Genomic DNA, 144,179 nt, shown 5'->3' with positions numbered 1-144,179 from the left:
ATTATGGGCAGGCTTTATATGGGAGGAGGTGATCTTTCAGATATCATGTCCCCAAACTGTGTATACCATTATAGGCAAGAACCAGCACCTTGAATTGGGTCCAGAAACAAATTGGAAGCCAATGCAATTGGTGTAAGACCATTAATAAAGTGCACACCAAAAAGCAATCTGGCTGCAGCATTTTCCACAGGCTGCAGTTTCCGAAATCATTTAAAGGGCAGCCCCACATAGAGCTGTTGCAGTAATCTAAATAGGAGGTGATTAAGGGTTGTGGCCAGATGTGCCTTCTCTAGGAAGGGGGACAACTGGTGCAGCAGCCATGAGTGGGTAAAGCACTCCTGGCCACAGCAGCCTCTTGGGCGTCCAGAAACAATGCTGGATCCAGTTCCAGTTTTGTACTTGGCATGTTAATTGCCCAGGAACTTCATTGCCTGGTGGAAAGGCTGTATACTTCCTTGATATGCTGGTAGATAGTGCAAGAGAGGAAGAAGTAGTTGTGTTTCTAGGAGGAATATGTGAGCCTCTAACAAAGGAACCTCGGGGCTCTTACCAAACTGAAATCCCCCAAGATTCTTTAAAGGATGTCATGGTAGTTAAAGATAATTTAGGGCGCAATCCTATGCATGTTTAGACAGAGAAAGGGCCTACAACTTCCAGCATGCCCTCGCCAGGTATGCTGCAAATCTGTAGTGTTCTAATGCACCCAGACACCTAAAATGCACGTCAGAACATGAACAAAAGAATGTTTGATTCATGTAAAATATTGTCATGAGTTTGAGTATAATTAGAAGACCTGCAAGAATTTTAATTTGCACAAACAGAAATTTAAAATATGCACAATTTAACATGGTGCTATCCCAATTTTTCATTACACTAACAACAGGGGCTTTACCCATTTTACCAGTATGACATTAATGTCAATTAGAGCAAATACAGTATTGAACCTTGGTTTTCTATCCACAGCATACACAAACGATCACTTGAACATCAGTTAATTTAAGTACTTAATTTAATTAACATAAGGTCTGGGAAATAATTTTGAGCTGAAACCACTGAAGCAATAATTCCATGTATCTCATAGTCCCTGGAATTTAATAAGTGGCACTGCAGTTTAATTTGGGGACAGCAAATTTTTTAATATGATTAATAATATGATGCAAAGAAAATGCTCTTGTTCCTTTGCTCTTATTCCTTCATGTTTGCCAAACACAGTAAAAGTTAAAATAAATCCTAAAGGACTTCTATACTTTGCCTTTTTCTTATAAAAGCTCAGACACCTTGGGTTCAATCCAGCCAAATCTAAACATAGTAACAGCACCACCCTATACAAGTAAATGAATAAGTTCCATTGAGTGCAACGGGGCTTACGCGCAGATAAGTGTGTACAGGATTGCAGCGATAGCTATATCTTTCTCATTGAAATCAGTGGGACTTATAAGTGTTTAACTTTGTTTGGATTGTGCCCATTGTGTTTAATGAAAATTGTATCTTGGACATAAGTTAATGATGACTCTTGGGAGTATGAGCACTGTGGCTATAGAGGGTGTTTGCTATTACCTTGTTAGAAGTTAGAGCCCATGAGGCTGGAAGTAAGTCCCATTGAGTTCAGTGGAAGATGCTACAAGTTAGCACATATAGGGCTGCAGTCTAAAAGACAATATTTTCTCTAGAGCAATTTCTAATAATCAAGCATGCATCTTTCAAATTAATGTGATTGGTTCAAATATTTCAAATAGGAAGGGATTCTAAAAATATGTTTGTTGTTTTTTATATCCAGCTTTTCCATCAGTTGGCTCGCCAGGCATCGTACATAATTTTTAAAAACCAAAACTTAATAAACAAGTCTAGATAGATAGATAGATAGATAGATAGATAGAGATAGAGATAGAGATAGAGATAGAGATAGAGATAGAGATAGAGATAGAGATGACAAAAATGGCATGAATTCTGGAAGTATTATACAGCCATCACATCGTAAAAACATCAAAGTGTAAAAAGCAACATTCCAAGTTCAGCTCATCAGCATCATCAAAACCTTACTGGAATTTTTAAAAAAGTCTTAACCAATGTCATGAAGATTAAATAGGACTAGAAAAAACAGCCTCTCCAGGGAAGGAGTTCCATGGAGTCATTCTAGCTCCTGTTCTTGAAGGTGTACACCGACTCAGAGGAAGGCCTCTGAGTCTGCGTAACAAAACAGAATTAATAAAAGAAACCACACACCACTTTTTAAATAGCGATGAATTCCCTTGAGATCCCACGTATGTTTTGCCCATGCAGTAATCTCCATAGACACCTTGGAAATGTGCTTTAGGTGAAATTTGGTGGAAACTCTGACAAGAAGGCTAAAGAATAGTGAGACTGTAGCCAGCCCCACAAGAGGTGGGCTCATGGTCAGTGCCTGGGTGTAGCCCTGGCCTCCGGTGGAATGAACATTCCAGTCAGCACAAACCCCAGAGCTGTGATCCATAATGCAGCTCAACTGAACCCCGAAGGTTAAACTATGAACATGTCATTTGGACCCTACATTTCAGCAATGATGACTGAGCAGCTCAAATGCTTTTACATTCTTTTAATGTGTTTTATCATTGGTTTTATTATATTTGTTTTTATTAAGTATGTTGGCCTGAAAGCTTCGGCTATGGGGCAATTCATAAATGGGATGAACTGAAGAACAAATAAACAAACGCAGGTGTTTGGCAACAGAGGGACGTTGCGGGGAAGGAAAGGGAGGGACTCTTGGTCAGTGGCAGAGTGCGTGCTTTGTATGCAGAAGATCCCAGGGTCAACCCCTGGCATCTCCAGGTAGGGCTAGGAAAGAATCCTGCCTGAAACCCTGGAGAGCCGCTGCTGCCAGTCAGTGTCAACAATACTGCGCTAGATGGACCCAGGGTCTGACTCAGTACAAGGCAGCTTCCTCTGTTCCTAATGAAAAAATACCCATGCTGTACTGAGAGCCAGTGTGGTGTAGTGGCGAGAGTGTTGGACTGGGAGTCAGAAGAGCGGGTTCTAGTCCCCACCTGGCCATGAAACTCACTGGGTTTATGGATTATGTACTCTGCCTTGGGTTCCTTAATGAGGAAAAAAGAGGGATATAAATGTAATAAATAAGTAAGTGAGGGCACAATCCTATGGGGATAGGTGACCGCCTCCGAACTCGGAGGTGACTGCCTATCTGATGCAGGGCAGGAGAAGCATGGAGGGGATGGTTCCCTCTGCGCTTCTCCTGCCCTGCATTTGCGGCTAGACGGCCAATTGCGGCTGTCTAGCTGCAGGAAGGCGGACCGGGGGAGGAGGCTGCCGGATGACACATAGGATGTGTCGTACTGGCATTTCTGCCTTCCCTGCCGTGGAACGCCCCCTGGATCGCCCCTATTTGGCTGTGCCACACTCCTTTTTGCAGTGCGGAGCTCGGGGCTGTTCCGTGCTGCCTGAGAGGCGGCGTGGAAGGGGGGGACGGTCGGTTCCCAGAAAACCAGATATCCTATGGCCGTGTAGCTGCTGACTATTGGCCATAGGATTGCTCCCTAAGTAAATAAATAAATAAATAAATAAATAGTCCTTGGCTGGTCTACTGAACATTCATGGAAACATGTCTTCCTGCATTGTCCCTAGATCAGTGTGTGTGTGCGTGTGTGTGTGTGTGTGAGAGAGAGAGAGAGAGGGAGAGAGAAAGAGATTGTGATTGGCAGCATAAAGCCGAAAAGTTGAAGATGGTACGATGGAGGCATTGTTTCCTGTGGCATACATATACTCATGCATTTGGTCCTTCTGCCATCTCTGGTCTGACAATTTTCTCAGGTTTCTGTGTGATGGGTATGCATGCCATGGACAACAATGGCTGTCATATCTTCTACATCCTGAAAAGGCTATTATTTGTTTCCCACCTGACATTCAACAGGAAAAAGCTACAACTGGAGTGTTGTAATTTTCATCCATGTTAATAACAAGAAAACAGCAACTAACCCACTAGGTAGCATATTTGTGGGTCAGCCCTCAATCGACTTTTTTAATGGCCCCTGTGATGTTACTAGTCACTTGAATAAGCATGTCTGTATTGATTTTCCTAAACCACTAGGACCCTTAATATATTGTTTCCTAATCTGACACTGCATATTGGGGCATGTCGTATCAAGTTGCTTCTTGTTATATCTACCTCCCCCCACCCCCACCACGCGTGGGATTCTTTCTTCTTCTTCTTTTGGTAACATAAAACCGGAAGACAATGGATTCAGTAAATCAAAGGAAAATGAGCGATTAAGCACCTGATTTAATGCTGCGTCTTTATTCAGTTCAGATGGTCCTTGCTGTGTTGTATAATGCAATTCTGGGCAAGGCGATGTGATTTGCATGCAGCAGCCAAGCACATTATAAAAATAATCTTAAATTATCAAGAGCTGCAAGAGACACGAGGGAGCTGAAGCTAGGGAATTGTATTCATATATCAAAGGCAAGACTACGGTGGGGAGGGGGTTCCTTGATTTCTCGTTTAAGGGAAATGTGTTGCCTTAATGGTTCTTCCCTAAAATCCTGTTCCACTGGCATCCCATTCGGTGTCTAGAGCAGTGATTCCAAAACAGCACGCCAGGGTTGCTCATCTGCCATGGGAGGACTGCCAGTGTACCATGAAAAATAAATATCTCAAATAATTCAAAAGGCTCTTGAGACTTTAAGCATGAAGTATCCACCCCGAAGGGCGCCTGCCTATTGGTGGAGCACATGCTTTGCATGCCAACAGCTCCACGGTCAATCCATGGCATCTCTCAGGTGGGTTGGGGATGACCCCTGTTTGAAACCCTGGAGGGCCTCTGCAGGACAGTGTAGACAATCCTGAGCTACATGGACCAATGGTCTGACCCAGGATGGCAACTCCCCATGTTCCTAATTCTGCCATATCTTGGCATCAGATGTGAATGGGTCATTCAATCATCCATGATGCAGATGTGCAGTGCAATGTCCAGTCCCCAAAGGAGGCCAGCAATTGCATCTCTGCCCAAGTTACTGCTCTAAATTTGCCTCCTTCCAATCAGAAAACTTTCCCAGAACAGGGACTCATGCAGAGACATACAGGCTAGGCACTCTTGAGGGGAGGTAATGCTCACTCTGATGCACTCACAAACCTATTGTCAGCTGTGCAATTAAGTAATTTTAGGTATAATGGTAAACCAGCCCTGCTTCATTTGGGGGCCATTCTGCTAATTCTGCTGAGTGGGGCCTTGGACTACTGCCCCAAAGTCCTGCTCTGATGGGACCACTGCCGACTGGAGTATGAAAGAGTGAAGTTTCTTGTCTCCCAGCTGAGCAGAGCAGAGGAAGCTGCTCCAGCTGGTCTAGGGGCTATACAAGGAAGCAAGCTCCCAGAGAATGAGCGATCAGAGCGAGCAAACAGGAGTTGGCCAGGGGAGTTGCAGACTTTCAGTGGAAGAAGAGACAAAGGCAAAGTGGTGAGTGGGCTGCAGTAAGCCTAGGGGGCTGTCCTTTCCATTCTGAGTTGCCGTGTGCTCACCAAGTGCTCCTGAGAGCTCCAATTGAATTGAGGGTGTGTGGCCTGAGTAATCCCAGCAGCTGTGTAGGAAGGAAGTTTCAATCTGTTTCCTATCTCCCAGCTGAGCAGAGCTGAGGAAGCTGCTCCAGCTGGTCTAGGGGCTATACAAGGAAGCAAGCTCCCAGAGAGAGAGCGATCAGAGTGAGCAAACAGGGAGAGCAAACAGGAGTTGGCCAGGGGAGGTCAAGGGGGAGTCCCCTAATGTTTTTTCCAGGGGGGGTTCATTTTTAAAAATTTATTGTAACACACACTTCCATACCAGTGGGCTGGTGTTTTTAACCTCCACTGAATAGAGGACAAAGCACAGGCTATTCCAGTACAACCAGAAAGCTAGAAACATAAAGGGAATAGAGACTATGGAAGGAAAAGACTCTCCACTGGTGGTGACCTGCAATGTCTGTGCCATGTTTGTTTTCTTGCCTGAGATCAACATGGCCTACATGCGCAACAAGTGCAAGTTGATCACGCTGTTGGAAGATATTGTTGGTATTGTTTATTTAATTTATAAAGATAAAATAAATAAAAATATATTCCAAAAAAAAAAAAAAGGGAAGAAAAAGTAAGAGGACTGGAGCAGCAAGTGTCGACCCGCCAGGGAATAAGAGAACACAAAGAGTTCCTGGACAGAACAGTGGAACTACAGCAGCAAAGTGAAGAACAGAAGCTAAAAGAGCAACAGCAAGATGAGGCTGAAGAGGGAAATGCTGAGGTGGGGAAATATGGAGGATACTCCTTCGAAAAGGGTGACAGGAGCAGAAGAACTAGAAGCCACTCTACACCAGTGGAAGCAGTGGAGCTATGGAACCATTTCCAGGTACTTGAGGATGAGACTGGAGGACAGCCTGCAGAGGAAGAATTACAAGGGAACCTGCATGAGAGCAACCCAGAGGCTGAAGATCAGTCAAGCAGAGGTGATGAAACCAAGGCCTACAACAACAAGAAGAGAAGAACAGTAGTAGTGGGAGACTCCTTGCTGCATGGGATCAAAACCCAAGTATGTCGCGAAAACCCATGGACTCGCCAGGTATGCTGTAGGGGTGCACGAAAGTCACTTACCTGGTCTCGCAGCTTGCTTGGCGGTGGGGGGGAGGTGCTTCGCTGCTCCCCCCGAAGTTCAGGCCGGGGGGGAGGCTTCCCTCCTCGCCCGGCCGAAATTCAGGCCGGGGGGGAGGCTTCCTGCCTCGCCCGGCCGAAATTCAGGCCGGGGAGGAGGCGCCTCGCCTCGCCCGGCCGCGAAATAAAAAGTAAACAAAAAACAAAAAATGCCCCCGTGATAGGCTACGTGACGATTTACGTAGCCTATCACGGCTAGATCTGCAAAGTCAGCCGTGATAGGCTACGTTAATCGTCACGTAGCCTATCATGGGTGACTTTAAAAAAATTTTTAAAAAGTGCGTACGCAAATGGCGGCCCCCATAGGGAGCCACCATTGGCGTTCCTTATTTGGTCGCTGTAGTCTACGTAAATCTTTACGTAGACTACGGTGAAAATAAGGCAACTAGGGGTGGACGAAATGCACTTACCTTTCGTCGAAGCTTGTTCGCGGTTGGGGGGAGGTGCTTCGCGGCTCCCCCCGTGAAGTTCAGGCCGGGGGGGAGGCTTCCCGCCTCGCCCCGGCCGAAATTCAGGCCGGGGGGGAGGCTTCCCGCCTCGACCGGCCGAAATTCAGGCCAGGGAGGAGGCTTCCCGCCTCGCCCGGCCGCGAACTCCATTGTTTAAAAAAAAAAAAAACCCGCCCCCGTGATAGGCTACGTGACGATTAACGTAGCCTATCACGGCTAGATCTCCAAAGTCAGCCGTGATAGGCTACGTTAATCGTCACATAGCCTATCACAGGTGACTTTAAAAAAAAAAGCGCGTACGCTAATGGCGGCCCCCATAGGGAGCCGCCATTCGCATTCCTTATTTAGTCGCTGTAGTCTACGTAAATGTTTACGTAGACTACAGCGACCAAATAAGGAACGGGAATGGCGGCTCCCTATGGGGGCCGCCATTAGCGTACGCGCTTTTTTTTTTTTTTAAAGTCACCTGTGATAGGCTACGTGACGATTAACGTAGCCTATCACGGCTGACTTTGCAGATCTAGCCGTGATAGGCTACGTTAATCGTCACGTAGCCTATCACGGGGGCGTTTTTGTTTTTTTTTCTTTTCTTGGAATGGCGGCAGCAGCAGCCGGTCAAAAGACCAGCTGCCGTTCCCGCCCCGCTCGAACACCCGCAGAACTGCCGGCCGGACCCACCGCCGGGAGGGACATTCGGCGAAGGTAAGTCCCGTCCCGGGGGGGGGGTGGGGGGGTGCGGAGGATTTCTCCCTGAAACTTGTTCGGGGGGCCGAACACGTTGGCGCTCGGCCCCCCGAAGTTTCGGGGAGAAATTCTCCGCCATCCCTAAAGGCAACGCAAATAGTGTTGCCCTTATTTTCACCGTAGTCTAAGTAATCTTTATGTAGACTACAGCGACCAAATAAGGAATGTGAATGGCGGCTCCCTATGGGGGCCGCCATTAGCCGTACGCGCTTTTTTTTTTTTTTAAGTCACCCGTGATAGGCTACGTGACGATTTACTTAGCCTATCATGGCTGACTTTGCAAATCTAGCCGTGATAGGCTACGTTAATCGTCACGTAGCCTATCACGGGGGCTTTTTTATTTTTTACTTTCCTTGGAATGGCTGCGGCGGCAGCCGGTCAAAAGACCGGCTGCCGCCCCCACCCCTGACGAAGACCTGCGGAACCGCCGCCGGGACCTGCCGCCAGGAGGGACATTCGGGAAAGGTAAGTCCCATCCCGGGGGGGGCGGGGGGCGGGGGGGGAAGAATTTCTCCCCAAAACTACTTCGGGGGGCCGAATACGTTGGCACTCGGCCCCCCGAAGTTTCGGGGAGAAATTCTCCCCCATCCCTAGTATGCTGTCTCCCAGGAGAATGGATTAGTGACATGACTGAAGGGTTGCCCAACACTCATAAAGCCCACTGACAGGTATCCCTTTCTTCTCATCCATGTGGGAACAAATGATACCACCAAGCAGAGCTACGAAGAAATCACATCAGACTTTGATGCTTTGGGAAGAAAACGCAAGAACTTTGGGGCCCAGATAGTTTTCTCATCCATCCTTCCAGTAGTTAGAAGAGGGATAGAAAGGGAAAGAAAAATACTCCGGGTGAATGACTGGTTACAAAGGTGGTGCCGATGACAGAGATTTGGATTCTGGGACTATGGGCTATACTTCCTGGAAGATGGGCTGTTGGCAAGGGATGGGTTGCACCTCACAAAGGCTGGGAAGAATGTATTTGGCCACAGCATGAAGAACTTCATCAGGAGGGCTTTAAACTGAATCCTACAGGGGAGAGAGATGTAAAGTTGGGGGTAACAATGGACAAAAGCTCATGCACCACAACAGACACAACAACAGCTCTAACAGCGCCCAATAATAGTCTTCAAAAACTTGTAGGAAGAAAGCCAGACTATAAAGCACATGGCCTTCGATGTCTCTATACTAATGCCCAGAGAATGGGAAACAAACAGAATGATGAACTTGAATTCTTAATACGGGAGGGAAATTATGACTTGATAGGTGTAACTGAAACTTGGTGGGATGACTCCCATGACTGGAATACAGCAATTGAAGGATACAACATGTTCAAAAAGAACAGGAGGAACAGAAAGGGAGGTGGAGTTGCACTAAAAAATACTAGGAGTGCACGAAAGCCACTTACCTGGTCTCGCAGCTTTTCGCGGTGGGGGGGAGGCGCTTCGCTGCTCTCCCCCCGAAGTTCAGGCCTGGGGGGGAGGCTTCCCGCCTCGCCCGGCTGAAATTCAGGCTGGTGGGGAGGCTTCCCGCCTCGCCCGGCCGAAATTCAGGCCGGGGAGGAGGCGCCTCGCCTCGCCCGGCCGCGAAATAAAAAGCTTAAAAAAACAAAACAAACGCCCCCGTGATAGGCTACGTGATGATTAACGTAGCCTATCATGGCTAGATCTGCAAAGTCAGCCAATATAGGCTACGTAAATCATCACGTAGCCTATCACGGGTGACTTAAAAAAAAAAACGCATACGCAAATGGCAGCCCCCATAGGGAGCCGCCATTCGCGTTCCTTATTTGGTCGCTGTAGTCTACGTAAATCTTTACGTAGACTACAGCGACCAAATAAGGAACGCGAATGGTGGCTCCCTATGGGGGCCGCCATTAGCCGTACGTGCTTTTTATTTTTTATTTTTAAAGTCACCTGTGATAGGCTACGTGACAATTTACATAGCCTATCACGGCTGACTTTGCAAATCTAGCCGTGATAGGCTACGTTAATCGTCACGTAGCCTATCACAGGGGCGTTTTTTTTTTTTTTTACTGTTATTGGAATGGCGGCAGCGCCAGCCGGTCGAAAGATCAGCTGCCGCCCCCGCCCCTGATGAAGACCTGACGAACCGCCGCCGGGACCCGCCGACGGGAGGGACATTCGCCAAAGGTAAGTCCCGTCCCGGGGGGGGTGCGGGGGGCGGGGTGTGTGGAGAATTTCTCCCTGAACCTTCTTCGGGGGGCCGAACACGTTGGCGCTCGGACCCCCGAAGTTTCAGGGAGAAATTCTCCGCCAACCATAAAAAATACATATCTCTGCACAGAAATACAGGAGGATGAGTTTGGATTAAAATAAATGGAGCAAAGAATAAAAGGAACATGGTGGTCGGAGTCTACTACCAGCCACCCAATCAAGAAGAAGACAAGGATGAAACTTTTGACAAGCAAATTGCCATTGTTTCAAGGAAACAAGATGTTGTAGTGATGGGGGACTTCAATTTCCCTGATATTTGTTGGGAGACAAATTCTGCAAAACATGATACCTCCAAGAAATTCCTGACTTGTGTTGCTGATAACTTCCTCCTACAGAAAGTAGATTGGCAGAGAATTCCGCCACGGATTCCAGTGAGGCCGAATGCACTGGCATTCGGCCCCCCGGAATCCGTGGCGGAATGGCCTCCTGCCCCCTTGCTCGCCCTGCGGAATCCCCCAGGACGGCACTTATCTGGGGCGGATGTGGTGGCTGCGGCGGCGGCGGCGGCAGTGCGGCGGCGGTGCGGCAGCAGTGGCAGAAGGGGCGGCGGCGGGGGCAGCAGGGGCAGTGGCAGGGGCAGCAGCAGAAGGTGCAGCAGCAGCGGCAGAACGTGCGGTGGCGGCGGGTGCGGCAGCAGGGGCGGCAGTTGCGGCGGTGGCGGCGGTGGCGGCGGTGGTGGCGGTGGTGGCGGTGGGGGCGGCGGTGGTGGTGGGGGCAGCGGCGGCTGGCCTCCTGACCAGCCACGGCTGGGCGCAGCGCACGCAAATGGCGGCTATGGCGGCCGCCATTTGCGTTCGCTATTTTTAGCCATTCTAGCCTACATAAATATTTAAATAGGCTAGAACGGCGAAAAATAGCGAACGCAAATGGCGGCCGCCGTAGCCGCCACCATTTGCGTACGCGTTTTTTTTACTTTGCCGTGATAGGCTACGTAAATATTTATGTAGCCTATCATGGCTAAGTACAGGGACACAAACGGCGGCGGCTATGGCCGCTGCCATTTGCATCCCTGCTGCCCAGCAGCCAGATATCCAGCTCCCGGCAGAGCTGGCCAGCGGCTCCGCAGAATCCCCACAGAGCAGAGCTGGCCAGGCAGAATTCCGGGGGGAGGAACAGAGCACCTCCCCCCCCACCACGAAGCAGATTCGCGAAACGGTAAGTGACTTTCGTACATCCCTAACAGAAAGTGGAGGAAGGAACTAGAGGATCGGCTATTCTTGACTTGATCCTAACCAACAGAGATGACTTAGTGGATAAAGTAGCAGGCACGGAAACTCTGGGGGAAAGTGACCATGTTATACTTGAGTTCTTGGTTCTAAGGGAAGCAAAAGCTGAGTTTAGCCAAACACGTACCCTGGATTTTAGGAAAGCCAATTTTACTAAACTCAGAACAATGATAAGTAAGGTCCCATGGCAAGCGACTCTAATGAGAAAAGGAGTCCAAGATTTTTTTGAAAAGGAAATTCTAAAGGCACAATTACAAACAATTCCAACAGGAAAAAAGGCAGAAGACAAGAGAAGAAGCCAATGTGGCTTCACAAAAAGCTTAGAGATGACCTGAAAACAAAAAAGGACACATATAGGAAGTGGAAGGAAGACCATGCTACAAAGGAAGAGTACAGCAGGTAGCACAGAATAGCAGGGGTGGCGTCAGGAAGGCTAAAGCTGAGAACGAGCTGAGATTAGCGAGGGATGTGAAAAGCAACAAAAAGGCTTTCTTCAGATATGTGCAGAGTAAAAGACAGAGGGAAGAAATGGTGGTTCAGCTATTAAATACGGATGGCAAAATGATAACAGATGACAAAGAAAAGGCAGAAGTGCTCAATTCCTGCTTTGGCTCAGTCTTCTCCTGAAAGAGGGTCTATAAGCCCCCGGCAAAGGTGAAGTACAGGCTGAAGGGGCAGGATTGCAGCTTGAGATCGATAGGCATATGGTCAAGGAATACCTAATTACTTTGAATTAATTCAAATCTTCAGGGCCAGATGAACTGCATCCTAGAGTAATAAAGGAACTGGCAGAAGAACTCTCAGAACCGCTGTCTATTCTCTTTGACCAATCATGGAGGACGGGTGAAGTGCCAGATGAATGGAGGAGGGCTAATGTTGTCCCTATCTTCAAAAAGGGCAAAAAGGAGGAAGCTGGGAACTACCGACCAGTCAGTCTGACATCAATCCCTGGGAAAATTCTGGAGCAGATGATAAAGCAATCCATCTGTAAGCACCTTGAAAACAATGCAGTGATTACTCAAAGACAACGTGGATTTGTCAAGAACAAATCCTGCCAGACGAATCTGATCTCATTTTTTGATCAGGTCACCTCCCTTGTGGACTGTGGGAATGCTGTGGACATAATATACCTTGACTTCAGCAAAGCTTTCAGCAGAGTGCTTCAGCAAAGCTTTCAACTTTCAAGTGCCCCATGATATCCTGATTAGCAAAAAACTAGCTCAAAGCGGGTTAGTTGAAACAACTATCAGGTGGATCCACAGTTGGCTACAGAATCGGACTCAAAGATGCTTATCAATGGGATCTTCTCCAACTGGGGAGAGGTAACAAGCGGGGTACCGCAGGGCTCAGTCCTGGGCCCAGTGCTCTTCAACATTTTTATTAATGACTTGGAGGAGGAGGTGCAGGGAATGCTGATCAAATCTGCAGATGACACAGAATTCAGTGGGACAGCTAATACCTTGGAAGACAGAAACAAAATTCAAAGTGATCTTGATAGGCTGGAGCGCTGGGCAGAAAACAACAGAATGACATTTAATAGGGATAAATGCCAAGTTCTGCACCTAGGAAAAAGAAACCAAAAGCACAGTTACAAGATGAGCGATACTTGGCTCAACAATACCGCAAGAGACAAGGATCTTGGAATTGCTGAAGATCACAAGCTGAAGATGAGCCAACAATGTGATTTGGCTGCAAAAAAGGCAAATACTATTTTGGGCTGCATTAATAGAAGTATAGCTTCCAAATCCCGTGAAGTACTAGTTCCCCTGTACTCAGCACTGGTTAGGCCTCATCTGGAGTACTGTGTCCAGTTCTGCGCATCACACTTTAAGAAGGATGCAGACAAACTGGAGAGGGTTCAGAGGAGGGCAATGAAGATGATCAGGGGGCTGGAAACAAAGCCCTATGAAGAGAGACTGAAAGAACTGGGCATGTTTAGCCTTGAGAAGAGAAGACTGAGGGGAAATGGGATAGCACTCTTCAAGTACCTGAAAGGTTGTCACAGAGAAGAAGGCCAGGACTTCTTCTCGATCATCCCAGAGTGCAGGAAACGGAATAGTGGGCTCAAGTTACAGGAAGTCAGATTCTGGCTGAACATCAGGAAAAATGTCCTGACTGTTAAGAGCAATACGAAATGGAACCAATGCCCTATGGAGGTGGTGGGCTCTCCCACACTGGAGACATTCAAGACAAGGCTGGACAGCCATCTGTCAGGGATGCTTTGACTTGGATTCCTGCATTGAGCAGGGGGTTGGACTTGATGGTCTTATAGGGTCCCTTCCAACCCTACTATTCTGATTCTATGATTCTATGAAGTATGCCTCTAATTTTAATTCAGAAAATGTACATCTCAGCTACCAGTGGGAAACACTGTTCCAGTGGCTTAGTCATCACTGTGCTTCCTTGTCACTGTCACCTTTTAACTTTTTTATATAGCAACTTCTATGTTTTCCATCATCTGTACGGTGAACTACAGGTGTCCTATGTCTCATCCTTCCAAAGAGTTTGGTGCTGAAACAACAAATGGTGTTCATAAGTTGCAGTAGGTCTATTGGTCCTGCTGGATCGAGCTCTGTTGCTTTGGGAGCTATATAATTTCTGTTGAACTTGATCTTCACCAGAAGATCTTGCTTTAATTAGGGATGTCGGAGAAATGCACAACAGAATCAAATGAATTCAGATTTCTATGAATCCGACCCACAGATTCCACAGCAGACCAACTTTTCCTTAGTTGCATGGACACCATTTTTTGTTTTTTTTACCTTTTAGAATTTTTCACAAATTTAGAAAAAATATGTAAAATAAAAAACCCTGACCGAAAATGTGCATTTCACTCATAGGCTAAATGCATAAAAATGTGCATTTGGGGGAAGATTTGCACATTGGGGGGAGGGTTGCCTTTTTGTGCAAGTGCAAATTTGTGCAAAATCAGGAAACTGAGCGGACGATGGAATGAAAGGGACCTGACAACTGCAAAACTCAAACGGAACACATTTTAAAAGATCTGTACATCCCTAGTTCCAGCAGAGAGACTGAAATCAGGGCAAAGAGACAATTATCAAAGAAATGCAAGCAGCTCATTCTGAAAGAATGTTGCTTTCTCACAAGGAAGAGTTCCCATGCTTCATGCTTAAATAGTATTCATTGAGCTCTGTATTAAATGTTGCACAAAGAGAAGAAGAACACATTTATCTCCAAAGGGACTGTTCACCTAATAAAGGTATTACACTATTTGCATTTTGGAATGTTGGTCCTAGAAATCCTGTGATGACAAATGTGCTTGGGAAAATCACAAAGAAAGAAGTGGGGACTCAGAAAGTCCAAGTACTAATGATGAACTATTGGAATAATGGTAACTGGTCATCATTCCACCCTCCCCTTTTAATTCATTAGCATTTGTTGGACGGAAAGTTGACTTTTGTGCTGCATTGGGAAGCTGCAGTTGTGTGTAAGTAAGGAACCATGCACTATGGCTGGGGCATGCTGGGAGTTGTAGGCTTTTTCTCTGTCTGAACGTGCACAGGATTGTGCCCTTAAAGGAGATAATTGTCCCTCGCTGTCAAGGGCTCCTTGGAGGCCTCTCTCAGTCTAATCCAGTAGCCAAGTCCAGACACAGACAAAGGGATTCCTTTCAAAGCTTTATTCTTCTTTTACAACGTAACAACTCTACAGGTAGCAACTAGATCTGAGCAGCAGAGTACCTATGCCCTAAGTTGAAACAGTTGGTCCCCGTTTGAAAGGGAATTACTGGCAGACCCCTGAACTTAAGGACTAGGGAGAGTCCCTCCCCTTTTCCCTTGGAGCCTCTGGGCGCAGCCGTTGTTTGCGCGCCAACTTGGCACTTCGCCTCCTTTCCGCGCCCTCCATCTGGCGCCGCTCTCTGCATCTGCGTCGCGCATCCACCAAGTCTGCTATCTGTGCTCGGTCACTCCCTGGACTGCTTTCTAATCTAGGAATGCTGGTGGGAGGAATCTCCGTCAGCTGTGGGCCCTGGGAAAGAGGAGCGCGCTCCTCTCCCAGGAGCGACTGCTCTTCCTCAGAATCAGAACTATTCTGGGATTCTATGGGCTCAGTGTCCACCCTGACATCATCCCCGATCCCATGGGGCCCCGGGCTTGTGGGGGTACAGCTGTTGGAAGTGCCTCAGCAGCAACGGAGCATGCACATTTTCTGCGGGTTCCCAGGATCGCTCATCAGGCCCATACCCCTTCCAGTCCACCAGATATTGCAAGCGGCCACGAGAAAGGCGGGAGTCCAGAATCTCCGCGATCTCAAACTCCTCCTCCCCCTCCACCAGCACTGGTGGGGGGGGAGCCGACTGAGTGATGAGGGTCGCCAGAAACCAGGGGGGACAGCAAGGACCAATGAAAAACAGGATGGATCTTCATGGAGGGGGGGAGAGCCAGGCGAAAAGCAACAGGGTTAATCTGGGCCGTAACCTGGAAAGGCCCTGTGTGGCGAGGTGCGAGCTTCCTTGCGGGTGAGTGAGAGGGGAGGTATTGGGTAGACAACCAAACCCAGTCCCCCGGTTGCAGAGACGGACCCGGCTGGCGCCGCCAGTCTGCAGAGGCCTTGTAGGCTGTCTTGGCTTGCTCGAGGGAGTCCCGTAAGAGGTGGTGTACCGCTCGCAACTCCTCTAAAAAGTCATGGGCCGCTGGCACTGAAGAGGGAGCTAGGGTGGACGGGAAGGCCTTGGGGTGGTAACCAAAATTGGCAAAAAATGGATTTTGACGGGTGGAAGCATGGCAGGCATTGTTATAAGCAAATTCTGCAAGAGGCAGCAAGGAAAACCAGTCATCTTGCTGGTAATTGACATAACAGCGCAGATATTGCTCCAGAGTTGCATTGGTGCGCTCGGTCTGACCGTCCGTCTGTAGATGGTGGGCGGAGGAAAGACGGAGCGTCACATGGAGCAACGCCAGTAGCTCCCTCCAGAAATGGCCAGTGAATTGGGCCACGCCTATCAGAAATGAGACCCTCGGGCCATCCATGGAGGCGGAAAACGTGCGCCACGAACAGCTCTGCCATCTCCCTGGCTGTGGGCAACCCAGAACAGGGGATGAAATGGGCCATCTTAGAAAACAAATCCACCACCACCAGAATAGTGGTCTTACCGTGTGAGGGAGGCAAGTCAGTGATGAAGTCAAGGGAGAGCAGTTTCCAAGGTCCTGAGGGGGTAGGCAGGGGGTGAAGCAAGCCTGTGGGCTTGCCTGAGGGGGCCTTCGCCTGCTGGCAGGTTGGGCAGGAGGCGACATAGGACGTGACGTCCTGACACACACGAGGCCACAAAAATCCCTCGTCACTCCATGCAGGGTCTTGGCGATGCCAAAATGCCCAGCTGTGTGGGGGTCGTGGCACTGATGGAGGACCCTCTCGCGGAGGGGTCTAGAAGGCACATAGACCCGGCCAGAATGGTAAAGCAGGCCACCTCGCAAAGAGAAGGGGGTAGAGTGGGGGGGGGCAGAGGCTAGCCCCAATTCCTCCACCTTTGTGCGAACAAAAGCATCCTGAGCCTGTGCAGAGAGAAGGAGCTTCTCCCAAGAATGAGGCACCGCAGCTGCCGCCAGGTCTTGGGGGGGACGCCGGTCAGCTTCCTTCTTGTCAAACACATCCTGAAAAGCTGCATACTTCTCTGGGGGGATGATGGTAGCTGAGGGACTGCCAGAAGCAGAGAAGGAGGGGGGGGAAGGGTTAATGCCTGGGTCGGGACTGGCACCTCCTCCATGAGGCAATGCTCCCGGCAGTAGGGAGATGCAAACTCCACTTGCCAAAGCCCCCCAAAAATCTGAGGGTTGTGCTTAGAGAGCCAGGAAAAACCCAGCACGATTGGGTATAAGGGAACCTTAGCTAAGTGAAATTGAATCTGCTCAACGTGGGACTGGGTGCGCAGAGTGAGCGGAACTGTAATACGGGTCACCTCGCCTGAAGAGAGAGGACGCCCATCAATGGTCTGACTGCGAAGGGGGCAGGAAGGGGCAGGGTAGGAATCCTGTGGAAGAGGGCGAAGGTCTCATCCATGAAACGAGTCGTAGCCCCCGGGTCCACTAAAGCTAGGGCCTCCACGCCACCCCGCTGTGAGGAGCGGAGGTGAACATGCAACAGCAGATGGGAGGGGGGGTTGGGGAAGGCACCCACCCGGTGGGGAGCTGACCCCCACACTGGAGGCCCCCAACAAGCTTGGGGGGCAGTCTAGTCAAGCCTGGGGACGAGGAGGAGGAGGAGGGGGAAGGAGAGGAGGAGGAGGCAGCGGAGCCATGGATTTAACTCGGCAGGTCTTGGCGAAATGCCCCAGGTTTCCACATCGAAAACATCGGCGCTCAGCTTGCCGGCGCTCAAGTTCCTCTGGCGGCAGTGAGGCTCGGGTAGCCCCCAGCTGCATCGGGGTGTCCTCCACCCCCAGCGCCGGAGTGGGGGGTGGGGGAGGAGGCAGGAAACGTGGGGGAATGGGAGGAGGGAAATCCCGGCCCCCGGTGCCCCGCCGGGTCTGCCGGCGCTCCTCCAGCCGACTATCTATCTGAAGGCAGGTCTGGATGAGCTCCTGCAAAGTAGGCGGGCAGGGCGTGCGCACCAACTCATCTAAGATCTCGCCGTTCAAACCATCCAAAAACTGAGCCAGTAGCGCGGCATCATTCCATTGTAAATCCTGCATCAGCAAGCGAAAGGTTGTCGCGTAGCTGGAAACTGAGTCCTTGCCCTGCCGGAGGCGGCGAATCTCCCGAGAAGCCGTCTGCGTGCGCAGGGGGTCACCGAAAAAATGTGCCATGGCTGTCATGAAACCTTGATAGTCCCTGAGCAGGGGGTCATTAGCGAGCAGGAGTCCCGAAGCCCATTTAGCTGCCATGCCTGACAGTAGGTTAATGATGAAACCCACACGAACCTGTTCCATTTGGAAATCCTCAGGTCTAAGACGCATGTACAGCTGTGATTGGGCCCTGAAAATCTGAAAAAGTCCTTTCTCACCAGAAAACTTCTCTGGCAACGCCACCAGGCACTTGCGGCATGGGGGAATCGGAGGTGGGGGGGTTTGAAACGCTGCCTGTAGATTCTGCATGGCAGCCGTTAGTTGAGCCATCTGATCATGGAGCATCTGGTTCTCTTGCGCCAGAGCTTGCACCGCTGGGTTCTCGGCACCCTCCATAAGGCAATAGGAGAAGAGAGAGAGAGAGGAGTGAAAAAAAAAAAGAGGAATGAGGACCAAGCTGTCAAGGGCTCCTTGGAGGCCTCTCTCAGTCTAATCCAGTAGCCAAGTCCAGACACAGACAAAGGGATTCCTTTCAAAGCTTTATTCTTCTTTTACAACGTAACAACTCTACAGGTAGCAACTAGATCTGAGCAGCAGAGTACCTATGCCCTAAGTTGAAACAGTTGGTCCCCGTTTGAAAGGGAATTACTGGCAGACCCCTGAACTTAAGGACTAGGGAGAGTCCCTCCCCTTTTCCCTTGGAGCCTCTGGGTGCAGCCGTTGTTTGCGCGCCAACCTGGCACTTTGCCTCCTTTCCGCGCCCTCCATCTGGCGCCGCTCTCTGTGTCTGCGTCGCGCATCCACCAAGTCTGCTATCTCTGCTCAATCACTCCCTGGACTGCGTTCTAATCTAGGAACGCTGGTGGGAGGAATCTCTGTCAGCTGTGGGCCCTGGGAAAGCGGAGCGCGCTCCTCTCCCAGGAGCGACTGCTCTTCCTCAGAATCAGAACTACTCTGGGATTCTATGGGCTCAGTGTCCACCCTGACACTCGCACTGGCTCTGTAGGGAGAACTAAACTGTGTCTTCATGTATCTTTCCCTCCTTGTGGGGTGGCATCAGGGGATGTGGGGAGGGTAACATTAGGGACATGGTCAGAGCTAGCTTTAGCCTTTCTTGCTGGCTGAGGGGGAAAGTCTCAGAGGGAGAAGTCCTATGTGGATCAACAGTCGCCTCCAACCCCGGGCATGACTGACTATCCGGTGCAGGATAGGAGGAGTGGTGAGTTGTGGATCTCCTCCTTGCTCCCCCGCTCTGCTTTCACAGCTAGACAGCTGATTTCAGCGGTCTAGCAGCGGGACCTCAGAGCATGGGAAGCAGCGGCCAGACAACACATAGGATGTGTCGTACCAGCATTTCCAACCTCCCCACCCCACCCCTGGGAATGCCCCGTTTTCGCCACTCCGTGCTGCTCTTATGGGCGCGGAATGTGAGACCAATGCTACAAGGCGGTGTCCACGAGGCGGTGCAGGAAGAGGTGGGAGTCGGTTCTCCAGGAACCGACCTCAGAGCATGGGCTGCACCCCTCAGTCCAGTGTTGGCTCCAGTTGGGTGGGGATCCTTGGGCAAGGTGTCCTCAGCGGGCCTCCGTCTCTGGTCGGGCCCACATCTCCTCATCACCAGTGACACCACCGCTCATTGGCTTGCTCTCTGCCACTGGGCCCAAATTTCATTACCTGCTCAGTGGGAGTGAGGAAGGTGAATGAGGAGCCTGCTCCACTGTATCACTCTTGTCACTGTTTGCTCACTCAGAGAGGGCAGGTGAACAGGAAGTGGCAGCTAGAAGGAGGAACACTGATGGCTCCAGATTTTTGAGGGCCTTGGTCAAGATGCCCTTCATGGACCCCCTCCCTTAGTGAACTCACTTTCCCACCACCACTAGCTGCTGTTCCTTCTCTTCCTTTTCTTCAAGATGGCTGTCACCTGCTTGCTTTTCAGGAAGAGAGGCAGTGAACTAGTAGGCAGTGGTATCTATTGTTCCTTCTTCTCACTGCCACTGTTGTCTAGGCCAGAGCAAGAGGCCAGTGAACAAGCAGGGTGTGGTGGTGAAGAGGAGGGACTCTTGCCAGTGGCCCCTCTGCTGGAGTGCGGGCCCTCAGCATGTGTTCAACCACGCCGACTATTGACAGCAGCCTTGAGGAGCAGCTAGTAGGCTCTGGAGGTTTGGCAACAGGCCCTGCCCACTTCCCTGGTTCAGGAAGGCTCTAATGCAGGGGTGGGTCCCTCCAGATGTTCTTGGACTGCAACTCCCATCACTCCTACCTGGCATATCCAATAGTGAGGGATGATGGAACCTCAGCAGTTCAACAACCTCTGGAGAGCCACATATTCCCTATCCCTGCTCCAAGGGAACTGTTGCTCCAGCAGCACTTCATCTTTGACTAGGAGCTTATTATCTAGGACCTGGTGGCTCCACCTCTTCCTGGCTCTCAGCCAGGCCCTGATCCAGGCAATTGTTTACACATGGTCCCCCTCCTTCTGTGTAAGCTCTCATGCAGCTAGCCAGGCATTTCACTGCTGGCGTTCAGGCTCTGCCTGGCCTGTTACCTCCTCTGCTTCTGTGGGCCTGGGGGTGACAAGGGGGGCCCTGGAAGCTACCCAGGAACCCAGGCAACTGGTGTGGTGATTTCTAGTCCTGGGGCAGGGAGGTTTGGCTCCTAAGGATCACAACTTCCTGACTGTTAGAGCAAACGACGATGGAACCCATTCCCTAGGGAGGTGGTGGGCTCTCCCACACTGGAGGCATTCAAGATGAAGCTCGACAGCCATCTGTCAGGGATGCTCTGACTTGGATTTCTGCATTGAGCAGAGGCTTGGACTCGATGGTCTTATAGGTCCCTTCCAGCCCTACTATTCTATGATTCTATTCAGGAGGTGGAGCATCTAATTTTGCAGCTGACTCATGAAAATATGACTCTGGTTGAGGATTGTCTGCTTAAGTGACATTTTTTTAATGTGATCTAGTCTGATGCGGGCACCTCCTCTTATTGTCAGGATTTCTGAAGCCATGAATTTGGCAAGTTACATTCCTCCTGGACAGAACACAAATATCATCAGAAGAGTGACAGGAGTAAACTTTCCAATAATAGCTTATAATTTTTCATTGACATCTTGGCCAAATTATATGCCATGTATTTGTTGAGTAAACCTGAGGATGAGGCAGTGCCAGATTATATTTTCTGTGGAGAACAATTGGGCGTTAGGCCTGGTTACTTTACAACAGATAACCGCTTAGTCCTTCCACTTCTTGATCCATAACTATGTTAAGTTAAGATAAAGGAAGTTCATTGGTATGCAGATGATGTTGATTTAAAAGCTTCCATTGATATGAGTGATAGAGAAAGGTTATGGGATAAATAGGCAAATGAAAATGTGGAACATCACTTGCTTGTGCTAGTTTGATACCAAATTAGAGTTACAATAACATCTTTCTCTAGATCTCTATATTCCAGCCAAAGCAGGAGTGAAATAGGGCTGTGTCTTCTTGGCTTCTTTTCTGTTAAATCTTTTTATAAATGATGTAGTAGCAGACCTCAGTAGTGATCATTCCCTACCTCCCCACCTGCCAAAGATGGAGAAAAAAAAAGAAACAAGAAAAAACTGCATATTACTGTATGCAGACAACATGGTGCTTTTGTCTCCGTACGCAAATAGATCTCCACAGACAGTCGGTAGCTCTTGGCACTTATTGTAAGAGGGAACTGCTAAAAATAAATTATGGGAAAACCAAAGTAGCTGTTTTTGCAATAAATGATCGCAACAGGTGTGGCGTCTCAACTCCCAAAGGGCTGAACAAGTCAGATAATATTGCTCTTTAGTAGAGAGTTGCGGTAATCCAGAAGGTTCCATTCTCATGCAGGTATTGGAGTTCCCCTACTGTGGTCAATAATCCTGAACCCACTTTATGGATGATTTCCTTTCTGTCGGAGGGGGGTGAGGAATGTCAGCAACTGGATGCAAAACCTCTTGTGCAAGCCAGCTGGGCCTTTAACAGCAGAGTGTGCATCTCACTGGAAGCAATAGATAGCATTTGCTCATTCTTGCTCTTCCTCCCCTTCCTCCTCCCCCTCGAACTGCACCACCACCACCTCCACCTCCATCTCCATTTATTGTATTAATATGCCACCTTGGGTTCACAGAGGAGATTCAAGGTGGCTTGAATCTTGTTCATTTCTTACATTTTTATCCTACCTTTCCTTCCACGAGCTTAGGGCAGCATCCCGCTTCTTCCCTATCCTCTCCCTCATTTTTCCTCACAACAACCCTGTGAGGTTGGTTAGGCTGAGAGAGAGTGACTGGCCCAAGGTCACCTGCTGAGCTTCCTGGCCCAGTGGGGATTTGAGCCTATGTCTTGCCAGTCCTGGTCTGATGTTCATTAGAACGACACCACAGAAATGGCGGAAAGTAAACCGTGAGGTTTACTTCTGGGGACACTGAGGAGAGCATCTGATGCTGATCTGAGTGTACTGGGAGTTAGGTATGGGAGGAGATGGTCCTTAAAGTATCCTGATCCCAGGCAGTTGAGTGAAGAAGTAGTGGCCTTGTACCGTACGTAGTAACTTGGAGGAGAACCGGATTTCTGTGCCTCATCCACAGTTCTCAGTGGGTATGTTCAGATTACATGGGAGCCAATAGTGGTTCAGTACCCATTCTGAGGAGAGGGTTACCAAAACAACGGGCCTTCCCCCCACATGACCGTGCAACAATGCTGCGTAGTGTGGTTTACCTCCCCTCCCCTACGCCCCCTCTGGAGTCCTCTCGGCCCAGCGGCCATGCCTCCCAGTGGCCACCGCGGCAGAAAAGGGATCCCAGCGGCAGCACCATCTGTTGCCAGGCAGATCTCAGCCACAGAGATCTGCTGAGCAGAGCAGAGTGGCAGCAGCATTTTCAGTTGCTCTAGGTAGCCGTCTCTATGGTAGGTCCCTGTTACCCTCGTGTACTCCCCACATGACCTCTCGGGACCCTTTACCCCTGCTGTAGAGCGTGGATTACAAAGGTGGGTAATTAACCCCTTGTGGGTGGCAAGAACCCCCCCACACACACACACACATGATACATTAACCCCACATGGATCGCTCCCAGAATTCACCCACCATGGCTTAGTGTGTCATGTGAACCCAGCCAGTAAGAAGGGAGGGACCAGAGATCCCTGCAGAGCTTCATACTATTTGAGAGTAGTACTACTATTACTTTTATGTTTTCAACATTGCTTATATCTATATATTTTATTTATTATGTTTATATTCTGCTTCTCCTCCATGGTGGAATGCAAGGTGATGTACATGGGTTTCCCAAGCGGTCTCCCTTCTGGGCACTGACCAGATCCAGAGCTGCTTAGTTTTAATAGGGTTCAGAACTCACAGTTCCTGAGGGCAGGGAGACCTGAGACACTCCATGGAGTTTGGGATAGCTGTCCCAGTTTGGGATATCTCCAGTATCAGAGGCAGTATGCCTATGTACCCAATTGCTGAGGAACATGAGCAGGACGGTGCTTGTGGGTTTCCTGTGGGCAGCTGGTTGGCCACTGTGTGAACAGAATGCTGGGCTAGATGGACCCTTGGTCTGATCTAGCATGGCTCTTCTTATGTTCTTGTGTCATCATGGAGCAGAAAAGTAGAAAACTCGGTGAAAATTAAGGAGCAGGATTTTGACCCCCTCCTACTACTGGAGTATTCTATTCTCTTGCACTCGCAGTTGGAGAGACCAGGGAAGCTTGAAGTGAAGCAGTCTGCTTTGGTAGTCTTGGAGATTTGGAAAACTTAAGGGGGGTAAGCAAATACATCCAGTTCTGAATATACTAGAATCCAAATTATATCCATACATGTTGTATGGGGGTAGAAACATAGGACACCAGAAATTAACATTGTTCGTATCCTTTCAAAACAACAGTAATGAAATAATGCTCATACAAGCCAAAGGGGACCCCAAAAGTATCTTTGAAAGTAGAAATACAAACCTTGAAAATCAAAACAAGAATTCATTTTATGTAATATCTGGTGCAAAATAAATCTTCCTGACAGTCAACGCTTCGTTCAGAAATCAAGAGCCTAGGAGTTCTGGTCCAGCTTTCACCATGACCTGTTAGTTTTCTGTGTGTAGGGAAATGTCTTGCATGGAGGAGCATTCGATCATGAGACAATCCATGTACAACCTGAAATGGTACAGCCCACTCATGGGTGTACCTTCTTAATAAGAACTAGGCCAAAGAGAGCAATTCTGTCGCTCCTAGACAGTGTCTGAGGGTCCATATGATACTGGGGATTTCCCCCTCTGAGCCCGTAGACAGGCCTATGACCTTGGAAGTGGAAATCCCCACTCAGATTCCACCACCACCACCACCCCACCACAGAAAGCCCCGTGGCATCTCCTCTCCTAAGGTCTGAGTTCTGACCATGGGATGAGGACAGGGAGGGGGGGCATGCCAGTGGGTAGAGCGGGCATGGGGAGAGCAAAGACTATGGATGCAGCAGATCCAAAAGCCTCTTGGCCCCAGTCCCTGCCCCAGGTGCACAATTCAACTAGAAGAGCTCAAAGGCTTGTCTAGTGGGGGAAAAACACACTAAAGGAGGGTGGAGGGGCTAAAAAAGTTTCTGTAGTGTCTGCCACCCCACTCGCCCTGCCTGCAAAAGCCTAGCAGGGTGTTGTATTCTCGGAAGCCTCTGAAACCAGAGGCTTCTGTTGTTCAGACAGCAGTCCCATAGGATTGCGCGCCCTATGTCTCGCAGCCACTTTCACATTGCAAGAAAGACAAGGAAAAAGGGCACAGATTTGCATAACATTCATGTGCCAATTTATACATACACGTGCAAATTAGAAATAATTACTATCCTTAAAACAGAAATACAATACATCTCTCTATGATGGGGAAAGACTGGGTGACTTGTGTGCCTTGCTTCCTCGGCTGCCCAGTTGCTAAGTGTTGATGGGCAGCTTCAAGGCCCCTGCTGACCCTCACATGGGAACATAGGAAGCTGCCTTATACTGAGTCAGACCCTGGGTCCATCTAGCCCAGTACTGTTGACACTGACTGGCAGCAGCAGCTCTCCAGGGTTTCAGGCAGGATTCTTTCCTTGCCCTACCTGGAGAACCTGGGGATCGAACCACGGACCTTCTGCATGCAAAGCATGTGCTCTGTCACACTGAGCTATGGCGCCTCCCTCCGTCCCTCAGTTCTTGTGGCTCTTCATCTTGAAAGTGGACTTGGACAGGGCAGCCCTTCGGATAGAGGATGCCTTCAAGCACAGAATTGTCTTCAAAGAGAGGACTCTCCCCTCTAAAGGAGGACACATGGCCACTGCAGGCCTAAGAGTCACTGTCATTCCACGAAATGTGTTCCCTGTTTCAAGCACAAACGTTGCTACCAACATGGCCTTCAAAATATTTGGATGATTTAGGTACATTTCTCTTGAGAAGAGAGAGCACGCGCTTCGCCTGTACTGCAGCAAATACAAACTCCACACAATGCACACAGCTGCACTTCTGGAGATGGAGTCTCCATCTCCAGAGATATCCCACTGTTGATTTGACTGACAGCATATGTGAAAGAGTCACCCTTCACCTCCTTAAAGGACATGACTGTTGGTCTAATATGCAAAAAAAAGAGAGAGAGGGTTTTTTTTTAATGCATCCCAGGAAAGAAAGCCAGACTGCTCACTTGGAATGATATTAAAGGCAAAACTTAAGTACTTTGGCCACACAATGAGAAGACAGGATACCCTGGAGAAGATGCTGATGCTAGGGAAAGTGGAAGGCAAAAGGAAGAGGGGCCGACCAAGGGCAAGGTGGATGGATGATATTCTGGAGGTGACGGACTCGACCTTGGGGGAGCTGGGGGTGGCGACGGCCGACAGGAAGCTCTGGCGTGGGCTGGTCCATGAAGTCACGAAGAGTCAGAAGCGACTGAGCGAATAAACAACAACAATTTCCTAATGATAACAAAGCGGAGCGGCAACATGTGCTTTGGCAGCTCCAAAGTAGAATCTAACATATTTTGATACAAATTGTCCTCTTGGTCAATGAATTTGCATGTGATCTGCTCAATGTACTTATGCTATCTTGATAAACAAATCCATGTCTGAAGTAAGCTGAAAACCAATCGTATGATAATGGAGTTATAAACTCGTGCATTTTACTGTTGATGGTATTTACTTTTGTTATTAATTGTCGTTGCACTCAGTGGCTAAACAAAATAATGCTGGAACAGAAAATAAGGAGATATTACAGAATGTAGCCAATTGTGCCTTGGCGGCAGCAACACATCACCAAAGTTATTTGGATGCTTACGTTGTAGGCAGCAAACTGGATTATTGATGTTTTATTATTGTAGTTTTATGATGTTTCCTGTCTTCTCCTCCTCATTCTTTTTAAACCCTTCTTGTTTATATTCTGACTGTTGCCCTATGTTTAGAATGACCGTTGTCTTTTGTATTTTGTTATGGCCTACGGCTAAAGCAAATGAAAGGGAATGGAACAAATGGAATAGGATATAATTTGCGATCTGGTTAGCCTGTTATCAGCTGTAGATCAAAGCCCCGCCAGAGTGTCACTGCCACTCAAGCAGCAGCATCAACTTCCAGCAGGACATGGGCTGGCCATGTGTCCTGCTTTATGGAGGGCAGGCCTCTAGTTGAAGGCATCTTCTGTTGGAAGTGCTCTCTGGTTCAACTCCTGTTTAAAGTCAAAGAACGGTACGAAGGGAGAGTGGAATAGGAGCCTTGAAGTTAAATATTTCTATTTAAATTACAGTATCTATTTCTAAGTGAACTTATTTACATATAAATTAGCATATGCAAAAGTTATGCAAATCTATGCCCTCTGTTTTGGCAATGTGTAAGTGGTCACCTTAGCAGGGCAGCCATATCCTTGTGAGGAGAGAAATAGCTGGTTAAGAAAAAGAAAAAAAAACCTTTCCCATTAGCCGGTTTTCAAAGCCCTTCTTTACCTGAGAAACACTTTTTATTATTTCCTATAACTTCCAAACGTAAGGTCCCTTTTGGGCGGAAAAGCAGCTCATACATTTTAGGATAGATAGAAGGATAAATTTTCTGCTGCAGGGAAAAACAGTGAAGAGCCTGGCCCCCAAAAGAGTATGCCATGTACGTACAGTTTGGGGAAAGGGAAGTTGCACCCCAAGAAAGAATGAGTGAGTAGTCCAAAGGAACAATTCAAAGAGAAGGGCCAGAGGAGGAGTCTGGGAAGAAAATGAGAAATAAAAGAGAGAATGGAAACATAGGGAATACAGGGAACCCAAAAGGAACACAGATCTTTTAGGAAGGACATGTTTATTGCATGTATTTTATGTGATTGTTCATTATGAAGATCTATCTTAATTACAGACAACGTTTGGTTATATATGTATTGTTTTTCTGGGGTCTTTTTTGGATTTATGTTTTCACTTTGTTTGGTTTATCTATACTACCTCTTTGGGGAAAAATACAATAAAATATAACTGAAAAATAAGCAGCCTATTTTTAGTCTGCAAGCCTCTATTCTTTTGTTTGTAGAAAATATTTTTTTCTCAAAATTACTTCTCGCTGAAGGTTCCTTCTTCTCCCTAACTTCTAGTTTTCTTTGTGGAGTGATTGTTTCAATGTGGAAGAACATTCAATCATATGAACACCTGCCCCCCTTTCCAGGTAATCTGAAGTGGTACAGTCTGACCCCAGACACTGGGTTTCCACCTCAGTGAGAATGAGGCCTCAGTCATATCTACAACCAGCAGAATTTGAATTACACTCCTGAAGCCCAACTATGTGGACAAAATACTAGAGGGAAATGTTCATTGTCAGCAAATATGTCAGCATTATAGTAGAATGAAAAATAGCACCACATCTTTGAGCATTTTAAGTGATATCCTTCTGTTTACACGATTAGTTCAATCAACATTACTTTGCTTCTTGGTAAAATAATGACAAGGAGAAAACGTTTGTTCAGACTGCCTGCAAAAAGAGGGAAATGATGTTGGGCGTAGAATGGCAGGAAATTATGTTGACTGATAACAAATATAATTAGTTCTGAATTATTTTAGTGGTTATCACAGTCATTCCAGGAATGCCAAAGATCTTCCCATTTTCTCCCTCCTTCCCTGAAGCATACTTCTTTATTCAGTGTTCTCGCTTACCTCTTTTATCCGTTTCATCGTGAATGCAGAGACGATGGAAGCAGTGATCATGTCATTCATCTAAAATCAGGCTGGGGCGCCTGTGGTCTTCCAGATACTGTTTGACTACAGCCCCCATTGTCCCTGACCATTGGCCATGTTAGCTGGGATTGATGGGCGCTAGAGTTCAACAACATATGGAGGGCTACAGCTTCCTCACTCTTGATTTTAAAAGGTGTCCAGCATGGCTGGAAACAGACATAAGTGGACATATGAAGCTTTGCTGGGGATCCTCTTGGAACCAGTTTTTCATCTGGATGCCATGGTAGAAGCTATGGTCAGAACTGCCTTTTACCAGCTTTGGCTAATTTGCCAGCTAATTTGCCTTCAGAAAGTTTATTGGAACACTCAGAGGGCCTTCTCTGCAGTGGCCCCACACCTTTGGAACAAGCTGCCATCAGAGGTCCACCATGCTCCCTCATTGCAGACTTTTAAGGAGGCCTTGAAAACATATTACTTTACTGCATCCTTCTCTTGATATGACTGCTATTGTCGTTGTTACTGCTGTTCACATTGTTGCTGGTTTTATTGTTGGCTTTTATTGTTTTTATCACTTTTATCACTTTTGATATTTTAACTGTTATAACTGTTAACTGTTATGTATTTTATTGATGCAAGCTGCCGGGAGGGCTTCTGCCCTGAAAGGCAGCCAAGAAATGTTTTAATAAATAAATACATACATACATACTGTCATACGTGCACTAATAACATCACGTTTGAACTACTGCAATGTGTTCTATTTGGGGCTGCCCTTGAAGCCTGTTTGGAAGCTATAGCTGGTTCAAAATATAGCAACTGGGCTGTTGACCAGAATTATCACAGGGCTGGTTTGGATTTGGCCAGTTTCAGGAATCTTTCAACTTGGGGGCATTCATGACAGCTCCCTCCCCACAAACGAGGAGGGAAAACTTGGGGATTGTGACTGAAAACATGGGGAATCATTTTGGTGGGGTAGGGAGTGTTTACTGTGGCAGCTGGTAGGCAGATTTCTTTCCCTGTGCTCCCATCCCCTTTAAAAACAGTTTTTAAAATGGCACCTGTAATGGAAGAAGAGGCATCTTTTAAAAACCCCCAAAGCTTTGAAGTATAAAAAATATCTGTGCTGCATTTGCCAGTGGAAGTGATGGCCAGAGCTTTGGTTACCATGGTTCCCCCTCCCAAAGTACCCCTGAATTGATGCTACCATCATGTCACTAGTGTTATTCCAGGAGCATGGGAGGCAGCATGATGGCCAGAGCTCTGGCCACACCTCCACTGGTAGGTACATGCCACAGGGTTTTCTACACTTGAAGTGTAAAAATAAAAGCTGCCTCTACTGGTACGACAGGTGACCTTTTTTAAAAAGAGTGGAAGGAAAAGGAAACCATCTACCTGCAACCATGGTAAGCACTCCCTCACCTGCCAAAATGATTTTCACATTTTCTCTCCCATCTCCAAAAACACACCCTACAAAGTGACACACACACCATTCTCTACCTACAAATGCAATGGTGAATGAGGGATGTTATTTTGGCTCACCTCTAATCACCCCTAATGTTTGCCAGTTGGCTTCCAGGCACAATTCAACAAGGTGAATTTTACATTTACATTCTAAATAGCCTGGAACCATGGTATCAAGGTATGCCTTCTCTCATTCAGTCCATCTTGCTGGCATCTTGCACATACTGCAGGGTCTGGTCAGGCAGTCTGAGGCAGTGTGTTTTTAGATCTTATCAGTGGAGGTTGGTGGCTCCGATGTCAGTGGGGTGGTGAATCCACTCCAGATTTCAGTCAGAACCAGTCAGAACTCTAAAGGAGCCATCCAGCATTGGAACCAGCAGCCTCCACTGCTTCTTAAGAGACCTTGCCCTGGGTACCATGAGCATCAGAATGTAAACTCATGACCACAAGAAATAGGGCCTTGTCCACAGTGGCACCCATTCTCTGAAATTCCCTCCCAAGGGAAGCTTGCTTGCCCATTTATTTATTGGCTTTTAGCACTTGTTTCTGAAAGTGTTTCATTAGCTTGATGAACTCACATTCATTTTATTAATATATTGTTTACTGTTTACTGTATTGCTGGCTATGAATTCTTTGACTCGTATATTCTTCCGTTTGATTTTACTATAATTTTTAATGGTAGGTTTCATATTTTGGGACCTTGTATTTTATGTTTCCATTTATCTTGTAAAGTGCCTTGATTCAGACAAAAAAAGTAGGATACAAACAACAACAACAACAAATTAAAAAAAAAAGGGACCTATTGATGAAAAGCCAACGGTTGTTCAATTGCTGTGGGGTCTGATCAGGTCTGAGACAGTACATACCTTCCCCCCTCCCCCTGTGACCCTTGTTACATACAACTATGTGTAAGAGTTCCCCAGAGCCAGAGTGCCAATGTAACAGCCCACGCTTTTGGAGAATATGCACAAAAATTCAGCTCCATCTTAGAATTTGATTGCCTGTTATTTAAATCATGCAGAAAATGTACCAAGTGGTCTACAAGAGATATCAAAACTTTAGATATCTAAAGCTGCCTTCCCCAACGCAGCGCTCACCATAGGTGTTGGGCTACAACTCCCATTAGGCCAGTGATGGAGATTATGGGAGTTGCATTCCCACTACCTGGAGGGTAGCAGGTTGGGGAAAGCAGGTCTGGGAGGATGTACAAAGCAAGAAGACCACCTGAGGTCAAGAATTCAAAAGCCTGACACAACTAACATGATCTAACACATTAGATATCATTGGTGATGGTGGTGGTGTGGGGAGAAATAGCATATAAACTGGAGGAAAACAGCATGAAAGAGCACTTTTGATTCACAAGTGGATTTTGCATTACTTCAACAGAAATGCTCTGCATCAGTGTAGGAGCATTTGGTTATTACTTTTATGTATAGTCTGAATGTATAGTTCATAAATGAGAGCTTCAGCTATTGGGCATTATAGAAATGAAATGAAATGAAATGAATAAATGGAACCAATTCCCTAGGGAGGTGGTGGGCTCTCCCACACTGGAGGCGTTCAAGACGAGGCTGGACAGCCATCTGTCAGGGATGCTCTGACTTGGATTCCTGCATTGAGCAGGCGGTTGGACTCGATGGCCTTGTAGGCCCCTTCCAACCCAACTATTCTATGATTCTATGAATGAATGAATTAATGAATGAATAAAATACTTTATACTTGCCATGGAGCTTCCATTGAAAATGGTGCTCCTGCATCATGCTCTCCTGAAAATGTGCAGGATCCCCCACCCTATGCCCTGATTTCATCACATTGTGCCTTCCCCTGCCACCACCTGTGACAGCCAGTGATGCACAGCAGAGGGCAGGGAATGCATAACATGATGGCGGCAAGGCAAAGGATAAGTGATCCAATGCGCAGTGTGTAACGTGTAGTACTAATTTCAACCTTTTTGTTTCTTTTTTAGCCTGGAACTAGGCTACTGACAAGTTACCCCACCACTGACTTACAGGATTTATCGTTCTGGAAGCTTCATCCCCTCAGGTGGCTGGCTGTTAAAGGGCCAGCAGCCTTTTCCTGTAGGCATTGCCTTCTCCAGGGGTGCGAAGTTAGGCAGGATGAGGAGCCACTTGGGGACTGCTCCTCAGAGTCTTCCTGTTTACCAGAGGAGCATGAGGTCCACTCCTCAGAGGGCAGTGGCACCTCCTGGGGGTCATGTGGATAGGATATGAGATCCGAGACAGTGGGCCTCACTTCAGAAGGACCAGGCACTTGTTCTGGTGCCTCCTTGGAGACACTGTCTCTAGAAGTTTCAGTCTCCAAAGGCTTCTGGTCCTGCTGGGTCATGACAATACCTTCAGGTAGCAGGACATCATTTAGAAAAAAAATGGGACAGGCTCCTTTTACCTTGTAGCTTCAAGACTTGAATGAGGCCTCTAAAATTTAGCACTGTGCAGTGGAAAGGTTGCCTTCTGTGTACTTCATCCCAGTGGCTACTTACAGAGACGGCGGGGGTTATGTTCATGAGACCAGACTGAAAGCAGTGTAATGCCTCTTCTTGTGCCCTTTTCTGCTTTCTCCTGATGCCTCTGACAGCTTCCAGGGTCACCCAGCTTGAATAAGTCACCTGGAGCTGGGAACCAGCCAGCTAATGTTAAAGCACCATTAATGTGTTCAGATTGACAGGAATCGATGGGACAAGGTTACAAAGAATAATGAGAGGCAATGCTAAAGAACGACTCCAAGTACAGTGAGTGGAGTACAATGCAGCTCATTAGTGGACTTCAGAGGCCAGTGTCCCTTGCCCTTGGCAGTCCCAGCGGTCCCCAGTTTCCTTTGTCTGGGCTTTGAGCCATCGGAACTGGAGGGTGGAAGGCAGAATTGTTTGTACAGTTCTTTTGCCGCATTTGGCGAGCACGAGCGGCTGGCACCGTGCAGCAGTCATTTGTAAAAAGGCATTCACAGTCGTGATTGGCTGCCTTGCTCCGCTCCATGTGGCCAATTGCAACTCATTGGAGAGTTCTCAGGCGCTCCTCATTGGCTTTCATTTGCATCTGGATGCAGCTCAAGATGTTGAATTGAATTTCAGAGGCCCCCATAGCTTGTTAGCCTCTTCTTACCTGAGGGACTGACTCAAGGGACTCACTACACATTATGCCCTGAAGTGCTTGTCTTGTTTTAAAGAAAAAACATTTGGGGAGGGGAGGGGATTTGAAGTGAAGGAGCAGGGGGAAGGGGTGGCTAAACCTTTTCCCATTCACAGCTTTTCTCCAAATTACCTGAAGCTGCTTGCCCAACGCACGCACGCACGCACACGCGCGCGCACACACACACACACACATGGAATTTGAAAGGGAGGGAGGGGAAACTCAGCTATCACTATGCCTCCCAAGCAGTGGAGGCCGGTGGCTCAGATTTTGATGGGGCTGAGAATCCAGTCTGGGTTTCAACCAGAACCAGCCAGAGCTCTAAAGGAGCTATCCAAGGTGTTGAAACACACCCCCAAAATAGCTCCAGCACCTTGGATAGCTCCTTTATTGCTCTGGCTGGTTCTGGCTGAAACCCAGAATGGACTCACAGCCCCACCAAAATCTGAGCCAGCAGCCTCCGCTGCTCCCAAGGTCAGGGCAGGGCGTAGGGTTGGCTCACATTGCAACAGTGGCCCATTTAGCCTTTTCTTGTGGGAGTGAATGGCAGCCATTCACCCACATGAATTAGAATAAATGTGTGTACAGTGGGACACTGCTGGAATGGGGTCTAAACCTCACCCCTCCACAACATTTGCCTCTTTCCTGACCAGCTTGCTCATTTTTTCCTTGCCCCATGGAAGCATCTATTTTGTCCCATAGTGGGAGCATAGATTCAGGCAACTCCTCTATCTGCATGGACCTGTCCTGTCATCAGCATAGCTTTCCTCTGGACTCCATTTTCTTGGTCACATTACACCGTCATCATGCCAGAGTACAGGAATTTGGCTTTCTTCTACCACCCTATAAAAGGCAGTTCCGTGTGATCATTCCATCACATTCTAGAGCAGAGATTAGCAACCTCAGTGGGCCCAGGGCCAATCCCCCCGCCCTTGGGTGCTGCACCACTCCCCACTATCACCAAAATTGCCACTGGCGCACCACTGATTTTACCACTGCAATTTGGTGGTGTAGCAGCAAAAAACAGCAATTTCCCTTTCAAACAAGGCATGCACTCCCCCTTCAGCCCCCCTTGGCCCCCTTTAGCCACCTTTTAGCCCCCTCCAGCTCTCTTTTAGCTCCCCTTTAGCCCCCTTTTCGCTGCTGTGCCACCAAATTTCAGTGGCAAACCAATGCTTTTTTGGGGGGGCCACCACTGCACCACCAAATTTCAGCAGCGGTGGGGCAGTGGGGGGGGTGCATAAACAGCTGGGGGGGGCACATGCAGTACACAGGCCTCACGCTGCCCACTCCTGCTCTAGTATGACCAACAGACGGAAGCAGGAAGGGGCTAATGAAGATGAGGAGGCACGGCTATTCAGATAGAAGCAGACTTGAGTCTCCTTGGCTGGGCGACGTGATGCAGGGAGCAAGCTGGCCCCCTCATCCTGTGGTGTTCCTGAGCACGTTGCATGGCTTTCCGCCATAGTAATGGGGCATCCATTCCCTTCTATTTATTGACTCCTCCGTCGTGATTTTGAAATTTTGAATGCGTTTGATTGCCTTCGCATTGTTTTCTTTTGTTTTTACTGAGCCACCTTGGGAAGGGGTATAGACTGGTGGAGTAGAAACGCTTGAAATAATTACTTACTTGGAAATACTGTTGTGTTGAAAATACCTGCCCAGACTCCCACTGCCAGCAGGGACCCTGCAGGTGGGGCAAAGTGTGTTTACACTGCCAGGGGTCTTTGCAGTACACGGGTCCTCCCTCTCTGTAAACCCCACCCATCCCAATTAGAGGCATTTTGCTAGCCTGTACAATTGCTCAAAGGGAATTAGGTAGTTGTAATACAGCTCCAAATGACTAGAAAGGATGGGTATAATTGAAAAAAAAAAGGGCCTCTACAGTATGGAACTCATGGATGTCATCTAATACATTCTATGCATCAAAAAGGAGAGAGGAAAACATTATTAAAATGTGAATCAAAGATGTAAAGCTTTTCATAGGTGAGGGAAATAATACATTCTCTCGTGTAATGTAGCTTGCATGGCTCAAATGCCTGCCCTCCAGTACCCCCCCCCTTTCATGTTGCATTGATAAGATCATACCTCGTCTTACATAACCTTCTGGTGTCCTTATTTATCAGGAACAGGCCTGATTTTCTGATACCTGCTTCTGGCAAACCACAGACCCTGGTTTGTTCTGCAGCAGCTTTCCCCAACCTGGTGCCCCCCAGATGTATATGGCCAATGATGGGAGTTGTAGTGTACCACATCCTGAGGGCACCAACTTGGTGAATGCTGCCTTATATGAATCCCTTTTTAAAATGTTGGGGTTTCAGCCGCCCTCCCTCTTCCTGGAAATTAAATCTCTGATCTGTGGGTGTTTTAGCAATATGTGTTAAAATGATTTCTGTCTGGCTGATGAGTGCCATGCATTGTGTAATTTGTGTGATCTGTTGCTGTAAATCTAGCTGGCTTTTTAGTTTTACCACTCTATGGACGAGGCTAAACAGGCTTGGCCTTGTAAGCTGTATAGGAGACTGTATGAGAACTGCATGTAAGTTGTTCTGAGCTCTTCCACAGTAGAGTGGGATTGAAGTGCAATATATTCAGACCACAGTCCAAACCATGTACTGCATATGGAACTGCACCAGAACTTCCAAATATGTCTTACAATAGAGCAGCCTTTGCCAGCCTGGTGCCCCCCAGATGTTTTGGGCTACAACTCCCAGCATTCCTGCCATCTGGAGGGCACCAGGCTGGGGGAGGCTGCAGGAGAGATCCACATCCAGCTGCACTTTGTCATCCAGTCTTCATGGTTCCCAATCCAGTGGAGGAATCTATGCATGGAATCGGCTTTCACACACACACACACACACACACACACACACACTTCTCTGGCTGGATCAGTATGACGGTGTTAATCTTTCCTCAAATATTGCCAATGGTCATCCATTCATAATCTCTGGAAGATGGATGTATTTTATTTCCCCTTTTAAATTCCAGAAATCTGCCGTGTTTCAGCCTGATATGAAGATAAAATATATTGGCTGGTGAGCTATGACAAGGCTACAGTAAGGACACTGGCTGCCGGCATGATACATTTGCTCGTCCGGTACCTTCCAACCTTTCACAGGTGCTTGTGTTGTAATGAAGACAAATACATCCATTTATTTCTCCAGGTTTTAAGGAAGGTAAAAATAGAGCTATTACAATTAAAGATCCCTTCTGGCATTTATTTGTATATTACCTTTCAACCACATCCTGGAGTATTCGTTCAAGGTCAAAATGGTCGCACAGGATTATGCCTGTTTTAATGGAGACAACTCTGGAGCACAGTGCAGACTGAAAACAGCCACAGCTCTCAGTGCCCTTAGAACATGTGGAAAACCTGTGGAATGCAAAATGACTACCATGTGGAATACAAAATGGCACACTAAGAGGCCTAGAAACAGGCAAAGCACCTGTGGAGAAGCCTGCTAAAGAAACCCCCCTCCCCCAAAAGAATTCTCTCAGGAATGTCCATGAGAAAATTAAAAACAACAACAATGTATATTAAAAAAGATTTCTCTCGGTACTGGTTTGAAGCTTGCCCTTGATGAACCAGGGTGCAATCTCTCTGATTATGAGAGAGATTCCTTCAGAACTTTAAAAACTGGGTCCTCCTGCTGTCTAGTTCAGGCCTGATGGAAGCTGGCTAGAATAGCATTCACATTTTTTTAAAAATACAGTTTTAGAACACGTGCTTAGTAACACAGGTGAAGCATGATGGGGATGGGGTCAAAAGCCCGGACTCTGATGGCCAGGATTCTCTCTCCTTTTGTGCGGACGATGATTGTACCCTTGATTATACATTTTAAAGCAACATTGTTTACTTTGGAAATACCTTTTGAATACTATGTTAATCTATCGCTTTTCATAAGACGTTCTACTATGCACAGCCTAAAATAGTGATTCAGCTTTGCACAATAGGCTGCAACCCCTCTGAAAGAGATCCGATTTATCTCAGCGACTGAGAAAATCTCCCTAGAATTTCATTCATAGAGCTTCAGCTCATCAGTCATTATGTCTTTTTTCTTCTGTGGCACAAAAATGCAAGGAGAAGAGATGATCTTTTCATAAATTATGGAAGTTTTGATTTGGCTTTGGGAACGCAAGAGCTTCCCCATAACGAGCGTTTTCCTGATGAATATTGCAATTATTATTTTATTAGATTCTGCCAGGGGTGCACCCAAGTTACATAGACATTAACTTGAAGAAGGACAAGGTCAATAAACATGGAACAGTCAGTTTTACACAGCCGCCATGACAAAAGAAGAGAGTGATTCTGACCAAGTGGTATGGCAGACCCTAGGCAATTGCCTAGCCAGCAGGAAGGCGAGTTTCTTCAAGAGTGCACCCTTTAGACCCCAGGGAAAAAAGAATTGTTAAGCAATTTTCTTCCTTCTACCAGCAGACCTCGAAGTGGAAATTAACGAGTGGTGGTATTCTCTTCCACCCAATCCCCTTGTTCATTTGCATTCATTTGCATATGAATGCCCAGCTAATTGTTTTGAAGTAACAATTAAGAGAACAATAGAGGATAGAAAAGGGACTTGAGGCAGCAACTGACACCTGGGAGTCTGTATTTAAAAAGCTTTTACATATTTGAATTAAAAATAGACAAAAGAACAGAAACACATGGGTATAAAATTCATTACTACCCGAAGAGGGGGAGAAAGGAAGAGAGAGAAAAGGAGTCGCTCTTGCTACCACAATATAACTGTTCCAAAGAAGGTGTGATATGCATTCTGTGATGTGGTGGGCTGTTTTACCACGATGCAAAGGGCCCCATTTTGGACATAGTCCCAAAGGAAATACCAGTGCTTAATTAATAGGAAAAGGGCTGTTGAGGCTCAGACTCAAAGCACCATCCTCTGATCCTCCTACCCAATCCCTGGGCTGCAGGGACACTCTGACTTAGTTTTCCTTGAGGTGGTAAACCTCTGTGTGCTTGGCTTTTATGACAGGCTCCAGGGCTCACAGGATTGAATGCTCATCTGTACAAATAGTTCCCTACATATCGAAAACTAGTATCTAAGGGAGAAGGGACTTACCCTAGCCATTTCCCTGACATGATCATTTTCTATTTTTTGGTGGGGAGAGCATTCCTTCATATGATCCCCAATCCACAGCCTGAAGTGATAATGGACAAGCAGACATAGGTTTACCACTTCAGGGAGAACTAGGCCTCTATAACAATTTCCAGAGTGGTAGCCATGTTAGTCTGTTGAAGCAAAATCAACAAAGAGTCTTACAGTGCCTTATATATTAACACATTTTTATGACATAAACTTTCATAGGCACAGTCCATTTCATCAGATGCATGAAGTGTTCTCATCAGTTGGCAGGAATATACACACATATTTGGAAATTGTAAATAGTCAGATCTGGGGCAATTAAAATGCAGCTAGTACAGACAGTGATAATTATCTTAACAGTGGCCATTCACAAAATGGTTGTTGCATGGTAACAAAGGCAGCCTTGCAATGATGAACTGATTAACACATGTAGTGTGATAAAAAGCCTTTGACCCTTTTCAAGCCATAGGAGATAGCAGTGCTGTTTGCACATAACAACAGCCTATCAGTTAAATAAAGCATGTGATGTTGCGGACGAGTGGGTAGTGGCCACCACTGCTTTTACTCCATCAGCTTGTTCATAAGTTGTGGAGCGTGACATCTAAATCTAGGGATATACGAAAGTCACTTACCTTTTAACGAAATTGATTCGCGGTGGGGGGGAGGCGCTCCGTCCCTCCCCCCCGAATCCTGGCCGGCCGGGTCTGCAAATGGCGGCGGCCGTAGCTGTCGCCGTTTGCATCCCTGCAGTCAGCCATGATAGGCTACGTAAATGTTTACGTAGCCTATCATGGCTAATTTAAAAGAAAAAAATGCATACGCAAATGGTGGCGCCCATGGGCGCTGCCATTTGCATTCCTTATTTTGACACATCTTAGTCTACGTAAACATTTACGTAGACTAAGACGGCGAAAATAAGGGGAACGCAAATAGCGTAGACGCTATTTGCGTTCCCCTTATTTTCGCCGTCTTAGTCTATGGAAATGTTTACGTAGACTAAGACGTGTCAAAATAAGGAACGCAAATGGCGGCGCCCATGGGCGCCGCCATTTGCGTACATGTGCGTGTTTTTTTTCTTTTAAATCAGCCATGATAGGTATTTTTATCACGGTATTTTTAAAAAATCTAGCCATGATAGGCTACGTAAATCTTTACGTAGCCTATCACATTTTGTCGTTGTTGTTGTTGTTTTATTGGAAATCGCGGCGGCGGCAGCCGGTCGGAAGACCGGCCGCCGCAGCCGCCGCAGCCGAACCGCCACCGGAGCCACTGCCGCCAAGAGGATTCACCCAAGATAAGTCCCGTCCCGGGGGGGGCAGGGGGGGCAGACCGTTTCGCCACCGATTTTGGGGGGCCGAATGCACTGGCATTCGGCCTCCCCGAGATTCGTGGCGAAATTCTCTGACATCCCTATTCAAATCTAGACGGCTGGGTTATTTAGGGGCTAAGCAACCCAGCAGTTAACCCAAGAAAAAAACATGGTTTAACTGCTGGGTTGTTTAGCCCCTAAATAACGCAATGGTCAGGTTCAGATGTCACACTCCAGAGCCTATGAACAAGCTGATCATGGGTTATAGAGTAAAAGAGGAAGTGGCTGCCCACCAGCTTGTACACAACATCACATGGTTTATTTAATTAGACCATTTATTCCTGCAATTTTGCACAAATTACACTATTTACAGCCACCATTTTGCACAAAATAGCGATTTCCGTAAAAGGCTTACCCACAATTTTGTGTAAAATGGCGGCTCGCGGGAAAGTGGGACCCCGCACACCACTTGCCGGGCGCTTGTGGACTGTCCAGCAGCTTGCCCTGTGTACCCGCCAGGGTCAGGCAAGCAGCAGGGCTCTGGCAAGTGGCGTGCAAGGTGGGTGCAGGGGAGTTTGTTCATCCCTAGAGAAACCATTTTTTATTTAACCAATGGGTTGTGTTACATGCAAACCAGGTCAGAGTTGAACTGCTTGGTGAATTCTTGTTCAGCTGTTTCACATTGAAATTTGTCCTTGAAGTACCTTTGTTCAAGAACAGCTAACTTAAAGTCAGTGACAGAGTGTCCTGAGAAGTTACGGTGTTCCTCACCTGATTATTGAATATTCCCATATCTGACTAGGCCTCTGTAGTTACTAAGGTGGGAAGGCACATGCATTGTGCACTAGCTTGAATGCATATTTATTTATTTCTAATTTTCAAGGCTTTCAGAAAGTAGTGCTGTGCACAATTTCACTGAGGTTCAACTTTTGCTTTGAAAGTTCCCATTGAGGGAGGGGAGTGAAATGATAAAAATCCCTACCTCCCACTTTTTCATGCATGTTTTTTCAGACATAGTTCTGTGTCAGACACTAACTAGACTGAAGTCACGTCTACATCCACTCCTGCTTTTAATCCAGTGCAAAATTTCTAGTGTTCACAAGCTTCTGAGATGATCCTGTACAAAGATTTAGAGACCACGTGCTATAGAGTATTTTGTACTATACCAGGATAGCATCTGTCTTTATATTTGGCAATGAAAATCTGTACAATAAGGATTTTTCCCCATGTTGTTCTATTTGTCTAGCTTTTCAATTTTGCTCATGTAGTTCTAACACATTAAATAGAATGTTATGGATGGAAAAATAAAGGTCTCTGTTATGGATGAATTATTTTTTTCCATCAAGTTGTCTGAGGGTTAGACAGTCAACACCTACAAATTACACAGATGTGTCATATTCCTAAATGAATTGTATTATGCTGGAACACCTATGAATACTAAAAGAGACCTGCCACAGATCTCAGTAAAAATGCACCTATGTCTAATTTATATGGGAATGTACTGCGTGGAAGAAAATGACATACTTCTTAGAAACAGGATCATATTTTAAACTAGTGTTTATTTGTACTTGTATTTTTTTAACCCCGGAATCCATTTCCCAACAAGTGAATAAAAGAACAGCTGTACAGAAAATGCTATTATGTGGGTTTCTTCTCAAAACAGAAATCCTTAGAAACAATAAAAAATAAAAGTATAAATGTTCTGTTGCTAGGAAATATTTTCTCATTAATTTTCTACAACAGGGGTCCCCAACCCCCAGGCCACAGACCAGTACCGGGCCGTGGCCTGTTAGGGACCAGGCTGCAGTAGGGGTGTGGGAACCCTCCCTTACCTTGGGTCTGCGGGGGGAGGATCCATCCCTCCCCACCCCGGAATCCTCGCCGGCCCTGGCCAGCTCTGCTCCGCAGCGAGTCCACAGAGCTGCCGGCCAGCTCCGGCCCTGTTCTTTGCAGTAACAGCCTATTACTGCAAAGAACAGGGATGTAAATGGTGTCTGCTACGCGGACGCCATTTGCGTCCCAGTGGCCAGAAGTCCTCCCCCAGCCAGAGTCAGCCTGCAGCTGCGTGGTAAGTCCAGGGCCAACGAGGATTCTGGGGGGGGGGAGGGATGGATCCTTCCCCCGCAGACCCAAGGTAAGGGGGGTTCCCACACCCCTACTGTGGCCCGGTCCTATCCCCCCCGATCCATGGAAAAATTGTCTTCCACGGACCGGTCCCTGGTCCCAAAAAGGTTGGGGACCGCTGCTCTACAACCTGTAACACAGTTAGTGTGAAGAGTTACTCTAACAACCAAAACCAAATGTGATAAACCTCAGAGTTATACACTATCTGGAAGCAAAGATGGTTAGTAATTCTAGAATGTTCATAACTCTGAAAGCACTTCCCCATGTTACCAACAGTGGCATATTGTCCATGCCATTCTCGAAAACATGTATCCTTCTTTCCACCGAGGAGGCCATAGCAGAAGAAGCTGGGTGGTCTCATATGAGACTGGCAGCCTTCCAATGTGAAAACATTCATAGTTGTGGAAAAGTTCACAGAATGTTTGAAAATATAAAAATTGGTTCTGCAGTAAAAAAAAAAAAATAAGTAACACGTGGATGTACAGGTTATTGTATAATTAAGCCAATTGCGTGCACAATGTGCCACAATGATTCAGACCTTCAGCCTACAATTTAACCTGATGACTGTGTGATGTTGAATGGGGAATATGATGTGCTATTAAGCCGACTATTAGTAATAGTGCTTATGCAATGTGCAATAATGATTCAGACCTGCATTGTGAAAATTGTACAGTTCTCTCACAGATACGTACATTGAGCATGTAATGGCAACACACAGGAAAAAGGCAGAAATATCAATGGAAATCAAAAGACAAATCCATGGAATACAATGGATGAAATGTGCACATCCAGATGCGTACGGATTTCACATGTCTCATCAGGGAGGGGCTGGGCAAGTTCACCTTGCAAACATCATAAAGAAAATAGGGATGGTGTGAGCGCCTGATTCTGTCTGGGAATCCAGTGGAACACCCCCTGCCCACACACCCGAGCCTTGCTTGCTGACCCCCTGCACCTGCTTGCCCCCTGTCCGCACTTCGTGAGCAGCCCACACTCACCCCAGTGGCCTCATCAAGCTCTGCGGTCGCCATTTTTTGAAAAATAAAAGGGCAATCGCAAAGCTTGATGAGGCCGCTGGGGTGAGTATGGGCCACTCACTGAGCATGGGGAGGACTCGAGTGCGGTCTGGGGACTGGCGAGCAGAGGCAGGGGCTGGGAGGGCGTCCGGAGAACCCGGGCAGGGGTGGGTTCGCACAACCCTAACAGAAAACATAAAGAATATTCAATTCAGGGTAATATCTAACTCAGGGGTGGGCAACACATGGCCCATGGGCAACATGCCTCCCCCTCGCCCCCATCATCTTCTGCAGCAAACCACTACAATACCTTAGAAAGGACAAAAATAACTTGTTTTCTAGGTAATTTTGGCCTTTCTAAAACCCTGTGGCACTTTGCTGCTGAATTCTGGTGGCAAACAGCTTTTTTCCCTTTTTCCTTTTGCAGCTAAATTTGGAAGTGGAAGGAGTGCAGCTTTTGTGTGTGTGTGTGTGTGGGGGGGAATTGGCCCCCGGACTGCCTGAAGTTGCCCACCCCTGATTTACCTTGAAAGATCAAGGTTACTCATATGCTGACTGACAGGAAAGTATGAGTAGTTTGGATGTTGCAGATAGCAGTAGGGATGGGCAAATTTGCCAAGTTTCGTTTGGGCAGTTAATTGGATTTCTACAGTCAAAGTTATTCCATCTGATATCCACATTGATTTGTGAACTTTTTTTTTTAATCCAGACAAAAACATGTACATGTTTTCATGCACATTTCTCCAAATACGCAGATTTTTTGTACACAATTTCCCAAATGTATGCATTTTTATCTGCATGTTTAAATGTGTGCATTCACACACACACACACACACACACACACATGCTAAATCAATTTTGTGTTGCCTTTCCCCTAATATGCACATTTTGTGCGCATTTTTTAAAATCAATATATGATTTTCTGTGTGTGTCATTTAATTGCCAGACTTGAGCTCAACGTTCAGGAAAGTGTGGGTTTCGGAGTGCAACTGCATTCCGTTTGTGCGTTGGTTCAGGGAGTGTGAATGAGGTATGTTAGCATTCAAATGTAAACCGAATAAAATTCTTACCCATCCCTAGTGGAAAGATTGTAGAAAGTTTTAGCTGCTGTGGATGAGAAAGGCAAAGGAGTACTCCTGGGAGAAGACATAAAAATGCTAGCCTTGGCAGACTGTAGAAAGTACTGGATCATTTTAAAGACAGTAACCGGGTTCAAAGGATCACCAGGGAAAAGAAGCTACTGTGGCTTCTTTTCCCCACCCCTGTGCATGCCACTTGCACACCCGCCATTTGCCCAACTACCCACGATACAGCGTGGGTTGTTGTGAAGGCTGAACCCTACAACAAGCCATGGGTTGTGGGGCGGGTTAGGAGCCAGCCCTGCTGCACACCTCGTTGGGCTAGACTGACATGACAATCCATGCCAAGTTGTGGGTAATTATAATTAAGCAAATGCGTGTGCACGAGCAGCGTGTGTGGGGGTGGGGAAAAGAAGCCACAGTGGCTTCTTTTCCCCGGTGATCGTCTGAACCCAGCCATTGTGAATATGGGTTGTTCTTTTAAGTGTTTAAATAATTGCAGCCTCGCAGAGTGCTGTAGAGAATATTACGAAGCTGCCTTATACTGAGGTCAGACCATGGATCCATCTAGCCCAGTACTGTCAACACTGACTGGCAGCAATGCCCTCCAGGGTTTCTGGCAGGGATTTTTCCTGCCCTTCCTGGAGAAGCCAGGGATCAAACCTGGGACCTTATGCATGCAAGGGAGGAGCAACAGTCCCTTCCATCTAGCCCAGGATGAAACAACATAACAACATTGCGTTATTTCGTTTCGGTGAGCAAAGATTTCTCCTCCAACATCACTAAATGTGATTTAACTGGTGGTCTTCCTGCAAAGAACAAAAACTTCCCAAATGTTGAGTTCCAAATGGTGGGCTCCAGCACTCACTGGGGTGGTAAGCTGGCGTGCTGGGTGACGTCTACCGCTTCAGACTGCAGGAGGGGGCTCACAGGACTGAATGCTCCTATGTACCAAAAAATTCCTTGCACATAAAAAATTAAATGTCAGGAAGAAGGATTCTAGCCTAGCTGTCTCTCTGATGTGCCAGTTTTCTATGTGGAGGTTTGTTTTAGTGTACAAGGAGCATTCAATCATGCAAGCCCCTACCTGAATCCTGAAGTGGTACACCCAGACATAGGCTTACTACCTCAGTGAGAACTAGGCAGTAGCTCTACTTAAAGAATTATTACAATATGGGCTTGAAGACTTTAAATAAAAAAGAATACCCAGTGGACCAGGACTAACGCACACAGTCGTATAACAGGGATACATAAAGAAAGATTATACGCTAGATAGTCCAAAGAGTTTCTACCCAATCTGCTATGAATAAGAAGCATAGCTGCCATAAACTACAGGGAAATGTGCAGGTCACCTCATAACATAGAGAGGACAATAATATGTGATCAAATCAGTGGGCATATCTGGAAGAGTTCTCATGTGGGGGACAAGTTAATCTTTAATTGTGCAAACTGCCTATGTATCCTACATTAGCTACCCTGGGAAGGGTCGGGTATAACTCTCCAAAACAGGCCAACCAACCAACCAATCAATCCATACATAATCTCTACCAATGAAATTCAAAGTTGCTTTTCATGAGCAAAGCCATGCAGATCGATATTAGTGATTGAGGAAAGGCCATTTTGTACAATCAACAGAGCTGAGTGGCAAAGGATTTTCTTGATTGTACCATTTTCCAGGCTGCAAGTACAGGGTTGCATGTTTGAATGGCTTCCCCACTGGGAGTGGTGGCGGGAGTTCCAAGCAAGTAGTAAACTTTCATGTCAGGAAGAAAGGTGCCCCCCATCATTCTCTTTGAACTGCTTTTATTCTATGTGCAGGGAATTTTATGTGTGTATATATTAGTTTTCAAGTGTCTATCCTCCACTGCACCCACCTTCACTTGCAGCCTAATATGGTACAGTCCAGGACATTTTTTTTACCACTGGCTTCTATTGAAAGTATTAATGGATCCTAACACATATGCATCCATTCAACTCTCCCAAAATGTGACTATCATGATAAAACATATCTAGTAGAAGATAAACTGAGATGAGAGGTGAAACAAATGTTTGCCAAAATTCAAAATCTGTCAGAGTTTCAGACTGGAAAAAGGAAATTTTTGAATTTTAATCCATCAGATATGTAACTGTACTAGGAATGAACAAGCAGTAATTAAAGAGGGCCAAGCCCTCTAACAGGGAGTGGTGACCTTTGTTCATTAAATGGCAAGTCTTTTTTTTTCATCAGTATCTCAAAAGGGCACATTTGTGGTAGACTTGGGAATGTGCAAATATATTTCAATTTAATCAATTAATTAAGTGAATATTAGTCAGTCAGAAGGCAGATAATTAACCAACTCAAAATCAGTTTACAGCTCCAAGGTGGGAGTAGGTGTTACAAGAGATACAGAGATGCTGGGAAACAAAGCAAGTGCAGAGTCAGTGTCATAGAATCATAGGGTTGGAAGGGGTCTACAAGACCATCGAATCCAACTCCCCGCTAAACGCAGGAAGCCTGATTCCCAGGTGGTCTCCCATCCAAGTACTAACCAGGGCTGACCCTGCTTAGCTTCCAAGGTCAGTGACAGAACAAATGTGTGTGAGAGAAGTCCTCATTACCCATTTTTCTCCCTTTTGTGGAATGCTTTGTTGCCCCCCAGCTGGTAAGTAGGCACCCCTTTGGGGGAATTCCGGACAGCAGAAAAGATGACCCCTCCCCTCAAGGTTTTTCAGGAGGCAAGCTATTCAGAGAATCAAACTAGACATGAAATAGGAATTCCATGACTGGAACTCCCAACACTTTTTCCTTTTACAAAACATGGGAGAGGGAGGTTTAAGAACCCATTTCCAGCTCAAAATTGCCCCCAACCCATGATGGCAAAGTTCAGTGAAAAAAACAGTACTGGGGAAAAGTCGTCCCCCCCCGCGCTTTTTATAAATGAAAAAGGCATCGGGAGTTCCAATCATGGATCTCCACCATCACATCTAGTTTGAGACAAAACCATCAGCCCCATTGGACTATTTAAAACTCAGCAGTCACTGACGGAGCCAAGGGAGGCTCATTCCTTTGGTGGGTTACTTTAGCCAGGATCAAGACAAAGGCCAGAGATCATTGTGATACATTGAAGGCTTGAATGAATTAATTGCCCCCATCACTGCATGATGGTTAGATTTCACACAGCACAGTCCTGTGCATGTCTACTCAGGTCTGGACTGAGAGGCCTGGAGGTCTGCATATGGTTTGTGCCCCAAAGGTTCCTCACCCCTGGCATATAGGATTGCAGCCTCAGTGGAAGTCTTTGAGCATGTCTACACAAGGCTTTTATTGCAAGCTCGTGATTGGTCACTCATGGAAGTTTGCAGGTCCCTTACATGATGTCATTAACTTCCAGGGTGTCTCCCGCACTTTCTGGCCTTTATCCTGCTTTGAAAAAGCTCGGAGATAACCCGATAAGGAATATTAATCCAATATATCAGCTGTGTGTAATTGCGCATTTGTGCTATAACCACAGTGTCATCTAGTGGCTGTAAAATGAAACATACAGAACTTGCCGAGAGAGGAATTCCCCGATTTAAAACACATGACCTCCCGTGTAAAGGAGCTGATCTTAATCCCACATAGAATCCGGAAGCAGAAGCTCTGGTAAGAATGCGCGATTTTAGCCTTGTGTGGTGAAGCTCTTTATCAATTTACACTGCAATCCAGTGCGTGCAATCCAGTAGATGCAAGTCCCATTCAGTTCAATTGGGCTTACTTCCAGTTGTGTGTATATGATTGCAGTAATAATCACTGATTTATTCAATGGATCTACTACTGATACCCTCAAGGAATCAACTGGTAATACCTTTAATAAGCTCTTTGTTGATAACTGCAATGAATAAATGGGTGACATTTCCTCGTAGTTAACTGTTGATATTTGTAATGAAATAGTAAGTAATTGCTGAGACTTTCACAGAACTAACTGCTGACCGTTCTAAAGGATTACATACTGATAACTTCTAAGGAGATCAAATGCTGATATGTCTAATTCCAATGAATTAAATGCTGGTGTTTCAATGCATTAACTACTGATTTCTTTACCAAATTTTCTAATGCCTTTATTGAATTAATTGTTGATGTTTCCAATGAAATAACTGCCAATGTTCCTATGAATTAATTCCAAATAACTTTTGATGAATTGTTGGTAAAGAATTATTTTTCAATTAACTAAATGTAGTAGTTTATTTTTACAACTATTGTCATTACAACAATCAATCAAAAGCAAGGCACCATTTTTAATAACACTGAATGGACATTTTTATTTGAAGTTTTGAACACTTTTAATTTTGGACTGATATTTGAAAAAATTGGTACAGTCTATTTATTTAAATCCTAAAGCAAGAGTACATAAAATGGTATATTATCACCAATATTTGCATTAAGACAAGGCACTGGGCAGGGATGCCCATTCTCTGCATTACTTTTTATATTGGCATTAGAATCCTTAGCAATCAAAAAAATAGAGAAAATACTAAAATTTGTGGAATAAAAATAGGAAATTATTTAGAAAAAACTAACTCTATGTAGATACCGTTTTAATTGTCACAAAACCTTATAGTCTTTCCAAGAAATGGATCAATTAATAAATGAATTTGGACCATTAGCAGGATAGAAAGGGAAAACAGAAATAATTGGAATAAGAATGCAATCCCATGGGATTGTCGCTCTGTAGATGGAGGGATCTGAGATCGGCATTCTCTGTCTATCCTAAACCCTGGCAGGCAGGCAGGGTGGGTAGGAGGGATGATGGAGGCATTTTTGCCCATTCCTGCTATTTAACATATTTAGCTAGATTGGCCTCTGAGCCCATCTAGCTAGTTTACCTCTCGGTGGGCGGGGATGAGAATGGACAGGCTCATGGATCCAGCAGACCATGGCCTTCCTGTCCCCGCCCACCATGATGCCCCTTTCCCTCTCCTCTTCTGAGGTTGCAAAAGCAACCTCAGAAGAGGAGCCACCACAGAGCTTTCCATGGCAAGTGGAAGGGTAGGGAGAAAATCCCCACTTGGATTTCTGTAGCTCTCTACCCCTCATGCGCACGCATGCACACACACATTTTATTTATTTATTTATTTATTTATTTATTTATTTATTTCATTTCTATACCGCCCAATAGCCGAAGCTCTCACACACACACTCACACATGGGGCAGAAGAGGACGTGATTCCCAGAGGGGCAGTCTAGAGAGCAGGAGTGGTTCCGCAGGGTCTGAAGAGCCGGGTGACACTGAGGGCCACATGAAATTATGCTCAGGGCCGCATGTGGCTTGTGGGCTGCCGGTTCCTCATGCTAGGTCTAGTGCAACATAATGTAGGCTGTGACACCATGGCATGTGCATTTTATCACCCTTTCAAGCAATGAGATACAGTGGAGGACAGGAAACACAAATAATGTGAGCTAAACCAGACGTAACCAGGACTGAGAGAGAAACTAAGTGGCAACTGTAACAGTAGCATGTTCATTGGCTCGCTGGTAAACTTCCACTCACTTCAAAATAAATTCACTGACATTTATTCTGTCCACTGCGGTAACATCTGTGAGGTCATTTTCTGGAATCCAGCATGTGAGAATCCCCTCCTGCGAAGGCCTTCTTCCCACCTCCAAAGTTGCAGTCACTTCCTTTGGTGCTTGTGGAAGATGACAACATGAGTGATGATTCTGAATTACGCGTAGCCCAGTGAGTTGTCAGTGACAGATACACAATGTGCGCGCTTGTCCTAGTCCAGATGTCATTGCTACAATTCTGTGTAGTTCTCCCTTTAGCATCTCACTGCCTGTAATTATGGTTTAACTTTCTTTTTAACACTTTCAAAACTCCAAGGAGCCACTTTATTACTGTCAGAGCTGTTTGAGAAGGGGGAAAGGATGCTATAATTTGCTGGTGCACACACTCAAGTTGTTGCGCTGATATGTAACGTTTCTTAAGTCGATGGAAAACGGAAAGCAATTTAGATAAGTGTAGCAAGGAGGGGAAGAAAAAAAGCATTTTGTTGTTGTGAGAAATGATATATTGTCATATCATTTCCTCTGGAAATGCTTCAGTTTATTTTCTTTTGGGTTATGATTGTCCCAAAGAGTAATCTTCAACCACAAAGGCTCAACTTTGCCTTTATCTGCAGCTGCTCTGATTTCTCTTTCATTCTTTTCTCCCTCGTCTCAGCCTCTCATTCACAAATACTAACCTCTACATTTTCCAAGTGACACACACAGCTTTAGCCTGGCAGCTCCCACCGACTTTAATGAATCTTGATGCTGAGGATCATGCTGTTGAGTGATGGTTGCAGCCTTCGTGGATGGTATGCCGTCACAGATCATTACATTGTCTCTTGTCTCTTGCGCAAGCTCCAAGCAACAGCTATAGTCTCCAGACCAACTAGCTTAATTTGCAATGGATTTAGCACAAAAGAACATTGGAACTGAAATGAAACCTTTTACTGCTTGCTATGTTGCTCCACACGGATGATTTGAAAGGTGTACTTGCTGGCTTGCTATGTATGTTTCCATCAAAGCAACCTTTCCAGTACTCTGGACAAATGACATATGCCACAGATTTATTAGTCTGAAGTAGGGATGGCGTGGGTCCCCGATTCCATCCAGGAATCTGGTGGAACCCCTGCTACCGCACCCCCAAGCCCCACTCGCTGAGCCCCTATCCCCGCTCACCCCCTGCCCGCACTCAGCGAGTGGCCTGCTCTCACCCAGGCAGCCTTGTTGAGTGCCGCATATTTTTTTATTGAAAAATAAAATGGTGATCGCAAAAATGTGCATAGGTGTGAAAATGCACATTTCTGCGAATGCGAGCATTTACATATGTGCAAAAACATGCATTTTCACAAATGTGCATATTCATGCATGTGAAAATACACACATTTTTGCGAACACCATTTTATTTTTCAAAAAATGGTGACCACAGAACTCGATGCGGCCACCAGGGTGAGTGCAGGCCACTCGCCGAGCGCAGGAGGGGCTCGTGCACAGTTTGGGGACCATTGAGCAGGGGCAACAGCTGAGCAGGGGCAAGAACCCAGTTTGCACATCCCTAGGCTGAAGGCAGAGCAATGGACATAGGTGGGCTGATCGTTAAGTGGGTTGAATTAGAGCCCAACATGCCATGGCACTCAGGGCTGCATTAGGACAGTTGTGGAGAAATGACAGTCATTTTAGGATAGTGGTTAAATGCAGAGCATAGTGCTGGCATGGAAAGGACTGTGCGGACAGGAATGCTCCTGTGTACGTTCAGTCACAGTAGCAGCAGGAGAGGCTTTGGGGACCAGTTCATCAGTGCTTCATCCCAGTTCTTGGGGAGCTGCAAATGCCTTTGCCCAGGCAGTGGAGATAAGATGATACCAGTCCAGAACAAGTGAGGAACTGCTGCTTCAAAAACACAGCAGCTGCTGCACAGTAGGACGGGATGAGGTGATGGTAAGCTAATCCCTCCCTGGAGCTGATCATACAGAAGTATGGTGGTGGAAGGAAATCCCGCCCCCTTTCTCAGAATTTAATACAAGGAAGCATCCAATCTACAGGTTTCCTTGTTTTGCAAATGGCAGTGAGAAATAGAGAGCGTAAGCCAGGGGTAGGCAGCTTGTGGCACTCCAGAAGTTTAGGCCTACAATTCCCATCAGCCCTAGCCAGCATAACCAATGAGGGCTGATGGGATTTGTAGGCCAAAATATCTGAGGGGCCACAAGTTGCCCATCTTCCTGAGGACAGTTCCTTCCCATATCACAGTTTAGCAACTCCCTTTAGGATGGCGGCCATGGAGGTAAGAAGGATGCCAAGGATGGCTTTTCTTACATAGCTTGCGAAGGGCTACCCAGCCAACTCTGGCTGTTGGTCCGTTTTCCCCACCCCTCCATGCTAACACTTCCCAATCACCAGCTAAATCCCTCTTCTGATCGATATAGCCTGCCATGTTTCAGGCAAAGGCTGTGCAAGTACTGCAGAAACATCCATTATAAAAGAGGATGAGTTCTTGAGAGAAAATGCACTTGAGAAAATATGGATCCGATGGGTGACTTCTTTGTTGAAAATGGATAGATGACAAATGTCAAAGGCATTGTTTGCTCGCCCCTGCCATCACCTTGGCGAAAGAAGGAACTTGAGCTGGGACACTAGCACAAAGCTTTTTGGAAGGAGAGTAAGGCTGGCATGCAAGGGTCTCAGGAGACATCAGCCATTTGAAACAATGATCACATCCCTTTTCTTTTTCTTCCAGGTAGCCAGCTCCCCCCCCCTCCTTGTCCAAGTATTGAAAGGAGAAGTTGGCAGGCGACAAGACTGTTTTGTTCTCACAGGCAGTTATAGGAACAGCAAAGCAGTAGCTAACTTATGGTCAAAGGATGCAGTCACTTTGGGATGATGGATTTTAAACCAAACCAAGAAGTGGCATGCGATGGTTCCCAGGAACCACCTGATCTTGATCGTACTTGGGCTGATACATAGGACCAAGCTATGGGGAGAGCATTCTCACCACAAGATAGCTCCACCCTCTGCATCATCCTGTCAAATCATAAGGAGCACTGATGTGTGGTAAAATGTTTAGAGGACGCATGGTATCATGGATGCTTGTAGGGCTGTGCACAGCTCCTTTGACCCACTTCAGAGGCCACTTCAGAGGTCCTGAATTGGCCCCGACCCGCCTTGGCCTGCTCCGGAGCTAGGCCGACCTGCTTCGGGCTCCAGATCCGAAGCAAGATCCAGAGACCCAAGCCCCCCCCCTGCTGCCGCCATGCCACCGTTACCACCACCAAGACTCCTCACTCCTTATCTGGACCTGCTGGGAGTGCCCACAGCCATTGGCCTCTGCAATGGAGTTGCCATTTTTAAAGAAATGGCAACTCCTCTTACCAGAAGAAGAAGAGTCGCCATTTTGAAAGAAAATGGTGACCCCCTCCAAGATGGCGATGACTGTGGGTGCTCCCCAGGAGTCCAGGTAAGGAGCAGGGGACTCGCACAGCTGGCCAGGGTGGCTGTCCAGATAGGGCTGAAGTGCCCCTGAAGGGCTTTGGAGTAATCCAACCTGCTTCAGAGCGCTTTGGCCTGATCCTGACCTGCTCCAGAACTGCACTGCTTCGGTCCGAAGCTCTCTGATCCACTTTGGGATTCGAGGTTTGGACCAAAGTAGTGCAAAGCTCTAGATGGTTGTATGCATTGGCTCCTTTTTATGGATCAAAACAGGGAACTTGGTAATACAGGCCTAGTTCTCCCTGAGGTGATTAATCTGTGTCTGCACTGTTGTACTTCAGACTTCAGGTGAAGACTCACAGGATTCAATGCTCTTTGATACAAAAAAAAAAAACCCTGCACATCGTAGGCGTCCATGTCAGGGAGAATGCTAGGCATCGTTTCTATGTTCAGAGAAATCATTTGTATGTTCATAGAATCATAGAATAGTAGGGTTGGAAGGGGCCTACAAGGCCATCGAGTCCAACCCCCTGCTCAATGCAAGAATCCAAGTCAGAGCATCCCTGACAAATGGCTGTCCAGCCTCGTCTTGAAGGCCTCCAGTGTGGGAGAGCCCACCACCTCCCCAGGTAATTGGTTCCATTGTCAAATGTTGGAGCATTCAGTCATGGGAGCCCCCATCTGCAGTCCAAACTGGTACTAGAATATTGCTAGAATAATGCCAATGTTTACTACAAATAATACAAATGTACCACAGAGGAACCCCAAGTGGGGTTGGAGAAGAAGTGAAGTGATGGATCCTTCCAGGAGGGCAACCTTGCTGTGTTTTTTGGCTAGGACGATCTCTTCCGCCCCCCACCCCCAACACGCACACACCAAAAACCATGAGAAGGAATTAGCTTAGCTATGTCAGATCCAAGGTTGCATAGCTGATTGGCCCAGTCCATTCTCCTCTCAGGGAAATAGAAGGGTTTAGAGCCCTCCAGTGCCTATTGCCAATGGGAACACCACCAGGGGCAGAGGTCCGTTTACACCCGTGGAGCTTTTTGCATGTGAAAATGGGTCTTTGGGGCAAACAGAATGGAGCGCCACCAGCAGTGGGGGGGGCTGCTACCCAAACCTAACTCCTCCTGGTGTTTGTCCAAGGGTTTAGGATTGTTCCATTATTGTCCCCCCCAACACACACACACACACACACACACACACACCATTTGTAAACTAATCTGGGTACTTCTTGGAGTGAGCTGTAATGTGATGATGATAATGATGACGATATACCTCAGTGGGGGCCAAAACAGCCATGTCACAGAAGATCTGTGATTGGATCGTCCAGTATCTTTTTCTTTCTTAACTTCAAAGCAGTTATGGGGGCTGTTAATTTAATTATGGAAGCAGTGTGTGTGTGTGTGTGGGGGGGGGTTAACCCTCAGTGGGAGAAGTCCCATTTTGACCTTGTGGAGCTTTAAAGGAAAAAATGGTGTTCCGGTTGCAGTCAACATATCAAAGCCATGTTTGAATATGGATCATTGTGCAGTTACTGTGAAACCACTGATGAGCTCTGATCCTTGATGCTTGACCAGCACAATCCTGATTCACTTCTGTGGATCTTTGTACCACTGGAGCGCTTCAGCAACAGAGCTGTTAAGAAATGATATCATTTTAGGGTAGGTGTGCAAAGGCACCTTCAGAAATCATACTCACAAAAATGGAATTTTAATCAGGCTTATCCCCTAAGGGCTCCTGGATATGCGTATACAAAAGCTCCACTCATTATTTTGGGAGGGAAGTGATCATCAAAATACTTCCTACAGAGATGCATACACAGGGCTTTCAATACCAGTGATTCCCCATGTGTGTACTGGGAAACACACATGTGCTGTGAGAGGCTGGTGTGCCTCGAAGAATCAAAGTCACCATCTGGACTGCATCCACCATTCTATGTCCCTCAGAGCAGGAAGGCTTTGTGCAGCACCCGTCCCATTTCTTTCGTCAATATATAGACAATAATTTCATCCCAAGGGAGGGAGAAAGGAAGCACTAGGATTTTCTGATGCAGTCCGTACCACAGATGACAGTTCTGGGAGAATCTCAGAAGCATCACTCCATTCCCCAAAGCATCCTGAACCCTTACTGGGGGCGGGGTGGGGGGGAATGTTAGAAGGCAATATTAACCAGACTAACCTACAGTTGCAAGGGCAGCACCTAGGGCCTGATCACACAAGTTTCTAAATTGTTTTCCAGTTTAAAATTGGGCTGAAAGGTGACTCAGATGTAAGGTTATAAATAAAATAAATAAAAATAAGCATGTATATTTTTGTACAAAAGAGTATTCTGGGAAATGATGGAGAAAATATGTATTTATTTGAATGCAAGTATGCCTCTAGTTTTATTGCATAAAAAAATTATGTGCCTTATGTATCAAAACTTTAGGACAGAGGTGAGCAGCAGAACGTAGTTCTCCAGATGTTTTGGAGTTCAACTCCCAGAAGCCCCTGCCAGCCTGGCCAATGGTCAGGAATGCTGGAAGTTGAAGTCCAAAATAACTGGCGATCTACGTTCTGCTCACCCCTGCCTTAGGAATCACTGGTCCATATGACTGATTAACCTGAGATAACAATCTAAGTTTGCCCTCATTATTAGACAACCTTACATAGTTACTTGGGCACATGCTTTGCAGGGAAAGCATCTCGGCTTCCACAGGGTATGGAGGAAACTTACTCAGGCCAAGATTTCAGCAGCAAATGGGGCAAGGAAGGAATCCAGTGGCCATCATACAGAGCATGAAATATGAGTAGGTGAGTAGGTGAGCGGTCACCCATAATGATCCAGAAGGAAAACATTAGGGTGTGGAGGGGGAAGAGATTAACTGTAGACTTTTATAGGATGACTGGCTGGCATGAAGGTGCTGGGAGGTGAGGTCCAAAATATCTGGAGATCTACTTTCTGCACACCCCTGGGACAAATGACCATCTGTCAACAGCAGAGTTAATATCATGGAGCCCCTTCTCATGTTATATTTGTGGCGTAGTAATCACTGGACCACTGCTACTTTTCATATCACTTCAGTAATGTGAGAACCACATGGGAGGAGCCAGGGTCCTCATCACCCATCCCAGAAACTCCAGCAACATGGCGAGGAGTTGTGGTAGTCTCCTCTCCCATGGCCTGGGACTGGTCACATTACCTGAGTAGCATGGGGAAAGTGCTGCACTAGGGCAGCTGCCACACCACACATGGACCATGAGAAGAAGCCCTCTAGCCTTCACAGATGGGTAGAGCTCAGAGCCACTGCAATCTATATTGTGCCCGTGGCAGTTAAGTTTCTGATACTGATTGATATGATCCTGTGAAACACTCATAATTGTAATATCCCCACTGTACAGAGAACAGAGCTGTCAAAATGTCTACAGTCCAGTTTGTGTGATGGAAAGGAACATTGTCCATTTGGGTGGGATTAAAACCTCACACAGGTCCTAGGAAGAGAAGTAGGTTCATGGGAAAAACTGATGACTGGAATGTACACATTTTTGTATGCATATTTTGACTGGAAAACTGCATCACAAAAGTGGAGAAAGTGAAAACACGGAAGTATAACTGTGCTACAGTTTGCATGTTGGTTCGGAAAGAGTGAATGAAATAAATGTGCATTCAGATGCAAACTGAATACATTTCTACCCCTTCACCAGCTTTGTCCCATCTTCTAATGCAGGGGTGGGTGACTTGTGGCCCTCCAGATGTTTTGGCCTACCACTCCCATCAGCCCTAGCCAGCATAGCCAATGGTGAAGGATGATGGGAGTTGTAGGCCAAAACATCTGGAAGGCCACAAGTCGCCTATCTTTGTTCTAATGTTAGCACATGTTTGCCAACAGTGCCTCACATGCGCCTTTTCATATTGCCAGTGGGAATTATAATGCCAACACTGGCTATGGCAGACAGCTATTTGAAAACCAATCCTCTTGCTTCCCAAAGCAACAGAGTAGAATTTAAAATTAAATGAAGAACAGAAACCATAGAAATGTTTGGAAGAATCATCGAAGAGTATTGATGCAAACAGAGAAGATACTTACCAACTAAAAGGTTCTATGGTTGGGTGTTTTGGTCATGTAATTCACAGCAATCAATGAGAATTTTGGTGAGACTAAGGAGTCAACCTCCAGCAAAGGAGATCGTTACCTTGTTGTGGTGCTGGAGCTTGAGCACCTCAGTGACGTCATGAGCTAAACCATGAAAGGATACCCAAGATGGGAAGGTCATGGCAGAGAGGTCAGACTAAATACGCTTCCTGGGGAAGGAAACAGCAACCCACCCCAGTGTTCTTGCCATGAAAACTAAATGCATCAGTACAATCAGAGATATGTCAGTATACCATCGGAAGATGGGACTCCCAAGTCAGAAGATGGTCAAAATGCTACTGGGGAGGAACAGAGGATACGTTCAACTAGCCCCAGATGTGATGACGCAGCTAGCTCAAAGCCGAAAGGACGGCTAGCAGCCAATGGTGCTGGTGGTGAATGACGAATCCGATGTTCTAAAGATCAACACACCATAGGAACCTGGAATGTAAGATCTATGAGCCAGGGCAAATTGGATGTGGTTATTGGGGAGATGCCAAGATTAAATATAGACATTTTGGGTGTCAGTGAACTGAAATGGACTGGAATGGGCCACTTCACATCAAATGACCACCAGATCTACTACTGTGGACAAGAGGACCACAGAAGAAATGGAGTAGCCTTCATAATTAATAATAAAGTGGCTAAAGCAGTGCTTGGATACAATCCAAAAAATGACAGAATGATCTCATTTCGAATTCAGGGTAAGCCATTTAAATATACGCCCCAACCACAGATGCGGAAGAAGCAGACGTAGATCAGTTCTATGAGGATCTGCAGCACCTATTGGATAGTACGCCAAAAAAAGATGTTATTTTCATTACAGGAGACTGGAATGCTAAGGTGGGTAGTCAAACGACACCTGGAATTACAGGCAAGCATGGTCTGGGAGAACAAAAGGAAGCAGGACATAGGCTGATAGAATTTTGCCAAGACAACTCACTGTGCATAACAAACACTCTCTTCCAACAACCTAAGAGACGACTTTATACATGGACTTCACCAGATGGTCGACACCGGAATCAGATTGACTACATCCTTTGTAGCCAAAGGTGGCGGACATCTATGCAGTTGGTAAAAACAAGACCTGGAGCTGATTGTAGTTCAGATCATGAACTTCTTATTGCACAATTTAGAATCAGACTAAAGAGAATAGGGAAGACCCACAAATCAGTTAGATATGAGCTCACTAATATTCCTCATGAATATGCAGTGGAGGTGAAGAATAGATTTAAGGGACTAGATTTAGTAGATAGGGTCCTGGAAGAACTATGGACAGAAGTTCGCAACATTGTTCAGGAGGCGGCAACTAAAAACGTCCCAAAGAAAAAGAAAACCAAGAAGGCAAGATGGCTGTCTGCTGAGACACTGGAAGCAGCCCAAGAAAGAAGGAAAGCAAAAGGCAACAGTGATAGGGGGAGATATGCCCAATTAAAAGCAAAATTCCAGAGGTTAGCCAGAAAAGATAACGAATTATTTTTAAACAAGCAATGCGTGGAAGCGGAAGAAGATAACAGAATAGGAAGGACAAGAGACCTCTTCCAGAAAATTAGAAACATCGGAGGTAAATTCCAGGCAAAAATGGGTATGATCAAAAACAAAGATGGCAAGGACCTAACAGAAGCAGAAGAGATCAAGAAAAGGTGGCAAGAATATATGGAAGATCTGTATAGGAAGGATAGTAATATCGGGGATAGATTTGACGGTGTGGTCAGTGAGCTAGAGCCAGACATCCTGAAGAGTGAGGTTGAATGGGCCTTAAGAAGCACTGCTAATAACAAGGCAGCAGGAGACGACGGTATCCCAGCTGAACTGTTTAAAATCTTGCAAGATGATGATGTCAAGGTGATGCATGCCATATGCCAGCAAATTTGGAAAACACAAGAATGGCCAACAGATTGGAAAAAATCAGCTTATATCCCCATACCAAAAAAGGGAAGCACCAAAGAATGTTCAAACTATCGAACAGTGGCACTTATTTCACATGCCAGTAAGGTAATGCAAGATCTTGCAAGGTAGACTCCACCAATTCATGGAACGAGAATTGCCAGATGTACAAGCTGGGTTTAGAAAAGGCAGAGGAACTAGAGACCGAATTGCCAATATCCACTGGATAATGGAGAAAGCCAGGGAGTTTCAGAAAAACATCTATTTCTATTGACTATTCTAAAGCCTTTGACTGTGTGGATCATAACAAATTGTGGCAAGTTCTTGGTGGTATGGGGATACCAAGTCATCTTGTCTGCCTCCTGAGGAATCTGTATAACGACCAAGTAGCAACAGTAAGAACAGACAGACTGGTCCGGAACAACGGACCAGTTTAAGATTGGGAAAGGAGTACGGCAGGGTTGTATACTCTCACCCTACCTATTCAACCTGTACGCAGAACACATCATGCGACATGCTGAGCTTGATGAAGCCAAGGCTGGAGTTAAAATCGCTGGAAGAAACATTAACGATCTCAGATATGCAGATGATACCACTTTGATGGCTGAAAGCGAGGAGGATCTGAGGAACCTCATGACAAAGGTGAAAGAAGAAAATGCAAAAGCTGGGTTGCAGTTAAACCTCAAAAAAACCAAGATTATGGCAACCAGCTTGATTGATAACTGGCAAATAGAGGGAGAAAACGTGGAGGCAGTGACAGACTTTGTCTTTCTAGGCACAAAGATTACTGCAGACGCTGACTGCAGCCAGGAAAACAGAAGATGTTTACTTCTTGGGAGGACAGCAATGACCAATCTTGATAAAATAGTTAAGAGCAGAGACATCACACTGACAACAAAGGTCCGCATAGTTCAAGCAATGGTATTCCCCGTAGTAACCTATGGCTGCGAGAGCTGGACCATAAGGAAGGCTGAGCAAAGGAAGATAGATGCTTTTGAACTGTGGTGCTGGAGGAAAATTCTGAGAGTGCCTTGGACTGCAAGAAGATCAAACCAGTCCATACTCCAGGAAAGAAAGCCAGACTGCTCACTTGAGGGAAAGATATTAAAGGCAAAACTGAAGTACTTTGGCCACATAATGAGAAGACAGGATACCCTGGAGAAGATGCTGATTCTAGGGAAAGTGGAAGGCAAAAGGAAGAACGGCCAACCAAGGGCAAGATGGATGGATGATATTCTGGAGGTGGCGGACTCGACCTTGGGGGAGCTGGGGGTGGCGACGGCCGACAGGAAGCTCTGGCGTGGGCTGGTCCATGAAGTCACGAAGAGTCGGAAGTGACTGACTGAATAAACAACAAAAGGAGTCAACATTAAATAATTTTTTAGCATTTACCAGTGAAACAACTGTCTTTATCGCTCACATAGTTCCACACCAATCAATGAGAGTTCTGTGGAGAGTAAGGGACTATGATGAACAAAAGGACTTGATGCTGTTGCTCAGTGGTAGGTAGAGTACATGCTTTGCATGCAGAGGGACCCAAGTTCAGCCCCCACTACTTCCAGGTATGGCAGGAGAAGTTATTTATTTATTTATTTATTTATTCATTCATTCATTCATTCATTCATTCATAACTAGCATTTGTATCCAGCCCTGTATCCTTAAGATCTCAGGGCGGCGTACAGATAAAATGAATTTACACCATATAAAACAATAAATAATTTAAACACCTAAAAGTATATTCAACTATTAAACAAGCTACCAATTAAAATCTAAAACAGTAAAACAGTTAAAACAGTGTGCTACTTTAGGGAATGCATTTAGCCCTCAAAGGCTTTGGTAAAAAGCAATGTTTTTACTTGGTGCCGAAATGAAACCAATGCCTGCGTCAATCGGGCCTCCAAGTGGAGGGCATGCCACAACTGGGGTGCCACAGCAAAGAAGCTCCTCTCCCACATTCTACCATAGTGTAAATTCCTGCCTGAAACCCCGAAAAGTTGCTGCCAGTCAGTACTGGCAACACTGCACTAGATGGACGAATGGTCCGACCCTCCTGTGTTCCTAGGACTTCTGCCCATGCATCTACAAAGTAGCTGTCTCTGTGTACCTGGTTTACTAAACTCTGGCTAGCTTGTGCACATTGCAGATAATATTTTTTTATCTTCTGAGATGGAGAAGAACTTTTGGGGGAAATGGTGCTTCCAGAGCCAAACGTTACGAGCTGGGCAAATTCATAGTCCAACCACTTCAGCCAAATCCCCAGTTGCCAGATCTAGAGAAAGAGGAACCGGCTACTGTAAAGGGGTAAAAAAGAAGGTGGGGAGGCAGACTCTGTTTCATGTATTGATTTGAACTAAACACCCGGACAGTCTTTGGCTACAGATGTCTGGTCACACAGGGAGTGAGTATTTAAATAAGGATTTCCTAGTCAGACTAACCACCCCAAATCTATATTCTCAGGAAGGGAACCCTTTTATCCCCAGTCATGTAAACAATCTTTAGAAGTACATTTTAAATGCAAAAATGAACACACAGCAATTAACAATTCAGTGTTTCCCCCCTTCCCCCCCACCTTTTATAGTTGGTGCTATATTTCTTATACAAGTAACGAGTGGGTTTAGTTTTTTGGTTATCAGAGGGAGGGAGGGAGGGAGGGGAGAGAGAAAGATGAAGAGGGTGAGCTTGCTGAAATCTAAGCAGCTGGCTTATAGAATTTTTGCTGCCGTTGCTCGAGCACGTCAGCATTATATAGTTCCTTGATCACTGGGGACGTTGCGATCTGTCTTCAGCTATTTGTGCTCCTACAATAACTCTAACTGCTAGCTCTGTGATTTCTACAATTTGTAGGGAAGACTAAATTGTTTCTTGAAATAGGAACAAAAAAGAGGTTTAAAGGGAGAGAAAGGGAGAGAGAGATGCTTGGGATGAAGGAAAAATTACAATGAAATTTATGAAGCAATGCTTTCTTCTTACAATGAAAAAATTCAGGGCACCATCCTGCCTAGATGGTATTTCCACTGACATGGAGGGCCTTCTCTGTCCCAGCTGTATAGAGGCAGATACTGCTTACTCAGTGAATAGATAAAGACACCCTGGAGCACTCTATTATTACTTCAGATGCTCCAGGGCCTTTGCCAAAAGAGATATATGTATTTTCTCAAGGAGCTCCCTGAACAACAGGCAGGCACTCTTTTTGCAACTGTGGGAGAGCCCAGTTAATAGTGCCTCTTGGTGTCCTACCCTTTATGCCCCAGAAAATAGCAAGGTTTTTGGGCGGGAGGGGGTGTCTTCATGACAACAGAATGAGAAGCGCATTGGACTATTATCTGGATTTTCATGGAATCGGCTTTGGTCCATCAGGGTCACAGGAAGCAAGAAAAGCTGAGTGTACTGTACCTTTAAAATCTGCTTTTCATGGGTCACACAGCATTTGAAAGCAACATACTTCCGAATTGAGTGGGGGGAGTAGAACTGAACAACATCAACCCGGCAGGTGCTGCTCAACCAATGAGAGAGGCTTGTTTCCTGCCCCTGTCCAGGATTCTCCCAGCTACCACGTTATCACCCCTGACAGCATCTGAAGGCTCCCCATGAGAGCACCCCACCAGCACAATTTCACCTCATTCCAGCCAACAGTCAGGGAGTTAGAACTTCCACCCCCTTTCTCCTTTTCTAGGGAATAAATATAGGGATCTAGCTGCTTCACCCATTGACAGTCTGCAGCCTGTGTTGCCCAGTCATAAAACTCCAGTTGCACACTTCCAGGGAGGAAATACAGCAGTCTAGCTGCTTCACCCATTTTCAGTCTGCAGGCCCTGTTGCCTGCTTTACCCCCACTGAGAATCTGTAGCATCTTTTTTCCCATTGAGAAAATCGGAGCTGCACTGTTTCAAGTAGTAGCTATCTAGCAAGATGGAGTGGACAGGAGTGGGAACTTGCAGGCCCGGTATTTCACTGTATCGATACGGGGATACAGTGAAAGAATGCAGGAGAGGAGGCAGCCAGCAGAGGCAGCAGCAGCGCTAGCAGAGGGAGGCAACTCCAGCCAGCCCTTTCCCTCTGCATAGAGAAGCAGCGAAATAACATAAGCATCAGAGACGGCTCTCAAGGAGGATGGGCTGGCAAATGGAGGCTACAGGTGAAAAGGAAGTACAGTGCGATTCTGAAGTCACAGAAGATCGCTCTAGCGCTTTGATGAGTTGGTTAGCTAGTTCCTCTAGATACCTAGGTTACTGAGGTCATGGCCAGGTGAAAGACACACCCCTAGGAACACCCTATCATACTGAATTTAAAGTGGAGGGCTGGGCACCCAGCAGCTGAACCACAGGGGAGCCGAATTCAAGAGAAAACAACGGAGTAAAAATACTCTGCACAAAGGCAGCTTCCCCACAGGTAAACTCCAGGGTGGTTGCAGACTGGCCATGACATCATGTGCCACAAAGGACCTCCAAATGGTCCCAACTCGCAACAAATGACCCATGAAGGCAGGTCCTGAGAAAATAATGGCAATGCCCAATGGCAGTCACTGTTTCGCCCTATAATGCCCTGGAACTATGCTGAACAGGAAGTTGTGGCAAAGGAGAAAGAGAGCCACTGCCACCACCCACTGGTAAGCTCCCAACTCCCCTCCAATTTTGTCACTCCTCTGGAAATCCCCCCCTTTTGAACCCCCCCTTTTGCCCCTGCCCCCTAATTTTGAGCCAAACATTCAAGAATTCAAATGTTCGGCTCGACCGTAGTAGAAACCAGCTGACACCCGACACCATATGAAACTGCCATTGGTCTACAGCATGTTGTCGTTGCCCTACTGATCAGCCCCTTGCTTCCTCTAAGTCACACAGCTGTATCTTAGCCTGGCTCCACCTGGTGGCTTTAGCTCTGAGGTCAAGGAATGCACATCTCCTCCTGTAGGTGCCCTTCAACCCCCCCCCCCCCCGCATCAGTAATAGCCCAATTTTCCTAGGATATAACCATTTCTCAGGCACAGAACTCTTATCTTTAGAGACTTTAGAGTGGAGCAATGGCCACATCCTGGTGCATTTGAATGGGCCTATTGGCTGGGATGTATATTTGATAAATGACTGCTTTTTAATTTCGTTTCTGGCAGGGCTATTTGTGTAATTTCCCATTAATTATTGTATCATTTGTTTTTATTACTGTTACAGTCTCTTTTTTATTTGTTTGTCAGTCATTTTATTTCTGCTTTAACTACAGTGGAAATCCAGCCTGTTTTCTGATGTGCATAACTTTGGTGTTTTTCAGGCATGAGATTTTCAGTTCTCCTAGATTCCTATGGCATCAGATATGCCACTTTTCTGACGGATTGACAAAGTTAACTCCATTTTATAAGCAATTTTTAAAATGGGGTGACATTTTCTAAGCTTCCCATTGTTTTATGCTTCAGATTGGAGAGTTTTCATGGTTTGTCACTTTCAGAGCACTCCAACATCCTTGACCCTACAGAATGTTCCCTGAAGGTATCAATTTGTGAAGCAATGCTGTGCAATGACTCATATCAGAATCTCTCCTATGAGAAACAAATACGAGAACCCAAATGAAAGCATTTTTAACTGTTTATCCTATTCATTTCTATATTTCCATATGTTTTTCACAGAAATACCTTAGAAACAGTGTATTTGTTTCATTTTTCATTCATTTTATTATTCATTTAAACAATGTATACACCAGTTACTACATCTAAAAAGGCATCTCATAATGGTTAACAATAGAAATGAATATTCATCCCCTGCCTATTGGTAAGCTAACATGTTCACTTGAACTTTAGGGTTGAGGCAAACATTAAGACAGCCATATGGAAGCTGCTTTAACAGTCCTTTATCTTCTTGGCATGGCAATAGCTCTCTGCACCATTTGGGTAATTTCCCCCCAAACCACCAGAAATAGTTCAAATTGGTCTGAGGTGGCATGATCTTAAATATTTACTGAATATTCTCTGAACACCAAAATTTGCCAAATATTCATGTAATATGTGTTATCTGTGTTTGGAAACCACTGAAAAAAATATTTTAACATTTGGGAGTTAATATGCAATAGCATTTGATGGTTGACATGCAGTGGTATTATGATATTGACTATGAAAGTATATTACTGATGAGATTTTAAATTTTTTGGCTGCCAAAATCAAAGTAGCAGGAGATGCAACAAGCCTAATGCACTACAATTTTGAAGAAAATTTCACTACCTGAATTCAAATCTCAAATCCAAAATGTGAATGTGTGAAAATTATTTCAGCTCCATGCTACACAGCACCAGTCGTTCTATCAGTTGTTTGCCCTCTGTTGTTTTTCAGTAAAATTCCATGGTGGTGCTGCTGGAAAGGAAAGAAAGAACCTTCTGTCTAAGAATACAGCAACTACTCATGATTTCTGTGTTTGAGAGTGAAAAATCACATACTCATAGCAAAGGATGTGGGCAACAGGGCTTCTCAGACAGTTCTCCTGGATCTACAAAAGAGGGATGACATGTTGTTACGCAAGATATTGCTCTATTAAGCTAATTGCACAGAATGAGAAAGTGGTAGAGTTCAGTTGAAGTTTCCCAGAATGCATCTGGACAACGCTGTTATGGTGCCCTCACCATACCCCATTCACAGGCGTTTAGGGGGGACCCAGACAATGTCATTGTCTTCTGGTCATAACTTTCCCATGTATGTATGGACTGTGTAAAATCTGCCCCATCTGCTTTTCGCAGATTGCGAGGTGCCTTTTGTTCTATCATTCACCCACAGATGGATGTGAATTTTTTCTTTTTGTCATGGGGAAAAATATGCAAATAATTATGTAAATATTTACGTGAGCACTTACATAATTTACCTTAGTACGTAACTTTTAGCATATTGTCCCCCTTGCCATTCAACATTTCCTCAGCAGAGACATACATATTTCCCTACGAATTTATATGTGTACATTTCGGGAAAGTAAAAGAATCATCCGAAAGTCCATGGACTCCGTGGGGCCTGAGGGGGGTACTCTGCAGTGAATTCCACAGGTCAGATTCTTAGCAATCAGCTCATTTTACTCCATCTCGAATTTCTCTAGCATCCCTACATGTTCCCCCCTTTCTTTTGTCTGCTTTCTTAGCACAGAAACTCCATTCCAGGGGGCAGGGTGGGGGGAGAGTACCAGGATCCTTTCTTTTGGAAGCACTTGCAGAAGACATTTTTTTCTGAGAACATTTCTGATTTTTGTTTTTCTCACCCCCACCTCCTAGTGCAGAATCCAGTGGGGCACTTATGCCTCTGCCAATTCCCTTATGCCCCACCAATTCCCGTCCACAAGCAGAACCCACTGCTTGTGGAATGAAGACAGTGCTTATGGGGCAATCGGAATGAGTAAAAGCACTTGTTTCTGGAACAAGGCAAGTCAGTGGCGCTCGTATCAGGGGGCATTGCCACTCGTTTCAGGGCATCTTCTGGGAAGCACGAAATCTGTCGTGTATGAGCGGTGGGTCCTGTTCATGCAATGGAATTGGCGGGACCCACTGCTTGTGCAACAGAGTCAGTGGGGAGCAAGAGAATCAGTCAAGGCATAAGCGCCTCACTTGATTCTGCCCCTAGAAAAAGAAGGCCACGTTGCAGAATTTTCTCTGAATAACCTCCACCATTTTTTGTGTGGCAACCACGGCAGGTCCAGGGCATTGAGGAGAATGCAAAATGGTGGCCTGGCTGACAACACAGTTGCTTACAATGGCAGCAAAACCAAAACCAAACCAAACCTTAAGAAAAAAAAGAAAGGAGCTGTGCTACTAGTGGTGAACTCCATTCCTGAGAAACTGTAGGACAATTTCTCCTCCCCTTGGAGAAATTTGATGAAATGGTTCCCTCGGTTTCTCTGCTCACAAACAGAGTGAAGAATTGTGAGAGGCCATTTGTGCAGAGCTCTAAACTGCTCAGCACTGCATCACAGCATTCAGAGAAGAGAGAGAAGTGTGAAATCTGCTAGATGGCGAAGTTCCAATCTGTCCATTAGTCCAAGGAAAACCAGATTCCTCAGTAGGGATGGCGGAGAATTTCTCCCTGAATCTTCGGGGGGCCAAGCGCCAATGCATTCAGCCCCCCGAAATTGGTGGTGAAATTCTCCGCCACCCCCCCGCCACCCCCCCGGGATGGGACTTACCATAGCCGAATGTCCCTCCCAGCGGCTGGTCCTGGCGGCGGTTCGGCGGGCTTTCAGCGGGTGCGGGGGCGGCAGTCGGTCTTTCGACCGGCTGCTGCCGCCACCATTACAGCTGAAGAAAACAACAACAACAACCCCATGATAGGCTACGTAACAATTTACGTAGCCTATCACAGCTAGATTTCCAAAGACAGCCGTGATAGGCTACGTAAATCGTCACATAGCCTATCACGGGTGACTTTGAAAAAAAAAAAAAAAGTGCGCAGGCAAATGGCGGCGGCCCATGGACGCCGCCATTTGCGTTCCTTATTTTAGCACGTCTAGTCTACGTAAAGATTTACGTAGACTATGGCAAAAATAAGGGCACGCTATTTGCGTTGCCCTTATTTTCGCCGTAGTCTACGTAAATCTTTACGTAGACTAGACGTGCCAAAGACTAGACGTAGACTAGACGTGCCCATGTGGCGCCGCCATTTGCGTACGCGCTTTTTTTTTTCAAAGTCACCCGTGATAGGCTACGTGATGATTTACGTAGCCTATCACGGCTGACTGTGGAAATCTAGCCGTGATAGGCTACGTAAATCGTTACGTAGCCTATCACGGAGTTTTTTTTGTTTTTGTTTTTACTTTTTGTTTCGCGGCCAGGGAGACGGGGTGCTTCTCCCCGGCCTGAATTTCAGCCGGGCGAGGCAGGAAGCCTCCCCCCTGGCCTGAATTTCGGCCGGGCGAGGCAGGAAGCCTCCCCCCCTTCGCCTGAACTTCGGGGGGGGAAGCGAAGCGCCTCCCCCCACCGCGAAGCCAAGCTGCGAAAAGGTAAGTGACTTTTGTACATCCCTATTCCTCAGGCCCCCACATCCCTAGTTCTATCTGTGGCAGCAGCACACACACTTTTTCAGCCAAGGTCACCCGGGGGCAGGACTGACCTGACCCAGCTCCATTCCCAGGGAGCAGCACTCGGGAAAGGGTTGCAGTCCAGGGGGTATCTGCACTGGTAGTATTGAAATCGGAGGAAATACACAGAAAGAGCTCAAATGGTTAAAGCAAAACCAGACTGCAGAATGCCATTTTTTTAAAGTATTTTTACATTTCATGTCTATTTGAGGCTTGTGTTTGTTGGCATCCTCATGGCTTATTATTTCCATGTTTCTGGGTTCTCATCTCTTATTGTCAGTCTCATGAAAGCTTGTTAAAAAAAAAAAAACACCTTGTATTACTACATTTCATCCTGCCTAAAGCTTTAATGGTAAATCATATGGAAGTTAAAGTAAATGGAGGAAATTCACTTTAAAAGAAATGCTCTCCATTGACCCAGTTTTAAAGGTAAGTATTGATTAGTTTGTTTTGTTTCATTCTTGATGGAGGAGTGGGGACGGGCATATAGCTGGAAACATTTCCCTAAGTAGTAGGTGTAAAGTCGGAAAATTTCAAGCAGAAAGGAGGTTGGTAACGTAAACTTTTGGGGTCTGGCCCAACCGTCAGGCGAGCAGGAGTCTGCTCATGGAATGGGACTTCAGTTCACATGGCAGGACTTTCCCACCCTGTCCCTCCTGCAGCCCCTCTGTGCACCCCTAAATTTCTTCCAGAGGGTCCCCCACCCCTCTGGAACAGATTTGGGGGGCACATGAGGGGCTGCAGTGAGGAAGGGAAAATCTGTTCCACCAGCGGGTCCCTTCCAGCGGTTTGCACATAGTTCTCTTGACTGGGGCAAATGTACATCCCGATCTTGTGCTCTCTCTATTAAGGCCTAAGGAGTGGACATTTCCCTTATTGTCCCTGTCAACACCTTCTTCCAGCCCTGCTGCCACCAGGAAGGATCAAGAACTGCAGATAGGCCAGCCGTCTGGGTGAGGAAATGCCTCATCCCCTAGAGACCAAAGTTTCTGGTGCTATCCAGGCATGGCCTGAAGGCACATGAGACAGCCACCTTGCTGAAGCTTAAAGCAGGTCTGGGTCTGGTCAGTGCTTGGAGGGGACACCACCTGGGAACTAGGGATGTACGAAAGTTCCGCTACGGATCTCGGGGAGGCCGAATACCAGCGCATTCAGCCCCCTGAAATCGATGGCGGAACGGCCCGCTACCCCCCCAGGACGGGACTTACCTGGAGTGGATCTTCCTGGCGGCAGCAGCTCCAGCAGCGGCTCTGGCGGCGGTTCGCCAGCGGCGGCGGCTGCGGGTCTTCCGACCGGCTGCCGCCGCCGCCATTTCCAGGTTTAAAAAAAACCAAAAAAAGGTAATAGGCTACATAAAGATTTACGTAGCCTATCACGGCTAAATTTTTAAAAAGCACCGTGATAGGCTACGTAAATGTTTATGTAGCCTATCACGGCTGATTAAAAAAAAAAAAACGCGCGTACGCAAATGGCAGCGTCCATGGGCGCCGCCATTTGCGTTCCTTATTTTGGCATGTCTTAGTCTACATAAAGATTTACGTCGACTACGACAGCAAAAATAAGGGGAACGCAAATTGCGTAGACGCTATGCTATTTGCGTTCCCCTTATTTTCGCCGTCTTAGTCTACATAAATGTTTACGTAGACTAAGACGTGCCAAAATAAGGAACGCAAATGGCGGCGCCCATTGGCACCGCCATTTGCGTACGCGCGTTTTGTTTTGTTTTAATCAGCCGTGATAGGCTACGTAAACATTTAAGTAGCCTATCACGGCTGACTGCAGGGATGCAAACGGCGGTGGCTACGGCCGCCGCCATTTGCGTCCCTGCTAGCCAGCGGCCGGATATCCGGCTGCTGGCGGAGCCGGCCGGTGGCTCCACAGAATCGCTGTGGAGCACGGCCGGCCGGCCAGTACTCCGGGGGGGGGGGGAGGAACAGAGCGCCTCCCCCCCGGCGAGGATTCCGGGGGGAGGGACGGAACGCCTCCCCCCACACCATCAGCATAATCCCCGAAAGGTAAGTGATTTTCGTACATCCCTGCTGGGAACTACATGTAGCCACCTTGCGTTCCACAATGGAAGAAAGGTGGGATATAAATGAAATAAATAAATAAATTTGGCCCTGGACGCTACGTAGGACACATCAGAGTGGGGTGGGGCTAGAACAGCAACGCAGCTGAAGATGGACATTTTCCATCATCACCCCCCCCAAGTCTTCAAAAGTCACCACTTCCTTGAAAACATATTCTTATGCTATTCAATATTAATTTTCAGTTACCGTTAGCTGCCTTGGAGGCCTGTTGTCAGACAAAATGTGGGAATGAAATATTTTAAATACATTAATTATATCAATAAATAGTACCTTAGATAAACTTCCATAGCTGCCCTTGTTTGTGGTCACAAGACTTTTTAAAGAAAAGAAACTCAGATCTAAGTTTTTTATTTTTTATTTATTAACATTTATATGTACATTTTCTACTTATTCAGATGCCAATGTCACGTATTCTGCAAAGGCTTCTATGCAGGATTTATACATGCCGGCAAGCCTCCCAGTGCTTTCCCCAAGAACAGCCCAGTGAAGTGAACAGCTGACGGCTTAGGCAGGGAAAGACTTAGTGGCATTTACCCTATGCTGGCCATACTACCATTTTCCATGCAAGGTAATGCATGATACAGAACCATACTAACTAGAGCACAAAAACAATTTTATTCCTTTGAGAGCGTAGAACTCTGACTAGAATAAGCATGTTAAGATTTCAAGGGCACAATCCAATGGGGATAGTTGGCCGCCTCCGAACTCATAGGTGACCAACCATCCAATGCAGGTGGGTGGAGTGCGGAGGGGATCTTCTCCTCTGTGCTCCAGCCACCCTGCATTAGCAGCTAGATGGCCCTAGCTGGAACGGGGGCGGGGAGGCTGGACGTCACATAGGAAATGTTGTAATGATGCTTCCGCCATCCCTGCCCCCAGGAATGCCCCCTTTCCCCCCGCTCCGCACTGCTCTTCTGAGCATGGAGCTGGGGACGAATGGCACCTCTTAAAAGGTGGCGGGGGGGTGGAGGAGGTTTTCTGGGAACTGGCCTCAGAGCACTGGCTCCACGGTCAGTTCCCGGAAACCAAATAATCCTATGGCCATCTAGCAGCTGTCTGGCAGCCATAGGATTGCGCCCTGAATTCCAAAACACTGCTTAGCCATTTATGAGTTTACTATTTCCCAAAAACTACTGAGCTCACTGCCCAATTGCATTGACTTACTACGAAATTCCCAGAGCCACTTAATCCAGAGTTTAATCTCTTCTAGGGATGGATGAATCCCTTACCTGGCTCCACGCAGGGGCATCCGCAGTGGGGGGGAGGCACTCTGTCCCGCCCCCTAGAATCCTCTCTGGCCAGCTCTGCTCTGCGGCAGGTCCGCGGAGCTGACAGCCGGGGCCATCCACAGCCAGAGTGCCGGCCGCAGCCAGGCTGCTGCAGCCGCAAATGGCGGCCATCGTAGTGGCCGCCATTTGTGTCCTTGCAAGCAGCTGTGATAGGCTACGTAAGTATTTACGTAGCCTATCACGGCAAAGAGCAGGGATGCAAATGACAGCCGCTATGCCATTTGCATCCCTCCTCTTTGCCGTGATAGGCTATGTAAATACTTACATAGCCTATCACGGCTGCAAGGTCGCAAAGGGTGGCCGCAGCAGCCTGGCCGCGGCCGGCTGGGAAACCAGGTGCTGCTGCCGCCGCCGCATCCGCCCCAGGTAAGTTCCGTCATGGGGGGATTTCGCGGGGGGCAGGAGGCTGTTCCACCAAGGATTCCGGGGGGCCGGACTCTAAAGAATCCGGCCTCACTGGAATCCATGGCAGAATTCTGTGACATCCCTAATCTCTTCATCCCAAGAGAGTCAATAGGATGTAGCTAGCTTCCCACTATTGATTACTGTATTCCAAAAGAAGAAAGACCCATCTGTGTTAACTGAGATGTGATCGGCATTTAACACAATGAGAGGGGTAGTGGCAAATTCAGAAGTGCAGGATCCCTTTGTGACAGTCACAGCCACGCCCCCTCAAAGCCTCGCCCCCTCACAGCCACACCCCTTCTAAGATTGTACAACCTTGTAAGATATACAGCCATCAACTGGGATCCAAAAACAGCGCAGCTGAGAGTAAGGCGGGGATATGTCAATTGGACGTCTGCGAAAAAATGCAGGGGTGTTAAAATCTTTTTCATTCACTCACTCTAGGGATGTATGAATCCCTTACCTGGTTCCGGTCGGGGCATCCGCTGGGAGGGGGAGGCGATCCGGTCCTCCCCCCCAGAATCCTGCCCGGCCGGGAGACCAGCCGGAGCCGCCGCTGCCGCATCCGCCCCAGGTAAGCTCTGTCCCGGGGGGATTCCGTGGGGGGGGAGGCTGTTCCGCCACGGATTCCGGGGGGCTGGATTCTAAAGAATTTCTAAAGAATCTGGCCTCACTGGAGTCCGTGGTGGAATTCTCTGACATCCCTAACTCACTCACACACAAACATTTTAGGTTTTCAAAATACGATACTCTATGGAAGCTTCACCCTCTCAACTCAGCCCTCATGGACAGATCCCTTCTCATTTAAACAGCCCCCTTGCACACTCTCTTAGTGCCCCAACATTACCCATTAGCCTTTCCTAAGCTCCTTCATTATGTCTCCCCCATCCCACAACAGAAACATCCACACACCCAGCTGGATTGAAACACACACACACACATACCTTCTTTCTCCCCTCCCACAGCAACTGATTTTTTTCTGTTTCCCTTCCCTCCACCCGCGTTTGTTTGCCCAGGTACATGCCAACCTTGTACCAAAAATGGTAGCTGGCAGAGCAGGTTGCATTTGGCAATTCCGCTTAGTGCAGAAATTAATGTTCAAGAATTAACAGTGCAATCCAATGTGTGTTTATTTCGAATTAAATTTGCAGAGATCTTGGGAAGGCAGCTAAGGCTGCAGTCCTATGCACACTTACCTGGGGGAAAGCCCAGTTGGCAATTGAACATAGTGGGACTGACTTCTGAGTAAACACGCATTGGATTGTGTGATAAATCCTAAACACTGGCACAAACCAGCCACCTGCCCTGCCCCATAAGTAAATAATGATGGCAGCACTCACACACACACCCTCCTGCTGCTGCTGCCCTGGCTAGCAGCAGCCCTGAACGGGGGGGGGGGGCAGTGTTGCAGGAGATGAGGGCAGCACCAGGCGCGCAGGCAAGGAGCAGGGAGGGGTGGAGTTGCCAAGAGCTGAGGAGGAGAAGGGGGGGCGAGTGGATGCTGCGGAGCTCCCTCAGTCTCCCTCTCTCGCTTGCTCGCTCCCTTTGTCTGGCCAGCAGCCAAGAGGCAGCCGCCTGCACACCCTCTACCTCCCCCTCCTTCCCTAGCAGACTGCGACCCAGCTGGGGGCTGGCTTCAAAAAAAGTGCCGGAGCAACGCCCCGGCGCGACCCACTACCACTACACTGCTAAACACAGTCAAGCTATAATGTGATGTGGCAGATCTGTGAATGGATCTCTCCACCTTCTTTATTTTAAAGAAGCCATAAGGAAGGGGTTCAGATTTTGGTCAGAACATTGGTGAGGAGGGAAGGGGTATTTAACACTTTCCCCTTATATTGGTTTCTTAATTTAAATTGACTCCTAAACTGCTACTAGTACTGCTGGGGGAACAATATAGGCACGATACACTTACCTGGCTGCATTTTTTCCCTGCGGAGTTCATGGCCACTTGTGGGGAGGATGATTTCGTTTGGGCAAATAGGATGAGGGGAAAGGGCTAAACAATCCTATCCCAGTGTCATTGCTCCAGCTAAAATTAGAGCATTCCAGGACTACTTTAAAGTGCTTTTCTTTCTTTCTTTTTTAGCTGGGAGAACCAATCACAGATCTTCTGTATCGTATCTGTTTTGGCCCTAACAGGTGATATTCTCACATGAGAAACCTAGTTGTAGGAACTGAACGATGACTAATCCTTCATTCCTATCGCTGGGTAGTATCCAATGTTAGTTGTACTTAGAGTAGACCTATTGAAATGAAAGACCCATTCATTTCAATGGTTCTACTCTAAGTAGGACTAACATTGAATCCTACTCTCTACAACCACCTTCCCCAACCTGGTGCCCTCCAGATGTGTTGGATGGCAACTCCCATTGGCCATGCTGGCTAAGAATGATGGGAGTTGCTGTCCAACACAACTGGAGGGCACCAGGTTGGGAAGGCGTTGGATATAAGAATGCCGTTCCTATTTGCAGGTTTCTGTCTGTACAACAAAGCCCTCACCCACAGTTTGCCAGTCATAACCACCACCCTCATTCTTCCCCACATGTTACTGCCTTTGTTCCTAACTTAGCAAGGCTTTTTCTTGGAAACGTTGGGGGGTTCCAGAAGGAAATGCAGTGCTAAGCAGATCTGCCTTTAAGAGCATTCTGAAAGAAATTAGAGAAGAGGTAAGACAAACGCGAATTCCTTCATACATAGAACCTTCACTTAGGAGCTGCCAAGGCAAAGGAGCAGAGTCAGGAAGGACCTGACAAAGCGGAGAGGAGGCTGACCAGAAGATCTGAGAAGGAGAGTCACAATCAACAATAATTAAAGAGAAGAGATAAGAAAGCAAGATTGCCAGATCCTGGGGTTTGATCTGAAGTTTCAAGGTTTTAACCTCTTTCTCGGGATCTCCGGAGGAAGGAGTAACATTTTACGGGCCAGAACAAGGACCAGGCAGTTCCCTTCTTGATTTGATAAGAGCTTTTGCTAATATTTATGTCCATCAGTCTCCATTCCTACAGCACTAGGCACAGCCAGGCTCTGCCCACCAGGTGCTGTGCCCTGACTCCCCCAGGTACAACTCCACCCCTCCCCCATCAAGCTCCACCTCATGGTCTACCAATGCCGACAACTTATCTACCAGGCTTCTTCCCTTCAGAAAACCTAAAGAAACCTATGGGGAATAGCAAGCTCACAGAGAGCCTGGTCAGTATTTATTTATGTAATTAATTATTTTTTATCTTACCTTCCTGCCAAAAAATAGTGCTCAAAGTGATTAACAATAAAATCCATATTAAAAACAAAATCTTACTTAAAACATAACATGAACACAAATACATTAAAAACACAACTATAAAAGAGATAAACGTCACTGACCAATTAATGCCCCCCCCCCTTAAAATACTGAGTAGATATGAGCAAGGTACAGATGCCAATGAAGGCTGCGTGACAAGGCCTCAAGATACAGCCATTAAAATGGCATATTATTAACAGCTATTGCTCATTTAAAGGCTGGAGATCAGACGAGGAGCTGTACATTGCTAACTTCTAGACAAGAAGTCTTCAACCCATTTAGACGAGACCTGCCTTCAGCCCTGTGGAGAACCTCTCTTTCGAGTGAAAAAGCCTCTGCACTGGGGCAATCCCACCCCTTTCACCAAATGTGGAGAATCACCACCACCACTGGGCGATCCTTCCCTTCACTTCCACTGCCACCATTAAACTACACCCCTTAATTTAAAATATCAGAGGTACCAGGAAAGTAAACAAAGATACATAGTATTGTATTGAAAAGAAATAAAACAAGGAAGCTTATTATTTATGAATGTTGTTCATTCATGTTGTTACTACTTTTAATCAGGGTTTCTATACAGTTACTTTTACCACCAAGCAGGTGTTGGAAATCCAAGTTCCTACCCCATACCAATCTTAAGCCCTAACAAGCTCCATGGTTAATTCACAGGCATTAACAATGAGGGCTTGAAAGGCAGTCTTCTCTCTGGTTCAGTTTGACTTCCACCTGGAACCTTCAAGGTTGTTCACCAGGTTTCTCCTGAAGTCTTCAGTTTGGTCCAGCAGCTGCTCAGTCTTCAGTCAGACCACCGCCACCAGCTGTCACTCAGGCTTTAGCTCTTTCCCCTGAAGGTGGTCCAGGAGTCTTCCTCTCCCTACTTGCAGACCTTCTTCAACATCTGCTTCACATGCCCCCTCACTTGGCCTCCCGGTCTTGTAGCTGCTCTTCTTCCTGGCTGTTGTCTTCTTCAGGCTCCCCAGCCTGTCACAAAGACACCTCCTGATTACTTTTCCTCAAGCAAACTCTCCTCTCAGACTCCCCCATCAGAGTCCTCCTGACAGACTTCTCCACAGTTCCTCATATTCGCTCCAGTCAGAGCCCTCCAGCCAGTCAGCTTTGGCGTGGCCAACATTCTATTTCACCACCTCGGTATAAATTTAGGACCAATGGGCATCCTTAGAAGGTTCAGTTATTTTCCAATCAGATGGAACCAATTCCGCTCCTAACCCTGCTCCAGACCAAATCAAATACTACCTATTACAGACAAAGGACTTCACACCAGTCATGAAAACTAGGCAGGTATAAATTAATACGATAGGTCTCTAGCTGGAAATGCCCCACATTTGCATAATTTTGTTTACTCCCAGATGAATGGAGCATTTATTTTTATTTGTATTTTTAAAGCTTCATTTACCATCTCAATAATTACTTCTATTTTTGGTCTAATGTGAAAGTAACACCAGCTCCAGACATGTAAAATGCTTGTGTTGTAAAACAGTTTTTTTTTTTTTTTTCAGGCTGGCTAGAAACTGTAGTATTATGGTTTGTTGAAATTTTGGCTGCTATCCAAGAGCGAATGAGAGAAGACCATCCGCTTTCTATAAAAAGCTCAGTGTCCCCCCACCCCCCTTTTAGCCTCTTGTCATGGTACTAAATATAACACCTATTGGTATGCTCTGCTGATTTGAAGTGGAAAAGCTCTTGAGGTTTCAAAAAGGTATGTGTATTTCTTCACTTCCATCATACAATTAGTTCATGTGCATTGTGTGTGCAATCTCTTATTCCAAGATGTATATCACATGCGCACATGCATGCACATTTTTTTTAAAAAAGATGGCAAGTGCAATTTATCTCCCATTGGGGAGGAAGAAACCCAACATCTGCAGCATTAAATGAGCCTCTTGATGCCGGAATTGTCATCAATGATGACTTTGACAAAATGAGCAATCCATAATTTGCTCACTCCCTTGCAAAGCTGAAACAGATTTTCGAATAAAACACGAGAGCAGTTGCATATGGGGGTAAGTAGGCCTGCTCTTGAATAGGAACATGTGCAGGTGGTTGCTTAGCAGTGGTTCTAAGAAGCAGGACATCCCTAATTTGGAGGGTCGTTTGCATTTGAAAATGCTTAGCGTGAAGGAGCTATGAGTTCCCCACGGTAAAGCGGGGCTTATGCTTGCCAAAACAGCAGTTATTTTTGTTCCACAGTTAACTTAAACAAACCAGACAGCCCAAGGCAAAAGCAATGAGTGGTTTACACTCCAGCGAATTGGCCATTAATGCTGGCTTAGTAACATATTGGGGGGCGGGCAATTCTCTTCAGCAGTGATCCCTAGGTCCCCTAGAGTTAATGATAAACCTGCAGAAATAGAAGCACAAGAAGGTTCTTGCTTTTCCAGGTGTAGGCTGTATAATGGGGAGCCTTGGAACCAGTTTTGAACAAACATTCCAGTGCCTTTCTGCTTCTGTGCCTTGCATGAAGCATCCATTGGCAGTTCCCAAGATGCTTGGAACTGAGGCAGTCACCTGCCACATATTTCATGACACACTCGCCTGCTCTCTGTGTCTAGCTTGAATCTACATGCCCCCTTGCTTGATCATTCATTTACCCCTCCTGTTGCAACCATGGTTGTCACATACATTTAATATTAATAATACCTACCATTTCTATTCTAAAGCTCATTAGGGTGTCCAAAGTGTTTTTCTGAAGTGGAAGAGTAAGTTACACTCCATGCCAGCTTTTGCTGAAAACTTCTTAACTTCTCAGGAGCATCTGGCCAGCCACTGTAAGAAATTAATGTCAGACTTAGAGTCAGAGGTGGGCAACCTCTGGCCCTCGGGCCACATGTGGCCTTCAGTCTAATTTCAGAAGTCCTCTGCAAGTGATCACTTCAGACCTCTGGCAAGAGGCATCTCTGCCCCTCTCCCAGCAGTCTGCTGGTCAGGCAGGAAGAGGGAGATATAGTACAAGTGTGTGAGAGAGGGAAGGGTGTCACAAAGAGCAAAAGAGGAAGGGGAGGGAGGGAGGGAGGGAGAAAGAGAGAGAGAGAGAGGAAGGAAGGAAGGAAGGAAGGAAGGAAGGAAGGAAGGAAGGAAGGAAGGGGGGGAGAGAGAGAAAGACAAGGGTGTCCAAAAGAGGAAAAATAGGGTGTCAGAAAGAGAGAAAAAGGGCACACCCCATTCTTGGCCCTGCCTCTGCCTGCCCCTGGCTTTAGGCCCACCAACCATCAACATGTACCCACCCAGCATGTACCCCCTCAAAGGAAAAATTACACACACACACACACACACAGAGGAATGCAGCCTTCAACCAATAAAAAGGTTCCCCACTCCTGACTTAGATGATCTTTGGCCTGATCCAACAAGGCCGTTCTTTTGTCCCCATGTTCTTATTATGAGAATGATAGCAATTGTTACTGACAATGTTCAGGGCACTTCTAGGACCACTACTGTTGCTGTTACTGCGTTAACATTGTTGCTGGTTTTATTGTTAGCTTTTATTGTTTTTATGTTTTTATCACTTTTAATATTTTAACTGTTTTTATGTATGTGATTGCTGTAAGCTTCCTTGGGAGGCCCTCTGCCCTGAAAGGCAGCCACGAAATATTTTAAAATAAATAAATAAATAAATATTTCTGCATACAGCCTCCTGGTATATTAATGTATTGCTTGCTGCTGTTTTTTTTTCCATGGGCATGATCCAGCCAAAGTCAAGCACTTTCAGTCCCATTCATTTCATGAAATCAACAAGACTTAAATGTGCTTAATTGTGCTCAATATTGTCTTCGCTGTCATCTATTTGATGTCAGAAAATAACATTGTACTGCAAATAGTCCAATATAGGCCCATTCCGATTTGTTAATTGTCTTTGATCACACTTCTCCAACTTTTTGGTTAAGAGTGTAGACAGGGGAAAACTAATAGGCAGACCTGTTATTCAGAAGCCATTATTGGGAAATGAAAGTGACAATTTGCTTTCTTATCTAAATGACCAAATCATGGAACCCTCATTTCAGCCACTTGCAATTGGGCTACATATATATTGAATCTGGCACCTGATGATATTCAGTGTCCAAACAAAAATGAGCATGGTCTGTCACGGGTGAACACAGAGTGTCTTCAAAAATGGAACTCCTACAAAATGACTGGCTGTTTTCATTCTTTTTTCATTACAGCCTATTAGTAGAGTTTCTGAAAATCAGGGACGTAATCAGAAAGTCAAGGAGTCTGAGCTAATGAGTGTGTCAGAAGTCAGTACAAGAAACAGCATGGTGTGTCTTGACACTGAATACTTAATAGCCCATCCTCAGAAGCTGTAGAAAACTATGGTAATTGAGAAATGAAGACTGTTTGACTCCTACAGAGGACTTTTTATGAGCACTGCACAGGTTGTGGTACACCAGGGATCTGTTAAACGCAGAAGATTAGACTATAACAGGCCTTTGTAGCTTTGTGATGTCAACACATCTTATACTTTGCTTCTATGGCTCTCAGACTCTGGTCTTTCCAGGACCTGAAAGCTTGCTTACACATCCAAGCTTGAAATAGTGTTATCTTAGCCCATCTACACAAGGAAATTGGGGTGTTCCAGCTGCAGGCACAACTGGCTCTCTTAGGTTATTCACAGATTAATGTGCCCCAGTACAAAATTTTTGTGGAGTTAAACGCACAGAGAGAGAGAGACAAACAGAAAAAGAGTCAGAGATACACACAGAGAGAGTTAAGGACTACAGCAACTGCAACCAGCCCCAAGCCTTAGGATGGTTAATGAAGAAAGGAGGGAAAGGGGACAGTGCTTTGGAGTCCTGTGCTGAACCACATTCTGGAGTTCCATCTGTCTCTGACATGCAGATCAGGGCTGAATCTACACATAGCAGTTATACCGTTATCATAACTATTGGTATAATAATGTATAATAATGGTATACCTGCAATGTGTAGATTCAGCCCAGGAAATGAAGCCTAAATATATGTCATTGCACTGACCCACATCCTGCTCATGTTCAGCCCTTGTAACCCATGTTTCTCCTTTTCCTTGCTCTCCCTTTGTCTCCTCAGTGGTCCACTTTCCCCCCTTTTGCTCAAATAATTTTGTAAAGCGCCACGGCTTGGATCCCGAGTCATCCTTCCACAAGGCCTCCTCCTGTTCGCAGATGGAAGCTCCCACTGGCAGAAGCAGGGATAGGCAATGTTCACTGATTCCCCTTTGCCTCTGTAGCCCTTTGGGCTATTTCTCACACTAGTCTGGTGGATCCCCCAACCCCCTTGGACAGATTTTTTGGGGCACAGAGGGCTGCAGGGAGAATTGGCAAAGATTGCATCACCCTCTTATGTCAACAGGAGTACCCCATGAGCCCGGATCTCATGATTTAACCAAGGGTGCTATGAAAATCATTATCATCGTTGAGAGCCAGTGTGGTGTAGTGGCGAGAGTGTTGGACTGGGAGCCGGGAGATCTGGGTTCTAGTCCCCACTCAGCCATGGAAGCTCACTGAGTGACTCTGGGCCAAATCACAGACTCTCAGCCCAACCTACCACACAGGGTTGTTGTTGTGAGGATAAAATGGAGAGGAGGAGGAGGATTATGTATGCCACCTTGGGTTCCTTGCAAGAGGAAAAAAGGCAGGATATAAATGCAATTAAAAAATCATGCAGTCTCCTTTGCCTGTACTCACCAATCCTATGGATTTGCACATTCAAAACAGACACCCACACATTCCACATCTGAAATCTCTTGTACTAAAACTAGGGAATGGTGAAACATTCATTCAGATCACCTTTTAATGAGTACTTACCTAGTATCGCACTTTTGATCCAATATGCAAGCCAAAACTCAGTATGCCTTCAAATGTCACACTTCTCCAAATTTTGCAGTGGTGTTGTCCAATCAAAAACTGTTTATAAGGTGCATAAGTTGGGGGAAAGTGCAGAAAAAATGCATAGATCAGTGAAAATAATATTAACATACATTGTGTTAGGAAAATTGCTTGCAAACAATGTGTATATTAGGCAAAACCTAATACAAAAATGTGTGTATTAGGAGAAATCAAATGCATACAAAAATTCCTACACATTTTCATGCAATTCTCAAAGTTTGGGATGAACCAAACTTAAGATTGGAAGAATGAGAAATGAAAATTGTCAGACTCATCTATCCCTATATAAAACACTTTTTTCTGATCTGTCTGATCAACATACATGGACATGGATAAATTGTACTACCTTTATATATTAATGAAAAGGGAATTTGGGGGGGGGGAATCAACATGCAAGTATTTTTTAGAGTCAGTGCACATACACAAGATGAGTGATGTTTTTCTGAGGAAACGGCAACCTCATACTGAGATTAACTTTATGGGAAGAATAGGACAGGCCCACATGCATGTGCTCTCAGACAAAAGCATGAAGCAGGGTCAAGATTCAGGAGATAACATCTAGCCTTATCCACAGATAATTAATTGGCCAGACTATGCCTTCCAGCCTACCCTAGTCTGGCTCCAAGCAGAACCAACACACCACCATATTACTTTTCCCCATCTCCACACTCTTACCATGCACACATGTTAGTTCAGCGTGACAAGTAGGGATGTCAGAGAATTCCGCCACGGATCTCAGTGAGGCTGAATGCCAGTGCATTCGGCCCCCCTAACTCCGTGGCGGAATGGCCTGCCACCCCCCCGCCACCCCGCAGATCCCCCCTGGGACGAGACTTACCTGGGGTGGATGTTCTGGGTGGCAGCGGCTGCGGCGGTAGCTGCGGCGGCAGCGGCTGGTCTTCCGACCGCCTGCCACTGCCGCCATTTGCAGTCTTGTCGTGTGTGTGTGTGTGTGTGTGTGTGCTTTTTTTACAAGGCGTGATAGGCTACGTAAAGATTTACGTAGCCTATCATGGCTGGGTAAAAAACAAAACAAAACCGCGTACGCAAATGGCGGCGGCTATGGCCGCCGCCGTTTGCATTCCTTATTTTTGGCCGTCTTAGTCTACGTAAATATTTATGTAGACTATGACGGCGAAAATAAAGGGGAACACAAATAGCGTAGCGGGCGCTATTTGCATCCCTTTTTGATTCGCCGTTTTAGCCTACGTAAAGATTTATGTAGGCTAAAATGGTGAATCAAAAAGGGACGCAAATAGCGCCCGCTACGCTATTTGCGTTCCCCTTTATTTTCTCCGTCTTAATCTAAATAAATATTTACGTAGACTAAGATGGCCAAAAATAAGGAACGCAAATGGCGGTGGCCGTAGCTGCTGCCATTTGCGTATACGGGTTGTTTTTGTTTTGTTTTCTACCCAGAGCCGTCCGCGGCCGGAAATCCGGCTGCGGACGGCTCTGGCCTGGGCCTGGCTGGCTGCTCTGCAGAGGTGCCACAGAGCACAGCCAGCCGTGGAGGATTCCGGGGGGGAGGAACGGAGCTCCTCCCCCCCGTCGAGGATTCCAGGGGGAGGGACGGAACGCCTCCCCCCCCACCATCAACATAATCCGCGGAAAGGTAAGTGACTTTTGTACATCCCTAGCAAGTGAATTCATTCTGTGAGATGGTATGGGAGAAGTATAAGCAGGACGTTCATGTGAGAAAGATGGAGGTTGTGGGGAGGAAAAGGAGGAGGAAGAAGATTAATTATGAGAAAAATTCCCAATAGATTACAGCCCCTAAAAATGGATTTTAAATTGTAAACTCCTTTGTTTGGAGTTACACTGTAAGCATCATGTGCACTGACACCTCCAAATATCTTTTTATTTATCTAATCTCTATAAAACATGAATACAGCTTTGGGTATTATGAAGTTTCACAAAGAAAACCATGACTACTTGAGAGTTTACCAAGAATCCAAACAGGACTCTAAACAGAAGCTGGGAACTTCAAGAGACAATCATGTGCACAGAAAGTTATCTCACTCTCTCCAGGTTCTACATGGTAGTGACCAGACTTCTAGCAAGGCAGGCTTTGGCACACACATACCACCACCACCACCACTGCCACCGCCAGCTTTGTGAGTCCCCCTTTGCTACTACTCTAATGTTAAGGAAGTAGAGCTGGCAGGCAGTCTTTTATATTTGCATAAAAAGGTGCATGGATTGACCATCACTTTATCAATGACAAGGAACAAGAACCCTACCATGGAATGAAGTAGGATTGCTCACACAAGCCTGTCTCATTTTAAGTTTTCAGCTATCTTCCTTTAAAAAGAAAAAGAGAGGGGGGGGATTTGCAAAGCTACATATACATCAATGGAGAAAGTTCTGCAAACGTTATCTCATATGGAAATAATGGTACACTCCATTAATTACCCTCTCTAAGGAAAAGAAGGGGGAAATTTGTTATGGAATCAGTCCACAAGACAAAAAGTCCCAAGCATCCATTACAGAATATACTCCTGACATAGCACATTAAAATCTGAGAAAGAAAGCCTGATTTTACTGTAAAGTCAGCAGAATGCCACAGAACTAAAAACTCACGCCTGCATCCCACTAACCACAGTGACGGTGAGTAACGGCTCTAACAATCTTGTTGGCCTTAAAGCTATCAGAGTTTTTATAGTCAGGCATTCTTTTTATTCCAGCATCTCATGTATGCATTTCAGTTCTTTTAGCCCGATTTTTTTTAAGGCTTTGGTGAAATATTAGGGTTTTCATTTAAGCCTTCAGGTCCTTTACACCTGTAAATGGACGTGACCCAGGCAGACTGTAAAAGAAGTGTACTCTTCAGGCAGCCATTACCAAATAGAGCAGGGCAAAGACTTGTGCTAACATGCCAAACAATTCATTCATTCCTCTCCAGGTAAATAAATGGCTGGGAGTGTGAGATGGTGCCCAAGGTAGGGATGTCGGAGAAATCCGCAACAGATTCAAATGAGTTCAGATTTCTACAAATCAGATCTGTGGAGTATGCATCAGATTGGCTTTTTCTGAGTCAGATGGATTCTATGGACTTGCAGACCAGTTTTTCATTTCGCGGGGTGGGCAGGCAGATTTGTGCTAATGCGCATTAGTATTCATGCACACTTGTGCAAATGTGCTAGTTAATGCACATTAGTACTAATTTGCATTAACTAATATGGATTAGCACAAGTGCACAAGTGCACATTTGCACCAATGTGCATTAGCACAAGTAGAATGAAATTCTGGTTTAAAAACACCTGATTCCATCAATGAATGGATGACAGCACAGAACGAAAGATGCCTGACAATCTGTGAAACACAGATGAAATGGATTTCACAAAATTGGTATATCCCTAGCCCAAGGTGCCCAGCTTCCAGGAAGAACCAAGCTTGGGAAGCTCTTGTCCCCACACCTGCAACAGTATAGCAGCTAAGAGCCATTCTACAAATAATATAGAATGTTTCCCAGTGGTGAAAAACTGAGTTCTCAGGGTCCTTGAGCTCTACCGGTTCAGACCACAGTGGTTGGGTGGGTGCGTCACATGTTGAATGATCTCTTGCATTTAAAAACGAATTCCTCCCTGCATGTAGAAAACAAGTTAACCAGGAAGAAAGATTTTGCATAGCACTTGTCTGATGTGCAACTTTACTACATGCAGGGAGGATTTCCCCATCACCATGAGGAAGCCAGCCTGCCTGCCTGCCTGCCTTCCTTCCGGGCCTGGTTGCTTGTTCCTCTTTCTGTCCTCTCTTGACCCCCAATCAGGGTGGGATGGAAAGGGCTCTACATGGTCAGGTCCCCCTGGCCAAAAACAGTTGTGAGACTGAGGTTCCCAAGAGAAGATAGCTCAAGACAGCCTCTCTGTTATTCCCCGAACGGCTGCTGTCATCCCCACTGTTGCTGCCGCTCAATTTCTTTTGCTGCTGGGAGGCCAAGAAGAAAAGAGTGCTCCTGACATTTGAGGGAGAGCCCCCCCCCCTTTCCCTCATTGGTCTCCTCCCAAACCACCCTGATCTCATGAGCTGTAGCCACAGAAGGCAGGCTGGAGGGCCGGCTGGGTCATGCAAGGCTGGCAGCTTGGTCAGGCAGCCAGCAAGGGGCTTCCTGCTCTGGTTTGTTGCTCTGGCCGGGTGTGTTGAGAGTTTCATAGGGGCCGTGCTATCCTGCAACAACACCCTGTCATGCTGAGAGTAGATGTAATAGCCCCCAACTCTTTCATGGTCCTTCTAAACATTTTTAGAAATGTCTCCTTCTCCTCCAGAATGAGTAAAGCTGTCTGACACCCTGTTTCCTAGGCAAACTCATCCAAACAATGGCAACCCAGATGCCTCTGGGAACAGAGTTGACAAGTTCCAGGGTTTTAGCCTCCTTCTCAGGATTGCCAGGAATGGCTAGAATTTGTTTATTTATTTATTTATTTATTTATTTCATTTCTATACCGCCCAATAGCCGAAGCTCTCTGGGCGGTTCACAAAAATTAAAACCAAACAACACACAATAAAACAATTTAAAATATATAGAACATTAAAACCACAGAAGTTTTAATATTAACTTAAATATATAAACTTATTATATTCTATAATATACTGTTATAGAAGTAAAATTCTGCTTGGCTTGAGGGGTTTGGCTATGAGCCCCACTCCTGAGCCACCAGGCTCTGCCCCCTGAGCCACCCGTTATTCTTACTGCCCTGAACTACGTGTATGTACAAGAAGAGGGACTCTATTCATTAATCCAAGTCTCATTTTTTTCCATATTCATTTGCTTGCTTTCTATTCCTTTTCATAAACTATTCAGAATTATTGCATTTATTTTTGTTATTCCCATTTGTTTTCCTTTTCCATCACTTCTGCTGGGAGTCCCAGCTGCTCTTCCCTTGCTTTTCACCCAATTGGAATGACATTTCCAAACCTTCTGCTTCTCCTGCAAGGCATCAGATTTGCCAAACATCAGGTACATTGCTCTGATATGAAGGTTTGTAAGGAACTAGGGTGTATATGTCTCAAACTGAGGTATCCAGCAACCAATTTCTAGCATCTTACCTCCTGTGCCACCAGCACTCTGACTTCTCAGAGAATCAGGAAGACTAAACACTGTAGGCTAAGGGTACCCTCAAGGCTTCAGTAGTGGCCTGAATAGTTAGCTGAACCCTACAAGCCAATCAAGGCCAACCAGACTCTATAAAACCTTAATGTCCACGTCAGCTCCTCAGTCTGAGCAGCTTGTCTCACTGAGTAGCCACACAGAGTCCCGCGCCATCTTTGTCTGCTTGGCCTGGAACCTGTCCACCAGCCTGTCTTTAGCCACATCATCTGACCTACTGAATTCTTGTCTGCCTGCTCCAGAATTTGACCTCCAGCCCATCTTAGACCATGGCAGATGCTTCTGGCCCTTTGGGCTCTTGTCTGCCTGCTCCTGAATCAGATCCACAGCTGCAGCCTGTCTCTGGGCTTGGCCAAGTCCGGGCAGTGTTATTCCCTTTTATATATGCATATGAATTGCTTTTTGTTTTGTTTTTAAAACTATTGCTATGTTCTGTTGAATTACTGGTTTTGTTCTGGATGCTTATTTATGCTATAAGCCACTTCCTTTTTATAAAGGAAGGCAGAGTAAAACTGTCCAAAATAAAAAAAGAATAAGGTCTTCCCATTTATAGCCCAGTTTGACTTCCCATAAGGAAACCTGAAAGTGTGCCCATCCTTTAGAGCCTTGGGATCCTTTAGAATGTATGTCAAGGTTCACATCAACGCACCAGTATTTGATTGATGACTGGTTAGAAGTCCAAAGATCATGACGTGGGCCCGGTGTGTATGGGTAACTATTGGAGGAAAGCAACAGAGTGACGATGGGGACAGTACATTCTAAATCAACAAAGCATGCACTTGTTTGTACTGCACAATTTACTGACTGAGATTTTCGCCTAGTCGATCAAAGAAACATACCTAGCAGAGGAACGGTGGCAATGTAAGCCCCACTGAGTGAGTGCGTCATTACATATTAGTCCAGTGGGGCCCCACTACTCTTTACAAGTTCAACATACTGAGGGATGAAAGGATCAGGGATCAATTTATAGAGGGTTTTGGGGGGGGGGGTTAAGAACACAAACACAAACCTTGCCCTGAGCGATGCCTCTTTCTGGAACAGATGATTACCTACTCTGGAAAACACTTCCCCTTGGCCACTTAAGATTAGCACTGCAGTGAGTGTGAGTATCTCATCGTGCCTGCACTGCTGCTCATGTACTCAGCAAATGAGCTGTAGAAATGATTAGACCCCCTAAATGAATATTTCAAAGGCAACTTCAGATGAGGGAATTGCCAACGTGCAGATTTGAACTTTTTCTCTCTCTCAAGCAAAATAGTAATAATAATTTGTGACATCTGCATCCCACCCTTCTTCCAAGAAACTCACTGCCAAATGAGCTGTGATGGTGACTGCCATATTTATTCACATATGAAGTGAAGTGTGTGAGGGTAACTCATAAACAATGAAGGGACAGCTGAGGGCAGCTGAACTCTCTCTCTCTCCTGCCTTCCCTCTCTGCACTCCGGCACCTCAGGCACTTTGCCCAGCTGAACTTACTTCCTGTATTGGCTTTAGGCTGGGAGAAAAGTGCCTGGGGCAAAGGAGCATAGAGAGATACGGCAGGGCAGGGGGAAAGGTTCAGGTCTCCTCACCCATATGCTCCTTTTTGTGTAAGAATAAGACACTCCTCCCCACCATGATTTTATACATGAACAGGGCAGATGCCTAAGCAATAAATGTGGCTGCCCCGTCACATCTACTTTGGCCTTGAGTGACAGCTCAGTCCAGGGTACGATAGATTTTCAAAAGCTATCACAGCAAGGTTTACAAATAACAGAAGTGAAAGGAACACATCCTGTCAGTAGGGTTGCAATATCTAATCTACATTGACTTAGATTCCTGCATTGAGCAGGGGGTTGGACTTGATGGTCCTATAGGCCCCTTCCAACCCTACTATTCTATGATTCTATGAGGTTATAATCCAGCACTTAAAGGTTCCATTGATTTAAGTGAGAGAGAGTTAAGCACATGATTAAATCTCCTACTGAAATTGTTGGGACATAAACACAATTACGTTTGCCTACATTTTGCCCATAATTTGTACTTACTGGAACATCAACGTCATATCTGCACCAAAGACTTACACCAAGTGTATGGTAATTTCCTCTTCATCAAGAGCCCTGGGCATGGTATTTCTGTGAGGTAGGGTAGGAATCGCTTTGCAAGAAATCTCAACTGTTTCTCAAACTACAGTTCCTAGAATTCTTTGCAAGAAGCCGTGAAAGTTAAACTGTTATCAAACCAATTCAAGTTTGTCATGTGGCTATACCCCAGTGCTTCAAAATGGCTATTTCACATGGACTGGACAGAGATGGATACCCCCTAGCTCCACATTCTTTTTCTTCTGACCATGTATTGCTCCTCCATACACCATACAAGCTCAACCAACATTCAGGATTGCCTCCTACTTACTTCCTGTATGGTGCCCTCTAAGAACAAACAACTGGGCACTCTTCCAGGTTAGCTCCTAATACAATCTCTACATGTGATCTGACTATCAACCCCTGCAACTCCTTCACTCTGGGTCTCAGATATTTTGCATTGCTTCACCCAATTCCTGCTCCAACCATTATCTAGTGCCAGAGCACCTCTATAGGCCTCAAATGCTATGTAACATTTAGGGCACAATCCTATGCATGTTTAGACAGAAAAAAGTCCTATGAGTCCCCACAATGCTGGGAGCTGTAGGACTTTTTTCTGTCTAAACATGCATAGGATTGCACCCTTAATAATCTTTACTAGGACACTGCTAGAGGTCTTAACCAATATGTATGATTTTGTGAGAACTATTTACATGACGATTCAGTATGTTGACTTATTTTCTATTCTAAGAGCTTGCCCATTCTCTGGATATGATTTCTTGATTCAGATCATGCCCTTAAGAGTGCAGTCATACATTGCCATTGAAATTTATAATCCTTAAAGACTGGGTTCCAGTTTTAAACTTCTGGCTTTTGATCTGGCTGTATGTGTCCCTCCTACTGCTTCTTTTGTCAGTCCTTGCCACAATTATGTGTGTGTATGTGACAGAGAGGGGATCTAACTTTCAGTACGTGAAAATAAAAATAAATTGGTTAAAGATGACAATGAAGACCAGATTGGGGGGGGGGGGGCTTTCATAATCTCCTTAAAGACTAGTACCAAGAGACAAGTACCGAGGGAAGGAACACCTAACCAAGGAGCACTAACAGCAATTCTAACAGATGATGTGGTGGTAGTTTAAAAAAGCGAAATGAGGGAAACCCCAAGGCTAGCATACTAGGGTTGGCGGAGAATTTCTCCCCGAAACTTCGGGGGGCCGAGCACCAATGTGTTCGGCCCCCCGAAGAAGTTTCGGGGAGAAATTCTCCGCACCCCCCCCGCCCCCCGCACCCCCCCCCGGGACGGGACTTACCTTTGGCGAATGTCCCTCCCGGCGGTGGGTCCCGGCAGTGGTTCGTCGGGTCTTCGTCAGGGGTGGGGGCGGCAGCCGATCTTTCGACCGGCTGCCGCCGCCGCCATTCCAATAACAGTAAAACAAAAAACAAAAAAAACCCCCGTGATAGGCTACGTGTGTTGCCCTTATTTTCGCCGTAGTCTACGTAAAGATTTACGTAGACTACAGCGACCAAATAAGGAACGCGAATGGCGGCGGCTCCCTATGGGGGCCGCCATTTGCATACGCGCTTTTTCTTTTTTTTTTAAAGTCACCCGTGATAGGCTACGTGACGATTTACGTAGCCTATCACGGCTGACTTTGCAGATCTAGCCGTGATAGGCTACGTTAATCGTCACGTAGCCTATCACGGGGGCGTGTTTTTTTTTTTTTAACTTTTTATTTCACGGCCGGGCGAGGCGAGGCGCCTCCTCCCCGGCCTGAATTTCGGCCGGGCGAGGCGGGAAGCCTCCCGCCCCGGCCTGAACTTCGGGGGGAGAGCAGCGAAGCGCGTCCCCCCCACCGCGAAAAGTGCGAGACCAGGTAAGTGGCTTTCGTGCACTCCTATGCATACCCGAGCTAAATGCTGGGGGTGGAGCACACAACAAGTATACCAGGGACAACCTCCTTAAGGAAAAGAATCGGACTTTAAGCAGTCTCAGGAAATCCATGTTTTCCCTGATAAGCTCCAGGGTGGCTGCTGGATGGTCACAACATCATATATCCCTAACAACCTCCAAATGCAGCCAGCTCAGGATAAATCACTCATGGAGACACCCCCCTGGAGATCCAAATGTCCAGGCAGCCTCAGAGTTGGCCATCTTTCAGGTACCCTGGTCCTAAAGCATTTAAATCCTACTCCTTAAATCCAGCTCCTTGGAAGCAGTCTGGAAATGTTCTGCTGTCACTTCTGTTGGTTGGTTCTTTATATTCATGGCAAATATGTAGGGGCGGGGGGAAGGGGGGCAGTAGTGCTGCCATGGATGATGAAGGAGCATCTGTCATCTCTTGCATAAAGTAGTATTATTTTGCCACTGACCACGCTACTCGGAATACCTCTAGTCTCTACTACATTATGATACCACTAGGCTGGCGTTAGCCTAGTGGGACTATAGCATTGCCCTGACAATGATTCTCATGAAGTTGCAAAGTTAAGTGAACAGGAAAATAGATTCCATAGATTTTTGTTTCACAGGCAGGTGAAGATGAAATAGTTCAGGTGTTGAGAGGAACATTGCGTCCAGCTGCGTTGTGGACCAGGGCCACTGAAGCATGCTTAGTGGGGTAAGGGTGCCCTAAAACAGGAGCACCACCTGGACAGTGGAAATTAGGGTGGCAGAGGCCTTCATGTAGACCCACACAGGAAGCAGCCTCTGCTGCTTTCATATGCACATAAGAAAAAGCAGGGGTCTCCCACACAGCCATCTCAGAGGGACTGACATCAGTCTATGGCCCTTCAGACTGCCTTTCCCTCTCAGAGGTGAGTGAGCAGCTGGCCTAGCACCTTCCAGGCTGGCTTATGGGGCTCCCGTCTCCCAACAGTGGTTTTTGCTGCTGCTTTGGCGGCTAAGGTTTGGCTCCATCAGGTTACCTCCTCAGGTGGTGGATCCTGGGAGGCAAAGGCAGCTGCCCCACCCCAGCTAATCTTCCTGGGCCTCACCCAGCTGCTTCCCCAGGAGGCCCTGCACATGCCGACACGTGTGGCTCTGCTCGCACCATCCCTGTCGGTGCTGCTGCTGCTGAGTTGCAGTAGTTCCTTCAGTGGGCAAGAAGCAGGCCCCAGGCAGAGTGGTGAGCATGCAAAGGCGAGGCCTCAGAGGCCAGAGCTGTGTGTAGCAGGTGGCCTTCACTGCACCCCCTATGCTAGCCTGCTGCCCTCAGGTGCGGTGGAAGATGCTGTCTTGTCACTAGGGTTGAAGTCAGATTGAACTGCCAAGTCTGCTTTTGTATGTGGAACTGAGGGTGGAGGCAGGGAGCTGCCATCTTCTCCTTCACCTTAGGCAGAAAAATTACTGGGCGGGCCCTGCATCCTTTCAATCCCTGATGTGTGAGGACTCGCTATAGTTACTCAGTGTGGTGAAATGCCCAGTGCCCCTCCTCAAAAGCACTTTCACCTGTTTTTGACTTCATAGGCTTCAGATCTGAGAAGCATCCATGAAGCAGCTGGTTCAAACCTGAGGTCCTGCTTTGAACTGCAGCAGGAAATAATGCTAGTAGTTGCTGAATACAACCTGAGGGAAATCTGCCCGCTGATGTGAGGTTTAAGGGGTGGTGGTGGTTATGGGAATACAAACAAGGTTGTTTTGTAATACCACCATACAATCATAAGAGTGCAGACTAAACAGAGCAGAGCAACCACCCCTGTATATTTGTGTTCCCGCGACCGCAAACTCTGCTCGTTTGAGAGAAGCAAATGTGCACTAAAACAAATAGCATACCTCAGCTGCAACCCTAAAGCATGGGGATGCATCCAGCACTAGCATGCCATCCCTTACGAGCAACCCAACAAGGCTGCACCTTGGCCTCACAATGAGCTACACAGTCAACTTCCACCCAAGGCCCTCGAGGAATTTTTCCAGCACTGGATGTCTCTGTGTCAATTGCCTTCGAAAGCCGTCACAAGTTGTAAAAGAATAGAGAGGGAAGCTTGGGGTTGGTTTTGCCATGTCAGCTTTACTGCTGCAGCATACTTTAGAATCTCTCTCGCTCTCTCTCTGCGTTTTTTGTTTGCTTGCTTTCCTGATCTGCATTTTAGGTCATTTGCTCAATGTGATGTATATGATTTTTTTAAAAGAAATGAGACTAATTGGCTTGCTTTAATGTGGGAAAAAATCAAACACCTTTTATAATTGCTTTTATATATGCGTAAAAGTTCCCTGCTGGCTTTGCCATCGAGGTCTGCACTTTATCTGTCTCATCTGCTGCTTCTGAGATCAGAGGCTTGGGTGCTCCCCCACCCCATCTCTCCCTCTCCATCTCTCTCTCTCTTACTCATATCACATATTATCTTTTCAATATTACTCTGTAAGTATATTGCTACGGCCCCTTTCATTTAAGCTAATAAGCTTCTAAAAGATGAAAGAATTGTACCTTAAGCATTTACATTATCTGGCTAGATTGTTAGTGTGTGTGTATGTATGCCCTCCCCTTCATGGATCACTGCCTTGTTGTGGCAAAGGGGCTTGCGTAACTCAGTGAAGCCGTAAGCTATGCCATGCAGGGCCACCCAAGACGGACAGGTCATGGCAGAGAGTTCTGACAAAATGTGGTCCACTGGAGAAGGAACTGGCAACCCACTCCAGTATTCTTGCCAAGAAAACCCCATGGAACATATCACAAGGCTAAAAGATATGATGCTGGAAGATGAGCCCCTCAGGTCGGAAGTTGTCCAATATACTACTGGGGAAAGAGCAGAGGGTATTTCCAAGTAGAGCCAGAAAGAGTGAAGTGGCTGGGCCAAAGCCAAAAGGACACTCAACTGTGGATGTGTCTGGTTGTGAAAACAAAGTCCGATGCTGTAAAGAACAATAATGTTTAGGAACCTGGAATGTAAGATCAATGAATCAAGGTAAGCTGGAGGTGGTCAAACATGAGATGGCAAGATTGAACATCGACATCTTGGGAATCAGAGAACTAAAATGGACAAGCATGGGCGAATTTAATTCAGGTGACTATTATATCTACTACTGTGGGCAAGAATCCCTTAGAAGAAATGGAGTAGCACTCATAGTCAATAAAAGGGTGGGAAAAGCAGTACTGGGGTACAATCTCAAAAACGATAGAATGATCTCAGTACGAATCCAAGGCAAACCATTCAACATCACAGTAATTCAAGTCTATGCCCCAACCACTGAGGCCGAAGAAGCTGAGGTTGATCGGTTCTATGAAGACCTACAACACCTTCTAGAACTAACACCAAAAAAAGATGTCCTTTTCTTCATAGGGGATTGGAATGCTAAAGCAGGAAGTCAAGAAATCACCGGGATAACAGGCAAGCGTGGCCTTGGTGTACAAAATGAAGCAGGACAAAGGCTAATAGAGTTTTGTCAAGAGAACACGCTGATCATAGCAAACACTCTTTTCCAACAGCACAAGAGGCGACTCTACGCATGGACATCACCAGACGGTCAATATCGAAATCAGATTGATTATGTACTTTGCAGCCAAAGATGGAGAAGCTCCATACAGTTAGTAAAAACAAGACCTGGAGCTGACTGTGGCTCAGATCATGAGCTGCTTCTTGCAAAATTTCGGCTTAAATTGAAGAACGTCGGGAAAACCACTAAACCATTCAGGTATGACCTAAATCATATCCGTTATGAAAATACAGTGGAGGTGACGAATAGATTTAAGGGATTAGACCTGATAGGCAGAGTGCTTGAGGAACTATGGACAGAGGTCCGTAACATTGTTCAGGAGGCAGCAACTCAATCCATCCCAAAGAAAAAGAAACGCCAGAAAGCAAAGTGGCTGTCTGATGAGGCTTTACAAGGAGCTGAGGAAAGAAGGGAAGCGAAAAGCAAGGGAGAAAGGGGAAGATATAGCCAACTGAATGCAGAGTTCCAGAGAATAGCAAGGAGAGACAAGAAGGCCTTCTTAAATGAACAATGTAAAGAAATAGAATGGGAAGACTAGAGATCTTTTCAAGAAAATCGGAGATCTCAAGGGAACATTTTGTGCAAAGACAGGCATGATAAAGGACAAAGAAGGCAGGGACCTAACAGAAGAAGCAGATGAGATTAAGAAGAGGTGGAAAGAATACACAGAAGAACTATACAGGAAAGATCTGAATGTCCCTGATAGCCATGATAGTGCGGTCACTGAACTTGAACCGGACATCCTAGACAGTGAAGTCAAGTGGGCCTTAGGAAGCGTTATTAACAACAAAGCTAGCGGAGATGACAGTATTCCAGCTGAGCTATTTAAAATCCTAAAAGATGATGCTGTTAAAATGCTGCACTCAATATGCCAACATTTTTGGAACACTCAACAGTGGCCTCAAGACTGGAAAAGGTCAGTTTACATTCCAGTTCCAAAGAAGGGCAATGCCAAAGAGTGTTCAAAGTACTGTACAATTGCACTCATTTCACATGGCAGCAAGGTTATGCTCAAAATCCTACAAGCTAGGCTTCAGCAGTATGTGAACCGAGAACTACTGGAAGTACAAGCTGGGTTCCGAAGAGGCAGAGGAACTAGAGATCAAATCGCCAACATTCGCTGCATCATGGAGAAAGCAAGAGAATTCCAGAAAAACGTCTATTTCTGCTTCATTGACTACGCTAGTCACAACAAAGTCTGGCAAATTCTTAAAGAGATGGGAGTACCAGACCACCTTAGCTGTCTCCTGAGAAACCTGTAAGAGGGTCAAGAAGCAACAGTAAAAACCAGACATGGAACAACCGATTGGTTCAAAATTGGAAAAGGAGTACGACAAAGGCTGCATTGCATATTGTCACCCTGCTTATTTAACTTATATGCAGAGTACATCATGAGAAACACCAGGTTGGATGAATCACAGGTCGAAATTAAGATTGCCGGGAGAATTATCAACAACCTCAGATACGCAGATGATACCACCCTAATGGCAGAAAGCGAAGAAGATCTAAAGAGCCTCTTGTTGAAGGTGAAAGAGGAGAGTGCAAAAGCTGGTTTGAAACTCAACATTAAAGATCATGGCATCTAGCCCCATCACTTCCTGGCATATGGAAGGGGAAGAAATGGAAGCAGTGACAGATTTTACTTTCTTGGGCTCCAAGATCACCGCAGACGGTGACTGTAGCCATGAAATTAAAAGACACTTGCTCCTTGGGAGGAAAGCAGAGACATCACCTTGCCGACAAAGGTCCGCATAATCAAAGCTGTGGTTTTCCCAGTAGTAATGTATGGCTGTGAGAGCTGGACTATAAGGAAGGCTGAGCGCCGAAGAATCGATGCTTTCGAACTGTGGTGCTGGAGAAGACTCTTACGAGTCCTCTGGACTGCAAGGAGGTCAAATCAGTCCATCCTAAAGGAAATCAACCCTGAGTGCTCATTGGAAGGACAGATACTGAAGCTGAAGCTCAACTATTTTGGCCACCTAATGTGAAGAGAAAAGTCACTGGAAAAGACCCTGATACTGGGAAAGATTGAAGGCAAAAGGAGAAGGGGATGGCAGAGGATGAGATGGCTGGATAGCATCACCGATGCAATGAATATGAACTTGAGCACACTCCAGGAGAGAGCGGAGGACAGGAAGGCCTGGCGTGCTATGTTCCATGGGGTCACGAAGAGTCAGACACGACTTAATGACTGAACAACAAATGTATGCCCTGTCAGAAGGGCACAGTACAAGACTTTAGAGACCCTTTTCTAGGCTTTCTTTAAAGCAGCCTTTCCCTTACAGGATTAGATACTCTTACAGTGCAATCCTATACATATCTTCTCAGAAGTAGTTCCCACTGAGTTCAGTGTGACTACTCCCAGGTAAGTGAGTATATGATTGCAGCCTTAATGTTTCACATGGTTTTATTTTGATGCCCAGAGATTATTTACCATTATCTTGGCCAATTTACGCAATCAGGTATGTTGGGATAACAGCCCTTTAACTCACTTTGACATCTGATTTCTTTACATATTCAAGGGGTGTTTAGAGCATGAAAATGAGAGATCAGTGATATCAGGGAACATGAGAGACTCTTAACTCTTTCTTTCATTCTAAGATATGCGACACTGTAAATGAGTGGCTCCCAAACGTTTTTCTTTGAAGGAACCCTTTCTACATTGACATGTCTGCCAGGAACCCCTGAACGTGTCCCATGGAAGCTTTGTGCAGGGCAGAAGATTCTGGAGCATATTTCAGGGGGCCATTTTCAGGACTCATGGGTCATTGGCAAGTTTCAGCATCAAACCAATGAACACCATCTGGACAGCATTCAATGCTCCCCTACAATTTCCTGTTGGAAGGAAACACCAGCAGTGATGGGTAAGCCATTTTTCAGGAAAGTTTGACCACCACTGCACTGAAGCATCCCAATAAGCTTCTAAGGAACTTTCCCTGGAGCCGAGTTTGAACGCCACTGCTGTAAACCAGGGTCAACAGTGGTCTTCTGCAGGCAGCAACTCTGTTCTCCAGACAGTGAAGCAGGGGACTGGAAGCTGACCCTCTTGTGAACGGTCAGGCTCCATAATAAAGCTGGTGCCATCTAGCAGGAAGGGCCTCACACTGATGAAGCACATGCCCTGAGGGGTTCTATACAAAAACCAAAAAATAGAGATGTAATGTTGAAGTGCTGAATGTCTCTATTTCTCACAAATTGACAGTGTGTGTATTTAGGTCCTTCCAAGCAATACTGTGGGCACACATTTTACCACATCTTGATTAAAACATGGTAGGCCTGCTGAGGGACCGGATAAAATTGCCTTGTGAAACAAGCCTAGCTTGCGACTGCCATTGGCCACCCATGGTGTAAATGGTAGCAGGTCTATTCTCTTTGATGGGTGGACTTTACAGTTCCAGTGAGCAATATGGTAAGCCCTGTTCCCCTGACATGTTCCTATCATGCAAGGAGGGAGAGCAGGGACACACTTGTTGGCCCGTCCCCCTCTATCATGTTTTCCTTCCCCATGACCTATCTCTTCAGCCCTTCACACAGTGGGGCTGAATTTCTGCAATGGGGAGGCTGCTGTGTACTCATGTTGACTGCTGGTGTGATTTAGAACCTGCACGATCAGGCTTCTAAATTGCCCAGGGGGCCTACACAGGTACAGTAGCTCCCCACTGGAGAAATTCAGCCCCACTGTGTGGAGGGCTGCATGGTTGGGCCACTGAGAATGCAATGGAGAGGGCAGGGCCAATGAGTGCATCCCTACTCTACCCCATGCAATGGGGAATGCAGGAGGAGAACATCCAAACAGGGCTATAGAGGAAAAACAAAGCATTATGGCATCCTGGATTCCTTGTTGATGCCTCCGAGTACCAGATAAGTTTTCCTGTGCCATCCAACTAGCTACTGTGGGTAACAGAATTCTGGACTATATGGACCTTTGGTCTGATCCAGCAGAGCTCTTTTTATGAAAACAAAGATTGCTCTCTCAAGACAACTGTCATGCGGTGATACCAACTGAATATTGATTGATCGTTTGATATTAACATGGTTGGCTCCCATGTTGCATCAATGAACACCTGAAGCTTCTCATCTCACAAGTTAATTGGACCATGTGGGTATTATTTCCCATGCTGTATCTTCACTGTGGGAAGTATCCACATGGCCAAAGTGATGAGAAAGAACCGACAAATAGCATGCGGAACTTCAGCCATTACTGAAGAAATGTGGGAGGTATGGCCCTGGTAAGGGAAGAACCCACACATGACCCAGGCTGCTCTTGTGATGTTGAATGTCAGATGTCACTGATGCAACATGGCAGCTGGTGATGGGGAACTGACTGTCACCCTGCAAAGTGGATACAGACTTTAGGTATAAATCTTGTTTGTACCGACAAGCCCATCAACACTAGGCACACCAATACAATGTCACAATATATGTGGCTACATCTGTATTGCAGATGTATCCATTCATTCTTACATTATTTAAATTTGCAGCCCACCTGCAGATTTGTGGCCCACAACAATATGGATGGTGTCACTGCAAGCCAAACTTGTGGTGACACCATTGATAGGGCACTAGAGGTCTCAGATTAGGGACTCTGGAAGCCAGATCGAAATCCCTGATTTTATGCACCACCATGATGGCTTGACAGAGGAGGGGGTTGCTGGCCTGCTATCCACTGTATTTGGGTGTCACCAGTTGCAGAAGGCTTGAAGGAGGCACTGCAGCTTCCTGACTCAGTAGTTGTCAGATGACACAAAGAATCAATGGGGGTTTCACAGGGCCTTGGACATGGGCATGCCCCCTTAGTCTGAACAACTTAGTCATCGAGCCAGTCCAAAGCTGCTATCAGACTGCTTGTGCCTCCTCACTAGCTTACCTGTCTACCTGCTCAGGGCCTGCTCCGCTTCACCTCCCGCAGCCTGCCTTCATTCAGTAGTACCTAACTCTGGACATAGCCATGCTTCAAGACTGCCAGCCCTGACTTCTGCCAGCTCAGATCTTTAGGATCAGCATTTTCATCATCAAGCTACACCATGTGCTGTAGGGGAAGACAAAATCTGTCAAGCCTTCATCCAAGTTAACGTTAGTGGAAGTTCATGCCTATTCCTAGCATAGGGTTGCCACTTCCCCTGAGGCTCACTGAGCCTCGGTGCCAGAGGGGGTGGACCTGAGAGCTCAGTGATGGCATCTGTCAGAGTAGTAAGGGCTGGCAACCCTTTGTGATTGTATACATAGATTTCTCAATCTTCTACTTCTCAAATCAGAGATAACAGCAGGAAGGAATCTTCCAGGTGGTGGGGCTTCAAGGCCCCAGAGATAACAGTGGGGAGATAACTGCCTCAGACATAACAGTGAGAGTTCCTCCAGGGGAAAATCCTCTAGGGGGTGGGGTTTGTAGGCCAAGCCCCCCCCCCCGCCCGAGGAACCCAAGGAGGATCCACAGGCCAGATTGGGGAGATCAGTGGGCCAGATTCGGCCCGCAGGCTGGGGGTTCTGCACCCCTGTTCTACTTCAAACTGATTTCCAGTGCTGAATTCTTGCTCTCTTTCCCATGTGTTTTCAAAAATACTATGCATTTTGGACCTACCTCTCAGTGGTTCTCTCCAAGGAAAGAGAAAGATATGGAGACTGGAAGAACATGCTGGTAGGGATGAATGGACTCACCTCTGTCTGTGGTTGCTGGGTGCTCACTGTGCCACCACTGCAACCCACACCCGTCCCCATAGTGAGCCGCCATTTTGCGTAAAAATGGTGACTCAGGTTTCTCTGTAAAAGTAATGTTGCATAAATGATGGCCGTAAAGGGGCCATTTACACAACATTACTCTTTTTTTTCTTTCTTTTTTTATATTTTTACATTGGTGAACAGGTCTGGTAAGTAGTGGTGGCTCAGTGAGCAGGGACTGGGGACCCAAGCAGGGCGGAATCCGCCGGACTCCACCCCCCTCTTGGGCTCCAGCGACATCCCTACATGCTAGAAGTGGGGAAAGGAACCTGGAAAATCAGCTCAGAGGAAAACTACTTGTCCCCTTGCTTCTGGCTCCTCACCCTGAGCTTTAACATCTTTCCTCTAGGGACTCTGAGAAGGAGATTTATCCTGAAACTTTGGGTCAAACCCGATCCTAATTTGATGGACAGCTACGCCTAAAGCAAGGCATGACGGTCACTGCAGAACCAGCTAAGCAGCTACCCTACCTGTGTGCCTTCCATATTATACTATCCACCTGCCATATTGTAATATTTAAAAAATAAATTGCAAGGTACAATTGACAAGCAGCATGTCATCAGTTCCTCAGGGAGTGGCCCCTCCATCCAAGTCAACATGAAGCGTTGTGTACAGATGTGCCATAAAGCCCAATTTGTTCCAGCAGTTTACAGCAGGGATGGGCAGAAGGTAGTTCTTCAGACAACTGGACTGCAACTCCCAGAGGCCCCTTCCAGCGTGGCAAATGGTCATTAATGCTGGGAGTTAAAGTCCAAAACATTTGAAGCTCTACTTTCTGCCTATCCCTACTCTACAGCATTCTGGAACATCACACTCTAATGCCTCCTTCCTCATGGACAGGGTTGTTGTTGTGAGGATAAAATGGAGGAGGAGGAGGATTATGTACGCCACCTTGAGTTCCTTGGAGGAAAAAGGTGGGATATAAATGTAATAAATAAATAAATAAATAAAATGGGGTGGGGTGGGATATGGAGTGGCGGCAGCAGCAGGGTCATTGCTCAAGGGGGAGAAAGGGAAAGGCAAGCTGCAAGCTCACACTGGGGGCTCTTCTTTTCAGTCTTGTGCTTCGTGAATTTTCCCACAACCATCACATGCTACGCTGCACTGCCTAGCCTTGGATTTGCTCCACTCTGAGGGGCTGAATGTCAGCTAGCCAGGCCCTTTCCCTGTTCTGCCAGCCATGGCTCCTGAGATGGGCTATCCTTGGCTCACTTCCCCCTGACAGTCCATCAGACACTCTTCTTGCCCAGCTCCTACCTCCCTCTCTTCAGGTTGCCTCCTCCCAGTTCTTCCTGTCCTGTCCAGTGTCCTCTTGTTTGTCACACTGGTGCCCTGGAATGAACCAGGGACATGTGAATAAAGAGGTACAATTAAAGCTAAAGGGCAGCACTTTTATGTCCCGTTGACTTAAAGTGGAAAAGATTTAAGCATGTGCTTGACATTCCTATTGAAATCAACTTGGAATGACCGGCCCGCGTCTATGCATATTTATTCAGCAATAAGTCTCTCTGATTTCAGCTTGACTTACTAATCAGCTAAGTATGCTCTGCAAGTACTGAATTGTCTCCAGATGAAAATGGAAGTGTCCAACCTTTTGCTGTTTTCTTTCTGGTTGGTTCATTTTGCACAGTGCCTACAAACACACTAGTGCAATCTACTTCCCATTAAAGTCCATGGCAAAACTCACAGTCTTGATGTAGGTCACACTGCACTTTATGTAGGTCACATTGCACTTTATGTAGGTCACATCTGAGCAGTGGTTTCCTTTCCACCATTTAGTAGTTGGTGCAGAGAGAGAACTCTCTCACTGTACTGATGGAGAGCTCTCTGGAAGTACTTAACCACCTTAGCTAGTTGTTTTTACTTTCTTTTTTTACTGCTCCTTGGAAACTTTTTTCTTTGTTTAAGAAAAAGTTAAACACTTCAGCAAGCATCTTTAAGTGGGTTCTCTTACATATCATCTTCAGCTTATATTCAGTATTCATTTATGCTTTACTTCAAGTATGCAGGCAGTAAGGACTAATCTAATCCTTAAATCTAGCTAAAAACAAGTTTAATTTGTACAGAGCCTTCACAGTTTCCAATTTAAGAAGCAAATTGACTATTTTGCAGTACTGATACGTCAACATCCTTCACTTTCCCCCTTGTAACAGAACCAGCATGCTTGTCTTAATCTTTCCATTTGGTTCAGAAAATGTGTCCAAAATATTCCTGTGGAAATTAGGAAATGATTTTCAATATTATCAATACTGTAAATGCAATAATACATTATAATCTTCCACTTCCAGGCTCTTTCTCCATGCAAAACATCCCAAGGCAAATTGCAATCGATGCGAAGCTAAACTTAGCACTGATGCATTTTCCAAGTGATGATCACATATTACTTCATATCCGCTATTGTACAGGGGTCTCAAAAGCTCTGGATTTGTGGCATGGTTGTTCTGGACCAGCCTTCCCTAACCTGGCACCCTCCAGTTGTTTTGGACTGGCTGAGGCTGATGGGTGCTGACATCCAAAACATCTGGAAGTCATCAGCTTGGGGAAGGTTGTAAACTGGACACTTTCAGAAGAGGGCCAGGGCAGTGCACTCATGGAGTAGTGGTTTTCACATCAATTGGTAACTATAGCTAGGGATGTGCGAACCCACCCCTGTCTGGGTTCTCCGGGCACCTGCCCACCCCCTGCCCCCACTCACTAGTCCCTGGACCATGCTCGAGCCCCCCACACACACACACACTCGGCAAGAAGTCCATACTCACCCCGGTGGCCTCATCAAGCTCCACGGTCGCCATAGTTTGAAAAATAAAATGGTAGGGATGTCAGAGAATTCCGCCACGGATCTTGGTGAGGCCGAATGCCAGTGCATTCGGCCCCCCGAACTCCGTGGCAGAACGGCCTGCCACCCCCCCGCCTCCCCGCGGATCCCCCCCGGGACGAGACTTACCTGGGGTGGATGTTCCGGGCGGTGGTGGCTCCGGCAGTGGCAGCGGCGGCTGCAGCAGCTGGTCTTCCAACCGGCTGCCGCCGCCATTTGCAGTCTTGTCGGGGTTGTTTTTTTTTTTAACAAGACGTGATAGGCTACGTAAAGATTTACGTAGCCTATCATGGCTGAGTAAAAACAAAAACAAACCGCGTACCCAAATGGCAGCGGCTATGGCCGCCGCCATTTGCGTTCCTTATTTTAGGCCGTCTTAATCTACGTAAATATTTACGTAGACTATGACAGCAAAAATAAAGGGCAATGCAAATAGCGTAGCGGGTGCTATTTGCATCCCTTTTTGTTTCGCTGTTTTAGCCTATGTAAATATTAGCACTTAGCTTTGCAGCATGGCCGTGTCCCAGTTTTTAAAAAAAAAATCTTAGGAAATAAAATTAAAATCAGGAGGGGCAGGCAGCCTGGTGAGCACCAAGACAGGTTCCATAGGCACACTGGTGCCCCTGAGCACCATGTTGTAGCCCCTAGCCATATAGCAATTATGGGCTGTATTAAGAGAAGCACAGTGTCCAGACCATGAGTCAAGAATTAATAGTTCCACTCTATTCTGCACTGGTCAGGCTGCATCTGGAATACCATGTCCAGATCTGGGCTTCACTTTTTAAGAAGGACATTAACAAACTGGAGCATATCAAGAGCAGGGCCACCAGGATGGTGAGGGGTCTGGAAACCCTGGGCCCATCTACACAAGCAATTTACTCCAGGGCTGCTGTGATTCGAGGTCCTTCAGGACACATGACGTAGTCGCCACTTTGCAGTAGGGATGTCAGAGAATTCCGCCACGGATCTCGGTAAGGCCGAATGCCAGTGCATTCGGCCCCCCAAAATCCATGGTGGAACGTAGCCCCCGACCCCCGCCCCACGAAATGCACGTGAAACGGAGCACTTACCAGCTGCCGACCACGCTGACTTGCGAATGGCGGCTGCGCTGTGGTCGCCATTCGCTTCCTCATCATAGCTGTGATAGGCTACGTAAATAATTATGTAGCCTATCACGGCTAACGCAGGGACACCATTTGCATTCCTGTGGAGGCCATGATAGACTACGTAAGCATTTACGTAGCCTATCACGGCAAGCTAAAAAAAAAAAAAAATTCTTTTTTCGCCGTAATAGCTTACGTAAATATTTACGTAGGCTAAAACGGTGGGAGGAAAAGGAATGCAAATGGCGTCCACTACGCTATTTGCATTCCCGTTTTTTTTGCCGTAATAGCTTACGTAAATATTTACGTAGGCTAAAACAACGAAAAAAAGAGAACACAAATGGGAGCCGCCGTAGCCACTGCAATTTGCGTACGCTGTTGTTGTTCTTTTGCCTGCAGGCTGCCCAGCGGCCGGATGTCTGGCTGTGGGCGGCCCCGGCAGGTGGCTCCACGGAATCTTCATGGAGCGGAGCTGGCCGGGTTAGGATTTCGGGGGGAGGTGTGGAACGCCTCCCCCCACCGCGAATCTGCGCATTTAAATATCGTGGTAAAAAAAAAGAAGTGACTGCTGCAGTTTACTTCGCTTCAACAGCTACAGCGCGCAGTGTATTTTCCCGTTTAAGAGGTCCGCAGTAAAATGCACGTGTACTGCAGCAGAAGCTAATTCACAGCTGCAATGCTGCGCGGTTACAACGGAGTGGAGGTTGAAAGCAGTGCCATGTAGGTGGCACCCCAGTCCTATCAGAAACAGTTGAAAGAGTTGGGTGTGTTTGGCCTGGAGAAGATTCAAGGGAAACATGATAGTGGTCTTCAAATATATGAAGGACTGTCATGCAGAAGATGAAGCAGACGTGTTCTCTTTGCTCCAGGGGGCAACAAATGAGTGGAAATGGCATGGTAGCAGATTTTGGCTTAAATATTAAGAGACACTTCCTAACAGTAAGCTGCTCAACAGCAGAACCGGCTCACTCTGGAGGTGGTGGGCTCTCCATCACTGGAGATATTTAAGCAGAGGTTGGCTAGCCATCTGTCAGGAACACTGAAGTTGTATCCTGCATTGCAGATTCTGCATAGAGCAGAAAGTTGGACTAGATTATCTCTAAGTTCCCTTCCAACTCTATGATTCTATGGAGTTCAGCTTCTCTTTGTGTTGGGCTTGGTGTGCTGTCATTAGTCATATGCTCCTCCCATTCTGATGCTGCTGGAACCTCCTTCCTTCCTGGTCCTTTTCTCTCCCTTCAGCATTTCGCCATAGCCAACTGATGTCAATTCTATACCACTGTCCCCGGACTGCAAAGAAAGAAACTGAGTATGGCCTTGCATGTTGGTTGGCGCTGGTTTTGCAGCGTAGGACCTGAGACCAAGAATAACTTGATGGGGGTAGACTAGAGGAATACAGGATTTTCTCCATTTTTATTGCACCCCAGTTTTTAAAATCTAAATTCTCCTCTTACACATTTTTTTTAGATGCTATGGTATTACTGCTTTAGAAAGGACAGCCATGCCGATTTTGCTCATTCACGTGACACACCAAGACAGAGAATCTGCTCTGCTAGCCAGCTTGGCCTAAGTGCAAATATTGGATGGCAGAACGTGTATTTTAAGGTTGAACAGAAGCGTGGAGGACTGACTTTGTTAACTTATCCAAAGTGTCTCCTGACCTCTCTTGGGATTTTTGTTATTGGCAGTAATTGGGATGCCTTTTCTGATATGAGCAGGACATTTTGGAACCCAGGCCATCTTGTTATTTTGAAATCCACATTAACAATTAAACCAATGCTGTTTGCAGAGGAACCACTTGAAGTGTTATTACATATGTCAGATACAGTTGCATAGTTTTATTTATTTATTTATTTATGTATTTATGTATTTATTTATTTATTTCTATACCGCCCAATAGCCAAAGCTCTCTGGGCAGTTCACAAAAAATATAACAAATATTATAACAATTATATTGTTATACAAAAATTATAACAAATAGTTATAATTGAATTCTTAAATGTTCTGCCCTGCCCACCAGTGGTGAAAATGGGTGGACAACTTTAGGGCTTCATCACACGGAGCTTTTATCCTGCAATTGAGATTGCTCCTTCACGAAAGTTTGCGGGCTCTTTACATGACGCCATGACCCTGCCATGAGCCTCCTGCGCTAAATGCCCTTTGTTCCGTTTTTAAATAGATCGCAGATAATGAGCTATCAAATTACCCTGTTGTGTTCCGCTTCAGTTTCCTCTGTGAAAAGACTTAAAGTGGCAAGAAGAGGAGCGAGATCAGTGAAAGAAAATGGAAGACTCAGATACGGGGAGCAGAGTGGGGGGGAGGAAGCGCATGTAAAAGGAGTCAGTGGTGATCCTGCATTTTAAAAGGAAGCAGAAAGCCCCATTTTAAATGCAGGATTTTAGGCTGGTATAGAAATGCCCTCAGAGTACAAGAGTTTCGGGGCGGGGGGGCGGGGAGCTCATGAACATTCATTACTGAACTTAGGAGTCAGTTTGTTTGTTGAACAGTCAAATGCCAATCTGGTTGGACACTGTTAGGAGCAGGATGCTGGACTAGATGGACCTTTGCTCTGATCCAGCATGGCTCTTTGTATGTTCTTCTAACGAGTCCAGAATAGCATTACAAAGCTGCGGAGGTGGGTTGCTAGTTCTTCATAGAAAGGGTGTTTTTTTAACGTATTGGGGAGCATTCAAATATGCATTCTCCCAAATGCTTTCTGAAATGGCACAGCCGAACAAGAACTGCTATATGTGACTATCCTGACCACATGGCATGTTTCATTGGAGCACTGGTTGTGATTATGCAGCGCTTCCATTAAAGTAATTGAGTCACTTATATTACTTGTTCCCAAGAAGTAAAGAAAAAATTGTAGATCTATGACAATCTCTTGTGGGTTTTCCAAGGGTTACAAGTTTTTCAAAAGATGTCGATGGCCTATGCATATGTATTCCTCTTATAACATTTCGCACGTAGCTTCTAATTTTCAAATCCTGTTAAAATGGTAGATGAATGTTTGGATTGCTTTGTATAATCTTATCATCTGAGAAAGTGTTACCACAAGAGAAAAATTCATAAAATTGGTAATACCAGCTCTTATCCAGGGATACTTCCTTTGCTCTGCCTCATTCGCAGAACTTTATGGGGGTGCAGACATCACTGCCTTCCACTTGAGTAACCCTCCTGTGTTTTCCCAGGGCTTCTTCCATCTTTTTCTTACTGCAGAAAATCCATTCCAGAGAAAAGGGTGGAATGGCTGCACGTTGCCTTCTAATTAGGAGTCTTCCATCTGGAAGCAGCCCAGTCTACCCAGTAGGACCCATGGGAAGCAGATCTGGCCTCCCAAAGGGACTTCACCCTTCCTGGCTGGAGAACAGAACTACCTGGTTGTTCCAGCAGGTAGTCCAGGGCTACTTCTCTCTCTGAAACCCAGTTCCATTTATTTCTGGTGCTGGAGGGGAGATATCTGGACTGGAGTAGGGATCGGAGAGAAACGTGTTTGGTTCATAACATTCAAAATATATTATATTAGAAACATTTCTTGCACACACAAAAAACAACCATATGAATTAGGCTACATTGCATAGACAAATGCATGTTTTAGGAGAAATGCACATGAAAATGTATATAAATTTTCATGTGAACTTTAAAAAAAGAAACATTCTCAAAGTTCAGAACAAATGGAACTTAAGACTGGAAAAATGAGACAGAGAAAGAAATCGAAATTGACAGATACATCCATCCCTATTTCAGAGTCAGTATTCACTATACCAAATTTCTTTTGTCTCTCTAATCTCATTAGGTTGGCTCTTTGTTGTTGTTGTTCCTGATGAGTACCCCATATCCATTCTGCTGAAGGGGACAACTCAAGAAACTGGCCATCCCCTGATCATTAGGAAGGTGCAAAGCAATTTGATGCCTGTGCTGTGATCAGATGATGAATAGCAAAATCAGGAGAGAATTTGAGGGAAGGTAAACTACAAGCTAGGCTTCAGCAGTATGCGAACCAAGAACTACCGGAAGTACAAGCTGGGTTTCGAAGAGGCAGAGGAACTAGAGATCAAATCGCCAACATTCGCTGCATCATGGAGAAAGCAAGAGAATTCCAGAAAAACGTCTATTTCTGCTTCATTGACTATGCTAAAGCCTTTGATTGTGTGGATCACAACAAACTGTGGCAAATTCTTAAAGAGATGGGAGTACCAGACCACCTTAGCTGTCTCCTGAGAAACCTGTACGAGGGTCAAGAAGCAACAGTAAGAACCAGACATGGAACAACCGAGTGGTTCAAAATTGGGAAATGAGTACGACAAGGCTGCATATTGTCACCCTGCTTATTTAACTTATATGCAGAGTACATCATGAGAAACGCCGGGTTGGATGAATCACAGGTCAGAATTAAGATTGCTGGGAGAATTATCAACAACCTCCGATATGCAGACGATACCACCCTAATGGCAGAAAGCGAAGAGGAACTAAAGAGCCTCTTGTTGAGGGTGAAAGAGGAGAGTGCAAAAGCTGGTTTGAAACTCAACATTAAAAAAACTAAGATCATGGCATCTGGCCCCATCACTTCCTGGCATATAGAAGGGGAAGAAATGGAAGCAGTGACAGATTTTACTTTCTTGGGCTCCAAGATCACTGCAGACGGTGACTGTAGCCATGAAATTAAAAGACGCTTGCTCCTTGGGAGGAAAGCTATGGCAAACCTAGACAGCATAGTAAGAAGCAGAGACATCACCTTGCCGACAAAGGTCCACATAATCAAAGCTATGGTTTTCCCAGTAGTAATGTATGGCCGTGAGAGCTGGACTATAAGGAAGGCTGAGCGCCAAAGAATCGATGCTTTCGAACTGTGGTGCTGGAGAAGACTCTTACGAGTCCTCTGGACTGCAAGGAGGTCAAATCAGTCAATCCTAAAGGAAATCAACCCTGAGTGCTCATTGGAAGGACAGATACTGAAGCTGAAGCTCAACTATTTTGGCCACCTAATGCGAAGAGAAAACTCTCTGGAAAAGACCCTGATGCTGGGAAAGACTGAAGGCAAAAGGAGAAGGGGATGGCAGAGGATGAGATGGCTAGATAGCATCACCGATGCAATGAATACGAACTTGAGCACGCTCCGGGAGAGAGCGCAGGACAGGAAGGCCTGGCGTGCTATGGTCCATGGGGTCACGAAGAGTCAGACACGACTGAACAACAACAAAAACTAGGGATGTGTGAGAATTTTGTTCACAAATCATGCAACCCTGAACACAAGTGAGGCTGCATTTTCTCAGCAACAACAACAAAACTCCATACATTCCTGACCTTGCAATCATATTAGAAAAATACTTTAAAATGCGCATTTCCAGCATTTTATATTTAGGCCTCACCCCATTTGACTCTGGCCCACCCTGTTTTGACCTCAGCTCCGCCCACTACTGGAATGTGGCCCCCAAGAGCTTCTCTGAAATTGAATCCGGCCCTCAGGCTGAAAGAGTTTCTGCACCCCTGGACTAGATGGCCCCTTGGCCTGAACTCGCAGGGCTCTTCATGTGGCAGTCATCAAGAGACGAGCAGGCATGTGTGAAGCAACCCTCGGCACTGAGCAACTGAGGGAGGAGAAGTGCACGTCTGGCCTCCCCCCTCCTCCTTTTGCAGCTCTGCACTCTGTTCAGGATTCAGCAGCATGGCTCGTTTTGATTACGCCACCTGTTTGTTCAGTGGGCAATTTATTAGCTTCCTTTAAGAATCAGGATGCCACTTAAGGCTTAACGTCTAATGTTTAAGGCACTTAAAATGCCAGGTCCAATTTACGTATGGCTTCTGATCGATGGCTCCTTTCTCTTTGGAGCTTATTCTTTTCTTTGGATTCCCTCTTGTCTGTTCCCACATCGTTTCTGTATGTGAGTGAGGCAGAGGTGTTCCTTATCTCCGTGTCCAAACATCATTTCTCTGCACCCAGTGCAGGCTTGTAACACAGGCCCCCTTCCCCACCCCCCGCATGAAAGGTCCTACCTGCTTTGAGAAACTGGAGGATTCATCAGTGCCCTTTAGCTTCTTTACGGGCTTTTGTTTAATCTCTTTATGGTTCCGGCTGCCTGGCAGAATGGCATTTCTGTATGTTAATTAATTTACACCACTGTGGCAAATGCCTTTACACAGTATCCCCTGTATTTGGGACCTAAGCTCCCTTCATGTATTAATCATGGGAGGTGGCTTCACCCAGTGAAGGGGAAACAGACTGCACTATTGGCCCCATCCCAACATTGCACAGTTTTCCCAGCCCTGCTCCTGCCATCTGCACATTGATGCCTAGGGAAGCCTATGTGCATACATCTCTACATGCACAGGCTTCCACACAAGCTAGAAGCCAGTGTGACTGGAGTTTCCATCTCACATGGAATCCTACATGCATTGTCATCAGTGTGCGTGGGTTTCTTGCTACACATGTTTATGCTCAACACATGGATGTTGGTGCAGGGCCAGGAAAGTTGTGTGACGTCAGAGACTGGGTCAGTGGTGTGACCTTGCTTCCCCTTTATTGTATTCAGTTAATGTGTGAAGGGGGCTCTGGTTTCAGTTTCTCTATGCATTTTAGAGACCAGAGGCTTGACGTCTTCACTCACATGTTCCAGGCCCTGTAATTCCTATCAGTAGCTGGCTTGCACCATCACTGGGACCTCTACGTCCTGGATTGTTATGGTGCTGGTTCCTCCCTCCTGCTGCCAGTCAGCTGCCACAACCTGATGGCTCCCTCTTCAGGGTGCACAGGAAATGCTCATAGGAACTTTGGGACTCTGGGGGAACATATTGGCACATAGGGTAGCACACTTCTCTCTTGTCTCTCAAAGTACAAGTCCTAGAGATGCCTGTACACATTCTCAGTGTGTGTGTGTGTGTGTGTGTGTTCTAGAGAAGGGTTTAGGCTGGTAGTTCACTATTCTGAATGTTGCATGTTCTGTTCTAAGACTGCTTCCGATTAGTTCCAGCAGATCTTACAAGATCTGGGCACCCCATAGAGATACATGTAAATAAGTCTGCATAAATATTCTGATGCAGCCCTCCCTTCCCTCAGGTCTCTGGGCCCAGGTAAAGTGTCCTCTCCCCCTCCCACTTGTTGAAACTTGCTCCAACTATTTAAGTTTAACATCAGTTCCTCAGTGTTTTGTTTATGTAATACCAGCATTTTAAGATCCTCTGCTAGCAATGAAAACCCACCCATGTATGTTGGTTGTTCTTTATTTCTTGCAAACTCATTTTTATTTTTAAGTGGGTACTATGATGACTAGGCCTTGCCAAACCACTCTCCAAGGGAGCATTACATAGAATTTAGAACTCCAAACAACATTAGAATAAAAGGATTCAAAGCTGGTGGAATGGCTAAGGTTGCAATCCTGTGCACACCTACTTGGGAGTAAACCCCGTTGAACAGAGGGACATCCCTTAAAATAAACGTATGTACGGTCAAGCTGTAAGAGTGACAGCAAGGCTGGCCAGGTGTCCTACTTTACAGAGCACAGCCATCTGTTTGGAGAGCTGTCAAAAGACAGTCCTCTGTTTGAAGGCATCCTATATTGGAAGGAATATCCAGTCCAAGTCTCGCTGAAAGATAAAGAACCATAAGAAGAGCGAGTGACCAGGGATCTGGAAGTTGCCCATTAACAACTAGGACCTGAGCGGGCACCCAGATCACCTGGCCACAGTCTTCCCTACCATGGCGAGATGTATTATTATTTGCTGTTATGGGTCTTGCTGTCCTGCTACTCCTCCCCATAGCATTATCATTGCTTGTCCACCATCAATACTAATTAATAGGTGATCAAGCCAGGAGAGCTAGGCCACTGGAATGGTCACCTCCCAGTCATCCAAAGTGTAGGAAGAAACTGGGAATTGGGTTGTAGCATCAAAGTGTTGAGTGTGAACCAAAAGACTTGGAAAAGGGGCACTTTGGGGGGTCTGACCAGAGAACTGAGTTCTCAGCTAACCAGGTCAAAAGGAGCCTGGCTTGATCCTCTGCCTTTAATAGCAACTTGATTGGCAGATATCAGCAGGCAAAGCTTTTCATCTCATCAGGATCAGTATTAACCTATGCTATGTCTACCGATCAAACTGCAGTTGTAGGCATAAGAGCAGGCTGGCAATCCCACTTTGTCAACTGGCTGGCTGGTGAGTTTTTTGAGCAAGCTGGCAAGTGGTGAGGGGCTGCCATTGCTTTTGGAGGACAACAACTTTCTACCATCCACACAACAACATTATTAATGGACCAGAAGAAGAGAAAGCAGAAAAATGGGAGGTAAACTTTGCTCCTGCAGGGTAGGGTCCTAAAAGTCAGAGAACCAAACATCATCCTTAGAGGATGCTCATGGGTCTCTCCTCTTCTTTCTACAAACATTTAGCAGGAAGGGAAAGGAGCTCCCTTGACTGGACTCCTCCTCTCCAATATGGGGAATGAATGCTGGGGCTTCCTATACAGAGCTGCCTACAGCAGACTTCTCCATGGACAGAGGAACCTGCCTTAGTCCATTGGTCCATTTCACTCAGTATTGTCCTCTACACCAGCTTTCCCCAACCCATTTTGGTCTATGACTACCATCATCTCTGCCATTGTCCATGCTGGCTGGAGCTAATGAGAGCTGTAGTCCAAAACATCTAGAGGACACTGGGTTAAAGAAGGCGGGTCTACCCTGACTGGTAGCAGCTCTCCAGAGTTTCAAATGACAGGGAAGTTTTCTCATGCCTACCTGGAGATGCCAGGGATTGGATCTAGGACTTTTTGCATGCAAAGCATGTGCCCTTGGTGGTCCATGCATGGAAACTTGTTTCCATGTAGCCAATGCTAGCCTTACTTATAGTAGATCAATTGAAATGAATGGGACTTGTTACACTAACTTAAGTTCTGTTCATTTCAATGATTCTATTCTGAGTAGGACTAACATTGGATATTACCCATAGATTGGGGCTATTAATTTTAAAAACTAAAGTACTAAGAACATTGGGGGACTGTTGCATTATGTGACTTATTCAGAACCAATGCCACCGTTTTACAGAAAATTACATGGTCCATACAATACCAGACAGGACTTCCATTTTATAACAGGAGTGACTCCTCCCCCACTTCATTTTCCCTTGAACTGATGAAGAATTCGATTCACCCAGACACCATTTGAAACCTGATGTTATCATAAACCGAGATATTTAAAGCCTGCTGGGTAGCCCATTAGCTATCTCTGCTAAGAGACCTTCAGCCTATTTCTGTTTCTAATAGTAGTCAACTCTGGTATTTGTTCAATTTACATGGGAGATGTTATATTTGGCTTCCTGTATTTTTATGGCATTTCACACTGCATGTAAAAGAGGTATAAAAACTTCATATTCTTTCCTTAAGTATTCAGAATGTCGAAGCTTTCTGACTATAATACACAGACCAAATTACTTTCTTTCTGTAGCAATTTTGTGATTGCATTATTACATTTCCCCCTCCCCATTCCCATGGCGCTGCTATATACATACGGCACTTGTGGAAAAGCAGCTAAGACTGGCCAAACACACTTCCACACCGGAGTTTCATTATGATACAGATCAGACCTGTACAGTTTGGGACCTGGCAAGCTGAATGCAGCTCACCAGCCACTAGATGTTCAAGAAGCTTCCTGCATCTACTGCCTGCCCTGCACAGGGCTGCAGAAATGTGTGTGGGGGGCGGGGTGTCAAGTACTCGGCAGATCATGAGGCATTGCTGGTGGACTGTGATTGGCTTAATCACAAGGTATTCGAGCCTGATACGTCTCTTCCAACATTTCCCATATGAAATCTCATTAGATACTCTTGTGCAGTGCTCGAATCATGGCTGAAAGGTATGGAGCCCATAAAGAAAGCCACAAGCCAAGCTTCTCCCCCAGTTTCATCCAATTGTGTCCTCTCTGTAGCCTTCTAAATGCAGTAGCTAAGGGGACTTTCACAAATGTTATGGACGCTGGAGGCCTTGTCCCCTCCTGTGATTTGAGCACTGCAGCAGCAAAGCCTCCTGCCCAAAGAGACAGAATCTTGTTCTTCAGTAGACCCATGTAGGCATTACAAAATTGAAAGCATGAAGGGGACATGGGGAGGCATGCACCAGCCTTGCTCCTTTCACCCTGACCTCCCTGTGTTGACCAGGAAGGTCTGAAGAGACTAGCCCTATTCAGGTTTTCTGTGCCTGAGTAGGGCAAACACATGATGAGAGGGAGCACTCCAGCCTCATCTCTCTCCTTCATAACAACTGTTGCCCTCTACTCATGGATAACTGACTGATAAGGAGATCCTCCTCTGTCCTTGGAAGCTCTCCATGAGATCCAGAATGCTGATTTTCCAGTGCTCTGGCTCGGGTGGAGAGCCTCAATGGATAGAAGCTCTCCTGTTCAGACAGATGCCCTCCACAAGTAGGGCGATGGATGTGACAGAGAGGGCGGGGCTTGAGCACATGTTTTCCCTGTTCAGGTACAGAATGCCTGAATCGGACGAGACTGTAACCGTGTTTGGCTGAACACAGTTACAATTCCCTACGTAATAATTGGGAAGCCTGAGTGTGTAAGGCTTCCAACCACGCAAAGGGCTGTAACCATGTTGGGGTGGAGGGGGAGGAGTCAGCACATGCATCCCCAGGTACCTTCCATGCTTTCAATTCTGTAATGCCTGCATAGGGTTTGTGTGGCCCCTGATAGCTAGTTGAGTTGGACTCCCCGCGGCCCCTATGGTTACCTGTTCATTCCCCTGCTGGAGTACAAGAATGAGTTCACCTAGAGAAGGGGAGTTGAACCTCTTTCAGCCCAAGGGCCAAAAGAGAAATGATCCCAATTCTGTTTCAGAGAAGCTCTCGGGGGCTGCATTCCAGCGGTGGGCAGAGCCAAAAGGCTGGCCCCTGTGTAAGTGCAGCACAGTTTCCCACCTTTTCAGTGTCAGGCAGGCAGGAAAAACATGGCAATTATTCAATTGAGCCCCTGGTAGGCAATGGCTAATAGGGGATATCAGGCACCTGGCAGGCCACAAAACATGGCTGGGAAGCTGTGTTTGGCTTGCAGCGCCACAGGACCCATTTGGGACGCGGTTTAAAGAACAAAATGCAAGCTGACAATCCGGTTCTCACTTATGCATCACCAAAAGAGAGGACAAATGACAGCACCGATTTGCATAAATTTTGCATATGCTAATTTACAAGCCTAAATGCAAACTTGGGGATAATTACTACAATTACTACAATTTAAAGAGAAATACAATGTCATAGTGGGGAAGATTGTTAGCAAGTGACCTGTGTGCCCGCTCAGACAGTTGGCCAGGTGCTCTTGATGGGCTCCTTCAAGGTGCAGTGCATCCCTCTGATGAGTCTTTATTTTAAAACCAGATTTGGACAGAGCAGCCCTGCAGTTAGAGGACAGTCCTCTGTAAAGGAGGAAACATGGCCACCCTACCTGACAATGCAGAGTTTGCTATTACAGCTATCCTAGGGTGTGGATATGGAGAGAGAGAGAGAGAGAGAGAGAGATCACATCACCATGCAGAATTGCAAATGGACCCTATGAAACCACAGAGAAATTGGTTACAGTAAAATTCTCATTATAGGCCAGGATAACAACCCCAGCCCCCTTTTCTTTTTCCTGTAAGGCATGGATTTGTTCATGTTTTGTTTATGCATTTTTGGCTTTTATGGATCATCGTATCTGAGCACTCATTATTGACACTAGCAATCAGATTTTAAGTGCAGTTAAGTACACCATCTGGCTTGTCTTTCTTGTCTACTCCTTTGTAGACATACATGGAGATCTGCTAATCTAAGAGTGTCTGGAGCTCATTATAGCTGCACCAGTTGCACAGCAATCAGCTTAGTATGCATTTCCCTCATGAACCCTGATTTTCAGTGTTTAACAACTTGTGCAAAATTGCATCAGACTAAAGCACAGAATACAGATTTTTTCCCTCGACTCCCCCCCCCCACCCGCCACACACATTTTTCCCCTTAAGAATTATAGAACTTAGCAGGATTAAATTGTTTCATGTACAATTTTTACACCAATAGCTGTCTGAAACAGCAGGACTCGATTCAGACATCATGCCAAACCATGGCTAAGAAAGCTCCACTAAGTTTGAGGTAATGTTTATACATTTTATAGTAAATAAATAATGTATGAATTGACAAATGATGGTTTGCAACCAACTGACAACCCAGACTCAGAAACCATGGTTTGAAGTGGGTATGTGAACTATAGTTTGTGCAAACTGTGGTTTGGTGCAATATCTAGGTTGACAAACCGTGGTTATATCCATAGCTCTGCCTTCAGAGGTGGCGGAACCATGAGGCCAGAGTGCCCTTACAAAGCTGAGTGCTGGGAGGATGGAAAATGAAGGCAGACAAGCCACACTAAGGCTGCACTTTGGCTTCCCCCTATGTGGGAGTAAGCCCCACTGAATACAGTGGGAGTTACTTTTGAGTAACAATGCATAGGCTTACACAGCGTGGCATTGGTTTACCTGCAGCATGTCTGGAAGCTCAAACCATGCCACTCCAGGGTTCTAAGGTCTGGTTAATGCAAACCATGGTTTGGCATAATGGCAGAATTGAGTGCATGTCTTTTACTCAGGTCAGAAAAGATAGATCAATTAGTGAATATAATAAAAAAAAACATGTAGGCTTTTTGTAAAAAAAAATAAAAAATGAACAAAATAGGGGAAACACAACACAACACATTTCACGTGTGAGGGGCTTTGGTTACGAGGGCTGCCACATTTTGAGTTTTAACATACTTGACCCCTAAATAGGTCTAAGAAGTAGAGCCAGGCAGAACCTGGCATATTCGGGTTATGTCTGTTGGGAGCTGGACTGGTGAGGGAGAGAACAGAGGAAGCTGCCTTACACTGAGCCAGACCATTGGTCCACTTCGCCCGGTATTGTCAGTGCTGACAGGTAGCAGCTCTCCAGGTTTTAGGCCCTACCTGGAGATGCCGGGGATTGAACCTTGGACCTTCTGAATGCAAAGCAGGTGCTATACCACTGAGCCACAGCCGCTCTCTGAAGGTAGAGTCAAGTTTAAGAACATAAGAAGAGCAAACCAAGGGTCCATCTAGTCCAGCGTTTTATTCACACAGTGGCCAACCAGCTGTCAACTAGGAACCCACAAGCAGGGCATGCGTGCAACAGCACCCTCCCACCCATGTTCCCCAGCAACTGGTGTACCTAGGCTTACTGCCTCTGGTACTGGAGGTAGCACATAGCCATCAGGACTAGTAGCCATTGATAGCCTTTTCCTCTAGGAATTTGTCCAACCCCCTTTTAAAGCCATCCAAATTGGTGGCCATCATGACATCCTGTGGTAGTGAGTTCCATAGTTTAACTATACGCTATGTGAAGAAGTACTTCCTCTTATCTGTCCTGAATCTCCCAATCAGCTTCATAGAATGACCCCGGGTTGTAGTATTTTGAGAGAGGGAGAAAAATGTCTCCCCATCCACATTCTCCACACCATGCATAATTTAATTTTGCAGACCACTATCATGTCTCCCCTTACTCGTCTTTTTTCCAAGCTAAACAATCCCAGCTGTTGTAACTTTCAAGGTTTGAATCTGAGCAGCTGGGGATGGAGCATGAAGGAAAGACAGATAGGCCAAATGTAAGCATATGGAATCACTGGGCAGCTGCCAAGGCCCCAGCAAGGCCCACAATCATATGCCCCTTTAAACCATTTTATTTGGTGCTGGCCAGTTGGGCCTCGGGGCTTCCACTTTAATTTTCCCTGTGGTGACATTATCTCAACAGTATGGTAGGAAATGGAGGGAGCAATCCTACTGGCCACCTCCGAACTCAGAGGTGATCACCTGTCCAATGCAGGGCAGGAGAAGCGCAGAGGGGATTATCCCCTCCGTGCCTCACCTGCCCTGCATTTGCAGCTAGACACCTGATTTCGGCTGTCTAGCCACAGGAAGTTGGAGAGGGAGAAGCCGCAGCCGGACGATACGTTGGATGTGTTGTACTGGATTTCTGACTTCCTCGCCCTGGCACACCCCCAGGAATGCCCTGTTTTCGCCGCTCCGTGCTCCTCTTCCAAGCGCAGAGCACAGGGCCATTCCACACTTCCTACAAGGCAGCGTGGGAGGAGGTGAAGGACAGTTCTCCAGGAACCAACCTCAAAGTGCAGGCTCCAAGATCAGTTCCCCAAAACCAACCTATCCTATGGCTGTCCAGCTTCTGACTAGTGGCCATAGGATTGATTGCGTCCTAAAATGGCTGCTGCAAAGGAGAACCAGGTTAGCCCAGGTGGATCCACTGACATAGCAACGGGCAACTAGTGCACATTCCAGCTTCTAGCAGCCCCCTAAAATCTGGAGCCAGCCCTGATCCCACAGGTCAGGAGCACAGCCAGAGCCAGGTCAGGGATGGACAAGCCAAAGATGAGGATTTTATGGTATTTGTATTTTTGCTGTTAGCTGCCTTGTTACTAAAAGGCTCAGGCATGATGGCTTTTAACTGTGTATTTTGCTGGAATCACCCTAGCACGCTCTCTAATTCCATTCTGTAAACACTGGTGGCAGAGTAAAACTTTTATGTTTTAAAATTTAATCTGTGTCTGTATTCTTGAGCTAATAATTTCCCCACTGTGATCTAGCACAGTGCATTTTGCGGGTGTCACACCTCCACCAAATATCCTAATGTTTCTTGAGATTTCTATGCATGCCTGTAGATGCGCATTTGCATGCTCATGTGAGCAAAAGCATGGGGAGCAGTCCCAGTAACAGCATTGCAGCTTTGAGTATCATTTGGGGGAAAGGTGGGATACAGAATAAATAAATAAGAAAATAAGTAAATAAGTAAATTCTGTAAATCTAAAAGAATCTATCTGTCAATCTATCTAAGAAGGTCCACAAATTCTTTGGAAAAGAAGAAATAAAGTTTTAGAGAACAAAGCCAAATGTACACAACCAGTAAAAGTGTCATTCTAGTAAGACATTGTCTACATTTATAAAATACAACCAAATATACCAGAGATGCATATGAAAATAATCACATATAAGTTGATTAGTACTATGTTCATACATATGCTTATCATAGAGACCAAAATACAGTTGTTTTGTATCTGTCACATTCCTTCTCCTCTCATGCCACACTCCCTCTTCGCTCTACAGCAGCACATGGCATCCTCAGCCATTTTGGAATTACACCATCATGAGTCACAGATATGTGAACTCTTCACTGGACGTCTATTCTACCAGGAGACAGTATTGAGTGTCAGTCTTGCTGATCTAGGGCTACAAAGAGTAGCAGGAGCTAATATTTCTAGCTAATATTTCTAGCACAGGAGGAAGAATGACTCAGGATGTCCTTTGAGTCTTTGGAGGAAATTGTCACGTCTGGGAAACTGGTTGGATACTGTATTAGAAATGTGCCTGGCTTCTTTTCTGGATAAGTCGATACAGTTACTCAGGAATAACTGCTCAGAAACATAGATTTGCTTCAAGCACATTATATTATTGAACAAACAGTCATCACCTTTGCTGATTTGCAATTCCCTATTCCTTTATTTTCTAATCCCGAGTTCCTGTGTGTGAGGCTTGCCTTCTCTTAAATTGACATGCCTTCTGTAACTGATTTCTGTGTAGGATTCAAAAGAGCTTATGCATTATCGCCAACGCCAAAAGGTTCACCCTTTTTTTTGTTTTAAGATATTCAACCCTCTTTGGTGGGGGATGGATTCCAGATGAATTTGTGAGCCTTCTTTGGGTCATGAGCAGGTTCTGTCACAGCTTTTCTCAACCTGGTTTCCTCCAGATGTCTTGGACCACATCTCCCATCATCCATGACTATTGGCCATGTTAGCTGGGGCTGATGGGAGCTGTAGTGCAGAACATCTGGAAGGCACCAGGTTGGGGAAGGCTGCTCTATCAGATCAGCACAGGACAGAATATGGACCTTCACTTAGTTTTCTAAGCACACAACAAGCTCTTAGAAGTTTGCACAGATAAAAACAGAGAGACACTTGTTTACTTAACCCTTTTCTCATAACAAGGGTTAATTGCTTAAGTGTCACTCCCCCTATTTCATATCTATAAGCCCTTTGCCTGCTATATACTATTTTACTCTACAATAGACTGTCCTCCATTCCAGCAAGTTTTTTGGAGTCGGTGTGTCCAGAGATGTGGAGGGGGAAAAAAATTAAAAATTCCAAGGAAAAATAATGTGTTTTTCCCATTTGTTTTTTCAAGAACTGTTTTTATTTTCTTCTGAAAAATGGGAAAAAATGAACGGCTTTGGATTATGAAATATTTTCTTTTAGAATTTACGACAATGTGTTTATTGCCTTCACTCCCCTCATTTGATTTCTAGAACCTATGTAATAAGAAGACATTCATAGAAAGACTAGAGATGTAAAGTGTCTGGAAATAAGGAAGCCACAGGGGAAAACATTTTTAACCCTCTCTGTAAAATTCCTAGCAGTTATTTACAGAATCATAGAATAGTAGGGTTGGAAGAGGCCTACAAGGCCATCGAGTCCAACCCCCTGCTCAGTGCAGGAATCCAAGTCAGAGCATCCCTGACAGATGGCTGTCCAGCCTCGTCTTGAATGCCTCCAGTGTGGGAGAGCCCACCACCTCCCTAGGTAATTGGTTCCGTTGTCGTATTGCTCTAACAGTCAGGAAGTTTTTCCTGATGTTCAGCCGGAATCTGGCTTCTGTAACTTGAGTCCATTATTCTGTGTCCTGCACTCTGGGATGATCAAGAAGAGATCCTGGCCTTCTTCTCTGTGACAACCTTTCAAGTACTTGAAGAGTGCTATCATATCTCCCCTCAGTCTTCTCTTCTCAAGGCTAAACATGCCCAGTTATTTCTTTTATTCCTTATTAAAATTATTGATCTAATGTATCTTTTACCGATAGATCCCTTCAGGTCATACTCAGTTTCCCAGAATGTGAGTAGAGGCACCAAATCATAATCCATAATATCCATAATCCAAGAAAATGTGCAGTCTCAACAGGTTGGGCTTTGTTCTATAGAGTCCTGTGTTTCTGGGCTTGTTCTGGTTAGATACTGTTGTTGTTCAGTCAGTTAATGTAGTTCTAATCTAAAACCCACACATGGAAAAAAATACTGTAGGCTATATCCCGCCACTGTCACAAGATGCAACGGAATAGCATGTGGGTTATCTCACCTATGTTTCTTCCTGTTTTTAACTTAACTTTGAGGTTTGGGTCTATGGAACTCACTGCCATGGTTTTTAAAATACAGTTCTCAAATTATGCTAAATTATGCTAATAATAATTATTAATAATTAATAATTATTGCACAAATTATGCTAATTATGGTCATAATTTGCCCAAGTTATACAAATTGCAGCCACAATTTGCATAACTTGCCCTTTTTACAGAAAAAAAAAAGATGCTGCCGCACACAACCTTCCCTCTCTCCGTGCTGGTGCCAACACTGGGAGGGAGAGTGGAATAGTTGCGCACAGTGGTGGCAGGAAGGGAGGGCAGCACCACAGCTCCCCTTCCTTCCTGCCGCTGCTGCTGCTGCTGTGCACAGCTCTCCTGCTTTCCCTGCCAGTGCCTGGCAGGGAGAATGGGAGAGTTGTGCACAGTGGCATTGGCTGAAGGGAGGGCAGTGCCCCGGCTCCCCTCCCTTCCTGCTGCCACTGTCACGCCACCATGCGCAACTCCTCTGCTCTCCATGCCAGGCACCAGTGTACAGTGGCGGCAATAGCAGTGGTGGCAGCAGAAGAAGAGGGGTACTGTGGTGCTGCCCTCCCTTCCTACTGTTGCCACCCCCTCCTTTTCTGCTGCCATCACCCTTGCCACCATGCACAACTCTCCTGCTCTCTCTGTAAGCACCGGCAGGGAGAGAGGGAGGCTTGTGCACAGTGGCAATGGAAGTCCGCGAGCTGGCCCGACTCACACGGATTAAGTTGGGCCAGCCTACAGGCTGGCAAGTCAGAGTCTGGGGTGCTGAGCTGTGGGAAAACCCAGTGAATTTACCCCCCCTCCCCGAATGGAATCCTCCGACATCCTTATTTCTTCCTGGCTCTTTCGGCTTCTAGGATGATTCAGGTGTTTCAGCTGAAGTTCCCTCTTGTCAGACATAAAATCTAAAATATATGTTATATATAAGCTGGTTTGCTGATAAAATTGTCATGTTTGGTATCTTAAATTTAAAAGCATAGTTTATTTAGACAATAATTACATATTTACTGAGTTAACTTTCAAACGTTTTAAAATATAATAATTTTACAAGCAACCCAAGTTCCACATAATATAATTTTAGAAAGATAAAGGCTGCTTTATGGTCGTAAAGCAGCCCTCCCCATCCTGGTGCCCTCCAGATGTTTTGGACTACAATGCCATTGGCCATTGTGCCTGAGGCTAATGGGAGCTGAAGTCCAAAACGTCTGGAAGACAACAGGTTGAGGAAGGCTGTCCTAAAATAACAAAGTGACGTTAGATCTTTACTCCTTGCAAATGATTTCTAGAAACTATGTTTTTTTCCCCAAAACCTCTGGAAAAAAATATCATTTTTTTCCCCATGGCTTCAAAATTTCTGGAAATTTTGCATGTCTAGGCATATTAAATAAATTGCGCATTATTCTTACCCTTTTATAAGTTTAAATGTATATTCTGCTTTTTTGAGCCTCTGGGATTTTACATTCCCCCCCCAAAATGAGATTTTTTATAGAATATTAAGGCTGCAATGCTTTGTTCTCTGGTGCCCCAGGGCTCATAGGATATGTTGGATCTCCCTGCTAAGGGCAGTGAGAGATCCACTCTCAGAGGGGGAGATCCAACCTCAGAATCCCTCTTCCAGCTGCCGCAGAAGTCTCTGTGGCTGGTGGTTCTCTGATGTCAGAGGGTGTGCCAAGAGAGGCGGTAGATCTGCAGGAACCACAGTCCTCACAGTCTCTAGACAAATCTATGTCTAGAGTCATATGTCTATGTCATATGTCTATGTCTATGTCATAGATTTGCTGGTTTATGTCTAAACCAGCAAATCTATGCTGGTTTGGCAGCATAGATCTGCTGCCAAACCAGCAGATCTATGCCGGTCGGGAAGGTGGTGCAGATTAACTGATCAAAAAGCAATAGGAGGGACTTTTTAAAAAGTTCATAAAAGTGTCAGGGGAGATTTTTAAAAAGTGGCTACTTCCCCACTCCGAGAAGCAGGGCTTTGGAATCTTAAGTTCCTCCAACATCCGAGCTCACCCTCAACCACCCATTGGATTGCTCTGCCTGACCAAAATCCTATGTACATTTAACTTGGGAGTAAGTTCCACTGAACATAATGGGGCTTCCTTCCAAGAAAGTATGCATCAGATTGCACTATTACTTTCACAATTTAGCTGGTTGTACTTACTGAATAGCTGCAAATACATTCAGCATTTAGTATAGGAGATATGGAAGGAAAGTTCGTATGCCCTTAATATTTTTAAAAGGCATGCCCAAAAACTCCCACAAAGGAAAAAACGAGGGACAAAATACAGACCTGCTTAATTTTTCCATCTCAACAACCACCTCTGCAGGTATATGCAGTATTCTCAATCTCAAAGATAGGGTTGCGTAGTCTCTTCAGTGAAGAGGCCTCTTCCGCTTGTACTAAAACTAGACATTACATTAGAAATGTGGCTGTCTCCACTGACTGCCATCATCACTTACTGCCACCACCATAACATCTAGAAAAACTTGCCCATGTCCTGCTACTATGACATTGTGAATTTCCTGTCCCACACCAGTTTGGCAGGGGGCATAGTGGCACATTGTTATGACATCAGTGCACAAATAAGTTTTGCTAGACGTTACGGAAGGAAAGAGGAGAACTAAACAGTTGGCTGTTTGTTCTTAGCAGCAGCTGTGCATTTACTGTATAGTCTCAGAGAATAAACACACCCTCAACTCTCTATAAGAGCCTCGTGTGGCGCAGAGTGGTAGGCGGCAGTATTGCAACCGAAACTCTCCCCACGACCTAAGTTCGATCCCAGGCTCCCAGCGGAAGCCGGGTCTCGGGTAGCTGGCTCAAGTTGACTCAGCCCTCCATCCTTCCGAGGTGGGTAAAATGAGTACCCAGCTTGCTGGGGGAAAGGTAGTCACGACTGGGGAAGGCAATGGCAAACCACCCCGCTATAGTCTGCCATGAAAACGCCAGCAAAAGCGGCATCCCTCTAGGAGTCAGTAATGACTCGGTGCTTGCACAGGAGGAACCTTTCCTTTTTTTTTCAACTCTCTATCCCTTTACTAGTCATAATCCACTTGCTTTCCATGATTCATCACCTGTGGCTGCAACATTGCATTTCTTTCTTTTTCTGTGGTTCTAAAGGTCTTTTCAGATACTGTTCATCTCCTAGGAAGACTAGGAAATGGTGAGCCAAATGGACAAAATGTTGAGCGGTGGTGAGCCAAATGGAGACATTCCAGCCCGGACTTCAATGGTGAGGAAAGCCCTACATATCAGTATTCATATCTCTACCCATAGTTGTTGGTAAATATCACGTCTTGCACGTATCACAAGATACTTGCAAGTCCCTTAGAATGGGGAAGATGTATGGTGGTTGCTAAGATAGATGGGTGACAATTTCATTTGGTGAATATTTTTGGATAAGAACTCACAAAAATTTGCAAATTACTTGAGATTTTCGAAAACTGAATGTAGGAGGAAGCAAAACTGGCACATGTGTCCATTCATGCAGAAGGCTTTGAGTTCTCTTAAAAGTCCGGGTTTCAATCCCTCTGTATTCAGCCATGGCCCCAGCCTACTCCGGGGTGGCTGCGAGTCGAGGTCCTTTGGGACATATGACACAGTCGCCACTTCGCAGTCCCGCGGTTGTGAGCCATCTGTCCCTTCCCCCAAACAACTTCGCATTTTGCGGTGGGCATGTTGTAGGCATGCGTAGTGCCTGCATTGCTGTGTGACACCCCTTTACTCCCACTGTCCCTTCATAGCTGCGCACAGAGGCACAGAGAGGCATTTTCATTTATTTAATGACACTTGCGCACATTTTTGCAGCTTCGTATCTTTGCAACAGTTGCTTTTGGACTCAGTGCCCGAGGGCCAGGAGGGGGGTTCTTGGGGGAGGACCAACATCACTCTGGCCACCATTTCAGAGTGGTGGGTAGGCACGTACTGCTCCCGCTTGTGAGTGCAAACCTTTGCGAGAGTCTCAGGCTGGGGAACTGACAAACAGGTGGCATGGAAACGAAGAAGCACAAAACACCCACTTTTTACCTAACAGTTAGGTACACTTACAGTTAGGTAACACTTCAGTGGCTGTTTACAAAACAGCCACTGAAGTGTTGCACCCCAGTGTTCATGGGACTGCACAGCTGCGCATTAAAGTATAATGGCCAAAAAAAGGGGCATGATGGAGTCTGTTAGGGAAGCGCACAGTAATTGTGAATGCATCCCAGCAGAAGCTAATTCGAAGCTGCAATGCTGCGCAGCTGCGACGGAGTGGAGGTTGAAAGCGGTGCCATGTAGATGGGGCCCATGTTTCAGTGCTGGATTAGAATTGCCATCTCTTTTTGTCTTACATCTTTAACAGCTGTATGGTACAACATGGTCCTCTCCATGCTGGCAATAGCTGCACGCCTGCACCTCTTAAATCTGGCCAGTGCAAATTGGTGAGAATTTTGTTTTGTTGTCGTTGTTCTTGTTCATAAGAACTTGCCAACATTCACAAATGTCTTCATAAACGGGATAGAAAGAACTTGAGATTTTTTAAAGAATCAAAAGTGTAAGAAAGTGAAACTAACTGATTTGTCTATCCCTAGTTGGTAATATCACAGGCTCCATTGGATGGTGCCTGTAACATTGCTGGGAGGCAAGCCGCAAAAGGTGGGCCATAGCATAGTGGCACAGCACACAGAAGGTCTAAGTCAAATCCCTAACATCTCCAGTTAAAGGATGCCCTATAGCTAGAGAATGATACTGTAGAGCTGCTACTAGGCATGGTTAACAACAGATGAACCAAATGTGGTTTCAAACAAAGCTGCTTTGTACTGTTAAGCACAAGCCCACTATGTTCAATAAGGCTTACTCCCCTGTAAGGGGGTTGGATCAAGATTTAGACATGTGCAGTTAAGACTGGCAGAAGCAGACTTCACCATCCTGTTCCCGCCATGCTACATAGAGGGTCAGGGGACCCTGCAGAATGGGTCGTGCTGTAGTGTGGGGAGAAGAGGAGAATTCTGAATTCCAAAAATCAGGCAGAGGCACCTCCTGTTAGTGGAGCGCCACTCATGGAAACTACCTCTTCCCAATTTTGGAGGATCCCCCCATTCTCCCACACCACACCTCACCCCATTCAGCTCAATCCTGAGACCCTCTGTGTAGCATTTCTGCAAGGCTGGAGGGGCTGCTTTGGGGAGGAGTCTGCTTTTGCTAGTCCAGCTGCCAGACCTATAATTGGATCCCATCCAGGATGTTTAAGATTGCAGTCCTAAGGCCACAAACCTATCCTCCCTTGCCTGGGAGGAAGCACCATTTAACTCAGTGGGGCTTGCTTCTGGGTAGACATTAGATCACACTGTTAGTCTCTGGAGTTCTTTTCCAGAGACTAGCAGTGCACAAGTCCTTCTCCTATCCTCTTTGAGTGCCGAGGTCCACATATGTTCACAAATCCTTCCCCTATCTACCTGTATCTTTCTGAAAACTGAAGGTTAGAAAGCCATTTACCAGTTTCTTTCCCAAACCCCACATATTTTTATGCTCAAACTGTCCTCTGTTCCAGTGCATAGTGTCAACCAGCACCGGTGTCCAGGGCAAGCATGGTTGGGCACCTGCCAAGGGCCCACACCCCAGGAGGAGCAAGTTACGGCCAGGGCAAGTTAGAGTAGTTCCTCCTCTTCACCACTGCAACCTGCTTGTTCACCTGCCTCTCGCCCTGGCTCAGACGGTGGTGGTGGTGAGGAGGAAGAGTAGCAGATGCCATTGCCCGCTTGCTCACTGACTCCCTGCCTGTCGAGCGAGCAAGTGGTAGCAATAATGCGAAAGAGGATAAGGAGGAATAGCGGCTGCAGAGAATGCTGGTGAGAAGGTAAACTCACTGAAGGATGGGGCCAGTTGAGGGTGTCTTGCCCAAACACCCTCAAAAACCTGGAGCCATCACTGCCATCAACATTTTTTAAAGGCTCTTTCTGAACATGGCAAGTTTATGCTCAGGTGGCAGTGCTAAGCACATTCCCTTTGGTCCTGTGGGCTGGGGTTATCAGTGCTGATAGCATTAGTGCTACACCAGCAGTAGCGTCTGGGATCGCTATAGGAAGGTCCCTTCCATCTGAACGCCAAAGCACAATGCTTCTTCTTGAAACTTGCAGAGAAGAAACCACCCGTTTCTCCTGCAAAACATGCTGCAGAAGTAGCCCTAGTGGAACTTTTAAAAAATGCTGAAAAGGCAGGAACCTGATGAGCTACCATTTGTACATATTTGGGGTAAAGAGACTGGACAGATCAGGAAAAACAGCACTGTCACATTATATCGCTTCTGTTTGATGCATGATGTGTTTGTTTATTTGCAACTGCCATTTTAAGTGAAAATAGTATGGTTCACCACAGAATAAAGAGCTTTTTAATTCCTAGAAATTAAGCTTCATTATGTATCTGCCAATATTTTTCTTAGAACTGTGTTAATCTCTCTGTGTATGTAACTTTGACATGGAAGTATGTGAAACAATTGGAGAAAACCCACAAAAATTCACAGAAGGTTTGAAGGGAGGGTTAACACACACTTTATCCCTCTTTCCCTTACCTACTTTCCTATGCCACAAAGTAGGACTACGGCAAATGCCCCCTAAACCAGCAAAGAGGCTTATGGCACCTTAATATTGGAAAATGACCCCCATGTCTCCTCCCCACTTTCAATATTGTCAGCTGTGTCTTAGCTAAATGGTTTGGCTAATCATCCCTTCAGCCCTTTACAGCTAGTAGCAATAGACACACCATACACTAGCGGTATGCCTATGTACACCAGCTGCTGAGGAACATGGGTGGGAGGGTGCTGTTGCACTCATGCCCTGCTTGTGGTTTTCTGATTGACAGCCGGTTGACCACTCTGTGAACAGAATGCTGGCCTAGATGGACCCTTGGTCTGATCCAGCAGGGCTCTACTTATGTTCTTATGTAAGTATATACAGTGCAGAAAGCAGGGTCCCAGTGGCCATGAACATGCCAGTAAGTTCTCTCTTGGGAAGACCAGGCCCTACACACCCAAATTTGTTACTGGCCAAACAGTCACCACTTTTGCAGGAACACATCTTGACCACATGGAATAACACAAATGAGACACAGTATGCAAGGGTTCTACTGCAAGGAAGCAACTCCTTCCATGCTTCCTTGTCTCAGGAACTATTCTCTTTTCCCCTAGTTCCTCCCTTTCTCTGCCTGGCAAAAGGCATCTTCTCCCCCCCTGCACCCCGCCCCACCCAGTTGGGCCTTGAATCAATGTCTCAGGCCAGCCTCCATGGTAGAGTGGGCAGGTATCTCACTTTATGGAGGACACTCCTCTGTTTGAAGGGCTGTCAGAGGACAGACCTCTATTTGACGTACTGTCCAGTCCGGGTCCAGTTTAAAGGCAAAGCACCCTAAGAAGGGAGAGCATGGAGGGGCTTTGAAGTTACCCAACAGCAGTTAGTGCCTGGACATCGGTAGGGATGGCACGGGAGTCAGAAGAGGGGGTGGAGTGTCTGACGGAGCTTGGCGAGTGGCTGGGAGTGCCGTGGCACCCCAGTGCTCTCACCCTGGCCTCCTCTGGAGGAAGCCAGGGCAAAAGCGCTGGGGGGTGGCCTTGCTGGGGATGGCCATGTGGGGGGTGGCCACACTGGGACCCATCCTGCCACCACTGGTGGTCAAGGAAGCCCTTGACAGCTGGCATGGGGAGGAAGGCGTCCGCAGGCCCCCAGCACTCTTGGCCTGGCTTTCTCAGGAAGAGGCCAGGGTGGGAGCACTGGGGGGTGCGCTGTGCCGAGGACTCCGGCAGTCAACCCCTTGTTCATGGAGAGGAGGGGTGGCTCGTGAGGCTTGGTGGGCGGGGCAAGCAGGGAGGCTCGCCAAGCAGGTCCAGGCCCCGCGAGCGGGGGTGGGGCGACTCGTTGAGCTCCCCTGCACCCTGGACGGAGATGGGTCCATCCATCCCCAGACTGAGCAGAAGCAAGGTCACCTAGTCACAGTCATCCCCAGTAGGTATTGTACTCCCATTTAGTTAGAGTAATTATTTCTAAATGAGCATCTATACATATAAATTAGCATATGCAAGTGTATAGCCTCTTTTTTCGGCAATGCATAAGCGGCCACCCTGCTGTAGGCTTGTTATGCCAGCCTCCTCTCAAAGGATCTGTCTGGGTATGCTGCTACATGGCCCATGCTTTCTTCCCATGGTGTGCAGGCAAATGAGTAATAAATATGAGATGTCTATGTGTGTGAATAGTGTTCGGAGATTCACACCCTGGTGTGCAGCGATCCCTAGAAGCTCTTGCTGTCTGCACTACAGCAGCTCATCCTGTGGAGGGCATTACGGTGTCCCTGTTCATGTGATGTCACGGAGACATCCCTGCCATGCGTAGATTGGCTCAGTCAGTCTACTACGCTAATGTGGCTAATGTGGAGGCGTCACTGGCATGCCACTCTGGGATTGGTGTGTGCTGATGATCTTACTAGGGATGTTGGAGAATTCCGCCATGGACTTCAGTGAGTCCATGGTGGAACGGAGCAATCCCCCCCGCGCCACCCCCCAGAATCCCCCCGGGATGGACCCTACCTGGCAGCGGCGGCAGCTCCGGCGGAGGCTCCAGGTCATCTTCTGGCTGCGGGCGGAAATGGCAGCCTCTACACCCGCCACCATTTGCGTCCCTGCCAAGCCATGATAGGCTACGTCACGGCTTGGCAGGGACGCAAATGGCGGCCGGCGTAGTGGCCGCCATTTGCAGCCGCAGCCCGGCAGCGGCCAGAAGTCTGGCTGCGGCTGGCCCCGGCCAGCGGCTCCACGGGCAGGATTCCACGGAGAGGGACGGATCGCCTCCCCCCAACCACGGATGCCCCTGAGCGGAGCCAGGTAAGGGATTTGTACATCCCTAGATCTTACCATGGAGGCGGGGAGAGTAGCACTCCCAGTTCCTATGTTCTATGTAATTTGTACTGTTGTGTTATTTTCAATCTTTGTGCATAGGATCCCGACTAACAATGCAGGGCTTGCATATCTAAGATAAGTCTCATTGTATTCAAAGGGACTTCTTCCTGGGAAGTGTGCATTGGATTGCAGCCTTAGGGTGCAATCCTATGCATGTTTAGACAGAAGAAAGTCCTACAACTCCCAGCATTCTCCAGCCAGCCCTGCTTTCCACCCTAGGACATTCTTCTGTCTAAACATGCATATGATTGTGCCCTTAGTGACATGAACAGGAGGTCAGTGTAATGTAGCTGCAATCTTGGTGGGACTATGGGAATGAATGCCCAGCCCATGCGTAATATTTTTATTTTTGTTAAACAAACAAACAAACAAATCCATGCTGGATGCATATGGATCTCAGTAGAAGTTTTACCAATGAAATACCATGGCCCTGATTCAGAGATAGTTGTACAAAGCAATTCATGCTCTGCTGGGAATGCATAGGATCCCAACCAAGCTGCACTGACATTACAGCTGTGTAAGTGGGACCACAGGGTTGCTCTGCCTGCCCCTCTCTACACACACTACACAGGACGCATGAAAAGGGGAAGCATAAGACACTTTCTTTGTTGCCTCTTGTTTGCTTGTTTAAGTCTAAAGGGACCCAGAGAAAATAAAGGATACTAAAAAACAAAACAAAAACCCTAATAACAGAACAAGGTGATGTCTATGGGGAAATGTCTCTGTTTGTTTTGTATACTAAGGAGTCTTGATGATCCAATCCGTGACTCTCAAAGAAGATTTTACTTAATTTTCTGCATTCTTTGTATGATATAAAATTGAATAATAAAAGTTCATCTTTCTGAACAGAAAAACACATTATTGATGCACATCTAGCTTTGCAGTTGATATAACACAAGAAAATATTCAGCGGCAAAAATAAAAGAATGAGTTTATTCATCTTACAGGCAAAAACGCTGTTTGCCTTTGCATAATTCCATCTAGGCATCAGGAAGTTATCAAAAAAGGGTAGAAAACGCAATTGACTTCTCTATGCCTATTTTCTTACCCCTCCTCCTGCCAAATCCCCTTAATTTGGGAACAGTGGACAATTTAAAACCCATTACAATACTATTTTATGATTTCAGAAAATGAAGGAATACCAGGAACTACCCTCCTAAGCTTTCATCATCAACCTTTTCAGTGCACCATTTCTGTAACCTCTCTTCATTCAATCAAATTGCCAACCTAGTTTTGTTCAAATATATGCTCTTCATAAAAACATGATTCCCATTCTGAGAGAGGTCATAACCCTCATGAGTTTCCTAGAAGAGTTCATTAATAAGAGCTATTAGATCCAGTTCACTTACACCTTCTAGTGTATTTCCAATTTCACAATTATTGGAACAGTGTAGGCAAGTAGAAAAAAATAGTATTAAAGCAAACAATATGGAAAGACTGTTTTGAGATCTGAACACGCGGTTCATGGATTGAAATTGACTGGCATGAACAATAGGCCACTATCTACCAGAAAAAGCTAATTAGCAAATCTCTGACAGTGAGCATTCTTTTTAAAGAATGAAGAATTTAGCTGGATCTTTTACATTGTTTGGTACATATTTTCCCTGATAGCCTCTATTTTTATCTGGAAAAAATTGAGGGGAGATTGTGGCTCCATTTAAGTCAATGGAAATGCTCCTATTGAGTTCAATTATGTGTTTGTTTCCCATTTGTAAATGTGTTAGCTATTACTATGGATGACTGGGCCAAGAACTGAAGCCATTACTGATTGTCATAGAAGGATGACAACAGCCATGGTGTTTTAGTAAAAGTAAGCTCCTTTTTCTACAGCGTTTGGTAACGCATTATTAATAGTGGGGTAATAGTAAGAATACTCAGACGTAAGTCCCACTGTGTTCAGTAGGGCTTACTCTCAGTAAGTGAGCTTAGGATTGCAGCTTTAATCATAATAATGGGTTGCCACTGAAACAGGAACATCCATACAACTGGATAGGAAATAAGTGGGAAATTGTAGAACATTTCACAAAACTTGGCAAAACTTGGGTCAGAGGAAAAGGTACTTTGCTTTGGCTACTGTGCTGCAGAACTGTTTTGGTCAAGGTTCAAACAACTGATCAATGTTTAATGTTCTCGGTACAGATGAAGCCTAAGAATGTTTACTCAGAAGCAAGTACCTTTGCAATCAATGTGGCTCACGCCCAAGTGTGAATAGCATTGCAGCCTTAGACATATTGACATACATAGAGATTGTCTCTATTCTGTGTAAATTCAAAGACTGTGGCATTTGGTGTTTACTTATGTTAAAGGCCACAATGTGCTGGATTTGATTCTGATGAACATCTCACAAGAATTGTCTTCTCTTTTCCCCCATCCTCTCTGTTCGAACCAAGCTTATATTCATGCCAACTCTTATCATTATCCGTATCAAGGCTTAACTGTCTCTTGTTAACTTGCTCTTTGGTTATACAGTTTCTTTGATTTCAGATCCTACCTCTTTATGTTCTCTATCATTACTCCCCCCACCCCACTTAAGAAGAATTTTTTTCAGCCCTCCTTTCTCCTTCGGTTTATACTCACTGGGGCCGTGTCTCCGCAACAATGGAAGGAGAAGGGAGAAGTGGTTTACCCTCATTTTTCTAGAAGCCACTTTTGGTCTGGGCAGGGGTCCATGCAGGTGTGCATGACACGGTCCCATTCCAACTTGCATCACATAACATACTTCCGGGTAGGGGTTGGGGGTCAGAGTGAACGTCATCTGACTGGCAGGTGCTGCTCAACTAAGAGAGGCTTCCCTCCTCTCCCCCCCCCCTTTCTCCTTTCCCCTGAAGGTCCAGATGCACCTGCATTTCAGGAGGAAGACTCATTGAGCACAATGGAGTTACTTCTGAGTAGACACTCATGTGCTTGTGCTGGGAAAGCGGCGGAGAGGGGGGAAGAACACAGGGATGGGAAATCAGCCCCCTTTCTAACCAAACCAATACTGCGCAGGATCTTTATAACGAAACTGTGAAGTAGTTACTTCCGAAGGCAATAAACCAAACAATGGAGAATCGGAGCCTTGAGATCGCACTTAAAATCATTTATGGAATGTGCTTTGAACTGTGCCATTTCAATTGAGGGGATCTCTGTAAATTCTGATATGGGCATTCAAGGGAAAAGCCTCATTGAGCACAATGGGAGTTACTTCTGAGGAGACACTAATAAGTTTGTTTCAGGATGGGAAACACACAGGAAACACCCCTTGACCGGGATCACAATGAAAGGCACACCCCTGGGCAGGGCTAGCATACCCGAGGTCAATGTGGGGGTTGGGTCACACAACAGCTATACCACGGAGAACCTTACTTAAGGAAAAGAATCGGACTTTAAGCAGTCTCAGGAAATCCGGTTTTTCCCTGGTAAGCTCTGGGCTGGCTGCTGGATGGCCACGACATCATGTATCCCTAACGGCCTCAACACACAGCCAGATCAGAGTAAATCGCTAGTGGAGACACCCCCTGGGACTTCAGTTCTTAACCTCACCACCTCCTGATCACTGTCTGCTCTTAACATAATTTTCCATTTCAAAATATAAACTGTAACAACAAGATTCAACAATGAATCTCAATCTCTACATCTAATTCTTGTTGGAATCCCTCTCACTTCTGTTCTACATTTCTGTGGAGTCTACTGGTTCATGGTTGCCTCTGCGATGAACTTGCAGGGTGGCCTTAGGCAAGCCACTCTCTCTTAGCCTCACCTCCCCCACTCTCAATATGGGGATAATAATACTGACCTCTTTTACAGGTTTGTAAAAATTACTGAGACATTCTAAAACATTTCCTTTGCAAGCCTGTTTTCCTCCAGCAAGGACCTAAGATAGGTAAATATTGTGAAACCTAAATACTGTTTAAACCACTGAGTATTATCACCCAAATATTATAATTAGGAGACAACAATGTACATAATACTGTTGTTATAAGCAGGACTTGATTACTCGCTATCCTAAGTACATGATAAAATAGGGACCAAAACCTTCTACGCTAATATGATCAGGGAACTCTCAACTGCACTCAGATAAGGAATAAAGAGACAAGATTCAAGGTACTGAAAATAAAAGGGGACACAACTTTATTGGTTAACTTATCTGCAGCTATAAGATCATATTTTATTCCTTTGTGAATAATCAGCCCCCAAGTTGCTCCCCAGTGCTGGGATGAACATTTGGCAGGTCAATTCAGCCCAAATTGGCATGAGGTTCAGTAATAAAAGAGGGGGGCAAAAAACCACTTTCCTTATTCCATATTCTTAGAGATTGGGAGCATGATTTTCAGGGGAAAACCTAATGGAGTTCTTCTAAGTCCCATCAAGCTGGTGGCAGCTATATGGGATTTCCCAGAATGCCCCTCAGAATTATTATTATCATTAGTAGTAGTAGTATTTACTATGAAGAAAAACAGCTAGATTCCCATCAACCAATGAATAACAACTGTGCATTTATTGTGCAAATAGCCCTGTCATTTGGGAAAGGCTCTAAATGTGAATGCATGGTTAAGAGATTGCCATTAACTTCAAGTTAAAATTGCTGTGGAATGGTTTAAACATTAGCCAAGAGGCTGCCACAATTCTCCTGATGGATCATTTAATGCAGAGCAAAGGTTCGTCATGCACTGGTTAATAGTTACACAAGCTATTCATCCTTGATTAGGTGTTTCATTTCCATTTCTATAATTGTATGATAATGAGCTCGCCTCCTTTTATTTTATTTCTATGAAATCAGAATGGAGGAAGAAAACAGAGGGAAAACTCCTTAAAGGCCACACTACACAAAAGTTAGCTGTGACTTGGGCCTAGTTCTTTCAGAGGTAGTAAACCCGGACAGTACCATTTTAGACTGTATTTTTATTTATTTATTATACAAATTTATATACCACTTTGACAAAGTTATCAAAGCAGCAAACATACAATGTAATTGCTACTAAAATATAACAATTAATACAATAATAAATCATTACTGATTAACAATTATACGATACACTCTGCTGTGTACTGCAGACTATCTGCTGGGTCACACCTAAGGGAAAGCCTGTGTGAAGAGACGGGTCCTAAGAAGATGTTTGGGGTGCAGTGTCACCAATATGCGGATGACATGCAACTCTACCTCTCATTTAAATCCTCGCCAAGGTTGGCTGTAGAAACCCTGCCCAAGTGTCTGGAGTTGGTGAGTGGCTGGATGGGAAGGACTAAGCTGAAACTGAACCCTGACTAAACCAAAGTACTTTTGGTGGGAGATCAAAAGGGGAGGTTGGGGGATGCTGACCTGGTGTTGAATGGGGTGCAGCTGCCCCTGAAGGACCAGGTCAGTAGCCTGGGGGTCATTTTAGACTCCCAGCTACCCTTGAAGATGGTTCAGAAGTTGCAGCTGGTGCAGAACATGGCGGCCCGCCTGATCAAAGGCCACCATCAGCAAGATCACATCATTCCAGTGCTGAAGGAGTTGCATTGGTTACCAGTTGTTTTTTGGGCCCAATTCAAGGTGTTGGTATTTACCTTTAAAACCCTATATTCAGTCTTAAGGAGTGCCTCCAGCAACACCAGGGATGCCGCTCAACGAGATCGGCCTCGGAAGGCCTGCTGTCTGCCCCCTCAGCCAGGACAGCTAGGCTGGTGAGGACTAGGGAGAGGGCCTTTTCTGTGGTGGCCGCCTTTCTGTGGAACTCCCTCCCTAGTGACCTCCGCCATGCCCCCCCCCCTTTGATGAGCTTCCACAAGGCTTTGAAAACTTGGCCGCTCAGGTGGGCATCAAGGGTGGGTTAGGGTTTTTTTAGAGTAATGTTGTTTTGTTCAGTTGATTTATTGTATTTTGTGTTGCTATTTGTACTGTACACCACCTAGATCAGCCAGATGGGTGGCTAATAAAGAAAAATAATAAAAATATATGTTAACAACACCTTAAACGTGGCCTGGTAGCTTATTGGCAGCCTGTGCAGGTCTTTTAGCAGAGGTGTAACATACTGCTGGAAAGAAGCCCCTGTTAGCAGCCTTGCCCCAGCTTTCTGCACCAGTTGCAGGTTTCAAGCCCGAGGGTAGCCCCACATAGAGCACATTACTCTGTGGGGACTTACTCCCCCTGAAAGGAGAGGTTTGCAGTTTGGGGGTGCTCCTGGATCCATCACTGTCATTAGAGGCCCAAGTGACCTCTGTGGCTAGAAACGCTTACCACCAGCTTCGGCTGGTACGCCAACTCCACCTGTTCCTGGATAGGGATAGCCTGGCCACCGTGATCCACACATTGGTGACCTCAAGACTGGATGACTGTGATGTGTTTGATGTGGGACTGCCCTTACAGCTGGTTCGGAAGCTGTAGCTAGTGCAGAATGCAGCAGCAGTTAGGTTACTGACTGAGGTGCCTTACTGCGTACATACTATGCCTGTGCTAAAGGATCTACACTGGCTGCCAGTCTGTTACTGAGCTAGGTTTAAGGTGTTGGGATGAATATACAAAGGCCTATACAATTCAGGAACAGGTTACCTCAAGGAACACCTCCCCCTGTACCAACCCCCCAGGCCACTATGATCGTTAGGGGTGGCCCTCTTGTCCATGCTGCCAGCTATGGATTTATTTATTACATTTATATCCCACCTTTTTTCTTCCTAAGGAACCCAAGGCGACGTACATAATCCTCCTCCTCTCCATTTTATCCTCACAACAACAAGCCTGTGAGGTCACTTGGGCTGAGAGTCTATGACTGGCCCAAAGTCACCCCGTGAGCTTCCATGGCTGCGTGGGGACTAGAACCCAGATTTCCCGACTCCCAGTCCAGCAATCTAGACACTACACCACACTGGCAATGGATTTCCATTTGGCAGCAGGGCCAACCCTCCCATGAGGTGGGGTGAATCCCCTGCCTCAGGTGGCAGATCCCAAATGGTGGCAGATTTCATGTGCTCCAGGCCACAGCTGCCAGGAGAGTAGCATTCCCCACCTGGCACCCCAGAAAGCTGTGCTGGCCAGTCTCCTGCTGCAGTAAATGCCGCAGGAAAAGAGCAGCTGGCACAGCTATCTCGAGTGCCACCCATCCAATGCCTGACTTTGAGGTAGACTCTGTGGGAAGCCCAGAAGAGGGAGTGGCCAGCACAGCTCTCCAAAGAGCCGAGCCCAAATGCCTTGCTGTGAGGGGTCCTTCTTCGGAGTGAGGCATTGGCAGGGAGGTAGCCCTGGAGATTGCCTGAGCTGCCACAGTGCAGGTGGTCTTCAGGGCCACCTCCCTGCCAGTGCCTCAATCTGAGGAAGGTCCCCTCAAGCAAGGCATCAAGGGAGAAGAGACGCCTGAAGTGCTGCTGCCACCACCACTGGTGTGGGGGGGTGTTGCTGCCGCCACTGGATAGCGAAGAGAGGGGCTGGTCACCGCCACTGCCACCACTATCACCACCGGAGGAGGGGAAGGGATGGGAGTGCCAGAAGCAGCAATACTCACCACTGCCACCACCATCGTTGTCGCAGGTGTGGGACAAAGAGAGAGGGCAATGGGGCAACCTCCTGCCTCAGGTGGCGGGAGGTCTTGCGCTGGCCCTGTTTGCAAGTAACATGGAGATGGGCCTTCTCTTCAGTGGCACCCATCCTGTAGAACGATCTCTCCTCTATGGTACATCAGGCCTCAGTGTCTTTTAGGCATTTATTGAAGATGCATCTTTATGTATGTATGTATGTATGTATGTAATTCCACCCAATAGCCGACGCTCTCTGGGTGGTTCACAAAAATTAAAACCACAGAGTTCAGCATAAAACAATATAAAATATAAAAGCTTAAAACCACAATATAACAGTACAGCCAGAATAAAACCTAGCAGCAATTCAGAGATTTAAAATACAGATTTGAAACAGCAGTGCTAAAAGATTAAGAATCTAAAATGCTAAAATAATGGGAGAATAAAAAGGTCTTCACCTGGCGCTGGAAGGAGAACAACGTAGGTGCCAGGCGAACCTCTCTAGCAAGCTCATTCCACAGCGGGGGTGCCACAGCAGAAAAGGGCCTCCTTCTGGTAGCCACCCACCTCACTTCCTTTGGTGGGGGCTCTCAGAGAAGCACCCCTGAGGCTGATCTTAGGGTCCAGGCAGGCACATATGGGAGGAGGCGATCCTTGAGATAACTTGGCCTCAAGCTGTTTAGGGCTGTGAATGTTAATACCAGTGCTTTGAATCGAGCCCAGAAATGGACTGGCAGCCAGTGCAGCTGGAAAAGTACTGGCGTAATATGATCTCGTTGGCGAGTCCCTTTGGAAAGCCAAAGCATCTGTTTGCTTTGGCCTTCCCACAGCCATCAGCTATCTTGATACCAGCCTCATGATACTATTGGGGGTGTAGGTGTGTGGTTTTTGCTTGGTTTGCTTGTTTTTATTCCTTTATAAACCACTTCAGGATTTGTTTCAAATGAGAAGCAGTACATAAATATTGTGAATAAATAAATAAATACAATAATCCAGTCTTGTACATGGGGGCTCACAGGATTGAATATATTTTAAAAAAAATAATCCACACAGAAAGCGATAAGTCAGGGAGAAGTGTTCTAGCCTCTCTTTTCCCTGATAGGCGAATGTTCTCAGTACAGAGAATTTTTCTTTATGGAGGAGAATTCAGTTATGTGACCTCTGCCTGTATCTTGAAGTATACAGCCCAGACACAGGTTCACCACCTCAGTGAGAACTAGGCCTAAGTAAACTGTGACCAAATTTTATTCTCTTGCTTTCACCAGGAGTTCATATTGGCTGGATCATGCCTTTTGGCTACACAATCTGTCATATAAAGTCAGCTAGGTTCTATCAAAATTTCAAGATTTTGAAAATTAAAATATACCTAGTGCGCTCCACCCTCAGACCATTTTTCACTGATGCCAAGTAAAAAGGTAGACAATGGAGAAAGATCTTGATTGATGAACATTACTGAGTGGTGAGAAGCATGAACAGCTAGTGTAGGACAGTGTTGGATATTAACCTGGGACAGAAAACGTAGCTCACTGAAAAACAGCATTTGTTCATAGACTGGGCATTAAAATGATGCATTAGACATAAATGGAAATAGTGATAAATGTAAAAATAAATAAGTACCTCAATCTTGCAGAGATGATACTTAATCACTGCACTGGACTCCTGGGCATCAAAAGCTGCACTCCATGAATCAATTAAGAAGCCGTAGTTGGGTTTAAGCCAATTAGTCCAGCTGAAGCAAATGGTGTTGTAGTCCGATTGATCAGGCTGTTGAGCATCAAACTTGCTCAAACATCTTTAGCGCTCCAATCATTTTCTGACATGGTTGTCAAGGTCAGGCTGAACTATATCATACCAAGCTTGAGTGCTTCCCCGAACCGGGGTCCCTGCAATCCAGTGGGGGACTGTAGATGGAGGCTGGAGTAGGCAAAACATCCTGCTCTGTTGATCAAGCAAGGGCATGAGGCCAGGTTCCTGGTGTTTATACCAGGCAATGTGCACAATCCAGAGGGCTGATGTGACAGCCATCTATTCCCTTCTGTCCCTCAAGAAGGCTATGAGGCTTTAGCTCACATGGTCCCAAGTAAACTACCAGACTATTTATTTGCTTATTAACTTGTGACATGTAATAGTCTCCTCTATACCAAAGTACCCAAGGTGACGAACATAAAACACACTAAAATTAATAATTAAAATACTAAAAAGTCAACTACAAAACAGAAGAGCAGCAGCAGCAAAATGGTTAACCATTTTGATTTCCCCAGCAGTCCTCTAGGCCTTAGAAGCACTCTGTGGAAATCAAGATGAGCGTGAGTGCAGCTGAAGGCTTGGATTGAGGATCTGCTTTCCGTGAGAGGAAGGGCTCCAGTCTGGCCCCTCTGCCTGATTTAGGTGGATCTTCCACACACACACACACACACACACACACCCCACAGCTTACTCCAGCAGGGTCTCCTGACTCTGTGCAGCATTTTCAGAGGGCTGGAGGGGCTGCTCTGGGAAGGTGGAGGCAGGGAAGACAACTTCCGCCACTGCAGTTGATCCAGTATAATTCTGGATCCAACCTAATGTCTCCAGGATGCCCAAAGAAGAAGCTGAAAAGAAGCAACTAAAATCATCATCCGCCACTTCCAGCTGTATTGCTGCCTGGTAAGGTGGGAGAGAGAGAAAGGGGAGCACGGAGGGAGAAAGACTGAGGGGAGAGTGAACTAAGTCAAGCAGGGGGAGTCAACAAAGCTAACTAAGCTAACTAAGCGGGGGGAGTCAACAAAGATGATCAGGGGACTGGAAACAAAGCCCTATGAAGACAGACTGAAAGAATTGGGCATGTTTAGCCTTGAGAAGACTGAGGGGAGATAGGATAGCGCTCTTCAAGTACTTGAAAGGTTGTCACAGAGAGGAAGGCCAGGATCTCTTTTCGATCATCCCAGAGTGCAGGACACGGAATAACGGGCTCAAGTTACAGGAAGCCAGATTCCAGCTGAACATCAGGAAAAACTTCCTGGCTGTTAGAGCAATACGACAATGGAACCAATTCCCTAGGGAGGCAGTGGGCTCTCCCACACCGGAGGCATTCAAGGTGAAGCTGGACAGCCATCTGTCAGGGATGCTCTGACTTGGATTCCTGCATTGAGCAGGGGCTTGGACTCCATGGCCTGTAGGCCCCTTCCAACCCTACTATTTTTTGATTCTACGAGTCTAGGTGCCCAGTGTGCAGCGGCAGAGGGTGGGGGCTCAACCCTACTAGGGCCACTGACAATAGAAGTAGCACAATGGCCTTCTACAGCCCTTTAAATTAGGCTGCTGACACTAAGAAAGCTTCAGAGAAAAACAAGAAGGAGGTTTCTGTGAAAGGACTGTGAGCTCAGCTTGGTACTGAGAACGAATTTCTGGGCTGAACATGTGTTCAGAGGTACCCTGTTTCTTAGTTCCGAATGCACTTGTCCCACACTGCTCCCTCCGCACTCTGAAGCCACTATTTTGCATCTGGCTCTGGATGGTGGACCTCAGGTTTCCCGTAAAAAAAAGGTCTGAAGTCTGCCAACCTCTGACCTCAAATAGCAACATAGTAAAAACTATGAGACAGCAGCAATCCATCAATGATCCCGCCAACAATAAGCACTCACAGACAGGCCTGGCATCAGGAGTCAGCATGAGAGGGCAACTGCTGAGGACCCAGAAACTGAAGAGGGCCTAGCACTGACCCTGCCACAGCTGCCACCAGGCCCAAGCTGCTGCTGCTGCTGCTCCTCTCTCCATCCCCTTGCCCAGCTGGCCCCGCTGGTTAAAGGAAGCATCACGGGCAACACAGGGCCCACACCATGCCATTTTTAAAAAGAACCAATCAGATTCTGCCTTTGGGGAGGATGGCCAATGAGGGCATGGGGGGGGCAAAGGGGTGGTCTTTTTGCTGCTCCTGTGCCCTCATTGGCTGCCCTCCCAAAGGCAGCATGCAATTGGTTCAGATCACTGTTATTTGAAACCTAAGGTTGAAACGTTCTGTTTTAAAATAGTGTGGTATAGCTGGCTGACACAGCAGTTCCTTTTGCCAACAGAGCTGGCTGGAGGAGAACTAGAGGAGGAGCTACTGTCTCCCCCTTCCCCTCTGCCCACACACAGAAAAGAAGTAAAAAAGAGAGAGCAAGAGCTGGAGAGCCGGCTGATGTGGCAGTAGGGGTGGTGTGTGTGTGGGAGACCCATTGGCTGCGGGAATGCTGGAGGTTGGTGTTGGCTCTGCTCACAGATAGCTTAGATTTCAGTGGGAGAGATTCCAAAGCATCCTTGACTTCCCCATTGAAACCAATGGAACCTAAAAGTGCTTAACTTGGGATGGGTGGTGCCCACAGACTGACCAACAAAGGGTTGTTGTTTTTTTAAGCAGTTGCCTTTATTTCACAAACCTGAGCAATTTCACCAGCTGTAAACAGGAGTCAAATTTACTACCAAGGGCAAGCATGAAGAGCAAAGCTGTGGACAAAAGCAGATATTCATATTCATTTGGGGAGTAAAATGGGGATAAAAATATGAATAAATGCAAATTTCATCTGGCATGCATTCACCCATGAGTGACGTTTCAGATGTAAGTCCTCACACACAGAGCCAAACTGGATGAGATGCAGGAGACAAAGGAACAGTGTCCCAATAGGCATTTTTTACAATGGAAAACAGCTTCATGGACAAGGATTCAGCATGAGAGAACGGCAGTGGGAAAGGATCAAGCTGCTTGATCCTTTCCCTTCCTGCTGTTTTTCCACTCAACGTTGCTCCTCACCAACTGCTGTCCTACCCTGGGGTGGGGAGAGATACGGGATCCCCATTTCTTTCTCCTGCAGAGAGAAAAGCAGTTTGGGGAGGGCAGTTTTGAGCGGAAAGACAGCACAAAGGGTAAGGGCTAAGACATCCTTCTTTTCAGTCATAAAAAAGAGACCTCTCCTACATCTTACCTAGCTTGGTACATGCACAAACACAAATGCTCTGTGTGTGTGTGTGTGTGTGTGAGAGAGAGAGAGAGAGAGAGAGAGAGAGCGTGCTTTAGACAGGTATGGAAGAATCAGCGAGGCTCAAGTTTGTCAGAGTTCTGAGTCCCACCTCGAAGCTTGGTCCACCTCATCCCATTCCCAGTTGTGAGTTCCCCACTGCATTCAGTGGGGGAAAGTACACATTTGTATACTTGCCTGTACTTTCCCCCAAACGCTCATTTTCCCAAATGCGCATTTTGCAAATGAGCATCACTGCAAGCTCGGGGATGTGCAAGCTTTGTCCACAAAATGCATTTGTGCTTGGTGGGGGGTGGGGTGACAAAGGCCAAGTTCTGCTCTTAAATGAATGGAAGCTAAATTCTCCTACACAGGGATGTCCCAAGACGTTGTGCTGCTTGAGGCGGAGCTTCAAGTGGTGCCTTCCCTCCCACTCAAGCCTTGGACAACACTGTTTTTACCTGAGGCATGTTGCTGTAGGATCTGCATTCTGCACATGCACTGAGGCAGCTTCCTTCTTATACTCTGAGCCAGTGACCATCACATCTTGTGGCAACGGATTCCAATAAATTAATGTGTTATATGTGTAGAAGGACTTTCTTTTTGTCTGTCTTCAATTTGCCATGCTGCCCATCAAATTCCCTGGGTGACTGACGTTTGAGACAGATCTCCCTTCAAAAGAAGACATGAGCACAACCTATGGGCAAATCATAAAGCATCAGTGAAATGCCCAGAGATGTGCAGAGAATCAGGCACAGAGGACTCCGTAGCCCAATCACCTGTAGCATACTGGAAATTAAGGTTGCAATCTTATACCAGTTTAGCTAGGAGTAAGCCCCACTGAGCTCAGCGGGACTTACTTCTGAGTAGACATGGATGGGATTGTGCTGTGGAAGAGAATGACTCACCAGGGAACTTCAAAGCCCCTCCACTCCCAAGCCAGGCAAGAGGTTTTTTTTTCTTTCCAGCCTCTCCCCTCTTGCTTTACTCCTCAGCTAGTCTCCCTCTCTTGACTCCTCCTCTTGGGATCTTTCATATTCTCTCCCCCCCCCCCCTCATCCACGCACAGGCAAATCTGCACTCCCACATTCTGTTTCTCTTTTGTCTTCTTTGTCTTTAAGAATCCTGTCCCACCTTCCCAGCACACCCCACTGTTTTTCTCCTTCTTCTCAGGCAACAACATGTAAGTGCCACTAAATATCATGGCACGTTCTCCTGACTAAACATTCATACCGTTCAAAGCCTTGCACAGCCAGTGAGACTTACTGACTTGTCCACACACACAGGCTGCAATCCTTCAGGAACCTAACATGTAAACCCCACTGATTTCAGTGGAGCTTTTCTTTTTCTTTTTTTTAAGCAAGTGTAGGATTGGAGGGGTGTGTGTCACATCGCCCCAAGTGATGTGGGTGAAGAGGGGGGAACAAGGAAGCAAAGGTTGATATAATTCACAGACAGTGAGGTGGAGAAAACTGGGGAGGCTGTGAAGCTGGTTGTTTATTAGAGGGGCAGGCTAGATGGAGACTCCCCTCTGCTTCCACCTCTCCGCTCCTGACTGGCATGATGGACAGAAACAACATGGCAAAGGGCTCACTCCACCTTTCCTCCTTGGTCTCCTCCTTGTGGGACATCGCTAGGGGCAGCACAGCAGAGGTGTGGACTTTTTCCCATCTTGGATCGAAGTGGGCGCTGTGCAGCTTCAGTCCATGAGGAAGAAAGCCTGTTGCTCACTTCTTCTCTGCTCCCCGCCAGCCTCCAACCAAGGCATCTCACCGCCTGGGGTGAGAAGACGTGCCACCGCCTGCCACCCACCACCTTGCGCCCTTTCTCAGCTGCCCCAACTCTCGCAAGAGTTCAGGTGGGTCTCATGAGTGTTCAACTGAGCTCTTGCGGGCCTGTATGAACTCTGACGAAACCTGTGGCTGCAGGAAGGGGAGGTGGGGGCAAGGCAGTGGGCTGGGCGGGTGCTTAATCATCCCCCATGCCCCCCAGTCTGATGCCTAAGCAAAGGATTCATCTTGCCCAGTGGAGGCTGATGGCTCCTATTTCAGTGGGGCAGTGAATCTGCTCTGAGTTTCAGTCAGAACCAATCAGAACTCTAAAGGAGCTATCCAAAGTGCTGAAGCCTATTCCCAAAATGGATTCATCACCTTGAATAGCTCCATCAAAGTTCTGATTGAAACCCAGAGCGGATCCACTACCCTACTGAAATAGAAGCCACCAGCCTCCACTCATCTTGCCTAGGGATGGCAGAGAATTCCGCCACGAATCTCGGTGAGGCCGAACTCTGTGGCGGAATGGCCTGCCCCCCCAACCCCCCCGCGGATCCCCCCGGGACAAGACTTACCTGGGGCGGATCTTCCTGGCGGCTCCGGCGGCAGCTCCGGCAGCTGTTCTTCCGACCGGCTGCCGCTGCCGCCATTTCCAATCTTGGGGGGGGGGGGGGGAGACGCAATAGGCTACGTAAAGATTTACATAGCCTATCATGGCTAGGTTTAAAAAAAACAAATACGTGATAGGCTATGTAAATCATTACGTAGCCAATCACGTCTGACTTTAAAAACAAAACAAAACATGCGCGTACGCAAATGGCGGCGGCTACGGCCACCGCCATTTGCATTCCTTATTTTGGCCCATCTTAGTCTACGTAAATATTTACGCAGACTAAGACGGGCCAAAATAAGGAATGCAAATAAGGAATGCAAATTTGCGTACGCGTGTGTGTGTGTGTTTTTTTAAAGTCAGACGTGATAGGCTACGTAAAGATTTACGTAGCCTATCACGGCTGACTACAGGGACGCAAACGGCGGCGGCTATGGCCGCCGCCATTTGCATCCCTGCTAGCCGGCGGCCGGATGTCCAGCTGCTGGCGGAGCCGGCTGGTGGCTCTGCAGAATTCCCGTGGAGCAGAGCCGGCCGGCCAGGATTCCGGGGGGAGGGACGGAGCGCCTCCCCCTGCCCCAGCGGAACCCGGCAGAGCCAGGTAAAGCCAATTTCGTACATCCCTAATCTTGCCTCATGAGAGGGCCAGCCCTGCTCCCCACAATCCACCTCCTGAGCTTGGGCTCACCTTGCCTCTGCATGATAG

General features: G+C 46.3%; 1 long non-coding RNA gene across 1 annotated transcript; it reads right to left on the bottom strand.

Annotated features, from left to right (window-relative positions):
- Positions 1-74,910: 74,910 nt before the first annotated feature.
- Positions 74,911-136,882, bottom strand: LOC146344275 (uncharacterized). Its single transcript, XR_014792603.1, has 4 exons — positions 136,577-136,882; positions 80,235-80,333; positions 77,103-77,224; positions 74,911-75,421 (listed from the first exon to the last, which is right to left on the bottom strand). It is a non-coding gene; the product is annotated as an uncharacterized LOC146344275 (long non-coding RNA).
- Positions 136,883-144,179: the final 7,297 nt, after the last annotated feature.

Source organism: Heloderma suspectum, chromosome 5 (assembly GCF_057233095.1).
Source record: "Heloderma suspectum isolate Gila_16-S chromosome 5, 16-S_ref, whole genome shotgun sequence".
NCBI lineage: Eukaryota > Metazoa > Chordata > Lepidosauria > Squamata > Helodermatidae > Heloderma > Heloderma suspectum.
This window is presented reverse-complemented; position numbering and strand designations above follow the sequence as displayed.